This window comes from Primulina eburnea, chromosome 10, assembly GCF_022965805.1.
Source record: "Primulina eburnea isolate SZY01 chromosome 10, ASM2296580v1, whole genome shotgun sequence".
NCBI lineage: Eukaryota > Viridiplantae > Streptophyta > Magnoliopsida > Lamiales > Gesneriaceae > Primulina > Primulina eburnea.
This window is the reverse complement of record NC_133110.1, coordinates 5,646,859-5,762,749: the sequence shown is the minus strand read 5'-3', so window position 1 is coordinate 5,762,749 and position 115,891 is coordinate 5,646,859. Positions and strand designations below refer to the sequence as shown.

At 35.5% G+C, this 115,891-nt stretch overlaps 10 protein-coding genes, 1 long non-coding RNA gene and 1 pseudogene across 15 annotated transcripts; 5 read left to right on the top strand and 7 right to left on the bottom strand.

Moving 5' to 3' along the window:
* Positions 1-3,796: 3,796 nt before the first annotated feature.
* Positions 3,797-7,243, bottom strand: LOC140842777 (bHLH transcription factor RHL1-like). Of its 2 annotated transcripts, none has more exons than XM_073210909.1 (7): positions 6,727-7,243; positions 6,531-6,623; positions 6,269-6,409; positions 6,135-6,200; positions 5,250-5,315; positions 4,984-5,052; positions 3,797-4,343 (listed from the first exon to the last, which is right to left on the bottom strand). In XM_073210909.1, exons 1-7 carry the CDS (start codon positions 7,153-7,155, stop codon positions 3,990-3,992), a joined length of 1,218 nt encoding a protein of 405 aa, XP_073067010.1. In that variant the 5' UTR covers positions 7,156-7,243; the 3' UTR covers positions 3,797-3,989. The 2 variants fall into 2 exon arrangements, with proteins under 2 accessions (XP_073067010.1, XP_073067009.1); XM_073210908.1 differs by having other exon boundaries at positions 6,269-6,430; positions 6,727-7,241.
* Positions 7,244-15,109: 7,866 nt separating this feature from the next.
* On the bottom strand, positions 15,110-24,176 carry LOC140842776 (NADP-dependent glyceraldehyde-3-phosphate dehydrogenase). The gene is made up of 10 exons (XM_073210907.1): positions 23,917-24,176; positions 23,022-23,215; positions 22,705-22,833; positions 22,459-22,578; positions 22,216-22,352; positions 21,950-22,105; positions 21,227-21,605; positions 20,539-20,655; positions 20,127-20,324; positions 15,110-15,223 (listed from the first exon to the last, which is right to left on the bottom strand). Exons 1-9 carry the CDS (start codon positions 24,059-24,061, stop codon positions 20,211-20,213), a joined length of 1,491 nt encoding a protein of 496 aa, XP_073067008.1. The 5' UTR covers positions 24,062-24,176; the 3' UTR covers positions 15,110-15,223; positions 20,127-20,210.
* A 7,643-nt stretch (positions 24,177-31,819) lies between these two features.
* LOC140803731 (serine/threonine-protein phosphatase 7 long form homolog) lies at positions 31,820-33,962 on the top strand. The gene is made up of 4 exons (XM_073159620.1): positions 31,820-32,613; positions 32,689-32,801; positions 32,887-32,974; positions 33,066-33,962. The coding sequence occupies exons 1-4, from the start codon at positions 32,038-32,040 to the stop codon at positions 33,960-33,962; spliced, it is 1,674 nt and encodes a 557-aa protein (XP_073015721.1). The 5' UTR covers positions 31,820-32,037.
* Positions 33,963-36,782: 2,820 nt separating this feature from the next.
* LOC140803730 (uncharacterized) lies at positions 36,783-37,310 on the bottom strand. The gene has a single exon (XM_073159619.1). It carries the CDS (start codon positions 37,308-37,310, stop codon positions 36,783-36,785), a length of 528 nt encoding a protein of 175 aa, XP_073015720.1.
* A 2,528-nt stretch (positions 37,311-39,838) lies between these two features.
* On the top strand, positions 39,839-50,365 carry LOC140842774 (FIP1[V]-like protein). 2 transcript variants are annotated; one of them, XM_073210906.1, is made up of 9 exons: positions 39,839-41,004; positions 42,382-42,629; positions 43,484-43,610; positions 43,705-43,773; positions 43,963-44,103; positions 45,429-45,530; positions 45,622-45,923; positions 46,582-48,250; positions 49,554-50,365. In XM_073210906.1, the coding sequence occupies exons 1-9, from the start codon at positions 39,949-39,951 to the stop codon at positions 50,112-50,114; spliced, it is 4,275 nt and encodes a 1,424-aa protein (XP_073067007.1). In that variant the 5' UTR covers positions 39,839-39,948; the 3' UTR covers positions 50,115-50,365. The 2 variants fall into 2 exon arrangements, with proteins under 2 accessions (XP_073067007.1, XP_073067006.1); XM_073210905.1 differs by having other exon boundaries at positions 46,564-48,250.
* Positions 50,366-52,960: 2,595 nt separating this feature from the next.
* On the top strand, positions 52,961-56,156 carry LOC140842773 (uncharacterized). The gene is made up of 3 exons (XM_073210904.1): positions 52,961-53,215; positions 55,062-55,085; positions 55,643-56,156. The coding sequence occupies exons 1-3, from the start codon at positions 53,026-53,028 to the stop codon at positions 55,942-55,944; spliced, it is 516 nt and encodes a 171-aa protein (XP_073067005.1). The 5' UTR covers positions 52,961-53,025; the 3' UTR covers positions 55,945-56,156.
* Positions 56,157-56,581: 425 nt separating this feature from the next.
* On the bottom strand, positions 56,582-61,109 carry LOC140842772 (two-component response regulator ARR12-like). Of its 2 annotated transcripts, none has more exons than XM_073210903.1 (6): positions 60,615-61,109; positions 59,113-59,265; positions 58,541-58,930; positions 58,356-58,432; positions 57,052-58,251; positions 56,582-56,934 (listed from the first exon to the last, which is right to left on the bottom strand). In XM_073210903.1, exons 1-6 carry the CDS (start codon positions 60,748-60,750, stop codon positions 56,869-56,871), a joined length of 2,022 nt encoding a protein of 673 aa, XP_073067004.1. In that variant the 5' UTR covers positions 60,751-61,109; the 3' UTR covers positions 56,582-56,868. The 2 variants fall into 2 exon arrangements, with proteins under 2 accessions (XP_073067004.1, XP_073067003.1); XM_073210902.1 differs by having other exon boundaries at positions 56,582-56,940; positions 60,615-61,108.
* Positions 61,110-76,950: 15,841 nt separating this feature from the next.
* On the top strand, positions 76,951-77,851 carry LOC140803865 (uncharacterized). Its single transcript, XM_073159720.1, has 2 exons — positions 76,951-77,423; positions 77,531-77,851. Exons 1-2 carry the CDS (start codon positions 76,982-76,984, stop codon positions 77,557-77,559), a joined length of 471 nt encoding a protein of 156 aa, XP_073015821.1. The 5' UTR covers positions 76,951-76,981; the 3' UTR covers positions 77,560-77,851.
* Positions 77,852-85,897: 8,046 nt separating this feature from the next.
* On the bottom strand, positions 85,898-86,879 carry LOC140803852 (methyl-CpG-binding domain-containing protein 2-like; annotated as a pseudogene).
* A 3,775-nt stretch (positions 86,880-90,654) lies between these two features.
* On the bottom strand, positions 90,655-97,241 carry LOC140842771 (DNA replication licensing factor MCM5). Of its 2 annotated transcripts, XM_073210901.1 has the most exons (18): positions 96,881-97,240; positions 96,024-96,167; positions 95,752-95,931; positions 95,571-95,669; positions 95,318-95,454; positions 95,133-95,238; positions 94,863-94,997; positions 94,342-94,419; positions 94,076-94,180; positions 93,826-93,917; positions 93,605-93,737; positions 93,417-93,512; positions 93,074-93,165; positions 92,889-92,979; positions 92,161-92,270; positions 91,324-91,453; positions 91,145-91,246; positions 90,655-91,033 (listed from the first exon to the last, which is right to left on the bottom strand). In XM_073210901.1, exons 1-18 carry the CDS (start codon positions 97,166-97,168, stop codon positions 90,950-90,952), a joined length of 2,202 nt encoding a protein of 733 aa, XP_073067002.1. In that variant the 5' UTR covers positions 97,169-97,240; the 3' UTR covers positions 90,655-90,949. The 2 variants fall into 2 exon arrangements, 1 of the variants encoding a protein (XP_073067002.1); XR_012120482.1 differs by lacking the exons at positions 90,655-91,033; positions 91,145-91,246 and having other exon boundaries at positions 91,334-91,453; positions 92,889-92,984; positions 96,881-97,241.
* A 1,924-nt stretch (positions 97,242-99,165) lies between these two features.
* Positions 99,166-102,919, top strand: LOC140803988 (uncharacterized). The gene is made up of 4 exons (XR_012112001.1): positions 99,166-99,245; positions 99,360-99,410; positions 102,618-102,767; positions 102,841-102,919. It is a non-coding gene; the product is annotated as an uncharacterized lncRNA (long non-coding RNA).
* A 7,011-nt stretch (positions 102,920-109,930) lies between these two features.
* Positions 109,931-113,462, bottom strand: LOC140842770 (uncharacterized). The gene is made up of 2 exons (XM_073210900.1): positions 110,724-113,462; positions 109,931-110,432 (listed from the first exon to the last, which is right to left on the bottom strand). The coding sequence occupies exons 1-2, from the start codon at positions 113,311-113,313 to the stop codon at positions 110,092-110,094; spliced, it is 2,931 nt and encodes a 976-aa protein (XP_073067001.1). The 5' UTR covers positions 113,314-113,462; the 3' UTR covers positions 109,931-110,091.
* Positions 113,463-115,891: the final 2,429 nt, after the last annotated feature.

Genomic DNA, 115,891 nt, shown 5'->3' with positions numbered 1-115,891 from the left:
TTATGCTAAGAGTATTACTTTTTATTGTGAATATGGGTAGGATTGACCCATCTCACAGATTAAGTTCCGTAAGAGTCTCACAGATTAAGATCCGTGATACGATCACACATAAGACTCACCCTATAAAGTATACACCAGGATTTTCTAAAATTTCAATGCATGGATATAGATTAGTAGTTGTAAAATGTTCCTGGCAGCTGTAGATGAACATGTTTCTGACACAGGAATTTCTAAATCTGCTGTGGTACTTGAAAATCAAATTGATACACAAGTTATTTGATTTTAACTTGATGTAACTCTCGTATTGCCTTCTTGTAAATATTTCCTGGCGATGTAATTCATTTTGATTGTTTATGTGAATTCTGAGTACTTGTAATTTTTTTTAATCTCTTACTGACATATTTTTTTCAAATGGATCCGTTCAATCTACTGATTTTCTTCCACTGTACAGTCTGTTTGTATCACTAGTGATATAATATCCTTTCTTCTATTCTCATTCTAAATATAGAATGTTTAATCGTGTATCGAGCCTATTTTTATTTCCTACGCGGTAACCTTTAGAGGTCTATCAATCTCTCTGAGAAACTTATCGTTAAGATATCTCACATCGGTTAGATAGAGTTCCTGAGAATTGTGTATATAGATTTGGACAATCATCCCTTATTCAGCTAGCTTTTGGGATTGAATCAGGTTCAAGTCTCAATCTTAACATTTACTTCATCTATGGAAATTGATCCAGTTCATGTTGATATCTTTTGTACCTAGTTTCTTAGGTGTTTATATTAAAAAAATTTAATACTGATTTTAGTTAATTTAATTACAAAGCCAAATGAGTTTATTTAAACTTTTGAGCAGTCTTCACTTTTGTTGTATTAAGCCTAACCCATTCGGACAAGTACTCATCATTCTATCAAAGTTCATATTTTCTAGGGAAAGGGACCGGTGCAATTCTATTTCTTTATTTTTTTTTCTTTTTAATTCTTGTTCTGTTAATTTCAAGATCCAGTAATTTTGATGTTTCTCTTGATGCAGTCATCCCAAGAGTTCACAATTGCCGCGAGCAAACATATTAATGACGAGGTAGACATTTTTGTTATGTCACTAATAATTGTACTTAGCTCGTCTATTCTGCCCAAGCCTGGCTGAAGAAGAGTTACGGGACGTAAAACAAAAGAATATGATGACGGGCCGGGGGCATACTATGTGTAATGAGTCCGTCATTCATTATAAATAAAAAGAAAAAGCCATTCCAAAGACCCACACCCAAGTTCCATAGCTTTTTGTCCGCTATCCCGATCATGATTTTTGTTGGCATATAATAACGGCTGTTTGGAATTGTATTTTGTCATATAACTTAGACTTTTCCAGAAATATATTTCTGATAGTGTACATGAAAAAATACTACTTCGTTACATCGTCTCCGCATAGTCTTAACTGTAGGTTGTTCAATAACATATAACAAATTGTTCTTACACATTCTAAACTTTTGTTTTTTGTTCAAGTTGTGTTATATGGATTTTCACTACTTATGGTTCAAGGGCCGGCGGCATGAACAAGGCAGATGCTCTATTTTCATTGTCCAAGGAGACGTACATCTAATAGAAACTGTTACAGAGTGGACTCTGTGGCTGAAAGAGAAATAGTTAACTTGTTTTCTTGATCTTTTTTTTCTTTGGTACATTTTCCACCAGTGTTGAATTTTTATTCTTCACCTGGATGTGTTTAAAAAGTAATATTTTTTCATGGGTGACCTAAAGAAGATATCCATCTCACAAATACGACCCGTGAAACCGTCTCACTCAAGTTTTTGCCTAAATATATATATATTAATTTGAAATCGGTTCAATTTTGAATTGGTTATGCCTCTCTATACCGGAAAAAGACTTTGCATTTAATTAGATACGGCTTCGGTAATAAGGAGAAGTAAATAACGATAAGTTTACTTCACACGCAATTTAATATATGAAGCAAATCAAATAAAATTATATTAAGTATATAAAATATTATTCAACTCGAACCAATCTCATCAACCTGATTATATTTTACTATGCAACATTATTTTTATTATTTAACAAATATTTAAATAAAAAATCAAACACATGCTAATAATATTTTAATTTAAACAAACAATAAAAAATTTCACTTAAAGATGATTATTATGTTTCATGGGTTTACATATTTAAATTTAGAAGTCTAATTGTCTAAATTATTAATTCTCCATAAATGAAACTGCACAAAAGATTCATTTAGACTGTCTTATGCGTTAGTTTTGTGAAACAAATTTCTTAATCTACCTAACTCATGAAAAAATTATTTTTATGCTAAAAATATTGTTTTCACTATAAATATAGACTGTGTCGATATGTTTCATTAATATAGATAAGTGTGATCGTCTCACATAAGACCTTCTCAAGAAACTATTGTTTAGAAAATTTAAATATTTAGCAAAATAAATACAACACGACGAAAATGTATAATATCAATATAAAAAAAAATAATCTTCAAATAACAAAGTAATTTAGCCCTAAAATAAAAATGTATGAGATGTTTGCAGATAAGTTTGTCGGGTGAGCTCGGGTTTATAGGCGACCTTATTTTTAATTTGGGTCAACTCGAACTCAACCCAATTTTTTCGGTTTTGATTTAGGGGTCTAACCCGATTTTACTCTAGCCCTAAGACCATCTCCAACCCATTGCACTACATTCTGCACTATATTCTGCACTACAATAGTGTAACACTAAATTCATCTCAAACCTATCTACACTACATTCTACACTAAAAAAGAATATTCTCAAAATATTCTTATAATATTAATTTTAATTCAATAATAACTATTTATAATTTCATTACGCAATTATACATAATAAATGTAATTATATTATTTCATTATTTATTAGAAAATCGATTAAAAAAAATAGGATTATACAATCTATTTAATTTTTAAAAAAATTTTAAAAAAATTTAAATTATTATTTATGTTTCAAGAATAAATTATTTTAAAAATTTAAAAATAAAAATATTAATTATATAATTAATATATAATAGAATATTAAATATTTATAATTATTAAAAAACAAAAAAAAATTAAAAAAAAAATAAAATAGATGTAGTGTTGCGCCACATGTAGAGTTGCTTTTAGAGCAACTCTAGTCCAGCACCATTTTTGGTGCTGGATTGGAGTGAAAATCCTTGCTCCACAATGGAGCAACTCCATTGTGGAGCAAGGATTGGAGTTGCTCTAAAAACCCCTACAATAATCCGATATTTTCGTGTCGGCTCAAGTTACGTTGGATGGTCGGATTCATTTTTGACCATCTATTTATTTTGCATTTGAATTTGAGAAAGTGTTTGAATAAATTATTTAAAATTACTTCACATTTTTTTATGAATTTGAATTAAATGCACAACATTGATGAAAAAACAACTACTTTAGTATTTAAATTTTATTTTTAAATAAATTTACTCAAAACAAAACAATTGATTTGTTATTATAAATTTGAAATTTTTAACTGAGATTCATCATATTTAAATACAACCTTAAGAGTAGAATACTCTGATTGCAACTTTCCCCCCGCGTAGAGGTCTTATGAGACGTTCCCTCGATGCTGTAAATTTAATAATAACAACATATTATAAATAATATTAATTACATAAAAACGTAATTTTATGGTAAAATAATTGAACACTTATTTTTTTTAAAAAAAATACAACATTACTAATTATTATTTTTGGAAACATATCACTGTAATAAGAAATTTTTAATAATGACGATAAATAAAAATAAAAAATAAAAAATAAAAAATATGAATGGATATATGAAAATAAATAATATAAAACATTATACAAAATAAGTAGAAATCGCTTAATTTGTAGGAGTCGATGACTCTTGAAATTTCAAAAGAGTTCAAAAGTAACATCCTCACTCTTTTCTTCAAAGAAAAATCGTTAAAAATAGAGAGAAAAAAAACAGTCAACTCCCACTCATCACTCACGGCTTGGAAACAGAATGGACGTCTTTGAGGGAGGTTTCCCTAGCGGCAATGGTGGCGGATTGTACGGTCAAAGCCGACATGCTAGGGGAGGTGGGGCCAGCAGCCTCGGAGTTGAGTAGTGGGTTGTTGGAGGCGGAGGCCAAGGGGTGGTGGCTCCTGGTGCGACATGTGGTGGTGGAGATGGCGGTTGCGAGCGAGATTGGCATGAGGCAAAGACCTTTCCCTTGAAGATACTGCATGGCGGAACCCATGTCTTCCTCCATCAGCTTCGCCACTTGGTGCTCCGTAACCGTCATGCCGTCGTTGTTTGACGATGACGCCGTTTGTGTTCCGTTACCATTCCTCCCTCCCTGTACAATTTAATTTTAATTAATTACATATATTAAAAAATTTAAAAAATCACTTATGATATATTGCAGGCCAAAAAACAGAAACGATTCCTAATAGCCTTATAAAATAGAGAAAAAAAAACAGATAAATTCTTATGAGACGACAATACAAATCAATTTTGTGATAAATATATTATATTTGAATCATTTATGAAAAAATATTAAGTTTTATGTCAAAAATATTACTTTTTATTGTAATATAAGTAAAATTGAGTCGTATCACGAATAAAGATTCATGACACCGTCTCACCGTACACCTACTAAAAAAACAAATATACATACATACACGTAAGTGGAGTGCTTTATTATCAAGAAAAAGGTGCACGCGTGATGCTTTATGGTTTTGTTTTGTTATGGTGATGGATAATTTTGAGAGGGACAGCCAAGGGTGTACAGTCATGTTCCATACAAAATTGATACGTCCAACTAAGGCTAAGGGAGTTGTTTCCCTAGGATTTGGCAGCCCACAAAAGAAGCAGAATAATATAAAAACAAAAAACAAAAAACAAAAACAAATTGAATTCAATTGTCTAATAGCAAAAAGAAAAATAGGAGAAGGGAATTTGATTTCCATTATTCCCAGAGTGCAAAAGTAATTAACCTCAGAGGAGATATCGGGAACTAGGGGGTTAACAGCTGCAGCACCACCCAATCTGCTCATGCTCAGAACCTGGCCAGGCCATAAAGAATTATATATACAACATTATAAACAAAATTATACTATACTAATAATAACCCCAATCCTACCCAAGTAATTGCATATTTTTATTGCCCATTACAGTTTGTCAACTAAAGAATCAATGCAAGTATTCAAACTAATTAATTAAGCAAGATGCATTTCTTTATAGCAAGAAGAAGAGCAAGTACTTTGACTTGGAGCTGTAGGAATTTGACATAGTCGATGATCTCATCCAGCATTGAGGCTTTGTCTGTCTGTCATTTAATACCCAAAACAATTGTTAATCTCATCTCGTAATAAAATAATCCACTCTTTTCATCCCGAGAAATTTCCCAATTAGTTTGTAAAATAATAACATGGTTAACACTACCTGCTCGGCTCGTGTCGTGCGTGATACATGATAAACTGAAAGATAATGAATGGTAATGTAATCATTTTTTTACTCGGATTATTGTAAAGTTCGAATCAGACGTAAGATGATGTAAATATATTGAATTTTGGCTTTCACATAAAATAGTGAGTCTAAATTATAAACTGGGCATTATTCATGTTGCTTATTTATTTAAGACTCGCTCATGTTTGTCACCAACCCAGAAATTTTAAGGATGGGTTGATGTACGTACTTCTCACTACCAAACAAATTCCCTTTTAACCACCATATGCACACGTGCCGCACGTAGAGGAGTTTTTTTATTGGAACTTTAATAGTGGTTGAAACCAAACAGCTAGCATGTGAATGGAGTTGATTAGCAAATAATGAGATTCTACCAACACTCTTATTGTTAATAAACAAATGTTCAAGTATTTAAACAAGAATTTTTACTAAACAAAACACGTCTTTACCGAAATTCAAAAACTCTTGTGTGACTGTGAGATAAATCTTCTATTTTATTCGTGAAAATATTATTTTTTATGTCAAAATATATGTAACACGTACAATATCAACATCTAATTTAAATCACTTGAGGCCAAAACTCTTGGTAAAAAGAAACCAGAAGTTGGATTGATACCAAACTTATAATCATAAATAATTAATTAATTAATTATTATAATAAAAGTTAAAAAGAATTTACCTTGTTAGCATTAGGTACGAGCTCCTGCAACGACTTCATCCTCTCCGCGATTCTCTCTCTCCGTAACTGCCCACAATTGAATTTCAACTTCCACACCCAGAATGCGCAACAAATTTGTACTGTACATTACTTACTCTTTCGGCGATGCTGTGGGGGTCGGTGGCCTGTCCTCGCCTGGCCCTCACCCTCTGCTTAGGCTGTCCTGCAGTCCCACCACCGCTCGTACCGCTCGCCGCCGGTTGATTCATCTCCGGCGCCGCCGGTTCACCGAATTTCTGGGAATGAAATGCTCCACCCTTTTTAGAAAAAATTAATTTAATGTTTAAATGAGAATCGCGACTAGTTCATGTGAAGGGATCTTATAATAAAATCATTATAATGAGTGGGAAAAACCACCTGGGAATGGAGGAGATGTTGAGGCTGATTTGAAGAATGGCCGATTGATCCGGTGAAGCCATTGAATAGAGCTTTGATTGAGGCTTCATGATCCTGCATTCATTTCGCAACAATTACGCTGATGAAATAAATGAAATTAAGTGCACAATTTTTAAATAATTTGATAAAAAATTATTATTGACAAAAAATGGCTGACAAGGTTAGCAGATTTGTAGCAGGAACCGTCAAAGACGTCGTCTTGATCAGCGTGAGGGACATTGAGAAACTCAATATCTGCACCGGACGGAGAACGGAGGTCATTGACGGCGAGGCCTCGGGAGAGCATCAACTGATGCTGAATCAGCAAAGCCTTGGCAGCGCCGTTGCTTATCTGCTGCTGCCTGAGCTTCGACGCCAACAGAGCCGTCGACTGGTCCTCCAAGTGACATGGTGGCGGCGGCGCGTGGTCGTCAGGCCAGGGGAATGAAGAGGCAGAAGAAGGAACGGAAGAGAACATTTGGTCGAGAAAATCGTCGTGGGACGACGTTGGATCGAAGTGGGAAGACGTTGACATCTGGGAATCGTGAAGAGACACCAGAGGGTTGAGATTGTTCATTTCCGGCAATTCTCCGGTAGTGGGTTGCATCGAGAAATCACAGAGCTAGAAAATGAGGAGAATCATGTTGGGGGTTCGGAAATTTTCGGGAATGTCTACGGAGCCATCGACTCCGAGATGCAATAATATATAAATAACAAAAACACGGCTTTTTCGACAATTCCCCATAAATTTAAAAATAAAAATGTACTTACTAATCTCCCGCATTTATAATATGTCATTTTCGTCTCAATTCTACAAGTTTAAATTCGTAAAATAACTTTGATAAACTATTATTCATATTTTTAAATAAATAGTTGACCGAAATTATTAGATTCATGTCCTAATTGGAAAGTATGTCTATTCTAATGCAGTATTCAAAAAATGTACTTATATTGCTTGTAAGATTTTGTTAACCATACCAGTATCAGTTGCATCGACAGAAAGTAACTTCTTGAAGTTGAAGTTAATCAATAATTATCTTCTATCAATAATGTCGCAAGATAGACTAAATGAGCTAGCTATGTTGTCGATCAAGAAATAAATGATCCGACAATTAGATTACACAGATTTGATAAATATTTTCGCCTCTAAAACAGCTAGACGAGTAGTATTTATGGAGTTATTTAAATATTTGTTGAGTTGTTATTGATTTAATATAATGATTATTTTAAAATGATAGTATAAATCATATTAATATAATTTCGAAACATAGTATATTGATGTAATATATTTGTTATTGATGTAATATATTGGTTATTTTAAAATGATAGTATAAATCTATTGGTTATCAATATACTATACTAATTTCCAAATAGTATATTGATGTAATATATTGGTTATTTCAAAATGATAGTATAAATGATAGTTTATGTAATATATTTGTTATTGAAGTTCATTAACATTGGCTATTTTAAAATGATAGTATGAATCTATTTTAATATTGTTAACTAAGAACGAAACACCAACGCCAAAATAGTTTTCGGTGATTTTATTTAATTTTCAAAAATTACCCTCACACATTTGATAGTGTAGGTTCTTGTGAGACGGTCTCACGAATTTTTATCTGTGAGACGGGTCAACCATACCGATATTCACAATAAAAAGTAATATTTTTTCATGGATAACCCAAATAAGAGATTCGTCTCACAAAATATGACTCGTGAGACCGTCTAAAATAAATTTTTGCTCATTTGATATTATATATAATATTGTTCACACTTTCAAGAAAACAAAATCGATTGTATTTTATTTATTTATTTATTTACTTATACTTTTATTTGGTATGATAAAGTGCTTAAATTTTTGTATTTCATGATTATAAAAAAAAATTATACCAATAAATCTTATATCATATATAATTTTAAAAATATCATAACTAAATCAAAATTTAGAAACAAAATATGTGCAATATATAATCTTCTTGTATTATATTTCACGCACAACATGCACGCCAAATCGGTAGCATGAATAAATTGCTCCAATATATATGGTCGGAACTTGACCAAGATAAGTACCAAATTGTTACTTTTAAAAAGTGATGGATGATTATGAAATTTATGCAATACCAACACAATATTCTAATTTAATAATATATAAAAAAAACAATTATCTAATTTAGCTTCTTTATATATACTCTCAGCACAAAATATGGATCTTTCGTATCCTACATTAATACAGTGGTCCATTGTGAATCTTCATCGTAAATCATAATACATATTGGTGCTTTGTTTAGTTCCACTGTTGGGGTATGATGTTAGATTTTTATATTCTATGTTTGTAGTAGGAATTTTCAAGATTTGAATCGAACTTAAAAATTTGGGTCTCAGAGAACAAATTCGTTAAAATCTCACGAACCGATTCTTGAATACCCGTTACTGTAGAATATTCATGCGGGATGTTCTCCGATTGTACATGTGTGATACATGTTCCTTCTATTTCTCCGAGCAAAGCTCTTCGCATAGCAATGTCTATTGTGTCGGCTTGTCCTTTCATAAGCGGAGAGAGAATAAAGCGTCCATAATATGTTAGTATCGATGAAGTGACACTTATATATTAGATGTTGAATTTTCTATGTTTCATCACATCTGATAGGTGAATGTCATATCATCGATACTCATATAAGTGCGAATAAATTTGTGGGAATGCAATATATCAAAATTATGTGTATGTATATGTATATATAGTGTCTAAACCCGTTCACATTGTAACGACCAACCCTAGACATTATTGGACCTTTATGGTTCGGATTTTAAAATTTGCTTTCCCCATAATAGCATCCTCCCAAAATTACGCTTTTGTTTTTCGGCGTGCCCTTTGGTGGGACAGATGCACAAATTTTGTCCTCGAAAAATATACAATTGAAGATAAAAGCTATTTAAAAACTATCGAGTTTTGGAGACTCAACTGGTCGTGGAGATAACACACAATGGTGCGGGTGGATTTTTCAAATCTCTTAAGGAAATTGGGTGGATTTTTCAAATCTCTTAAGGAAATTGATGACGGGTATGAAAATGTTATCTGCATCTTCGAAATCGTCTCGAGATCTCGATAATAATATCATTATTATTGCTAATAATAATTTTTATTATTAATTAACAAAAACAGAAAACTCAAATTTATAACATTTAAATCTTGTTCACTCTCCAACTCGTCACCTCATTATAATTATAATTATGTTGTTTCAACTTTTTGTTTATTAAAATCATTAATTACAAAAGTTTTTATTGTTTAAATAATATTAATATATAAGTAATTGAATTATTAATGTATCAATATTTTTAAGTGATTTTGAAGATTTTTTTAGTTAATTCAACAGATATTTGAATGGTGATGATGAATATTGTCATTTAATTCATGTTAGGTCACATATGATGATGACAAATTGAGCCTACCTGGTTGCCATTTTCTAGATTATTTAAAGTCAGGATAATGACTAGGAAATATATATATATATATATATATATATATATATATATATATATATATATATATATATATATTTAAATTGCATAATTTTTCCGAGAAAATTACAATTTTATCGCATATGTTTGCGTCTTTACAATTTTGATTCTTTATGTTATCAAAATTGAGTCCAACATCTTTTAAATTTTTTGACAATTTTAACCTGTTTATATTGAGAGTACTGATATATATGAAAGTGCACATGGTAAGACACCCGGGCTTTAGCCCTGGTGGTCCATTTTTTCAAAAAAAGTTATATGTAATTTTTTTTAAATTTTTTATTAATATGATATTAGCTCGGGTAGACCAATTTTAAATATTAAAAGATTTTAAAATTTAAAATTCTAGTTTGGGTGGAATCAAAATTCTAATTTGGGTGGAATCATATTTCTGGCTCCGTCACCTAATTTAACATCTGACTTCTTGGTGAATGCACACCATATACTACCATCCCAACTAGCCTTGGGTCTCAAATTTGTGTATCTTAACATGATGCCTCGCGTTGAACAAACTAAAATGTAACATGCGTCAAATTAACTATCATATATTCATATATAATCGATATTCCTTAATTATGAACCACATAAGTACCTTAACCCATTATTATTTTATTACACGACTAACCCTCCCACGGAAACAAAATACAATAATGGTAGTGTAATCTTGAAATGAAAAACATATCTATGTATATATATAAGAGTAGGTTTCTTGTGAGACGATCTTTATCTGTGAGACGAGTCAACCCTACCGATATTCACAATAAAAAGTAATACTCTTAGCATAAAAAGTAATACTTTTTCATGGATGATCCAAATAAGATATCCGTCTCACAAAATACGACCTTTGAGACCGTCCCACACAAGTTTTTGTCTTTATACAATGTACTGATTAATTTACGAATAAGAACTCTTTGGGATGGAAAAATCACGTTATTATAAAATTCGTCCAAGGAATTAAGAAATTAATATATTAATTTTTACCCTCTTTTTTGTGTTTCTCCAACCATAAAATCTCACTAATTGGGATTAATTTATACATGCATGTGTTGAAACTTCGTGTCAAGGCTATGTTCATTGTACCAAACAGATTTTATATATAATTGATAAAATGGAATCTCACCAACGAAATCATATTAATGATTGAAAAAAAGGGACGAACCATAAAATTTCCAATTTAATATATTGGAAATAATTGTGCTCGTAATTATAGGTACGGAGTAGGTCTCTAATGAGACGGTCTCACGAATCTTTATCTGTGAGACGGGTCAACCCTACCGATATTCACAATAAAAAGTAATACTCTTATCATAAAAAATAATATTTTTTCATGGACGACCAAATAAGAGATCTGTCTCACAAAATACGATCCGTTAGACCGTCTCACACAAATTTTTGTCATAGCTAAGTTCAATTTTTTTAAAAAATTATCATGCTCCACTTCAATTAAACAATTCTTCAACATTTTACAATTTATTTTCAAAATAATTTCTTAATCTATCCCCCAGTCATTTTTAATATACGAGTGTTTTAAGTTGTCTCCCATGTTGAAAATTCTTGGGACTCGAAGCTTATCTTCGTTATTGATTATTATGTATATGCACAAAATGTGCTCGAATAATGATCACACGATTTTATGCGATAATTTTGTAATAATAATGGCCAACCCTGGTGTTCCTATAGAGCGACGTGGGTTGTTTGTACATAAAATTAAAATATTGATACGTAACTAGTTTGTTCTTGGATATGATACCGGCATGCAGGTGCTCGATGCTCCCAAGCACGTCGATGGAAGGCCGCGCTTTCCGGAATCCGTTGCCTTCCCCGTTTAGTAATATTCGTAGTATGGCTCGAGGGGGCATAAGCCTCGATGCTATAAAAGAATACCCAACTCTTCGTATCCACCAAGAGATTAGACTTGAGAAAAGTGAATGGATCATTCTGATTCATCTTCCACTCAGCTCCTTCTCTATATATAGGATTTGAGGAAAAATCTACATATAATTCAAATGCTCATTCATGTAGTGGTTATATTCATCATAATCAAACCCGGGCATGCTGTAGATTATGTTTATCGTGTGAGCATCAAATCCTACCATCTTCTTCCGACCAAAACTTTGAAACCCTCATGTTCCGTCTTCTAATTTGCATAAAATTCCCTTACAAAAGAAATCACTGCATTCGGCTGTGTCTGAGCAAACTCTGTCCGGCCGGCCCCTCTCGGTGATGTTCGCGACTAATCCATAATTGGGGTGCGACATGTCCAACCCCTGCTTCTTCACAATTGGTTTAGATAGCAAAGCCGATGCCTCCTCGTTCCAAAATTTACACTATCATAGTTGCTTGAGGAGGAAGTTTCCTGCTTTTGTTTCTTCTTTTGTGCCATAGGATATTCAAATATTAAACAATAAACTCAACAACATCACCACCAGTCAAATCACAATACTCAACCAAATGGAGGTCCCCAGACCCCAGTCAATCACCAAAAATAAATCCAAAGCATTAATGTCAACAACTAAGCTTCAAGCAACTTTTAAATCCAATACCAAGAATTTTCTAATATCACACCCAATCACTAACAAGATCTCACGTCTAGAAAGAATCGAGTAATCCAAGAGATATGAGTAATTATTACTTGAATTATGGTAGAATACACCAAAAATCGGAGCCGTAGATGAAGATTTAACTAAAAATCTGCAAAATATGGTCCTTAATTCACCGAAGATGAAGAGGAGATAGGGGCGGCAGCGTGATGGAGATAAAGAAATAGCGTGGGAGAGATGTGCACCAGAGCATTCGAATCTGGTCTGAAGTGTGATGAAGAGCAAATGATTGAAGGTGGCTTTTATTTGAGTAGGGTTTTGATCATGAATGATGTAACTTTTTCTGCAGATTTGCCTTCTGAAGAGTCGAGTGCGGCCGCGCTTAAAACCTCACGCGGGTGCACTGAGTGTTCTGTCGGGAAAAAATCTTAAACCTTGTAGCGCGGGGGCATGCTCCTTTCTAGCGCGGGAGCGCTACAAAGACTGTTTCGAAATTTTTTTATGAGCTTTGAGCATGGGTGCATTGCATAGTGAGCGCGTGTGCGCTATGATTTCTAGAATGCAGTATTAATTTTCACGAGCCTCGCGCGCGTCTGGTTATAACACGTGCAGGTGCACTATGACTTTTGTCCATATTCCAAACCTACAAATTGAAATATTCTTAGCTTAGTCCTCGAAAACATGCAAATATACTATATTATGCCAAAAAATGAAAAATTAAGAATTTAAAAACAAAGATGAATGAAAACAATAAAATCATAGGTTGTCTCCTACATAGCGCTTCGTTTGAGATAATTGTCAGCCTGACTTTCTTTCAATCACTGCAGGTTCGGCTCTCCAAGTGGAACATTATCCACGTTCCTCACTTCATTCCCAATATAGTGTTTCACTTGTTGTTAACTTTAAAAGTTCGTCACTAAATGCACTTCAGCTCAACTGCATCATAGGGTCGCACCTTATCCACAGTGAAAGATTCTAACCATCTAGATTTCAACTTCGTAAGCAAGAACTGAATAACAGTACTTGTTGTACGTCCATGCTCAAACTCTCTTTTTAAGATTTTTTTATCATGCCACTTTTTTGTTCGCTCTTTGTAAATCGTGGCATTCTCGTAAGTATAATTGCAGAACTCTTCAACATCATTCAATTGCAATAGTGTTTGCTTTCCAGAAGCTTTCAGATCAAATTTTAATTTATTGACAGCCCAGAAAGCCTGATGTTCTAATTTCAGTGACAGGTGACATGCCTTCCCAAAGACCGATCTATAAGAAGACATCTCAATGAGTGTTTTGAACGCAGTTCTATAAGCCTAGAGTGCATCATCCCATTTGATTGCACAATCCTTCCGGTTATTCCTTGCAGTCTTCTTTAAGATTTGCTTAAACTCTCGGTTTGAGATTTCTACTTGACCATTTGATTGTAAATGATATCCAAGTGTCGCCTTGTTCTTTACACCATATTCAGTCATTAAGAGTTTAAAATATTATTGTTGAAATGTATACCTTCATCATTCAAAATGACTATTTGAGTCCTAAGGCCTGTGAAACTATTTTTGTTCACAAACTTAACTACAAACACCAGCATCGTTAATATTGGTGACAATAAATTTCACTCATTTGGACACATAATCAACGACTAACAAAATATAAGATTGACCAAAAGAAAGTGAGAATGGTCTCATGAAATAAATATCCCAAAATAAAAAAGTTTCACCCCAAAATATTTGTTAGTGTTAACTCATGACTCATAGAGATATTGCCTACTCTTTGACATTTATCACATGATTTCACGAAAATATAGCTATCTTTAAAAAGATTATGACAATAAAAATCAGATTGCAATATCTTGGTCACCGTTCTTGATGCTCCAAAATGTCCTCATATGGCGCAGAATGACGACATTGCTCAAGACACACGTCGTGTAATGATTTGGTCAACACACCTCTTAATAACATAGAGATCGTCTCACATATAGAACTTTGCCTTGTGATGGTGATTCAGATATGGAAACATAACACCACAAGATAGAAAATTAGCAATATAATATCTGCAAGTGTGCTTTTATACTCGGTTAATTGTCATGCATGGTTGTATTGTATCATGACGGGGTCCTTGGACCTTTGACAATTACCTACTAATTTACCACAAACTCAAGCTCGGCGAAGTTCCTACAAGTATACACTTATACTCGGTTAATTTCTGGGTTCAAGAGCACGTCTTGCCCATGAGTTTCATGTCTCAAAGTATTGGCAAACAGCTCGGTGATTTTGTTGGGAGTTTCGTCGAATCCGAAGAGAAAATAACTCCTCATTCTGGAGGAGTTATATGCGTATAAGAGTCTGCTTGGATGTGAGCAAATGGCTAAAGAGATTCAAGAAGATTAAGAAAGCGGGATGGGAGTTCTCAATCGTTAACTTTAGGTGCTACTTCCATTAGGCTTGTAGTCGGGATTTTCTCTCTTTCGTATATGTGTGTGGATGTCTTGTAACAGAACGAACAGATGTTTAAGAAATTTCGTCGGAGAAAGTTACTATTGCAAGTCATCATTACATAAAGATCATACAACTTTGTTAGAACGCGCATAAATACAGGATTATGAAATAAAAAGCTTTATTACTGTTGGTATATGACGTAATTGGCCCATACGTCAATGGCCCATTGGCCCATGAACTTGTATTTGAAAGTCGCATTTCAGTTTTAGTCTTTTCTTTGTTTTGTATCACGATTTCTACTCCTATATATAGGAGATTGTACGAACCTCTTTTACTTAGAGCTGAATAAATATTGGCATCTCATTTTTGTCACGATTGACGGTTATTCGTTTAACATGGTATCAGAGCAACGATCAGGAAATCCTTCTCTTTCCGTCAATTAGCTTGAATTGCAGCTAATTTTGAACTCAATCGATTGAGATCGTTGAGCGCTGCATTTTTCTCCTTTCACGCCTCCTCCTTGCAGCTCCGAATCAGCAGATCCATGGCCAACAACGCTAATTTCAACGATCCTCTGTTCTTGCATCCATCGGATGCTCCAGGCATGACCATTGTTAGTGAACAATTGACAGGAGTAGAAAATTATGGTGTTTGGAGTCGTGCTATATTGATTACACTTCGTGCTAAGAATAAGATAGCATTTATCGATGGAACATGTGTAAGACCACCGGCGGGAAATGCTACATTGAATCAGTGGGAAAGATGTAATGCGTTGGTTTTGTCATGGATTATGAACTCTGTTTCGAAAGATATCTTTAGTGGAATTGTATACTCTAGTGATGCTTCCGCGGTTTGGTCAGATTTGAAAGATCAGTTTGACAAAGTAAATGGTTCAAGAATTTTCTCTATTCACCGAGAGCTTGGGAGATTGACTCAAGGAAACAACACAATTTCAGTGTATTTTTGTAAGATGAAACAGCTGTGGGATGAATATAATTCCTTGGTAATCTTGCCATCGTGTGAATGTGCAGCAGCACGGAGATATATTGAACATGATCAGCAACACCGGTTGTTGCAATTTTTGATGGGCCTTAATGAGAGTTATGTGCATGTTCGCAGCCAGATTTTGATGATGATGCCTCTGCCAATAGTTAATCAGGCTTTTTCGTTACTCTCTCAAGAAGAATCTCATCGATCACTGTCCTCAGTTGATCAACCGACTTCTATTTTCTATGCAAAACAAGGAAGAGGCGATGAGCGAAGGAAAGATGTACTTACATGTGAATATTGTGGATTGAATGGACATGTTAAAGCTTATTGTTTTAAACTGGTAGGCTATCCTCCTGGTCACAGATTGCATAAACCACAGCAGGGCAAAGGGAACTTTCAACGATTCAGTAGAGATTTTGACAAACCCAAGATGAGGACTGTGGCTCACAATGTGGCTGGAGAAATCACCGAACCTTCACCAAAGACCAATACAGTGATTAGCTCGAGCTTCACACCAGCTCAATATGCTGAGATATTACAGTTACTTGGGGGTGCCACTCTGCATTCATCAACAACTACTACTGCTAAAATTCAGCAAGCATCAGATGACAATACTGTTAACAGTAACATGGCTGGACAGTTCCATGAAGGTGCTCCTACAGATTGGATTATTGATACAGGAGCTAATGAGCATATGACTGGTAACTATTCGTTGTTACGTAATGCTAAATCTTTGTGTTCTTCCCCTAGTTCCGTAAGGTTGCCAAATGGTAATCAACTCCTAGTAAATGCAAAAGGGTCTGTGGCCATTTTAGACAACATTCTACTCCATGATGTACTCTATGTTCCCAACTTTCATTTCAACCTCCTATCCGTTTCAAAATTAACCAAATCCCATTATTGCTATGTCACATTCTATCCTCATTATTGTACATTTCAGGACCACAAAAGTGGGAGGATAATTTGGATTGGTAGAGCACGACATGGACTTTTCCACCTCTCAACAGCACCATCCCAGCCTTTCCAGCTACCTCAAGCTCGAGCTAAACACCATACAGCATCTAATATACCACAGTGTAATACTTTCATTTCTTGTACCTTGCTTTCTCATGACTTGTGGCATCAAAGACTGGGGCATATGTCCCTTTCTCGAATGCATTTGTTACCTTTTCTGTCCAAAAACATAGACTTACCTCATTGTGGGATTTGTCTTAAATCAAAACAAACAAGATTAAGTTTTCCTAAAGTTAGTTTGTCTAAAACTTCTCATCTGTTTGAACTGGTACATATGGATATTTGGGGTCCTTTTCGAACATCAACTTACAATGGAGAGAAATATTTCTTAACGATTGTAGATGATTTTTCTAGAGGTACGTGGACGTACCTTATGCAATCCAAATTAGACATTCTTCGACTTCTAAACCAGTTTTTTGTCATGGTTAATACTCAATTCTCCTCGAAAGTTAAAGCCATTCGAACCGATAATGCTTCTGATTTCTTTAAACTTGAGTGTGGGCTGTTGTTTACGTCACTTGGCATTTTGCATCAAAGTTCATGTCCATATACTCCTCAACAAAATGGGGTAGTTGAACGAAAACATCGCCATATTCTTGAATTGGCTCGGGCTTTACACTTTCAATCGTTTATTCCTCTTCATTTTTGGGGAGATTGTGTTCTCACCGCCGTTTACATTATAAATCGTACTCCCAGCCCAATTATTGCCAACAAGACTCCTTTTGATGTCATTTTTGGCAAGGCTCCGTCATATGCTCATTTGAGAGAATTTGGTTGCCTTTGTTATGTCACATCCCTGTATGTCCCTCACAAATTCTATCCTCGAGCCACGGCTTGTGTGTTTTTGGGCTATTCCGTTCTTCAAAAGGGATATAAAGTGATGGATCTTGACACCAAGAGATTCTTTGTGTCAAGGGATGTTGTTTTTCATGAGTCTCATTTTCTTTTTGCTGTTAAAACTCATCCAGACCTTACATTTCCAAAATCCACTCCATTCTTTGATTCTTCCCCACTGGAAGGTCAAAACTTGTCTGATGATTCCACCTCTACTTCTGTCCCAGTAACCAACTCTGATAATGTACCCTCAGATACAGCCCACGTACATCCACTTCCATTGAGGAGATCCACTCGGCTTTCTCAGCCACCCATCTGGACAAGGGATTTTTCTTGTCCCACCATATCTCATGCCTATATTAATTCCAGCTGCTATCCCATTTCCAATCATCTCGACTACTCATCATTTTCTTCCTCTTATCAAAGTTTTTTAACTGCACTTTCTGTGTCACTGAACCACGTTCCTACCATGAGGCTATCTTGGATCCTAGGTGGAAGAATGCAATGGATTTAGAACTGCGGGCTCTCGACTCTAACCATACATGGGATATTGTTGATTTACCACCCTATGCCAAGTCAATTGGATGCCGGTGGGTGTATAAACTGAAATTCTTGCCCAATGGAGATGTTGATAAGTTTAAAGCACGTTTAGTGGCTAACGGTTATACACAACAAGCTGGAATTGATTTCCATGATACATTCTCTCCTACATGCTAAAATTACTACCATTCGTTGTTTCTTTAGCATAGCAGCCATCCGGGGTTGGAGTTTGTTTCAAATGGATGTTGCCAATGCCTTTCTCCAAGGGGACTTGGATGAGGAAATCTTTATGCAATTACCCCCCGGCTATCACGATCAAGAGCGGACTAAAGTTTGCCGTCTTCACAAATCCTTGTATGGTCTTAAACAAGCTTCACGACAATGGAATCAAAAGTTTGCTGCTGTGATGAATGACGCAGGCTTTGTACAATCTCAACATGACCATTCCTTATTTACCAATCATGACACTCATACCACTACTCTTCTAGTGGTTTATGTTGATGATATTGTCATCACTGGAAATAATTTGGATGCAATTGCTGCCTTGAAGAAGTTCTTACCCTCCAAACTTGAGATTCGTGACCTTGGCCTTCTGAAATATTTTTTGGGGATTGAAATAGCACGTTCCACCAGTGGCATTCTCCTAAACCAACACAAATATGTTTTGGATCTTCTTGCGGATGTCGGGATTTTGGGTGCCAAACCTTTTGATACACCCACTGAGCAACACCAGAAGCTTACCTCTCATGTCTTCGATCTCTTACTTCCTCCTTCATCCGCCAGCACTTCAGATGGTTTACTCGCTGATCCAGATTCATACAAACGATTGGTTGGACGGCTGATATATCTCACCATTACTCGACCCGATATATGTTATGCAGTTCAACGGTTGAGTCAATTTATGCACTCACCTAAACACTCACATATGGCTGCTGCCATGCGCGTTGTCAAATATCTCAAAGGTTCTCCTGGTATGGGCATCTTCCTATCTGCTCACAGTGCCTTGAGGTTGTCAGCTTATTGTGACTCGGATTGGGCTTCCTGCCCCATATCTCGTCGATCGTTAACAGGTTACTGTCTTAAATTAGGTGATTCTCTAGTGTCATGGCGCACTAAAAAACAAAGCACCATTTCACGATCTTCGGCCGAAGCCGAGTATAGGGCCATGGCTACCACCTCGTGCGAGATAATTTGGATCCAATGTTTGTTATCTGATATGGGAGTTTTACTTATAGAACCTGCAACGTTGTATTGTGATAATCGTGCTGCCTTACACATTGCTGCGAATCCTATGTTTCATGAACGCACGAAGCACATCGATATCGATTGTCACCTTATTCGTGACAAGATCAAAGCTGGTTGCTTTTGCACTGCCCATGTGGCCTCCTCGCATCAACTTGCTGACATTTTTACCAAAGGCTTAGGCACTAATCAACATCGGTTTTTATTGTCCAAGCTTGGTGTCCAGAATCTATTCCAAGCTTGAAGGGGGCGTGTTGGTATATGACGTAATTGGCCCATACGTCAATGGCCCATTAGCCTATGAACTTGTATTTGAAAGTCGCATTTCAGTTTTAGTCTTTTCTTTGTTTTGTATCACGATTTCTACTCCTATATATAGGAGATTGTACGAACCTCTTTTACTTAGAGATGAATAAATATTGGCATCTCATTTTTGTCACGATTGACGGTTATTCGTTTAACAATTACAGATGAAACAAGAGTACCTTAACTCTCGTACAAACAAAAAAAGAGAAAAAAAAATACACCAAATATATGGCCTAGATATGTTTTCTAGCCCATAGTGTACGAAGGAGACGGCAAGTTTATTACAGTGCTTTTCACTTTGGTCATCATGTTGATACTGTTTGTGATGCCTTGAGATCCTATTCCACTATCCTTGATACCCTGCAGAAAGGGGGAAAAACAATTCAGTGCACTTGAAATACACGTTTTGGGATTCTTGATCTTCATTCAAATGTCCCCTTTGTATGAATGCTAAAATATATATATATATATATATATATATATATATATATATATATCATCAAGTAGTTTCGCCTCGTTGTATTTTAAATTTCATCCCCCCCTCATCGTTTTGTTTGGTTTCTGTTTGAGTTACCTGGAAAGGGAAATGGTCTGGACCCCTAGCCGGAGATGAGTTGATTTGAACGGTCCCAGTCTCCATGGCATCGCTTATCAACATTGCCTTGTTGATATCATTGGTAAAGATACAGCCCTGCAGTTGGTGGTTACACGGATGTAAAAGGTTAGAAGTAATCTCATTTTCTTGAGCTATATGTTTAAGTTCATGGGAAGTATCAAACTCCAAATTCATGATTAAAGCAAGTACAGAACTGTAAGTTTTTCAAAAGCGTGTATGAATTTAGTCAACCGATCCAGTCCTGTATTCGAGTGCGTCTCAGCTAACACCTTATTACCTGAGTTCAAGTCGAGCTTTATTGAGCTGTCCATTGTTATATGAGAACCAACTTACATGATCAAAAGTGATTGGTTTTAAATTATACATGCTGGAGCTTGACTTGACGAAATACTCATGCTCAAATTTAATAGTCAACAAAGTTTGAAATATGTGCTCAAACTTGATTCAGTAACTATTCAAAAGCAACTTAAACTTGAATGGAGCTTAATCGAAACATGAGTTTGAGTTGTACTTTGACCAAGCCGCTTATAAGGGCCGGAGTCCCGGTTTCCATTCCTCTTCAACATGGACCAAGTTTTAAAACAGAGCCAAACTTCCAAAAAGAAATGTTGATCTATCACTACAAGATGAAGCGATGAAATTGTACCTGGAGACCAAAGTTGCTTGCATTGCAGTGATGGATACCTTCCTCAACAGAACCGATCCTAATGACCGGCAAAACAGGTCCAAAAGGCTCCTCCCACGCTATCCTCATGTCCGGTCTCACGTGATCCAATAGCAACGGCCAAATGAGATTTCCCTCCCTCTTGTACTCTTGGCAAAACGTTGCTTCTTTCTTTTTGGCATCCATAACAAGTCCCTCGATAAAGTTTGCAGACGATTCTGAGACGACTGGGGTGATATCACAGTCATCCTCTGGTGCACCGATCGTCAATTTAGCCATTCTGGACTTCACTTTCTCAACGAGTTTGTCAGCCACCGATTCCATCACCAAGACCACTTTCACAGCAGTGCACCTCTGACCACTGTCACATATTCGGAGTCAGAACATTAACACTAACATTAAGCTTAGCGATGGAAGGAGCGGGAGGCCAGCAGGAGCAATCCCCTCTTTCTCTAAAATGTTCTTATTATTTTGGCAGTTTTCATAATCAAGAACATATTTCAGCCCCACCCCAATCCGCCCCTAACTTTTAATTTTAAATATGCACTCCCTATTTCATGAATCCTAGCTCAACCGCAGATATAACTGAACATAAATCAACAAAAAAAAAAAACAGTGAGAAAATTTCTGTGTTTTAAACAAATCTTAGATGAAAACCAAGAATTCATGGTCCCAAAGATAGTAGTAACTTCTATTTCACTATACCTATAAGAGAAGCCTCCTTTTACAATGTTAGCAGCAACCAAATCTAAATCAGCATCCTCAAGCACAATACAAGCATCTTTTCCGCCTAGCTCCATCTGCAAAGGAACCATCCCGGCTTTCTTTGAAATCGCAATGCCAGTGTCACCTCCTGTGAAGCTAATGAAAAAAAGTTTTGTGTCATCAGAACATGAGATAATTACAACTTGTAGCATAAAACTTGAACAAACTTGCACAATGTACACACCAAAATGAGCTGCTCTTTTTACCTTATGCAGTTTACCCCAGGATGCATTGTCAAGAAATCACCAATTTCAGAGCCTTTTCCTGTGATGCAACTAATAAGGCCTTTCGGAAATCCGGCTAAGTGAAAGCAGTGTACCATGTGAAGGCAAGCAACTGCACCCTGCACGTCAACAAATTCAAGAAACATCAAGTTTTGAGTCATAAGATGATCAATAAACCTTAAATGGGGCAGAAAAAGAAAATAATGTTCGCTGATGGAATGATACCTGAGTTGGAGGCTTGAGGACTAAGGAATTTCCGGCAATGAGTGCAGGACCGATTTTGGAGACAGCGAGGTTTACAGGATAGTTAAAAGGGGGGATTGCCAAAACGACACCAAGTGGAATCTGTTAAATATCTTCGTTGAATCAATCACATCCACTTTTTTCCCCAATACATATTGTTTTTTAGAATTCTATATGTTTAAAAGAGACGTTAAACATACAGTTAAGATCAAAAGATTAATCAAGAACCTTAGAAGTGAGGCAATATTTGGTTCTTTCATTCCCTGGGAAACTATCGGATACCAGAAATGTTCCCTCTCCCAAAATTCTGACTCCTTCCTCAGCACAGTAAGAAATAAGATCTCCAGACCTGACAACCTACAAGATCATCACAATATTAAACCAAAAAAATAATCCATCCAAATTACCCCCCTGATCATGCATGAACTCGATGCGGGCAACCAACAATATAAGAGACATCTCTCAGCTAAATTCTCGGGTCTATCTGAATCAAATCAAGAATACAGCACACACATATATATGCATGAATGTATGATTATAGCAACCTCAATAAGAGAATCCTTTGCTGGTTTCGCTATTTCTTTGACTAAAGCCTCCGCAATTGGGGTTTTGTGCTCTTTGAGGATAGCAGCAGCTTTGTGAAGGAGCTCCGCACGTTTCCAGAGAGGGGTCCTGGCCCATGATTTCTGTGCAACTTTTGCAGTTTCAATAACCTTGTTCACCTCTTGTTGCGTACAAGCTGGTCACAAAATCATGCAATTGTAGTTCAATTTTTATGCCATTCTTCTTGTGTATATACAAGTTTCTAGTTCAAATGTGCTTAATTTTCTCTTCAATTAATTTTTTGAAATATAAAATATATAACGTGACATATTAAATTTTTAAAAAAAATTTATTAAGTTTTTTTTCCTTTTAATTTAGCTAATGTGTCGTCCAAGATGGCAAAAAATTGTCACGATGACAAAATCCCCAGATTTGATGTACACGCCATCCAGTTCCTTTGTCTAGTCCCCAAATATTCGGCCAAATCAATTACTTAAGCTTCTAATCTGACTAGTTAGAGAACTAAATAGCAAAATGACACAAGTTAGCCAACCAAAACTGACTATTTTTTGTCGAAAACCCGAAGAACTAGACGCAATTAATCTTTTAAATGAAGACGAAAATAAGATACAAATGTCCCATGGAACAAGATACAGAGAGATCTTGTTTGTGTCGAATAACAGTAGCATGCAAGAACGATATATTGTGAACTGAATTCAGTACACCATCATCTCCCCGCAGCCCATCTGCAGGCCTTGTTACAATTCTCATGATAAATAAGTAAATGTTATATTTCAATATATCGATTTACTATAGACTCATGCAAATTAGAAATAAACGAGGGATACTGGTACGAGGTCTTTCGACAAAGTACAAAAATAAATCTATTTTCTATACCTTGAACCTTGTACTGAGTAGTTCTCGTGGTCGGATTAATGATAGCCACTGACTTTCCAGAAGTAGACATCTTCCACTCCCCGTCAGCGTAGTACTTGTACACATCTCCGTCCAATATCTCCGCAAAAGCTCCGCTACCCGCCATTGGTGCTTGCTCCCAGACCTCGGATATCGAATGGTTATGATCAACACTAGTACTGAGTGAGTGTCTTACTTTTTCTCGGACTGGTGAGGTGTTAGTTTGGAGTAATGCATGATAAATAGCGCCTGTTCCGTTGGAAGAAGGTGAGCCACATTTATGGTTGGGCGATTTTGGGTCACACGTTTTGTATCCGATACAGGACAACCTGCCCTTTGTTTTTACTAGATTGCCACTCGATCTGTTGGCCTGTGTGATCGGTAAACTTGAACCAGTGATCTTGCAATAAAAAGTCATAAGCTGGATTAGGTCTCGGATTCCAGATCCAACCGGTTCTCGAGTAGTATGCTTAGAGGTTAGTTCTACTAACTCGGTTTAATTTATTGAAATAACGAAGATTTATGAGTAACTGAGATATCCAAATGATAATCAGTATCATTATATCATATGAGTCTTTATATTTTCTATTGGAGAACAAAATTTTCATCGAATGCTCGGCATCTCGTGAAATATACACAAAATCGTGCCAAACCCTAGCAATAATCATGTGACAATTAGAGTATGCCAACCCTAGTTATGGACAAAGATATACATAATAAATTAGAACTAGCCACTAGGGTATTTAATCATTAAAAATATTTATTTATAATAGAAGTAAAGTCGTGAGAGTTTTTTTTCGAGGGAAAGTCGTGGGAGTTAATGGAAAATAAGAGTTTTTTTTTTTTTTTTTTTGCTATATAATGTATTTTTTTCCTTTTATCTTGAAGATTAATTTTGTTTTTTGCATGTCATTAATCAGAGAAGCACGAGTTAAGAGGTCTCATTGTAACAAATTATTCCCCGTGTCTAAAAAAATACAGAGGCTCAAGTTGCCCTTGGTTGCATTTTCTTTTTTCTTTTCTTTTTTCTCCTTTTGGGTTCATCAACAATTTAGAGGCAGCAGCAACCTGCATTGGACCGAATTTCATAAAAAGGAAAAGTAAAAAGATGACTGGAGAAACCATACAACAAAATCCATTGGACCGAAATGGAATATTCCTTTTATTGTTTGTAGGACGATGTTATCCACATAATATCCATCGTATCACTTTTACTTTTGTTTGACGTATAACTTTGGTCAAATAATGTTTTTCTAAAACCGATATTTATGATTTTCTATAAAAGAAAAATTTATTCATAATCTTCTAATTTATGAAAAAACATTTAATTGTTGTAACTCTTTAGAATTATACATATTAAATATCTCACATCGGCTGAATTAAGTAATTTAGAGTTGTATATATGAATTTAGACAATCTTTTGCATTTGAACTAGCTTTTGGAGTTGGGTTATGTCAAAATCCTGATTTTAACATGGTATCATACCAGATTTCGATCTTGGTCCAACCCACCGTTATTTGTATGTACTATGAGCCACCCGATAATATATCTTATAAAGTTCACACCGCAGTTATTCATTCATGGTCGTGAGTGAGATTTGTTAGATGTCTCACATCGGTTAGATTAAGTAATTGAGAGTTGTATATATAAATTTAGACAATCATTTCCCTTCGAACTAACTTTTGGAATTGAGTTAATTCAAAATCTCAATCTTAATAATACCACATTTAAAAAACTGAGGATATCATATAACAAAATCATGGTCCAAGAAATGTTACAATTTAAAATAATCTTGATACCTTTCTCATCTACCAAAGGTGTTTGGTCTATAAAAAAAACTTCATATGATGACTGCGATATTAATTTGAAGGGCACTAATATATATATTTTCATGAAAAATATATAATTATGTCGATGCACTCAGGTGACACTCGTAGCTTGCATACAAGTCAAGTATTTTCCAATGCAAATCAGGCCATTGATTTGCACCTTCACCCTAAGCAGGCGCGCGTGCGAGAGAACTTCTTTACCAATGATTCTTACGTATTCTTAAAATGTAGCCAATTTCATTTTGATGTGTGAGAAAAACTTGTATATATATTATCCAACAAAGCAACCAAAACCAAAATATATAGATGATCATTGAAGATAAATGAACGAGGACAACCATACAAGAAAAAATGGTGAGTAAGAGGAATTTGTTCACTTGAAGGTGGTAGTTGGCAAACTTGTTACTTGCATTTTCGGGATGGTCTTTGGTATGGTGTGAATTTTCTTGCTAAACTTGAACCACTTGTTTTGGCGATGGTCAACAGATTCCACTTCATCCAAAATTTTCTACAGCAAACGTGCCACCCAAAGCTCCAACATTTTGAGATCCTACTAATTTATTATTTATTTGTCAATTCTTATTTTTTTAGCTTGGCTATTAATGAATTCATTTGTAAAACTATTGTCCAAACTGTTATGAAAGTAATTCTTTCATTTTCTTAAATTTTTATTTTATTTTTGTCAATTCTTATTTTTTTAGCTTGGCTATTAATGAATTCATTTGTAAACCTATTGTCCAAACTGATAAGTTCTCAATTTCGAAACGATTATTATAAAAGACAAGGGAAGTGGGTTGGAGAAAAGAGCCCATTTAGATAATTTAACTCCTAATTTGGTATATGAGATAAGGGAGGGATTGATAAATAATCCTTCTTATCCTATGTTTGGTACATTTTTTAAAAGCTCGTGATAATATCATGGGCCCTTGATAAATAAATTTTTTGAATGATAAAATATCCCTTCTGTTATGTGTGATAGTTTTAATTTAAGGATAAAATATACTACAAATGACTTAATTACCCTCAATTTATAAATGATTTTTATAAATCTATGCTAGTAGGTAGAAATTAAAATCAAATAAATATTTTTATTTATTTTTATATATTATATAAAATGATAATTATATAAATAGTTATTATAAATCTCAATAAAATTATTAGTATCACCCGATTAACCTTAAAAATTGATATTTGACGTGACTTACAAAATCAAAGGCTCAATTATCATATTATATAATATATAAAATTAGGTAAAAATAAATAAATCATGCAAGCACTATCGACGTATGAACAAATAAAAAATATGAAGTCTCTCAACAACTTTGAAATTATAAAATTTATTGTGATAAGGTTAATTTTGTCATTACAATCTAATATATAAATTTAATCACTCTTATTAAAATCATACCGAACAATAATTAATATGATATCTTACATATTATTTATCCTTAACTTATCATTATATTATATATCACGTGTTTATCCTATCATGTGTACCAAACTATGCCTTGAGTATAAACATCAATCCAATATATATGGAAAATGCCCAACTATTTCATCCATATCTAACATTGAAAAAAAAAATCTTTTAATTATTATCATACCCTCTTCATAAAAATATATAAAAATCAAAATGATAAATTTTCAAAATCAACAATGATTATGAAAAAAATATGTACAGATACATTTTGACTAATTATATAAAATATAATATCAGCAACATCACATCAAATTGATAATAATGATATTCACTTTTTAGTGTTTATTTATTTTATATTATTTAAAACTACAATACTATATAGAATTTAAAAATTATTAAATATGTAATGAAGTTTATAATTGTTAGTTTGTGGAAACACTATCAATTGTGACTTTGATGATAATAAAAAATTTTGTTGTGTTTTTAACATATTTAATAAAGTATGTAGTTGCAAGATATCAATTGAGATATTTAACAAACTGGAACTCCAATTAAGTCAAGCTGAAAATCTGGCGATTTCAAATATTTCAATGATATCGTACAAACCAATAATCCAAATGACTAGCGGCTAAAAAAGTTGGAAATCCAACTCAATTATCTAGAAATCACTTAGTCAGGTAGAGTGAACTCAAATGTGTTATCTACGCGAAATGGTGGTTGCAATTCCAAATTGAGTGATTCTTGATTATGAAAGCTAAGAAAATACTACAACTTTTATGTTTACCACTTATCCCAGAAATCAACAAAGCAAGAACTATATTCACCAGACCAGACCACATTTAACTCCACCATTTTTCTCATCCACTCAACCGTTTTACTCATTCAACCTTTTTGCTCATCCGATCGGTTCATTCATTCAATCGTTTAGCTCCTGGAACAGAACTGTACTAGCAGCCTGCCAGAAAGTCAAATATGACTATTGCAATGTCAAAAATAGTATAGAACCTTTTTCTAACTATCATATTTTTGTGTCTAACGATATATCACTCTTGAAAGCTATATATACAATATCTTAAAGATCAAATACACGATTTTGAAAGGGGTTCAAATCATGAGTGTTCTACATGAAAAAATTAACTAAAATGGGAGCAAAGCCAAAAAAGAAAAGTTCTAAATAGATATATTAGCTTAGTTATATCTTTCCCTTTACTTGTGAGAATATATTTTGAGACTATATATACTGTAATAGATTAATTTCCTCACACATATAATCACTCACATATACAAGTGAGATGAGTTTTAAAGTTTGCCAAGAAATATTGAATGTTGATGTGGGCGGGGGTAGGGCAGAAAGGAACAATGGAAAAAAAGTTGAGTAATAGTTTTCACACAAAGACATTAAAAATTGTGTTCGTAGTATTGGCATAAAAGACTTTATACATTACGCAGATTGTGAAGTTGCAACATAAAATCGAGAGTGTACTATTAGTTTCGATTAGGCAATACATAAGTCTTAAGTCGAATTCGGTTTGTGCAAATAATTGTATAAATCAAAGTCTTCTAGTGAATCTTTTCAAGAGGAAAAATGAGTAATATAAGAGTTGTTAGTATCCGAACATTCATAAACAAATTCGTGCATATTTATTTAGTTCATTTACTTATTTTGTAGGCATAATTGAAGCATTTTATGTGTTTTTCACGTACCAAGATATTGCATATAAAGTGTTTGATAAGATGATTTAACCAAATCATTCTTATTATTTCAACTTGCATACTTTTTAAATATATTTCAAAATATTTAATCAGTTTTTAGAGGAATAATTTTGAGTTTCTTCCTCTTGATATTATAATCAAATTCGATTTAATTTTCAGTGTTCGGTTCATCTTTTAACATTTCAAAAACAAGCTATTGTAACTGTTTTATTTGCAAAATCTTTTAAAATGTTTATTCATCCTTCTAAATACTAAACCGATTCTAGCAATAATATTTAAATCAATCGTGAGACTGTTCTAAAATATATATCAAATATATATTCAATTTGTTGATCTATCATCAAATAACTAAAATAAAATCGACTAACTATTTTAATTGTACAAAATTTAAATTCAAATAATCACAATAAATAAATAAATATTAGTATATTTAATGTGAGATCAGTCGACTCGGTCCATACCTGGAATGAAAATAATATTTTTGACGTATAAAATAATATAGATATTAGTATAAATCATGTGAGACCAGTTGACTCGGTCCATATCTGAAATGAAAATAATATTTTTGACGTATAAAATAATATTATTTTATAAGTCGGTTCGGGTAGCAGACTAGTCTCATAAAATTTACCCTTTAGACAATCTCATATAAGGATGGCAATGGGTCGGGGCGGGGGCGGGTTTGTCATTACCCTTTAGACAATCTCATATAAAGTTTAGTTATAATCATAATGAAATGACTCATTATAAAGTATATAGATTTTTAAAAAACTTCAAAAACTGTGAAGCCCAATCATTGATCTTTTTAAACAAGCTTTATCACAAATCAGAAAACTGAATCTGCTTGCTCCGAAGAGAAAAGGTATGCAATCCCAGATAGAGTTCATGACCTTTAACCACTGTTATAGAGAAAATCCTTTGAATTGCATCGATGGTTCCCGGGGAAGCACTAGGACTAATGGTCAGGGTAGACTTCTCATAATTCACAAGTTGGCCAGAAGCACATTCATATACTTGCGGGCACCTTCTAATACGTTGGCAATCTGTCTCCAATGCAAGGAAAAAAAATCAGGCTATTATCCGCAAAAAAATAAATGTGAGATAGAAGGACAATTGGATGCAATCTTAACTCCCTGGAACCATTTATCATTCTCCGCTTTAGATAGAACCGTAGAGAGACCTTGAGTGCAATTCGCAAATAAATACGGAGATAATGGATCACCCTGTCTTAACCCACACTGAGGGGAAATGAGGCCATCCATATATAGACTGATTTACTCAAATCGAATAGGAGACCGATGACAGACATCTTAGTATAAGCTTCACAAAATCTCTTGCAAACCCAAGTTTAATCATGATCACCTCCAAGAATTTCCAATTCCACTCAATCAAACTTTGCTCATGTCTAGTTTAAGCGCCCCAAACCCGGTCTTGTTTTTCTTATTATTACGGATCCAATGCACGCATTCGAATCCAATAATAACATTCTCTGTGATAAAACCCATTTGAACCCGGGCTTTAGATGGATGCATATCGAACAAAGCTTTCTAAATTTCGTTTTTTGTATCATGAGGAGCTGTAAGGGCTGTATTCATAGACTCATTTACTGTTGGGCAAATATGCTCTATAGCAGTCGCAATCACATATCAGAAGGGTTAAAAAACTCGTTTTAAAGAAAACGAAATAAGTCTCTGATCGAAATCCAAATGATTAATTTCTCTTGTAAGATAAAGCACATGCCAATAAGAATTACAAAGACTGTCCAGTCTCCCAAAAATTATCTCATCGTTCTTTCTACGATTGCACCAAGTAAATTGATCTCCTTTAAATTACAAATCACTCAGCATGCAAGAACTAATCGCATCGCTCAAAGCAGACATTCGGTGAATCAACTCTTCTGAATTCAACGGGTTATCCTCCGATGAAGGAGTAAGATTGTCACGATTAGACCCAGAGGGCGACTTAGTCACACCGTCTTGACCAGATGGCACACTGGAATCAGAATTACGACCCCCCTGAATTCCCTTAATCCTCGATGAGCTTGGGCCGCAGGAGACCTCATCCAACAACCAAACTCCCAATCTTCCACATGCTGACATGCATAACAAAAATTGGGCAGCTTTACACAGAGGAATAGGATGCAAGACTCATCTTACAAATTTACTAGACACACACGTACCTTTACCAAGGTAATCGGTACGTGTGCTGCACTAGATTATAATCATCGCAATTGCAAAATATTTTTATTTTAAAATCTAAATCTAAAATAAATGTACAAAATAATAACATATTAAATTTAGAAAAATTATTGATAATATTGATTTGAGATAAATAAGGATAAGATAAAAATTTGTGTGAGACGGTTTCACAGGTCGTATTTGTAAGACGAGTCTATTATCTGGGTCATCCAAGAAAAAGTATTGCTTTTTATGCTAAGAGTATTATTTTTTATTGTAAATATCGGTAAGGTTGACCTGTCTCACAGATTCAGATCTGTGAGACGGTCTCATGTGAGACTCACTCATAAGATAATATAAGTCTAACGGGTTTTTTTTAAAAATAATAAAAATTTAAAAACTTATTTCAAAGCTAATTTAAAAAAAAATTATGTTGCAAAACTAATCTAATCCGCGCTTGGTAAGCGCGGACGGTGTCTACGTGTACCACCGTCCGCGCTTACCAAGCGCGGACAATACACCACGTAGGAGCGTCCACGCTTACGAGGCGCGGACCCTCCTACGTGGACCACCGTCTGCGCTTACAAAGCGCGGACGGTGGTACACTTGACACGCGGCGCTCTTGCATTCGTTATATCCTTATCTTCCCGATTCCTTATCCGTTCCTTCCCTCTTCCTTTTTCCTCCTCTTATTTCTCTACCATTCTTGCGTTTATCTGTTTTTCCTTTCCTCACCGAAATTTTTTTTAAGAAGTTGAGAAGATCCAGAGCATACTTGAAAATGGCAGATCATCGCAATCCAGAAGATCCTAGTGTCCTCTATTTACAAGCGACACATATGTCATCAATCGTGTCTTCTTTAACAGTTGATGATATTATCAAAGTGAAGAGGTCAGACCATTTGATTTGGAAGTTGTATACTGAAAATTATTTACACAGGCGTGTACTTGCATAGTTAAATCATATGGGTTTGTATGGAGTTTTAGAATGTGGGTCTCAAGTTCTTGATAATCATTTGATTACTGCGCTTGTTGAACGTTGGCGACGCGAGACACACATGTTTCATTTTACGTGTGGTGAAACAACAGTGACATTACAAGATGTTTCAATAATTTGGGGTTTAACAATTGATGGTGAAGCTGTAACTGGAGTAGATGCGTCACATAAAGTTGAGGAATGGCAACACATATGTTTGGATTTGTTGGGATTTTTTCCAGCATCAAAATATTTGAAAGGTGGTCATTTGTCTATGACTGCACTACACGATCATTGCATGGCTAACCTTGTTAATGTTGAAACTTCAGAAGTAGATGTTGTGAAATTTACTCGTTGTGTTGCGTTAATGATTATTGGAGGGATAATGTTCCCTGACTATCAAGTAGGTTCAGCTAGACTAATATTTTTGCAACTGCTACGAGATGTTGATAACGTGAAGTCTTATAGTTGGGGTAGTGCAGTTTTAGCATTTCTGTACCGTGAGTTGTGCAACGCGTCACGTATAGAGAAGACTACAATAGCTGGACCTTTATATGTCCTGCAGGTATCATTAATGTGATTTGAATATTTAACATAATATTTTGTTTGATTTTGTTAATTTTTTTGTTATTTTAAGTAGGTATGGGCATGGAGCAGGATTAAATGTGTTAACCCCGATCGAAATGGGTTAACATTAGTTGTACCTCCCGTTGATCTGGATGCTTTCCTTCCAGTTTCTCCATATGGTGCACGGTAATGTATAATATTTACGGTGGTAATATCATATATATCTTGTTTATTTGGCTGATATGTAATTTTTTTTTTTTTGTAATTGTAGGTGGAATTATGGATTTAGTTACACACATTCGCCAACACATTCTGTAAGAATTATAAGGGATTCTCTAGATCGTATGAATGATAATGAGGTATTACAAAATGTTAATACGTAATATTTATGACACGAAGACTATTTCGTTTTGCTTTTTTAAATGAATATTTAATTTTCATTTTTTTCAGTTTAATTGGATCGTATACCAGAAGAATGACATAGATGTGAAGACGATTATTGATTCATACGACAACAAAATATGGCGATGTGTATGTCCCCTTATATGCTTTGACATCGTGGAGATGCATCGTCCTAATCGTGTAATGCGACAATTTCGAAGACGACAATCAATTCCAGGTTCTGCTATCGACAATGACGATATGCATAATATCACGAGAATAGGACATCGAAACACCGATTGGAGAGAGTATCATAGAATTTCAATTGAGTTGTGGAATAATCGGCTCAGATATGTTTCTAAAGGGGTGCGACACGGGCGATCGATGCAAACTGACGAAAACTACTTTCAATGGTACAATCGAATAACTGTGCGCACCATATCACCTGCAGTTACTGTCGTTGGTTTTCAACCACGTCCGTATAATACTTTTGTTGGAGACATGAATGCTCAACAAAATTTTAGTACGCCTTCTCCGTTTTCGCATCAGTCATCATTTGGACGGGGAAGTGACATGGTTAGGCAACCAAGTTTGTTTGCAGGAGACTCTACAATTATTACGTCAGCTGAATTGAATATCGCAGGAACCTCTAACACTCAACCTGGATTTTTCAGTGATTCGAGGTTTGGTGACTTTCATCCATTTGGTCAATCTGATTTTCAAACTCCTTATTGGTCGAACACACAAAGTTTCACGAATTTGCTTAACGTTGGACCTCAGCATATTGTGCATGACAATCGACCACAGAGGAATGTTATTTCCCCTATCACTTATCCAGGTTACTCAAACAAGGAAATTCCTGCAAATGTAGGATTGCGGAGAGGGACGAGAAGACGCAATCCACCTGATTGTGGAACAGGAAGTCATTTGTATCATTTTAATTATGACGATGATTCTGCTAATTAATTGTATCTATAACATTTCTATTGTGGTGCAGTTTCCATTGTTGCATCGACTAACTTTATGTATTTCTACATTATAGTGTTAATAAAACAAAGTATTAAACAAAGATGAAATCAGAAAAACGGACAAACACGTTCCAAATTTTTATTTTAAATTATACAACATAAGAAAATACACAATCCAAAGTTAAGAAGAAAAAACATAATTGACGTCCATTGCCTCAAATTTCATGTTCTTCTTTTTTATCCCGGTCATCTGCGATAAATAAATTATAATCAAAGAACCACAAACTATAGTACATTCAATGTTAAAAATGTACAGTACTAAAAAATTAAGAACATGAAATGACATACCTCTTTTTGCTACCATCATCAATAGTGGCTCACTACTCATCCTCGTCCTCGTCATAATCTGGTTGTGGCATTCCCTCTGCATTCCCTTGCGACTGATAATCATATTGAAAATTGAACGGAGGAATGAACGGCGGAGGTGGGGGGATGGTCATTGGGTCAACACCCCGCTCGACCATCGTTGTCTGCAGCATGGACTCGATATATGCGAAATGTTCATTGTGGTTCAAGTTAACTTGTTCTTGATGAGCCATGAACGCAAGGGTCTCATCAACTTTGTCGTTCAGGGACCGTCTATGGGGTTGTGGGCGACGCGGGGCGGCGGTACTCGATCCACCTGTTTCTCCCTCATCCATCAGCAAGTATACCTGTTGTTTAGCGTATTTCCGCCGCATGTCCTGTCCAGAAATAGGCTTCATTGGTTGAAGCCACTCTTCATCATCACGGAAAACAACCCCTGCCATCGCACACAACTCTGATATGATACAGGGAAAGAAAAGCCCGATGTGTCTATTGTGAACGCTTGTCAACATTTGAGAATTAATAAGTTTTCCCACATTGATTGGGTAACCCTGAGATAAACCATATAACACCACGGCATGCTCCTTTTGTACTTCACTTTTGTGCGATACCGGCATCATTCTCCTCGCCAAAAACAAATACCACAGAGCATTATCGGCCTCCAAATATTTTTCATCGAAACAACTTGGTGACCCCCTACTGGTTTCCATATCGCCCCCGGATGACATAGGGTGTTGATTATCACAGTATAATCAGGGTTAGCAACCAAAGCCTGGAAGGCGGAATCATCGACCTCTGGCGTTTCTAAAAAAAGCATTGATAACACCAGAATCATATGACACAAGTTTACCTCGAACAAAGGCTTTGTCATCCGTCCTCTCAGGTGCATTTGCATAAAACTCTCGAACCACCGATACCACCGCCGCTCTCGGCTGAGCTCCAAATTTCTCCCATCTGTGCCTCTCCAACCCCAGAAGCGGCCCAACGTCTCGATCTTCTCTTTGCCTTCGAAACCCCCGCTCCGTGATCGGATTTCTAGTAATTTTGGCATGTTCATACCGCGCCTGTGCCGCATCATTAACAAATCTAGTTCTATCAAACGAAGAAGAAGAGCCGGGATTACCTTTCACTTTCTTGGGAGCGATGGTTTGATAATGAGATGAGATGGTTTGAGAATGAGATGAGGATTTGCGAAATTTCTTTGTTAATAAGATAAGGAGAAGGGGAAGAGGAAAGATAAGGGAAAAAGGTTTTGAGTGTGGTGTGTTTGAGATAAGGAGATAAGGAAATGGGTGGTGAAGGAAATAAAAAGAAAAGGGAAAGGGAGAGGGAAAGGAAAAAAAAAGGGGGGGAGGGGACGATCTTATTTTTCCCCGCACACCTCGCGCTCGGGCGGTAACTTGTTACCGCCCGAGCGTGAGGCGTGCGGGGAAAAAATTGCGCACCCCTCGCGCTCGAGCGGTAACTTCGTACCGCTCGAGCGCGAGCTGTGCGCAAATTTTCCAGCGCACGCCCGCGCCCGAGCGATAACAAAATGCGCTCGGGCGGTAACTTCGTACATCCTCGCGCCCGAGCGGTATTTTTTAATTGCACGCGCGTGATCATTTTGCTGGAAAATTATTGTAATAATTTTTCATTTTGCACATAAAAAAATTAAAACAGTAAACACGAGATAAAGAAAAAAATTCTCACATTACATATTAAATGTTCTTACAATTTAACAAAATAATTGATCATTGTTGTCTCTGTCTGCAACCAGTTGTGTCCATCTCATTTCTGAAACGAGTTGTTCTATCTCTACCAACTCTTCTTATTTCACGTCTAACAGGGTTGTGGTGCAATTCGAAAGTTGGAGGATCCCAGTAGCGCTCATCTGCAAGAGGTTGAAATCTGCCTTCGTATGTCGCTAAGTACTCAGATATATTATACCATGGCTGCACAAGTGTCGTGGGGTCCAACGAGTACCACTTTGCGGTACAAATAGCATGAGAACATGGTATGCCAAATATCGTTCATTTACCACACGAACAATCACTCGTTGACAACTTGACGACCTGCATATGTTGACCACGACTTGGTCTTCCTACAGTTGCAACCGAAGCAGTTTGCTCACGAACATCATATTTGGCAACACGATGTTCACTAGATTTTCTCGCCCACTTGTCATACATCCGGAATGCATAATCTGACCACAACTGATTTTCCTGAACCATACGACTACCTCTACTCACACGTTCAATAAAATATTGTACGCACCTCAGAAGTGTCAAGTGTACTATGGCATATATAGGAAGTCTACGGGCCCCCTTCAACACACTATTTAAACACTCCGACATATTGGTTGTCATCACCCCACGACGCCAACCACCGTCATGAGCCAAACTCCATTTTTCTTTCTCAATTCCAGCCAAATATCGGTGCGCCAAAATGTTTTTCTGCTTGATTGCCTCCATTATTGATTCGAACTTACAAATTTGATTTTTGTGCCTGCCGCCCAGCTTAAATATTTCAAATTCACGTCTTTGAATTTGGCGTTAAATTTTGAACACACGTGCCTCAAACAAAAACGATGCACACCGTGTGGAGGTCGAAAATATGGTAGCTCTGCAGTTGCACGCACAATTCCCTTGTGTCTATCAGAAATAAGACACACGCCGTTTTCACCACGAACAACATGTCTTCCTAGGTTCTCCAAGAACCATTTCCAAGAATCTGTTGTTTCTTCATCCACAACAGCGAATGCTAGCGGTAGAACCTGATTGTTCGCATCCAGAGTGACACCGATCAACATTTTGTGCTTGTATTTGGTATACAAGTGTGTACCATCAACACTAATTATTTTCCGACAATGCCGAAACCCATCAACACACGGCCTGAATGCCCAGAAAACATAGTTCAGTGTCTTACTCATTTCATTGTTGGCTCTCAGATGATTCCACTCCACAACTGTTCCCGGATTATATTTCGACAAAGCGCACATATATTTGGGAAGTAATTGCACGGAGCTCTCTCATGTACCATAAGCAATTTCCATAGCACGTTTCAAACTTCGCCATGCCTTCGTGTACGAGATTTGATATCCATATTTATCTTTCACATTTTCGATGATATACTTAATCTCGTACGAAGGATCACAACGAACAACTCCCAATAGTGTATGTGCCACCATATCACTGTTCAGATTCTTGTGGTCTATACCAACAGAGGTAGATATACATGTGTGAGGCCCGCCATATTTTGTTATTTTCCAATAACCAGTATTGGCCTTCAAAGAAGCGCGAAGTCCCTATCGACAAATGACCGTAGAAGAATTATTTTTACAACGTAACTTCCACACACTTCGTGTGCTAAGCATGACACTGTACTCACGCCTGACAACTCTGACTGAATAATCCTTGATAGATGCAATAAGATCATTCTTATCTTTGAATAACGTATTGACGCATAATTCACCTCTATCCGGATTGTAATAGCTTGATTGCACTCCACAAGGAACATCGACAGAATCATGAGGCTCTTCACCAAAATATTTATTGAAAAAAGATGGCATCTCATAAGTGTTTGACACAAATGGTACGGTCTGCTTCTGTAATGTGTCACCTGGTGGTTGTCGAGATGATGTCCCCTCATCAGGATTTGTAAAAGTATTCATTCCATCATCAGTATCCACTTCTTCTTTTTCAAACTCGTTGTACGACATATCGGGTTCGGAATCAGTCCTCCAAATATCATCATTATTGGCCTGATCCGGACAACGATCACTCGTATCTAACGTTGGATTCGGCCAATATGGAGCATTGTTTTGCTCCGACGAGACATTTATATATTGATCCCAAGGCCCACGTACATCATCGAAACTCATATTACCGAGTCCTTCAGTAACCTGTGGAACATAAGATTCTCGCTCCTGGAAACCACCATACGTACACGTACTGGGTTGGTTATAACCTAAATCAGATGCATGTGGAACGTAAGAATCAGGATCATAAAATCCAACGTTATGCTCAATTGAATTTGCTTCCACGTAGAGATGCAAAACATGCATGTTATCACATTGCATTATGAACCGTAAAGCATCGTCATCAACGAGATTGACTTCAATTTCATGCCAAGATGCTCTCTCCATGAATGAATACTTTGTTGACATCTTCAGAGAAAAATTCGTAGGATCGATTGCTAACATTTTATGCACAAATTCCACTAACTCCATCAAATTAATAGATCGTAAAACTCTTATCGGTCTAAGAAATGGAATGCTATATTCAATCGATCCATTATCGCTAATTACATGACCACCAAAATATAAGAGTACGTCGATGTTAGACATTTTGTCAATGAAAATTTAGAGAAAATTTAAGAGAAAACTGATACCTCGTTCCTCGAATTGTTGATCAATTATATAGGAAAGGTTATGTAAAGAGTGTATAGCTTCGATTCACATTTGCATTATTGGTGTTCACGTGAATTTTCAGAATAAAACCTTTCACGTGAAGTTGTACGTCAATTTTCAGAGTCAAAATTTTTCACGTGAAGTTCAGGCATCGAAGTGACTTGACGAACATTACAAATGAAATAATTTTAAAAAAAATTTGAAAAATACACCGTCCGCGCTTACACGTAGGAGCGTCCGCGCTTACGAGGCGCGGACCCTCCTACGTGGTGTATTGTCCGCGCTTGGTAAGCGCGGACGGTGGTACACATAGACACCGTCCGCGCTTTCCAAGCGCGGATTATATTAGTTTTGCAACACAATTTTTTTTTAAATTAGTTTTGAAATAAGTTTTTAAATTTGTATTATTTTTAAAAAAAACCCTAAGTCTAACATATAAATGAATAAAGTTAAGTGATATGACACTAGGGATGACAATTTTTCTCGGGTTCTCAGACCCAAAACGGGGACGGAGATTCCTGATTTTTTTGGATTTGAGGATTTTTAAAATCTCCGAAATATTTCGGACGGATATAGGGATATTGTCCTTATCTCTAAACACATCTCAAAAATAATATTAATGATAATAATAATAATAATAATATTTTATTATTAATAAAAAATAATGATATTATTTTTTAAAATATTAATAAGATCATCACTAATAATACATTAATAATAAAATATAATAATAACTTTAGGTTGAAGGAATTCTCGCACCCGCCCTCGTCTTGTCTCATTAATATTTTCAAAATGAAGATGGAGGCAAGGATGTGATTTGATCCACGCGGCCCGAATAAAAAAAAAATGAGGATTGGGACGAGTGTGAGATAATTATCTAATATGGCTCGATTCATGAAAAATTTATTATTATTTATGTAAAAAATATTACACAAAGTTACGTCTCACGAATATAAATATGAGGAAGACTTATTTAGAGTTAACTACTATCACAAGAACTTATGTAAAGACTGTTTTACATATACTTTTATTAGATATATACTCGTTTTGATTTATAAAAAATATTGTTTTTATTTTAAATAAGATTAGTCTAAATAAAATATACCCACGGACCATCTCCCTGTTCCTTGAGTTATAAGTGGGTGAATGAAATACGTAATGTCACTGGCACCCGTTCCCCCTTGCTCAAAACCCTCGATTTCTCTCGAAATCCACGCGCCACCCACTCATGGAAGACGACGATGAGTTCGGAGATCTTTACACCGACGTGCTCCGGCCGCTCGCGGGGTCGTTTCAGTTTCAGCACCAAGTTTCCGATTCACCCGCAGTAGGAAGTAATTCGGCTCCGCTTCAAAGCCGCGGGATTGATCTGAATAATAACAGCGATGACGAGGATGATGTTGTATACGGGCCTCCCGATTCAAATAATTTGAAATCGAACCTCAGTTCCACTGTTAATTTGAAATTGAATGCCACAATTCAGGATAACACCGCAGCGGAGCTGGGGACCCGGCCTGAGATTAGAGAGCTTGACTTGAATTTGGATTCAAATCAAGAAATTAATCGAATTGAAGGTTTAGCAGGAAATGGAGGCAGTAAAGGCTTAGAGTTTAAAGCTAGGGCTTTGCCCAAGGGCGAGGGTGTGAGTTTACCGGAGAAATCTTCCGGAGGATTTCATTTCACGGAGGAGGATAATGATATTAATATCATCGTGGAAGAGACGGACAATAAAGATGATGACTTGGTTGAAAAAGACAATGGTCTTGCTGACATGAAGCAAACTTTGTATAATTCTGCTGACGGAGAGGAAAATACGGGCAATTATGCAGGTAAAAACATGGTCACGGAAATTGTTCAGGGGCAAATGATTCCGGGACTCTCTGATAGATTGGAGAATCAAGGGACGTCAAATCTCAAGGATGAGTGGGAAAGTGAGGAGAGTGAAGATGATTTGCAGATAGTGTTGAATGATAACCCTCATGGACCCATTGGGATTGAGAGGATGCCTGGAATGCATGATGAGGATGATGAGGATGGGGATCCATTAGTGATAGTTGCAGATAATGGTGATGCTGGTCTCCATCATCACCGCCAGCAGATGATGATGGAGGAACAAGAGTGGGCTGGTGAAGAAGGGGTATCTGGAACAGACGAGGAGAAGAAGGAATTGGGTGATGCCTCCAAAACAAGTGGACCAGGAGGAACTGCAACTGCATCAGCATTGCAGCCAAGGGTTGGATACAGCAATCACTTGTACCATCATCAATACCATTTGCAGTTCAAGGTCAGCATCTTGTTTGATGAAACTTTTAATGAAAATGGATTCAGCTGCAAGCCTGCCCCTGGTATTGTTGTATAGTGAATCAGTACCATTGACTCAAGTTGTTCAGTAAGGATGTAGGTGAATTTCTGTGTCTAGGTTGTGGAGTAATAAATTGTACTATCACTAATCTTTGACTAGTTAATGCAGTTATTTATTAATTTCATGGAATTTGTTACTGTTTTGAGGTGGGTAATGTTTGTTTCAAATGATGAACTCTTTAAAGCTAATGCATCTTAAAAGCGTACAAAACTTCGACAAGAATGTACGTGGCTGTAAACGTTGTACAACTTGGGACAATGGAATTTGCGAGAAGTTGCCCTCTACATCCTTATGATTAATATCTATCAAGGTATTGAATGGTATAAACCCACAAATTTGTGCATGCTCTCTTCTCTCTGCTGCACCTTTCAATAATTTTTAAATTCGAATAGAACAGAAATTTTAATCCAACACGGTAAAATGAGGAATGCATGATTGTGACCCATCTGATTTCTCAATACTGTGAGTGACTCTATGAAGCTATTAGCATGTATTGATGTGGAAAGGTTCTCTCAGATGTGATACAGTTTGGCATGCTATATTGTTTTAGGAATTTCCAATACTTTAGCATTTTGCCACCATGGACACTCGGGTCTATAATTTGTTTAGTGCTTACATACGGGAGTTCATCTGGAGCAAGTTGTACTGCCCTGACTTCTCCTGCCTTAAAAGCATGAGTATTTTGAATAAGACAAGAAATTGGATCATTTACCAGTTTGACTTCTGGCACTTAACTTCAAAATGCTCAGCAATGTCTGCATCTGTGTTAGAGAATTGTTCTTCACATTTCAATTTTTTATCGATGATTCAGACGAAGGGTATCGATGTAGTCCTATGACCGAAGTTTCTTATCAAAAAATAAATAAATAAATAAAAATGTAGTCCTATGACCATTTATAATCCCACCAAATTTTACAACTAAGTGACTAACCATGAGCTCCTTTCTTGTGTGCCAAAATATTATTCTCAAGCCATTATTGTGCGGTGTTTCAAGCCATTGTTGAACAAGAGAAGTTCGGTCTCTTCATTTATATTCAATCCATTACCTTTTTAATTGGCTGTTTGTCTTTTAACTAACTGCAATGTCTGCTTTTCCTACTGAATTGTCAATGATTTGGGAAGTATATTGTGTGCATGTATGATTGTTTGATTTTTAAAATTTGAAATTTCTTTGATGCATTTACCACTATTTTGATGGAAGGCTTTCCATTATGAATCCTTTTGCTACCCTGTTGATTATTAACTAGAAATTTTTGTACCTTTTTGTTTTTCCTTTTTCTGTTACTGGGAACTGCTTAGTATGTGAGACCCGGTGCAGCTCCATTGCCTGGAGTTGCTCCTGGAGGAATTCCAAGTCAAGTTCGTCCACCGGTAACCATAGGCACAGTTGCTGGACGTGGAAGAGGTGATTGGCGACCTACAGGAACAAAAGGTGTTGTTCCCATGCAAAAAGGGTTTCATCCTAATCATGGAACACCTGTTTGGGGAACTACTGTAGCAGGGCGTGGTTATGGAAGTGGATTGGATTTCACTCTTCCATCACACAAGTAAGCTCCTTCTGGAGTTATTTCGAACATCATTCACCATTTATAGCATTCATTTACTAATTCAGTACCGGAAATACTAATTGCCGTGATCAACACCATTTTTTTCCCATTTTGTGTAAAGCTTGTGATAAATTTATTACCCGGTTTCTCTTCGTTTTGAAGCTTTTTCTGTGAACTTTCTTTTGTTTTTTAGTAGGCAGTTTCAGCAGTCAGCATTTGGATTTCATAAAGCAATCTTATGGAACATTTTACTATCAGATTTTTAATTATCATTCGTATCTTTGTTAAACAGTTCATATGTCTCCCTTTTTCTTAGACTTCGTCATGTTATCTCTTAAGACTTTCATATCAGCTTTTTTTTTTCAGGTTCCCAATAAATTAGAAAAAAAATGAAGTTTAGATGGTTCTCACTTCTAATTTGTGTTGCGTCAACTTCATAAAGAAAACGAGTGTTCCACGCAAATTACTTACATCGGAATGACTCCTAAAATATATATATATATATATATATATATATATATATATATTATATTTGTGTGTGAGTGTGTTAAATAAATAAGACATTAGTGATTCCCTTTGCAAGCTTATATTTTAACACTCGAAGTTATAGTTGCTGTTAATGATTAAATGAGGGAGCCATTTCGTGGGCCGAGAGTTTTTTAAGTTTTATTTAGTTAAAACTCCCAAATAGCAAAAGCCCGTCTTTATCCAGCTGGGGGGTAATCTATTAATCTATGCTTAACAATGGTTGCATTGTTTTTTTTATATGAGTAGTATTTTTGCATCAAATGCCAGTGATGCACTTTTTATGAATGTTGTATGGTTCTTATTATGTGTATTCGGCCATTGTGCAGGACCATATTTGAAGTTGATATTGATAGCTTTGAGGAAAAACCTTGGAAATTACCGGGCATCGATGTATCCGACTTCTTCAACTTTGGTTTGAACGAGGAAAGTTGGAAAGATTATTGCAAACAACTGGTAGGTCAGAGTCTTTAACATGTAAATCTTTAGTCCCTTTGAATGTTTCTTAGTTAACGAAACAAGTCTAACTGAGTGTATTTGAAATCTCTAGGAACAACTCCGCCTGGAAACTACTATGCAAAGTAAAATTCGTGTCTATGAAAGCGGAAGGTCTGAACAGGTAATATTGTGGTCTATGCAGTTGAATGAAATTTGTTGTGTCACTTGCGCATATTTTGTTGTTTTTCATATGCTACACTTTAAGAGTTCAATTTTGGATGTATGGAGGTTTTTTGGCCCCTTTCTTTGTGAAAATGTTGAAGATAATATCACTTAAGCTGTCTCTGTTCTTTTTTGTATGAAATTTTAGGATTATGATCCTGATCTTCCACCAGAGCTTGCAGCAGCCGTTGGTATTCAAGATAGTCCATCTGCAAATGCAAACCCTGGAAATGCAGATGCTTGTCCAACTGACTTTGCAAGAGAATGTGCACGTGAACGACCTCCTCTGGTATGTTCTGTCTTTTCTATATGATATGTGTTCTGAATCTTATGATTTAAAACATTTAGGTCGTCATGTTATCATTGCTTGATTGAATTCTGAAGCTCTGTAGAACATTCGACACATTGTCTCTCTCTTAATCCCTTTTGTAATCAAACTTTTCCCCGCAAAAAGGTAATTAATGTTCTTTGATGGCTTGAATGTTGTTTGAGATTTTAGTGCCACACATTCCCCGATGTTTGTCAAGAAACAAGTTACCTCTTTGTTTAGTCAACTGAGTCAATTAAATTCATAATCAACATTTTATTAAGATTAAGAAACCTTAATGTTGTTTCATATTTCAGTATCCCAGATTCCGACATTGGTCAATAGTGCCAACTTATTTAGGCATGTAAACCCAGTCCCCACCTATAATAAGGTGATAAAAACCTCACCATTCCCTTTTCCTATAAAGATTAAAAAACTTTGCCACGATCTTTTCTTCTCAGTCACCTCTCTCAAAGCCAGCTCTCATTTCTCATACATGTTAGATTCAATCCTTGTTCCCAAACTTCACCACTGCCATCAAACCCTTCATTGCAGTGGCGATTTACCCCAGTTTCTTTTCTTCTCTGGATCTCTGACATAAATTGGAATGACAGACAAGATAAATATTTGTGCATTGTAACTATGTGCAACTGTGAGTGCACAGATTTTGTGTTCAACAGTATCATGGGCTATAAATGACACACTCTCGAGCAACATATTTAAATTCTTGAACCACCCATTCCTTGAAACTACGGACTGCAGTGAGTGAGCACCGTGGAGCATTTCTATGCAGTTTTGTGATAAAATAACAGAGGCTATGTTTGTTTGGTTTTGTTTTGTTTCCGGAGTTTTGTTTTGAAGAAATTAGCTTTTTGCAAAAATATTGGGGGGTGAAGTTTATATTTAGTTTTATCTTTCGGAAAAATAAAATTATTATAGTGATCAAATCATGTAAGATTTTGTTTGTTAATTGATTTTATTTACGTGGGTATTTAAAAATATTAAAACTTATTGTGTTATGTTGTAATATATTAGGGTACATTTGGGAAGACATGAAAATTTGAATTAAAAGTAGTAATTATGGCGGGATATTTGAAAATGACTTTTAAGAAATGGAAGTGAGGTAATAGTGTTATTTTGATTTTTAAAGATAGAAAACTGTTTTTGAAAAAGCAAAACAAACATACCAAAATTTATGGAGACTGTGTATACATGGTTATAGTTCAATGAGATTTATTGTGCATGAACCTTCTGTTTGGAGGTTAGATGGCTTGTGAAATTCACCAGCTTTTTTTATTGTATACCAGCCTATTGGCAGACCAATACCTGTAGAAACTGGTTCTGGTGATCGTCTCCCATCCATTGATACCAGGCGTATACGACTGCATGATTCAGACGCCATTATTGAGGTAGCAACATCCATCTGTGTATTTATTTTGTTAATATCATAATCACTCGGTATGTGAATTAAATATATGTTGTTTTTTCTCTGACAAACAGATAGTCTGCCATAGTTCAACGGGTGATGATGACATGGCTGAGCAGCAGGACGATGATCAGGCTGCGGACGATCTAAGAGAGGGTGGTGAAGTTGATGATCTTCGAGGGGAAACTGTAGGGCATATCAATGGCTCTATGCAAGCATATAATCTTCAGAAGAGGGAACTTGTGGCAAGAAGAGCACAGTTTGAGAATAGTAACAGTAGTAATGAAATTGTAAGAGTGGATGTTTTGCAATTTCCTTCAGAAGTACCTGCACATGACCATTCTGATAGGGATATTATGGGCCCTCATGAGGGGAGGTATAGGAATATTTCTAATTCAGTTCCATGTGGCGTCGATCCATTTATTATCTCTTCAAATCTGATGTTGCTTGTATGCTTCTTACATAACCCCCACTGTTGGATAAGATTGAAGGGACTCATGGTTGTCTTTGTACTAGAAATAGGATCGCTGCATACAAGCTGCAATAATATCATCTAAAGCAGGACAGTTAAATTTGTATTGCCCAGCAAAATGACCGCAGCAAGGAGATTTGGACTGAACTTTGACTCACTGTAAAATTAGGGTTGAGAAAGGTGCAATGACATAGATAACATTGCCAGATTCTCAAAAGCATGATGGATGGATTTTCCATGAATTTCAGCTTGTATTTCGAATGTAGGAGTAATATCTTGAAGTTTTTTATTTCATGGCAGGTGGTATACTTATGTGTTCAGACTGAATGCTTGGTCATTGCGAGCTACATATATTTAATCCTCTATTTTTTATTTTCCAAAAATGTATGAATAGCTTTCTTCTTCAGTTATTTATCTTTATATAACATCAATTAAGCTTTCGGCTTTACTGGAATCTTTTTTTACCAATTCTTTTGTTGTGTGCTCTATGAAACAGTAACGCCAGAAGTTTACTATGACTGATGGACTTGTATATCTTTTTAAGTTCATCCAATGATAATAGGTCTGCAGAAGGAAGGGAGCATGCCAGATCCCCTACGATGACAGCTAGTGATTTTGATGAAAGAGAAAAGGAGGTTTCTGTTGATCATGCTGAAGAATCATTTGATAGTCGGGATGGTAAACAAAGTTCTTCCTTTTATTCCCAGGCTGTTGGATCTGATGTAGAGCCGGGTGTGGAAGCAAGGGAAGACATAAACGATGAAGCTGTAATTGACGATAAAATCTTTGATGAGGAAGCAGATGCAATGGCTCTGAATGCATCATTCAGGGATACGCCTGAAGATGGGAACTTGATATGTTCCACACAGAAAAAGAATTTGATTACAGTAGAGGGACAGTTGTCTCAAGAAAATACCAATGGGAAAGACTCAAAGACTATGAGGAGTCGTGAAAACAGCAAAGCAAGGTCAGGAAGTAGTAAAGATCACCACAAATTCCGTGACAGTGTGGAAGATGAAGTTATTCAGGAAAAGCGCCACCCTCGCAGCGAAACTATCAAGAGATCAGTAGGTGATTATAATAATCCTCGTCGACAAGTACCCCATGAGAAAGATGAACCGGGAAGACACCATGCAGTAGTGAGAGGGAAAGAAGATTTTTATTCACGTAGAGCTGGGGATCCTGATTCATCGCTTCATTGGCATGTGAAAAGTGAGAGTTTGCATTGGAGAAAGGAGAGTGATATATCTGAAGTAAGCTGGCACCGAAGAGATGAGGATCTTCCTGGGAAAAGAACTAGAATTGAACAGGCATCAAAGAGGGAACATGGTGGAGAAACTGGCTCCAGAAGTAGAGGTAAAGCTAGAGAGAGTGAGAGGACTGAAAAAGATGATCATCGGCAGTCAAGAAATCATCTTGATAATGGTAGTTGGAGAGGGGCTTATCAGGATCAAGACATAGGTTCTAGACCGAGAGATAGGGATGATAGTCTGAGAAGTCGTATTGATAAAGTGGATGATTCCCATGGCAAAAGAAGGAAAGAGGAAACTTATATTAGTCGGGGACTGGAAGATATATCCTATGATCATAGAGAAAGTAGCGACAGAAGGAAGAGAGAAAGAGATGATATCTCTGATCGGCAGAAAAGAGATGACCCAGCCAGATTGAAGGATAGTGATCTGCATAACGTGAGGCACAAAGAAGAGGAATCAGTTAAAAGGGAGAGAAGCGAGAGGCAGCGAGAGCGTGATGGATGGCACAGGCCAAGACTATCACATGAAGAAATTTTATCAAAGAGGGAAAGAGAAGAAACAAGATCCGTAATGAGGAGTGGGCATGGTGCCGAAGACAAAACATGGATCAGTCATTCAAGAGTAAAAGATGATTACAAGGGTTCCAGTAGAGATTACCAGCTGAAAGATGTGGGCAAACATAGTGATCAACTTAAGAGAAGGGATCGATCTGAAAATGAAAGTTCTTCACAGCATAGGGGCAAGGAAAATGCTTATGCACGTGGGAATCATTTCAGTAATGATGAAAAGAGAGCAAGATCTGAAAGACCTAGCACTCGTGATGAAAGAGTTGCCTTTGCATCTGATTCATCTACTGTGCATGAACATAAACTGAAGGAGAATAGTAGAAAGAATAAAGAATCTGAGAGTGGAGATCACAGGTCCTCCTTCGCTTTTAAGAGGACTCAGGGTGAGCACAGTGGACAGATGAGTAAAACGGTATGTATTTATTCTTTGGTACCGATGCCATGAACTTATGGAGTACAACTTCAGTAGAAGCTAAATGCTTATTATATGAGTGAGTTCAGATGTTTCATATATTTTATGAGTAATTTTGATAATGAAATGGCTGGAAAGTGAACCAAATTTATTTTAGATTTTCGAGGAGTTCAAACTAACTTCATGTACTGGTGCTCGGTAGTTCCTGGTTTATTTTTGTTACCTTTTCCTTGTAATTTGTTGTGCTCGGTAAGGGGGGGCGTGATGGAAACAGTGGAAAACCATTTATGTGTAGGTCTCTGTGAACAAAACAGTGGAAAACCATGTATGTGTAGGTCACCGATGCCATAAACTTTTGGAGTACAACTTCATCAGTAGGTAACTCAAAGTTCAAGTCGGTGATTTATGGATGCTTGCTTTAACTTTGATGATTTTTTGTTTAAGATAATTGAGTGGGATATATTTTAATCTGTTAAGTTAAGTGGGATAATCTTATACACTAACCTGGTCACAGTGATGAGTTGCTTCTCATGACTATTTACTCGGCTCAACGCAATATATTCAGTCTGTTATTGTCTCTATTTCGCGATGCTTATTTGCTAATAGTTTGAGTGCTCTAGTTATGTTGTCTTGCATAGCCTGACTGATCTTTGGCCCTCCGAAGCATTTGTATTTTGTTCTTATGAGTTGATAAACTATATTCAGGCGATTCAGTTTGTTTCATTGTGTAAATAGAAATGAGACACGTTTGGTTAGAACTGTCTACATCAAAGTCGTGCTTACATTTTACAATATCTGACTCACTTATTTTTTGTTGGCAGTACTCAATTTAGATGGAAATTATCGTAGTTTTCTTGCTTTATATAGCCTTCTAATTTTTCCTTGCTACTTAAAACTATGAGTCAACTAAAATCTTAATTAATATGCCCTTGCTTCATTCTGCCGTTCCACCATTTTTTCCAATCTGTTTTGAAATTCAAAGTTTTTCTTGTATGTGTACTGCAACTGTATCCGAAAAAATTCATGAACCTGGGGACAAGGCAGTAGTGCTAGTATTCAGTTACCTGTTAAGTGTTTACTCACAGTACTTTCATGCTGACAATTGCATGCCTTTTTTAAAATTTTCCATTTTGTTTTGATTTCTTTAATACATCATTTATCTTTTTGTGTGGAGCGACTAAGGCATTGTGGGTTATAGTTGAGGGGGAAGGAAGGTGGAAAAAAATTTTCCCGCTGGAGAAACTCATCAGATTTTTACTTCAAAAACTTAATTATTGTTTTGTCCTCCGGTACCTGCTATCAGGTTAACATGAGAGCCAGAGCGGAGCAAGGAACTGATAACAATGAAATTCATCTACATCGTCAGCCTTCCAGAAAGCAAGGGGAAGAGGCTTCGTCCGACGAGGAGCAGCCTGACTCCAGGAAGGGGCGCTCTAAATTTGAACGATGGACAAGTCACAAGGAGCGGGACATCAATGTTTCGTCCATGTCATCTTCTTTGAATAGTAAAGATTTAGATACTAATGACAGTGGCAAGGCTGCCTTGGCTGGCAAACTTCCTGAAGAACCTTCCAAAAAGATAGATGACAAGCTACACCCTCCTATTGACGATAAAGCGACTGAAGCAGAAGTGAATGATTCCAAAAAAGGAAACGCAACAGAGGATAAACACTTGGATACTGTTGAAAAGTTGAAGAAGCGAAGTGAACGATTTAAGCTTCCCATGCCAATTGAAAAAGATGCGACAACAATTAAAAAAAATGAGAATGAGCCTTTACCACATTCATCCCAAACTGAAAACCCCCTATATTCGGAAATCAAATCAGAGCGTCCAGCACGAAAAAGGAGGTGGACTGGTAATTAACGCAAAGAGGATGAACACTCTCTGATTTGATGTTTCAAATTCGTTTCTTGAGTTGTAGCTTCTGCTCAGTTTAAAATTTTGTCGTATCATACAAATTTTACTAATGAATCAAATTGTATCTCTTTTATGTATCATGCTGCTACAGCGATAAGAAGCCTTTTTTTTTTGGTATTGGACAGTACATCGATGTATACACCTTGAAAAAGGTGGCGTTATACGAGCTCCTGTACGAGGCTTAGTTTCGGTTTTTAGTTTTTCTCTGTCATGTATGTAGCTTGTCACCATATTTTGATACGGTATTACAGATGTCATCTCATGTAACATCTCTGGAGCATAAGAGCAGGAGGCTGTTGATTCGCCATAAGAGAATCATTTGGTTAGAGCAGCAATGGTTTTCTGGGGCAATGATATTGAAACATGTGATGGTATATTACGGATTCACAGTTTGGTGTATCTGAATTGGTTCTCTTTTTTTCTTTCTTTTTAACTCATTTTGAAATAGTAATGACTACAGATGACTTGTTATAGCTCAAATCCATGTTCAGAGGCATGCCCTTTTACCACTCTTTAGGGAGTAAACATCATGTGATTTTGTAGGATGAGTTGAGGAACTTTAGACCTGTGTTACTTCTTGTAATTTGGAATTTAGAACTCGATTTTATATGATTATGTGATTTTTTTCTTATCTGACAAGGGAAATTGGCTTACCCGGTGGCGACGGCCCTTCCACTCGGCACCGTCGGATGTAATACATTTTGCTAGTTTATCATAAAGGGTTCTCTATTGTTCAAGATTATTTTTTCAATATTATAGATTGATTAAAAATATTTAATATAAATATACGATATTTTTTTCCATCGAAATTCTTCATGCACATTGGAAAACATCAAACAACAATCTCTTCCTCAAAAAATTTGACTTGATCTGCATTAATTTGATACGTTTTAAAAAATTCTTACCACCATCGGGATAAATTTATGGTGATTATTGACATTTTTTTCATGTGAATTTGTCGTTAACCATTGAAATTCGGTAACCAGCTGTCAATGTTGCAGCATTGCATGTTCGGACAATATCTTCTGAAAAAAAATCCAAAACTAAAGCTGTCACAAATCAAAAATAGTACGAAGACATGGTCTGAATTTGAGACAACACAAAGGGGACTGTAAAAACTAAATAATAAAACTGACATTTCAAGATAAATATAAATAAAATATGTCCAACGTTGTGAAAATGGCCTCTGTTTTAGAACTGAAATGGTGATTTTTCCTTTCTCTTTTTGGCCTGGAATGATTCGTAGAGAAGATGTCTGGCCTTAATTTGTTCTATAACTCGATATAAAATATATTAATATTGTGATTGTTGGTACCATTTTCACATACTAAAACTTGTAAAAATTTAAACATATTACCGTGAGAGAATTGATGGAAAATCCCTGAAACAAGTTGGTGTCCAGTTCCTATGTTAGAGATTTTTTATTCGGACTCTCTTACCCAGCACAAAATTCATTTTCCACTCTCTAATTGAAGATTTTACATCTGTCTGTATATATATGTATATTCCATTACATTTCGCTATTTTGATTTTTTGACGGCATCTTAGAAAGTTATGAAAATAGAACAAATTGATCTTCAATTTGGTTAAATTAGTTATCTCATAATCTGCCGTCATATCGGTCTTCTTCTAACTCATTGAGATCTTTGTTCATTTTAAGTCTCATTGACTGAAATATATTGCATTGATTGTTGATCGTTGCTCATTCTCTGCAGATTGTGCATTCTCCAAAAGATGTTGAATTTCTTCTCGATTTTCTCCATCAAAAATCAACTTGAATTTGTTGTGTAACTGTATTTTCATCATAGAAAAACTACTGAACATCGTGAATATTTTTGACATTGGGATAGCCGACTCTGCGGATTCTCATGTTTGTATCTATTTGGTTCAACTTTGAACACGAGTATTTTTTAGCGCATATTTTTTACCTTGCTGAATTGTAAAGTGGTGTGTTTTTTTAGTTCAAACCAATCAAGCCGAAAATTTTACTAGGTGTTCATTAACGCCCATTAACTTCTAGCCGATCTTAACAACATATGAGATTGAATACATGTTGATTGTCATAGACTGAAAAACGAAAGTTAGAGAATTCCAACATTCATTGTTACGATTGCAATCATTATGTAACAAAATGGCACTCGATTATTGCATGTCGTTGAATTAATTCAATAGAACTTGACATAGTATATTGATATAATAATGAATTTTTCCAAAAACATTTCTTAAACACTGAAATTCAATAATTACAAAAGATTAAAATGTACATGCATTAACTGAGATTCTAACAGTTATTTATTTATTATTTTAATTTAAATTATTTATATTGTGTTTATTTATTTTTTATTTTAATTTCAATTTAATTTATTAATTTATTTAACTTTTTGTTAAAGTTAACTAAAAAATTGTTTCTTAAGACATATTTGTAATATATCATATCCGTATTTCTTAATAGAACTTAACATGTATCCTTGCAATAATATTTTGTTTAAAGATATTCAATCGTTATAAATTATTGTGCTGAAAAAGCTCGATCAGCTAAATTAAACAGAAAATTGTTATTTTCAATATAATGTATTAAAAGTTTAATAAAAGCATAAAATATATCATCAATATTTCATTAATGAACAAAAAAATACAATACTAATATATATATATATATATGTGTGTATATATATATATAAGATGAATTTATAAAAAAAATATAATTTTTATTTATTATATAATATAATTTTATTTCAAAAAAAAAAACACTGTCGCAGATATACTTTTCTAGTTAATATATATATGTGAATGAAAGCTACGACATTTAATGAAGGCAGTGTGGATCTAACATCGTTTCTAGTTTCCACACAGAAAGATGAACAGAAGATCTGGGGCTTGCCTGCGCTGTTGCTTGGTGATTTTTGCAGTAGTTTCTGCACTCTGTGTGTCTGGCCCGGCTTTGTATTTCAAATTCAACAAGGGATTGAAATTGAAAGCTTCTTCAGCTTGTCCTCCATGCATCTGCAATTGCGCCCCACCTCAATCCCTTCTTCAGATTGCACCTGGTATCATCTCCTCAACTCACTTGTGGTTTTTCTTATCCCGATTCTCGATCCTATGTGCTTATTTGTGGTTTCAGTTTCTGGGTTCATGGGACATGTTGTGATATCTTGATTATTTGGTGTTCCTCTTTTTCAGTCGACTTTTATTATTTCTAAGATGATTTCCTCCATACTAAAATGGAAATTTGATCTGGGTATAGCTGGATTTGTTACTTCCATCTCTTTTTCCGTCCTTCCTTATCTTTGTGATATTTGTGCCTTCAGAGATCACAATCCAAGCTCCAGTCAGTATGGGTTCTTGTTTTCTTGCAGGTACACAAGGGATGCAATTTTCATGTGTTAATTTAATCCTACTAGTTTTTCTTGCGATCACCAAAAAACAGGAATTGTGTTGTGAGGTGCAGTGCCTGTGACATCACGTGGGTTACTCGTATTTGTTATTAGTTTATGTGATCAATATTGATAAATCAAACACATTATGATGCAACACTGACCACTAGTAAACGCCCTTGATTTGTAACTCACCACTGGTGGGCTTTGGAAGTTGTGAAAGGTTGGTCAAGTTAATTTAACTGAAAAGATGGCGTCGAGATATTATGAAAGATGATGCAATTAGAGATATCCCATATTTTGGAATTATTAAAATTAATCTCTTGGATAAGTTGGTGTATAGCTTGTAAATGGTCCTGATCGTTTTAGCTTATCACTTTATTGACAATGAAATCAAAGGATACATTGGATTTGGTTTTGTCTCAACTTTATAATTAAGGAAAAGTTAGTACATCTCCCCTTGTATCCTGTGGCGTAAATGGCAGGTAGTTTCATGTTAACATTTCAACAGCGCAAGAAGATTCTAAGCAGTGTTGTAATCATTTCAATTTATTAAGGTATGGACAGAATTCTTTCAAAAAATGGAATTAAACAGGGATCTGCAATCTTACAAGTTACATCCATGATGTCTCGACACTTGCTGTTTTTTAAATATCTTTGTGATTTTTTTCCATTCAAAATAGAATTAGTCCTGACAAAACAAGTGAACAGGTTTCCCCAGAAACTGAATATCTTTGTCGATTCTATAAGCTCTTCTTGTGTGCCACTCAGTACAAATTATGGTTTATAATTATTCTTGGGTGTTATTATATGAATACCTCTCCAAGATTGGCTAATGTATGGATTACAAGATTCCATTGATAAGAGCCAATTCAGTCTTCACGGAGGTCCTGAAATTTTACCGTGTTTCTTTTATATGTTTTTTGAAGGAGCTGTATATGAGAATATCAGTAGCCATTTTTGGCTCATGGAGACATAAATCTGAAGTCAGATAAATTAATATTTTACAAAGTCTTGCAATGCTGGAGGAGTTGTTAGACTATGTATCTCCTTTCACACCTGTGCTTCTTTTGTATTGTAGCTTTGACAACTATTTGAATGCTGTTTATGGATAATATAAGAAGATTGGTGAGGATATGCAATGTAAATTTGAATCGTGCAGGTTCTTATGATAAATGGAGAATGCCTCAATCTTTAATGTTCACAGGTTGCATTAGGAGGCTTGAGGGGTGATTGAGATTTTATTTTTAAATCAATCAACAATTGTTTATCATGTCATTTTCTCATTCTGTTTTTTGTCACCAGACAACCTCTTTCTTAATCTACTTCCTTGTCATTTTCTTATCAGTAATATGCTGGGTTGTCACAGAAGATTTTACCATCTCTTTCATGCACTTCTTATGCTTTTGCATTTATCGTCTTGTCTGCTTACATTTTAAAATTCAAAATATTCAGCTTGTTCTGAATAAGAAAACCCTATTTCATTGACACACTCAACTTTGTTTTCCTTTCTCTGCAGGATTGGCTAATCTTTCTGTTACAGGTAAGGAGTGTGTTTGATTTCATTCATTTCTTCTACTTTTGATAGTCTAATCAACTTCATAACCCGAAATTACAGCTCATTATGATTGTTTTATTTTTGTGTTTTCTGGAAAATAAATATATATTTATTGGAAATGTATTGGAGCATGTATGCTTGTTTTGTTTTATTTTCTGAAGTAGATAATCTTTTTTATTGCAGAAATCATACCGTGTTGAATTATTGATGTCTCATCGTAGATGCATTATTTTTTAATAGTATTTAGACTATGTTAAAATTTTAAAAAATAGTCAAATAAATGAAATAATGTAGTATTTTGAGGAGTAGTGAAACCTTAAATCATAAGGTTGGGAAATTTGAAAATTGGTGGAAAGGCATTGGCGGTGGAGAATGAAAATAAGAGTGTAATTTTTTGTTTTATTTTAGGGATCAGTGGGGGTATAATAGATGAAACCAAATATGCTCAGTGTTATGATATTAGAATTTCATTTTGCTAAAGACCATGGCATAGCATCTCATCTGAATCATAAATAATCTGTTCAACTTTTTCATTGAAATAGATTGTGGGAAAGATGACCCTGATCTCAAGGAGGAGATGGAGAAGCAATTTGTTGACTTATTATCAGAAGAGCTGAAATTGCAAGAAACTGTCGATGAAGAGAGTTCCCGACACATGAACATCACCTTTGGTGAGGCGAGAAGATTGGCTTCTCAATATCAAAGGGAAGCCGAAAAATGCAATATCGCCACGGAAACTTGTGAGGGGGCCCGGGAGCGAGCGGTGGTGCTGCTCACTAAAGAAAAGAAGATAACTTTGCTTTGGGAACGAAGAGCTCGTCAACTTGGTTGGGAAGGCGAGTAAATATAACCATAAGCCATGTACGTAGTGGTCTGAAGTACTGACAGGAAGATTATTCATTGGTAAATTATTCGTTTGCTGCCTTCTGCTACTTGTATTCTTATATTTTGGTCAGAATATTAGAATGTGCCTAAACTGGTGCGATAGCATTACTCTATTTCTTAAAGATGTGGAACTAATCTTGCAATCTATATACGAGGAATTTTCTATGCTAACTTCTGCTGATATACAACATATTGATACTGATTACTTAGGTACCGTTTACACCTCAGGGGTAAGCAACAAAATTAGAGGATATGGCTTTTTTTCCCGCTATGATTAATTTTTTCGTGGTCACTTTCATTCATATTATATTGTGCACAAGTTTATTCATATGTATAAATATCTCTAATTGACAAAGAAGGTATAACATGTTTCAAAGGATCCCCACTTTGGCTGAGATTTTTCTGTGTGAATGTGAAGATTCATCGATCCATGTTACATCAAGGCTTTAAAGAAAAAAGTTTCATTGGTTGACTGATTTTCCTTTTTAAGAGATAGTTTGCTCAAAACAAGTTCGAATGAAATTTTGTTGGGATTTGTGATGAATGAGAACCTCTTGACAAACAATCTCATTAAATGAGACATGTAAGCGTATAAATAAACATAGTAAATGAGTAGGTACCATTTATAAATGTGCACAAGATTGGGAGAAAATGTCTTATTCATAAGTCTGGTTACCAAGAAAGAAAGAGTCTACAGCTCCTCGTGATAGCAACAACACTAACTTTTTCTCAACTGCAACTAGATAAGAAAAAAAAAACAAAGATAAATTCAAGCATGCTACAATGATTCAGAATGAAAATGAAGATTACATATACACACAGACTCCATGGGACAAGTTCCGTCATTTTGCATCCCACGAGAAAGAGTCGTCCCCGAAGAGCCTTATATACCTTGACCAAAAGCAGCGTAATCATCAAATCCAAAGTCACAAATTGATGTGGTTACATCCTGTTCCTAAGCATCAAGAACACAAGGGATATTGGTATGACTCAAGAACTAGAGATATGTGCTGATATGATTGTCATGAATAAAACAAAGAAAGGTTGTGATCTACGGCTACAGTACCCGTTTGATCATTGCGTTCATTAAATCATCCAATGAATCATAACTTTGATGAACGAAGCCACCTAGCAGCTTTGGTTGCTCCGGAAGGAAGTTCTCTTTGGAACTGGCTCTAGATTCCATTGGTGATTTGTCACTCTCGTTCCGCTGCACGAGACTTGAAACACCTCCACTTGATCTGCCATTTACAAACTCGCCAATCTTCTGTTCAAATATCCCAGTATTGTGGTCCAGACTCCGGTTCAAGGGAGAGATGATACCATTTTCGGGATTTTGAGAATTTAAGGAACCTAAAGCATTGTTTGGAATGTGCCTGCAATTCTGCCTTTGTTCTCCCCATCTCTGGTTCGTGGTTTGATTTGTATTTTGAGTATCACTGAACAAATCTTGGCAAGATCTCTCCCTCAAATCTTGAGGCGGCGCTGAAAAAGCAATGATGGGGTTGTTCTGAGAACAAGAACCATTTGAAGAGTTACTGTTTCTCATACTATTGAGAGGTAACTGATGATGATAAGTATTCGTGGAAAGCAAAGAATTTGGCTGATTTCTGGGTGATTCAATGCTGTTTTGCCAGGTCTCGTTACATTTACTGGGATCCAGTAGATTAGAGGCACAAGTGATACCAGTAGTAAAGGATTCTGAGCTGAAGGAAGCCATGTTATTGGAAGACGGATTTCCAAATCCCCCAACAAGCATCATGGGATTATTTCCATTACTACTAAACAAGTTGCTAGAGCCGCCAATAACTGCTCCTGAATCTGTAAATGTATTGGCAGTGGCAAAGATTTTTGAATCATCCATGCCATTGAAATGAGTGCCTTTCTGTTGTATTTGATCCAGCTCCAATGATGGTATCCCTTGAAATAAACTCGGATTTTGACTCGAGGATGAGAGGACTGGGTGTGTTTTCCCAATCAAGTTGCTCAATGTTGGAGAATGAGTCGGTTGGACTAGAGGAGATTGTGTGAGATTACGAAGGTTCACATTAGCAGGACTATTTAATCTCCCAAGTATGCCACTGGTTCCGTAAGATGATAAAGCAACATTTCCGAGTCTTCCTGGTCCAGACAAAGTACGAAAATCTCCGAACCCATCCAATGAACCCATTCGCATGAAAGGGGAATCCTTAATTCCGAAAGCAGCTGCCATATTTGCTTGCTGGGTTGTGGCATGGCTGATTCTTTTCAGGAAAAGCCTATACTTCTGCAAGAAAATCGGAATTTCTTCTGTTGTTTTGCTTATATTATTCGTAGTTTTAGGTGGAAAAACTTAATGGATCATAAGACATTCAGAATACGAAACTGTACCTGGAGGTGGCTCGCCACATTTTCCCGAGTAAGCCCTTCAACATTCATCATGTCAAGGATCCTTTTAGGAACAGCTTCTAAATTGAGAAACGGTGTCAAATAAGGAATAGGGGCATGCATCAGTATGCAAAACATTTATGAAAAAAATATGCACACAAACAAAGTGACAAGGTGGATTAATTTACTCTCGATTCCTAAATGATTCACAGCTGCAACAAATTTCCGATGAAGCTCAATAGACCAGACTACACGAGGTTTCTTTTGTGTTGAGGGATCTTCACTTTCATTTCCATCATCTTCGCCATCGTCTTCCTCGTCCTTTCTTTTTCGAATAAATTTCCCGTGCGGATCTGAATTCCCTCTTGTTGGAGATACATGACTTTCTCCACAACCTGGCTGAGCATTGAATTGATCAGTGGATGGATTCTGGTTCTTCGAATCGACCTTCTTTCTCCTAATTACGTGTTGCCATATATTCCTCAACTCCTCAATCCGGACTGGTTTCACCAGATAATCACAAGCACCATGAGTTATCCCTTGCATTACAAGTTTGGGATCGCTATTTGCTGACAACACTGCCAGAACAAATGATAAAAAAACTCAAAGATCAAATTAGCTGTAATATTGGTAATTTCACTTCGTAATAATCACATGTTGACATCTTCAAGCAAGAATCAAAACCCAAAAGGAAGATTTGAAACATGGTCTCAAGACTCTTGCATACTAAGAGAAACTAGGAAAAACGAAGTGAACTTACTGATGACAGGTAAATCCAATTCAAGACCAACAAGTTCAAGAAGCTTAAAACCATCCATGTCTGGCATATGCACATCACTGATAACCAGGTCAAATCTGTCTTTGTTTTCCCTCAACATTTTCAATGCCATACGAGCCTGACTCGTTGTAGTAACTGTGAGAACCACAAATCAATTTCATGAAAGAAGAATTCGGCCATTACATAACACTTGAAATAAAATAATATTAGAGATGAGATTAGACTCGATTTTGAGTAAAAAAAAGGTATTAAAAGTATGAACAGAGCACCATAAATTGACAGACAAATAAATCAAAATCTGTTAGAACAAGATTCCCAAGCAATGGCCTGAACAATAACTATTAGAAGCCCAATGCGCAGTAAGACACACGGATACTGTAGAGTCTAGGTGCGATGGATGCGGCAAGCATCCTAAGAGATAAAATGTTAGAATCCAAAAATTTGAACAAAATTACATCATGTATAACCAAATTGTACCTCATAAACTTTTTATCAGCAATAGACAAAATGACAAATATTCATTACTCCATTTGCAACAATAAATAAATAATGTCTTGCATTTCATCACGTATGTGCTATACCCATATTTAAGATGTGCTTGAAAGATGCCTTGAGCATCTAAAGTGTATCAAGGTTGGGGCTTTACAGTGAAGACACTATAGAGACGCCAAGGCTGAGCCTCACTGAGCCCCTAGGAACAATAGTACTGGTAAACCGAGGTGCCAGTTTCAGGACTCAAATAATAGAGCAATTCCAAGAAAAATCACACTTTGAAACAGCAGCACATTTCGCATACAAGTTAAAAGAGGCGGGCTGCTTCGGCAAGTACAATAATCTCATTATAGATCCCAAAATTGTTTTTGTTAACTAGTACTTCAAGCATCATATAGACAATTCTTCCAGTTCACATTATTTGGTAAAAAACGTAAAACTAGACAGAAATCAAAACACCGGATTTTGAACCTATTTCAAAGCTTCCCCAAGTTCATAATACATTGCAGTCTACTAAATATCATCTTACGAACGAACAGCAAGATTTGAATAAGGAGAGTGAGAAGCTTATAGACATCAGTTGGCAGAATTAAATGAAATCGGAAGCCAGAACTCTTTAGATTAAAAAAAAAAGAAGCTGAACAAGCGGATCAGCAAATGTTAGAACAAAATAAAAACATCGGATTATCAAATAGTGCAACACAGCATAATTAATCATAACGTCTGAGGGTTAAACCTGATGACATACTCGAGAGTTGGAAGATTTAGACATATAAATATTGAAATACTGAAATATCCATAACCATAAACCAAGTCAATCCAAATATTGACGAATCAAAACAGATACGTCAAGAATCGATCAACATGATTTCAACGAAAATTTCTAAGTAATAATGATAATAAATCAAGAAATTTCAAAAACAAATCCACGATGCCACTCCAGAAATCCACAAAACAAGTATCATCAACACAGACAAAAATGAATAACATACCATGATACTGGCACTTCCTAAGCAAAGTTTCCAATAACTTCAAGCAAATCGGGTCATCATCAACAGTAAGAACACGTAGGCCCGCTGGAAACTTATCAGAATGTTCATTGTCAAGAACGATTTTCTCCACAATCATTTTGTACACCCCACAAAATTCGAAGAACCCAGATGAGAAAAACGCAGATCAAACCCTAAAGATAGGATCTTGGACACAACAGTCACTTTCTTGAATACCCAACACAAGACCCAGATGCCAAAAAGGCTTCCTCTAAAACAAAAAATTCAAAATAATCGGGAAAAATCAAAACATAAACACAAAGTACACCATGAGTTCGTGTAAAGAGAGAGGGAGACGAGGGAAAAGACTTGGTTCAAGAAAGTAAAAGCCGTACGTGTTGACAACGATGGTAAAAGGTTCCAAGTTTCCAACACAGCAAGGAACCAGATAGTATAACAATTTTCATTACTTTCTTCGCCACTTCCTATAGTACAACTGGGCGCTTTTTTTTTTTTGGACTCCTTTTTTTTTTTTTTTTTTTAGCATAATGTACGTGTGTTGCACGTAATATCAATTATATTATCAAAATTTTAATTTTGATTTTCTAAAAAATAATTTGAATCATTTTGTTATTTATATAAGGTTAATTTCTTATCATATTAAATGATATATAAGAACTATATATAACATATTTTCAAAATTATTTCTTCAATTAAAATTTTAAGCAATTGATTTTATGTTATATAATAAATTGTAATTAACATAATATATGGAAAAAGTGAACTGAACAAATGTTTAAAAAAATTATATATTCAAACACCACGTATAAGCTGTCATTACCAAGTATAAGTTGTCATTTCAAATATCACCAAATTTGTATATTGAATTTATACATTTTCATATGTATAATATTTTTTGAAATTGATACTAAAATCTTTAATTTTCTTATTATAGCAACTCTCCAAAAAAATTTAAGAGATTCATATTTTATGAGATTATTAACATATTGACATTCATAACTGTTGATATAAATTCTTATAATAAATTTATTAAACTCTTTGATTTCAATTCGTTGTATCAAATAAAATAGTTATATACTATATGATACAAAGAAACTAATTGTTTATCAATTATGCAGCAAAATTTTATATTATTATAGTTGATTTTGGAATTGAAACTAAGAAAATATTTAATCTGATTTTGATTATACTGTTTTTTAAAATCATGGTCGAGTTTAGCTTTAGACATTTAATGTATAAATCTTAATCAATCTTAGTAGATGTTTCAAATATCACAAAATTTTGTGTATTGAATTTATAATTGTTTCGTATGTATATATATTATGATAGCTGATTTTGGAATTGAAACGAAGAAATTTTTTACTCTGATTTTGGTTCAACTATTCTTGAAAATCATTGTCTAATTTAGCTTTAGACATTTAATGTCTAAAATTTAATCAAGTTTAGTAGATGTTTCAAATATCACCAAATTTGTATATTGAATTTATAAAGATTTTGATTATATTATTCTTGAAAATCATGGTCTGGTTTAGCTTTAGACATTTAATGTCTAAATCTTAATCAATTTTAGTAGATGTTTCAAATATCACCAAATTTGTATATTGAATTTATAAATTTTTCGTATGTATAATATTTTATAAAAGTGCTATTAAATTTTTTAATTTTCTTAAAAGTGCTACTAAATTTTTAAATTTTCTTATTATAGCCAAACTCTCGAAATTTTTCTAAGAGATTCATGTTTTAATGAGATTTTTAACATATTGACATTCATAATTGTTTATATACATTCTTATTATAAATTTATTAAACTCTTTATTTTCAATTATTTGTTAAAAAACCAATTAAAATAGGTTAGTATTAAACATCATATTATCATATTATTTTATATCTATCATGTTATTATACTATTAAACATATAATTAATTTTGTTCTACAACAATCAATGAATAGGGTAATGATAATTTATTAGCATTTATTAGAATTTTATATATATAAGTGATAATTGTTAGAATTGTGCATATATATCTTTAAGGAGGACATTTTTGTCTTTTCACAATCGGAAACACATCAATTATCCACACTTTTATAGGTATATAGATATATAGATATAGATTATTAAAAATGACAAAGGGTTAATGTGTTACATATATTAATATTTTACCTGTGCGAAATATTATTTTATGTCATTAAAAATGAAAACTAGTAAGTAATAATATTTGAATAAGTATTTAAAATTATTGAAATAATATAAAAATATATATTTAAATTTTGAAAATAATTATGTCATTTGAGATCAAGTGAGGACAATAATTTTATCTCGTTAAATTAACATATTTTTTTAATTTAATAGAACTGTTACTAATAAAATGAATAGAAAAATATTTAAAAATCATATATTATTTTTCATCGAAATTTAAATGATAAATAAATATTTTTCAAAAATTCAAAAAAAATTGTCATTTAAAAGATGAATAAATTTTGATTAATATTTTTAATTATTAAAGTTATGAATAATCAATATATCAAAAATTAACGACTACACTTTTTAAGAAGTTAAAAATGTGATATTATATAAAAAATTATTTAAAGTGATAATAAATAAATATATAAAAATAACACAGAATATAACTAAAATTAAAAAAAAAATTGATATAATCAATGCAAATGTATTTTCAAGTGACTTTAAAAAAAGAAATTAAAAATTTCATATTTAATTATGTATTTACATCTTATTGTTTTTAAATATTAATGTGGTAGGTAAATTCATTAATACTGATAAACATTTCATTTTATAGCATTTTATTTTTGGCTGAAAATTTTCAAATATGGCAAAAAAAAACTCTATTCTTATACATATATAAATAGAGAGTATATAACTAAATATATTTATGTTTATTGATAACTAAATATATAAACGTAACACAAAATTCAAAATTGTAACTTAAATTAAATAATATAACCAATATAAACATTAAAATCTAGTTTATATTTTTAAAGGACATTAAATTCAAATATGAATTTAAAGAAAAAAATTGACACATTTAATTGTGTTTTTATTCTTATTTGTTTTCAAATATTTAATATGGTAGATTAATATATTAATACTAATACATATTTCTTTTTATAGCAATTTTTTGGCTTAAACATTTCAAAGATGACAAAAACTTTGTTTATATATATAAAATCACAAAACTCTATTAAGAAACCGTCTAACAGATCCGATCCAACCCATTCATGATATGAATTGATACAACTCGTCTCACAAATATAAATTCATGAAAGCATCCAACATTAAACTTACTAATATATTGTATATAAACATGGATATAGATACATACAAGCAGAGCCAGACCTCTTATGAGGCCAACCAAGCGGTTGTCATATATATAAATATAAATATATATGTATATATATGGTATATTTTATTTGTTTTCTAACTCACTCCAAAACTCAACCATGATTTTTGTTTCTATTCAACAAATAAAGTTTATAGTCCCCTATTTCTCTTAAGCCTGAAGATAAGTAATTTTATCATGAATTATGCTTTATTTCCATTTCAAATCTTCTTTATAAATACACATTTATACTTATATTTATATATTAATCTATGATCCTCGCTGAAAATAAAATTTACTTGCGATATGGGCACAATAATATGCTTAGAGATCAAGTTAATTAAATATGTAACTAAAACATGCATCGTATGATTTAAATTCTTTAATGAGTTATACTTATAATTGAATTATGAGTTTATATAAATATTATGCGCGACTTGTGTAATTAATAAGTTGATAGTTTAAGGAAATAAAATAAATTGTGAATAAAGCTTGAATGTGTGGACCGTTGAAAGATGAAATTCATTGTTTTTGGGATTTCTTTGTCCTCTGATTTTGTAGTTTGTTATTTCGACTCAAATTTTTTTTGATTTTGTAGTTTCTACAATTATAGAGACTAAAAATGTAGTTTCTACAATAATTATCTTCGATCAACAATGTCGCAATATAGACTAAATTGACTAACTCTGTTGTCGATTGAGAAAGAAATGGTCTAAAAATTGGAGTACACAGATTTTGTTATAAGAAAAGCTCTTATGCGTTGATACAAATTCACCAAATAATAACAATGAAAATGATTTCACAGTGAGAGGTTGAAGAAGATTGAAGAAATCAAAGAGCTTTCATTATTTCGAAGAAGATGGAATTATACAGTAGGTCCTCTATTTATTGCATGTGTTTTCTTGCCTATCCACAAGTCAACAAAAAAAAAAAATAGTTTTTGGCCTAACTAACTCTCCTAACACTAGTTAGTTACATTTAGGTGGTTGGCTTCCTTTATTGACTCTTAATCACTTCACTTGTGCCTTTAAAATCTCGTCCACCACCTCAACATTCTCCACCTTGGCTAGATTTTTCCATCTTCCAGATGCAATAGCTTCACAAAGTGCCTGAACTTTGTTCCTGACAAAGTTTTGGTCATCATATCCGCAGGGTTTTCATTTGTTGATACCTTCTCCAACTTCATTCTTTCTTTTGCAATTATCTCTCTCACGAAATAGAGTTTAATATCAATGTGTTTGGTTCTTTCATGGTAGACTTGATTCTTTGCTAGATGGATTCCACTTTAACTATCGCAGAATACTTTTGGGATTACACTTCTGTCTTCCAAATCAGTGACCATCCCATTCATCCATATGGCTTCTTTGATAGCCTCTATGACTGCAATGAATTCAGCTTCTGTAGTGGATAGTGACACCGCATGCTGCAGGTTTCATTTCCAGCTAACCATATTGCCATGGTATTTAAACACATATCCAGTTAGAGATCTCCTTGTATCGAGACACCCCGCGTAATCTGCATCCACAAAGCCCTTTATCGTTTCTGAGTTTCCTTCATTCCTTTCATACAACGATCCCATTTTTTATGTTCCACTGAGATACCTGAAGATCCATTTCACAGCCTCCCAGTGTTTCTTCCCTGGTTTGCTCATGTAACGACTTACCAAGCTTACTGCATAAGCTAGATCTGGACATGTGCAAACCATGGCGTACATGAGGCTCCCTACAACATTGGAGTAAGGAATCCTCTCCATATACTGCACTTCCTCTTCAGTCTCAGGTGAGTCTTTATGTGACAGTTTGAAGTGTGGTGCAGATGGAGTTAATACTGACTTCGATTTGTCCATATTGAATCTCTTCAAGACTTTCTCAATATAACCACTTTGAGAAATGGAGATTCTTCCAACATATCGATTTCTGTTAATTTCCATCCCTAGTATCTTACTAGCATGCCCCATATCCTTCATTTTAAACTCACTTTTCAGCAACTCTTTCACCATCTTAGTATCAGATTTGCTCTTTGATGCAACTTGTATATCGTCGACATAAAATAATAAATAAATTTCAGTGTGCTTATCACTTCTTTTATGATAAACGCAGCTATCATGTTCACTTCTTTTGAAACCTGTTTTTAGCATAAAAGTAACAAATTTTCGATACCATTGGCGAGGTGATTGTTTGAGTCCATATAGTGATTTCTTCAAGTGACACACTTTATTTTCTTCTCCTGCTTTTGTAAAGCCTTCAGGCTGTGTCATAAAGATTCTCTCATCCAGATCACTGTGTAAGAAGGCTTGTTTTAACATCGAGTTGTTCCAACTCCAAGTCTTCTTGCACCACTAGGGACACCAGCAGCCTTATGGAACTATGTTTCAACACAGGTGAAAAAACTTCGTTATAGTCCACTCCCTCGCGCTGTGAGTACCCCTTATCAACAAGCCTAGCCTTGAATCTAGCCTTCTCAACTTTTGGTATAGCCTCTTTGACTTTATACACCCATTTGCAGCCTATCACCTTTTGCTCCACTGGTTTCTCAACAAAATCCCAAGTTTGGTTCTTTTCTAGAGACTTGAGTTCATATTTCATAGCCTCTAACCACCTTTGAGAGTTAATGCTGCTCATTGCTTCTTTGAAGGTTAATGGTTCTTCACCTTCAACTTCAGTGGCTGTTGTGAGGGCAAATGCCATCATTTCTGCATATCCGAATCTAGAAGGTGGTGTTATGTTCCTTCTGATTCTGTCCCTTGTCAGCCAATAATCATCTATTGCCTCAGAACTGGCTTGGATCTGAGAGTCATCCTTCTGTTCAACCAGTTCCTTTGAATCTTCAGATGATGTTTCAGATGGCTCCACCTCAATATGAGATTTCTCATCTTCGACAAATTGTTGATCATCACTTGAACTCTGATTTTGTGGATGATACATCTCATTTTCTCTAAACACCACATCGCTACTAATGATTATCTTGGATTTCCCCTCACTCTTGCACCACAATCTGAAACCTTTGACACCCTCCGGATAGCCAAGGAACATACACTTCAAGGCTCTAGGTTCCAGCTTTCCTTGGTTAATGTGTGCATAAGCCACACATCCAAAGATTCTTAGATTGCTCAGATTTGGGGGTTGTTTTGACCATCTTTCCATAGGGGTTTTAAACTCGATTGCGGAGGATGGGTTTCTGTTTATGATGTATACAGCTGTAGAAGCAGCTTCTGCCCAGAAGTCATTTTGCAATTTAACATCTGACAACATACACCTTACTCTCTCCATAATAGTTCTATTCATCCGTTCCGCCAAACCATTTTGCTGTGGAGTTCCCTTCATTGTAAGATGTCTCTCTATGCCATTAGCGTTACAATATTGTTTGAATTCTTCTGAGCAGAACTCTAAACCATTGTCCGTTTGTAGCTTCTTTAGCTTCCTTTCAGTTTGTGTTTCAACAAGTGTTTTCCATTCTCTAAATTTTCCAAATGTATCACTCTTGTTTTTCAAGATGTAGATCCATAATCTCCGTGAGAAGTCATCGATCAGTGATAGGAAATACCTTCCACCACTCTTTGAAGGGACTTTAGAGGGGCCGCAAAGATCACTATGAACATAGTCTAGAGTTTCTTTGGTCTTGTGAATTCCACTGGAAAACTTCAATAGTTTTGTCTTGCCAAATATGCAATGTTCACAGAATTGGACTCCTATCATTCGATCTTTTCCAAGGAGGCCCTGTTTACTGAGTTCCTTGAGCCCTGCATCACTGATGTGAGCTAATCTCTTATGCCAAATATGTGATCTTGAGTGTTGTGTATCTGTTGCTGTTGTGATTGAGGCATCGGCAGTAATGGCTTTTGCTTGCAATAGGTATAAACCATTCTCAGGCCTTCCTTTCATTATTACTAATGATCCTTTCAAGACTTTGAGAACTCCACCTTCAACGTTGCAACGAAATCTGTGGGAATCCAGCATCCCTACTGACACTAAATTTCTTTTTAACTCAGATACATGCCTCACATCAGTCAAGATTTTCTCAGTCCCATCTGCAAGCTTAAGTCTTATGGATCCAATGCCAACTATCTTGCATGCTTTGTTGTTCCCAAGCAATACATTTCCTCCTTCGCTTGGTTTGTATGAGAGAAACCAGTTCTTTTGAGGGCACATATGGAAGGAACAACCCGAGTCAAGAACTCATTCTTGACTTGTTCCCTCACTTGTTACACAAAGAACTTCAACACTCTCATATCCTTCTGAGGCTACATCGGCATCTCCATAATCCTTTTTCTTGTCCAGATTTTGCTTCTTGAGATCGGGACAATCCCTTTTGAAATGTCCCTCTCTTTTGCACAGAAAGCATTTCCTTCTATCCATAGATTTTGATCTATTAACTCTTCTCGGTTTAAATTCTTTCTTCTTACTTCTTCCTCTGATATTCAAGCCTTATGCCCACACATCAACGGTCCCTTCCGCTCGTTTCTTGAGTTCTTTAGAGAACAATGATGCTTGCACTTCTTCAAGAGTTAATGTTTCCCTCCCATAGATTAATGTATCTAAAATGTTATCGAAATCACTAGACAATGATCTTAGGAGAAGAATAGCTTGATCTTCATCTTCAATCTTGATGTCAATATTCTCAAGATCCAGAAGGATCTTGTTGAAGTCATCGAGACGATCTTCCAAAGATCTCCCTGCCAACATCTTGAAGGTGTATAATTTTGTTTCAAATACAACATGTTTGCCAAATATTTGGTCATGTACAAGTTTTCCAATTTTTGCCAAATTGCCGCAACCGACTTTTCTTTTGAAACTTCCCTCAAAACTTTGTCACCAAGAGATAGAATCAAGGCACTATGAGCCTTGTCGAGGAGCCCCTTCTTCTCTTTATCGGACATTGATTCTGATAATTTCTTATCACCTTCCAGAGCATCCTCAAGACCTTGATGTACAAGAAGAGCTCGCATCTTGAGACGCCATATCCCGAAGTCGTTCTTTCCCGTGAATTTATCAATATCAAATCTCGCAGACGCCATTCTTGATGGAATCAGATGATCGAACCTGGCTCTTGATGCCAATTGTTATAAGAAAATCTCTTATGCGCTGATACAAATTCACCAAATAATAACAATGAAAATGATTTCACAGTGAGAGGTTGAAGAAGATTGAAGAAATCAGAGAGCTTTCATTATTTCGAAGAAGATGGAATTATACAGTAGGTCTTCTATTTATTGCATGTGTTTTCTTGCCTATCCACAAGTCAACAAAAAAATAGTTTTTGACCGAACTAACTCTCCTAACACTAGTTAGTTACAATTATGTGGTTGGCTTCCTTTATTGACTCTTAATCACTTCACTTGTGCCTTTAAACTCTCGGCCACCACCTCAACAGATTTGATAAATACTTTCGCTTCTAAAAAGCTAGACGAATAATATTTATGTAGTTATTTTAATATTTATTGAATTGTTATTAATGTAGTTTATTGGTTTTGATATATTTATGTATTCATTAGTATATTCGTTATTTAAAAATTGAATTTTATATTTATTACTGTAACAAGAGGACTCATTTTTTAATTTTCGTTTCAGACATCATTCAACACAGATCATACAAGTGTGTATATGCGCGTGCCTAAGTGAGTGTGAATAATGGAGCTTTATAATGGAGCTTTCTTTATATTCTGCTTCCAGCAACTTTTTTCTCTTTCTCATATAAAGCCAGAAGCATGCAATTTTGGACACCTTACACACCGCACTTGCTTTAAGAAATCCTGACCCTTGATTCTGGAATCCAATTATTTCTGTATAAAATATAAATTGGGATAAATTCTATATTTAAATCTTATATAAATTATAACATAATCATTAAATTATTTGGTTGTTTCCTTTTTTTTTATTTGGGGAGTAATTTGTTACATATGAGTCGAACCTAAGACTACACCCTAAACTCGTGACTTTGATGTCAATGAGCTATAAGGGCATGCTCAATTCGGTCGGTGATCGAATGAGTCGATTAATTTAAAAAAATTGTGATTTAATTTTAATTATATAAGTAATTTTTTTAACACTTCGTTTTACACAAATGCATAAAAACTTAAAATCACACACATCACAAATGCATGAGTTTTATTTGAACACAATTATTACATATTATATCGATTTTAAATTAAAAATTAAAATATTTATAAAAATTGATAAATAAAAAAAATTATTAAATAATAATATTTATTATATCGGTTAATTCGGTTAACCGATTTCAAATTTTTGAAAACCGTAACCGAACCGAATTAACCGATATAACCGAATTTTTTTAATTTGAAAACCGAATTTCTGAAATAATTGAACCGAATTTTCGAATTGACTCGGTTCGGTCGGTTAATTCGGTTTAACCGAAATCTTGCTCACTCCTAGGCCAGAGCATGTATTCATATACATCCAACCATGAATAGTGTGGATACAATATTTATCATATAAAACATTTATGCAACAAAAAATTTCACTTTGAGTTCGATCTGTGTTGTGGTCGAGCATAGCTATGGTAGTAATCTACTCGGTTCAGACCAAATCAACAAAGAGTATTTGACTCACCAGACCAAACTCAATCTAAAATTTTGTATTACATGAAACATAGATAAATCTCAACCGTATCTATCATATATTATTCGTACAAAATAATTTTATTCGTTTCATGAATCTTTAATTTTGGGACTACAATCCATGCAATGGATCTAAGAGAAGAACAATTTTCAAGAAAAATGTGCGCAATATATTGAAATAACCCTTACTGTGTAATAAGATAAAGTTTAATAAAATATACTTCTTGGTTCAATAGAGAAATATATGTGAGAATTTTCTATTTTTTATTAATTTTTTTTATGGCTTATGTCACATTCCATGATAAGCCAAATCGCAACTCACAAATCTTTGACTCACGCACTAAACATTTTTTAGTGTATAAATTCTCGAATCAAATCATAAAGGAAAATTTCCCACCTCATTGTGATATTATATGAACCTATCTGTATTCTGCATATACCACCACCATGTTGAAAATAATATAAATTATATTGAAGATGTAAATTCTTTGTATGATATACATTCATCTAATTAAAACGGGATATTGAGTTTGAGTCTTGTGAAAGAAAACGAGAATTGTGTGAGCTTTCTCTAGGATGATTGACCAACTTTATATTTTGATTAGTTTGAGCGATGGAGACTATATTTACAAGAGGAGTCGTTCAAGAGATCTTTTCATTCACGAGTGAAAGACAAAGAAAAAACGAGGGATAAGTCCAAAAATTGAATTGATGAGTGGTCAGGAAAATCCACATACATTAAAGTAAGGCACAGAGGCAAATGCATCGACGGTCGCGGACATTGCCGGAAATGAAGAGGCGGTCAGGCGGAGGTTTCTTTTTTCCTCGGTCATTTGTTGTGGTTGTGTGTGTTCTTTTATACAATTTCATTTAAAGCTATCTCGTTTTTTTTTTTCAAATTTCTTAAGGCCTATGAGTACGTATTTTGGGCTTCAAAATAAATTAAAAAGTGTTTTTATGGGCCTAGTGTGTAGTGTGGGCTGGCCCATTGAAGCTCCACATCTAATGGAGGGATTTATGGAAAATCAAGTGACTTGGTTATTGGAAACTGAATAATATATACAAGTTGTTATACAAAATGTATATGCACAAACAGAAAGGAACACGAAAACAGTGAACTATTATTGCGAACAAAAAAGGTAGCACAATGCTAAAAGTAACGTGCAAAACAAGCGAAGCAGTATGATAAACAAAACAGCATAACAGTGCAAAAATGAAATCAAACCGAGGCCTGTATGAAAATACAGTGTCCTTAAAACAGATTCGTCCCCTCCGGTGTGTACTGCGAGGATGAACGCGGACGTCTGTTTCCCAGGATACAACGGAAAACCAGTAGTACCGTAGCACAAGGCACCACCACGGCGAACCGAAAAAGTATCTGAGCTTTATCACGAGACAGTGTAACGACAGAAGAGCAGCAGCCGGTGGAAGCAGCAGTTGTCGAGACAGGGTAGCAGAAGAAAGCTTCGAAAATCTGAGAGTGTAGGTGAGTGTGTTGGACAACGTTTGAAAGACTTGATGATGCCTCTGTTTTATAGGCACTCCGGCTGTAACTGTTGGTCATCCGAAAGGCCAAAGGTCAGCCCAGCTGGAGCACCAACAGTCACGCAAGCCATATGAAGAGTCAGGCAGCTGGAAGGTCATTCATAACTGAAATTTCGAAAAAGAAGAAAATTAGCAAAAGCCAGGTGAACCTTGGTGAGAAATTTTGTCTTGATCGGTCCGACAGTCGACGCACCCAGGTCGCGCTCGTACGCTTGCACACAAGTCAAGCCTTTTTCCCGATTTGCACCCCCCCTGCGCCGGCGGGCGCGAGAGAGAGCCTCTTGACCAATCTTACTTACACCTCTACAAAGTGTAAATCAATATAAGCTCACCAATGCCTTGTTCTTTTTCTTATGTGGGACACTTCCCACTTACCATCCACAAGCTAGTCCAATTTCTCATTCAAATGGACCAAGCCCAATACTACAAAATTCCAAGTCCAACAATAGTCCAACACAAGTTACAAATATTATAGAGATCTCTAAATATTACTTATGGATAATTATTATCTTATAATTTTTTTATAATATTCTTGTCTATTCTATTGGGCAAAGTTTGGTACACATGGTAGGATAAACATGTGATATATAATATAAGGATAAGTTAAGGATAAATAAGATGTAGGATATTATATTTAATGTATGGTATGATTTTAATAAGAGTGATTAAATTTATATATTAGATTGTAATGACAAAATTAACATTATCATAATAAATTTTATAATTTCAAAGTTGTTGTTTGAGTTCATATTTTTTATTTGTTCATATGCCGATAGTACTTGCATGATTTATTTATTTTTACCTAATTTTATATATTATATAATATGATAATTAAGCCCTTGATTTTGTGAGTCAAGTCAAATATTAATTTTTAAGGTTAATCGAGTGATATTAATAATTTTATTGAGATTTATAAAAATTATTTGTATAATTATCTCGAATTCATTTATATAATTATCATATTATATAATATATAAAAATAAATAAAATATTTATTTGATTTTAATTTCTACCTACTAGCACAGATTTATAAAATAATCATTTATAAATTGAGGGTAATTAAGTCATTTGTAGTGTATTTTATCATTAAATTAAAATTATCACACCTTCTATTAGGGATATTTTATCCTTCTAAAAAATTATTTATCAAGGGCCCATGATATTATCATGAGCTTTTTAAAAAGGTACCAAACATGAGATAAGAAGGATAATTTAGCAATCTCTCTTATCCCATGTACCAAACTATGCCTTGGTGTATATATAATAAATCAATAAAAAGTCTCAAGTAATCACTTTGTTTCTCATTAATATAATAGAAATAATAAAATTAAAATCAAAAGTTTGTAAAAGTGTGACTAAATAGTCAAATCATATATTAAACGACAATAATATTTGTAAATTAATTTAATTATATAATTAAATTTATGAAAATTTAAGTCATGATTATTGTGATAGTGTATTTATTGATAACCATGGTGTTGGGTGCAATAATTGTTCCTGCTTGGTAGAGCAATCGAACCGTGGTGCTTGTGCTGCTGTGCGGTTTAAAAGATTTGAGTTGCACCATTACCACTAGCTATAGCTTTTGGTAAAGCGGTAAGCACTCGGTCCTACAATTGGTATCAGAGCCAAGGTCACGGGTTCGATTCCCATTGATTGCAAGGAGTGAAATTATTGGGAGGGAGATTGTTGGGTGCAATAATTGTCCCTGCTTGGTAGAGCAATCGAACCGTGGTGCTTGTGCTGCTGTGCGGTTTAAAAGATTTGAGTTGCACCATTACCACTAGCTATAGCTTTTGGTAAAGCGGTAAACACTCGGTCCTACACATGGCTAACATGTGTTGGCTGCAGAGAGAGACGGGAGATCTATCAATAATGGTTGAATTTTAATTACGACCATAGCAGGAGACAGTAAATTAAACCATTGTCTCCGGCGCACCACGTTCCGAAACGGGATCTTCATATGGCTGCACGATGGCTGTCATGTGCATGGTTGGTTGCGATCAGGGGCGGAGCCAGGATTTAAAATTACCTGGGACTGGCTCCGTCCCATGCTGTATTTAATAAAATAAATAATTAACTAAGAAAATTAAAATAAAAAATATGTAAACATTGATTTCATGAAAACATAGAACAAGAGTATTTAATATTTAATACCTTCAAAAACATGGAGCTAAAACACTACTGAATATAAATTCGAAAATTTCATTTAAATAATTCTGAATTTTTCCAAAATTTCTACAAAATTCCATAAATTCGCATTTATATTTTCTATAGCATTTAAACATCCAAATAATAAATAATCAACACTAAAAATCGACAATACTCAATATAAAATCTGGAAATCGAAATAATGCTCAAATAAATTCTAAAAAATTATCAATATCATCAATCGGCTCAAAATAGTAACTACAATAAAAAATTTAATATATATTAATTATCGGAATTAAAAAAAACCAAAATACCCAAATTTTGAAATACTAAAATCTGAAATTACCTTTAAAATTCGAAATCTAACGAATAACAACAAGAACGAGCGGTAGAAAGTCTAACATTAAGATTTTCTCATATTTTCGGTGAAAACGGCGACCAATGGGCGACGGCTGATTTCAAGACGACAAAGAAACTTCGAAAATTTGGTATTAAAAAAAAGTTTATTCCGTGGGATTTCCGAATCTACAATCGATTTTTAAAACTGGCAACCGATTATGAAGTTACGACAATTTGAAGTAATCAAAATTGTGATGAAGTAATCAAAATTGTGATGATTTGATAGAGAAGAATAAAAAAGTTAAAGAAGAAAAAAATATAGATTGAGGCTAATCAACAAATTTTTTAAAATAAAACATATTATTTTTTTTAAAAATAAAAATTATATCCTCTTGACATCAGATGGAAATATATCGTCGATGAACAAAGGTTCATATGGACCATCGTTATTATCAACAACCTACAAAGGACAGTTTCTAATGAAACAACTGTTAGATCAATTTTATTTATATGGGCTTATATGTGAATAATTATGTATTGTGGGTTGTCTATTAAGTTAAGTCCAAAATAAAGTGATCAATTAATGTTTCGGGTTATTGGGCTTTAATGTATCTAATGGGTTGTGGACATTTAATGTGTAGAGACATAAGTGTAATTTCTGTTTTCATGATGGGCTAAAACGGAAATACCAGAAGATATTATCTATAAATAAGGGTCATGGTCCCCAGATCTCGCGTTGTTACTTTCACTATTCTCTCACCCATTAAGAAAATAATTCTTAAGAGAAACTAAAGGATTCTCTCAAGGAAAGAGCGCGTAGATCTGGAAGATCAAGACACGTTCTAAACAATTCAGAATTATGGCTTCAAGTACGCTTCCGCTTAAGTTTTCAGTCAAATTCTTAATGATTTAACGTGATGGATTCTGCGGTTTATGGGTTTTCCCTAACAAGTGGTATCAGAGCCATTCATGTTTGAATCATTGAGATTTGTTTAATGTTTTTGGATACTATTTGGATCCAGATCTGAAAAAATAAAATTTTGTTTAAAATTTTTTTTGATATTGCTTCAGATCTGGCAAATAAATTTTGATACGGTTTTAGATCTGAAAATTATTTTGGTTTAGATCTGAATTTTTTTTTTTTTGAAAGGATTTCAGATCTGGAAAATATTTTGGTTGAAAACCAAATCTTTTAAAGTTTCAGTTTTGGTAAAAAGATTTGGTTGTAAAATTTAAAGATTTGGTATAATATTTCGATTTTCCTTCCAGTTTTTGTTCAACAAAATATTCAAGAAGAAAATCGAAAATTCGGTTTTTTTTATAAAAAAAAAAAAGGATACGGTTTCGGGTCGGGTCGTACGGAACAGGCCGACCCGACCCATACGGGTTAGGGCCGGATCTTACGGACCGGGTCGACCCGACCCATACGGATTCGGGTCGGGTCTTATGGACCGGGTTGGCCCGAACCGTACGGATTCGGGTCGGTCGGCCCGACCCGTACGGAATTTCCGAAAAAATTAAAAAAATAATAATAATTTTTTTTTCGGTTCAGATTTATTCGGTTAAGATTAAATTTTCATTAATTCAAATAATGATAAGGTTATATGTATTTTTAGAATTGATTAATTGAGATAAAATGTCGCCAAAGTGACCTCTTTTATGAAAATTAATTTTATTTTGAAATATAAAAAGATTTTGGGTATATGTGATTTATATGAATATTGATCGACCCAAAGGAAGGTTAATATTTAATATAATCACATATGCAATTGTGGTGGTAAACATGTGATAGTTTTTCAGTTTTTCATGTGAATAATAAATCGGCTCAAAGGAATGTTGTTATTTGACATGATAGTTACTATCAGTGTTTGACTGCTGCGCCAGGATATCACTTATAAGTTAATCTTTTGTCCAAAGATGAAACATTAATGGAATGCTCGATATTCTGTTTATGGGAGTTTACATTATTTGAATTTATTGATATTTTATTTGGATATTTGGTTGAGCATGTATGTTTTGTTTTTGTTCTCTGTTCAGATTTGACTCCTGCAAATATTCATTCCAACATAAATTCTATTCCTATGTTAAATGGCTCGAATTTTAAATCGTGGCAAGAGAATTTGTTGATAGTTCTCGGTGTCATGGATTTAGACCTTACGATAAGGATTGACTCTCCTCCTGCCATTACGGATAAGAGTACCTCTGAAGAAAAGTGGGAGTTTGAAAGGTGGGAGAGATCGAATCGCATGTGTATGATGATCATGAAGAAGGCCATTCCAGAAACATTCAGGAGCACAATGTCTAGCGACATTGCTACAGCTAAGGCTTTCCTTCAAGACCTCGAAAAGAGGTTTGCTAAAAGTGAAAAGTCTGAAATTGGTACATTTTTGGCAAGCATAGTTTCAATGAAGTACAAGGGTAAGGGCAACATCAAGGAGTACATTATGGAAATGTCTCATCTTGCTTCAAAATTGAAAGCACTGAAGCTTGACCTCTCTGAGGACTTGCTGGTGCATCTGGTTTTGATATCTCTTCCTCATCAGTTTAACCAGTTCAAGGTGAGCTATAACTGTCAGAAAGAGACTTGGTCTCTGAATGAGCTCATCTCACACTGTGTACAGGAAGAGGAAAGGTTGAAGCAAGACAAGACTGAAAGTGCTCATTATGCCTCTACCTCGAAGGAAAAAGGAAAGAAAAGGAAGGATAAGGAAGCTGGGGATACACAGCCTCCGAAGAAACAACAGAAAAATCCTAGTGATTCTCAAAGTTCTGGTTGTTTTTTCAGTGGCAGTGATGGGCATATGAAGAAGCAGTGCAGTAATTATCACGCTTGGCGTGCTAAGAAAGGTATGCTTCTGAATATGGTTTGTTCTGAGGTTAATTTAACTTCAGTGCCTAGACACACGTGGTGGATAGATTCTGGAGCAACAACTCACATCAGTGTGTCTATGCAGGGTTGCCTGGATTGCCGAAAACCAAGTGATGCTGAAAGATTCATCTATGTTGGTGACGGCAACAAAGTTGAAGTTGAGGCAATAGGAAAATTTAGATTATTGTTAAAGACTGGAATATATTTGGATCTTTATGAAACATTTGTTGTGTCGTCTTTTAGACGGAATTTGATTTCCATTTCTGCATTGGACAAATTTGGTTATTCTTGTTCTTTTGGAAATGAAATATTCAGTTTGTTTCTCGATTCAAAATTGGTTGGTTCTGGTTCTTTATCAGGATACGATAATCTTTATTCTTTGGATGTTATTGCTTCATTTAACGAATCCCTGCAAACAAATAGAGGCACTAAAAGAAAATTAACCTGTGAGAATTCAGCTGCGTTATGGCACAAAAGGTTGGGTCATATTTCTGAAAAGAGAATAAGGAGACTCGTGTCAGACGAAATTCTCGAACCTTTAGATTTCACAGATTTTAATAATTGTGTTAATTGTATAAAGGGAAAACAAACCAACAAAAGGAGATTTGAAGCCAATAGGTGTTCAGACGTCTTAGAACTTATACATACTGATATTTGTGGACCATTCCCTTCGGCTTCTTGGAATGGTCAACAATATTTTATAACGTTCACAGACGATTTTTCAAGATATGGCTTCATTTATCTCATTCATGAAAAGGCACAGTCATTGGATGTGTTCAAAAACTATAAAGCTGAAGTTGAAAATCCACTTGGCTTAAAGATTAAAAGCGTTAGATCTGACCATGGTGGTGAATACTATGGTAGATATGACGGTTCAGGTAAACAACGTCTAGGACCTTTTGCTAGATTCCTAGAAGAATGCGGTATCGTCCCACAGTACACTATGCCGGGTTCGCCCACTATGAATGGTGTTGCTGAAAGACGAAACAAAACGCTTAAGGACATGGTGAGGAGTATGATCAGTCATTCTTGAAAGCGGACCGGTTACGGTGGCCGGAAGCGCAACGGAAGCACAAAAATCGAATTTTTTGAGGGAAATATTTTCGGCCACCACATATATATCTTGTGTAATATTTACAAAAATAAAAACATACATAGGATGTTTAGAAGTGTTACCTATCAACTTTAAAAGTTGATTGTGGCTCCAACTTTGTTGTCAAACAACAAAGCTCCTCAAGGCATGAAGATCTACAAGCTCCTCCTCCAAATCCTTGAATCTTTCCTTCAAATTAGGCCCACCACCAACTAGGTAGATCCCCTCAAATATTGCACTAGAAATATTTGAGGATTTTTCAAAGAGAAGTGTTGTGTTCTCTCCAACAAATTGAAGAACACACAAGGAATAAAAATTAGAGAGAAAATAGAGATCATGTTTCGGCCATATGCTTGGAATGAAAGGGAAGGGAGACTTGTCTTGGATGATGGAAAAGTAGTATCACTTTTTGCATGCCATGCCTTGATATCCCAAAAGTAGTCTCCAACCCTTCACCTCCCATGCATGCATATAATATAGTTTTTAATCAAATTAAAAACTTTGGACTAAATTTAATTATCTCAAACATATTTGAGACAAATTAAATATTACTTGAATTTACTCAAGTCCCACTAGTTTAAATAATTATTTTAATTGAGCTCTACAAGACTCAATATTATTTAATTAATCCAACACTTGAATTAATTTAATTATTTGGGCTCTACTAGGCCCACTAGTGTTTAATTAATTCAACACTTGAATTAATTTAATTTAGTCCATAATAATGTTTATGAAAATCACAATTTTCAAAAACATTAGTCACTTGGCCAAATTTTAATCTAGGAACACTTCCATAAATTAAAATTTATATTTCTCTCATAGAAGTCATACTTCTATTTTTCTTTACACTTATAAACACATTTATAAGCCGTTCAACACTTTGAACTATTTTTCTCCTTTATAGAAGTCATACTTCTAATTTTCCTTACGCTTATAAACTCCTTTATAAGCCGTTCAACACATTGAACTATTTTACTTCTCATCGGGATTTACAAAGCTAGTACTTGTGTGGCCCTCAATGGTTCATTGATACAACTAGCCGTGGGTTCACATCTCCATGTGATTCGGACTAAACATGTCCTTATTCGAGCATACCCCAATTGCTCCATTCTTACTTATCAACTCCTTGATAGTAAGAACGTCAGAACTCAAGTCTGATAGTACCCAACCAATCACGTTAAACGCCTAGCAGCATCGCTTACGTGATTCCCTAGGTATCATATGATAGTGCCTGCAAGAACCATTCAATTATGGTTAGCGTACAGTACGGTCCCTTCAACTCATATATCCCGACCGATTCGACAACTATTGGTTTATCGAGAGTTGTCAATGAATCGATACTATGTGTCATGTTGTAGTTGCATCAATGGTGTAATCTATGAAACCCCTTTCATAATTACAACCATACTCTGGCCAGAGATTTCAACCTACATACACATGATTACACATAGGATATCCATACCCGAAGGTAAGCGGTGAATCCCCGACTACAATGCATCGACTCCTATGTGTTTCGACAGAACACCCAACCTTGCCACCTGATGACCCCATGAGAGTCGGTAAACAAGTCAAAGTGTAATTCTAGCACATAGAGTCTCAATGTTGTCTCGGGTCATAAGGACTAATTCTGTACAACCATAAACCAGGACTTTTCCACTCGATAAGTGAGAACCACTTGGAAAGTCCTTTTATGGAGGGTTGTTCAGTGCACTCTACAAGGAGTACCTATCTGCATGTTCGGACATCACAATGTCCCCTACCAATGAAACATGGTACTCACATCGCAGATACTAGTCTCTAACTCGAGCGGCCTATATCCTTCTTAGTGGCGGCTGAATCGACTAGGAACCGTTTAGAATATACAGTATTACAAATATGAGTTTCATGATACTCATCATATGAGCATCTCATATTCTTTCTACTATTTGTATATTCAAGGGCTTTATCTATGCAGCTAGCATGGGTATACAGATAAAGATTTGCCAAAATAATAATTTCAAATATTATTAAAATAAAGACTGCTTATACATAGAGTTTCATTGTGAACACTCGGCCAACATTTGGCTCGACGGGCACCTACTCTAACAATTCTACCTTACCAGAATCACTCTGGGGAGAAGCACTAAAGACCGCAGCATATATCCTTAACAGGGTTCCAACTAAGACAGCGACCAAAACCCCTTATGAACTTTGGATGGGTAAAAAGCCCAGTCTTAAGCATCTGCACGTTTGGGGATGTCCAGCTGAGGCAAGGCCTTACAAGCCTAATGAAAAGAAACTGGACTCAAGGACGGTTAGTTGTTATTTTATTGGATACTCTGAAAGATCCAGGGGGTACAAGTTTTATGATCCCACAAGTAAGTCGATTTTTGAGTCGGGAAATGCCCGGTTCTTTGAGGATGTTGAGTTTGCGGGGGGAGATAAAGTCAGGGATATTGTCTTTGAAGAGGAATATGTAAATATTCCCACAGGTGTCTTGGACATTGATCAGGATCATATTCCTCACTTTGACCAAGACACAATACAGGAAGACAATATTAGAGATCCTCCCATTCCAGATGAACAAACTCAAGCACCTCCAGAACCTATGCCATTAAGGAGATCCACTAGAGAGCGGAGAAATACAGTGCCAGATGATTACATTGTATTTCTTCAAGAACATGAGGCAGACATTGGATTGATGGAGGATGATCCTATTAACTTCCGTCAAGCCATGGAAAGTTCTAACTCTCAAAAGTGGAATGATGCCATGAATGAGGAGATAAAGTCCATGAAGGACAATGACGTATGGGATCTTGTCCCATTACCTAAAGGTACGAAGCCTATTGGTTGCAAATGGATATTTAAAACCAAGAGGGATTCGAAAGGCAATGTGGAAAGATATAAGGCTCGTCTTGTCGCTAAAGGCTTTACACAGAAAGAAGGTATTGATTATAAAGAGACTTTCTCTCCGGTTTCTTCGAAAGACTCTTTAAGGATTATAATGGCTTTGGTGGCGCATTTCGATCTTGAGCTTCATCAGATGGATGTAAAGACTGCGTTTCTAAATGGTGACATTGATGAAACGATTTATATGGTGCAACCAGAAAATTTTGTGTCCAAAGACACAAATAATATGGTTTGCAAATTAAAGAAATTCATCTATGGGCTCAAGCAAGCATCTCGACAATGGTATTTCAAATTTCATCAAGTGATCATCTCGTTTGGTTTTGAGATAAATTTGGTCGATGATTGTGTGTACCATAAGTTCAGTGGGAGTAAACATATTTTTCTGGTTTTATATGTTGATGACATTCTACTCGCTAGCAACGATATAGAGTTGTTGCATGAAACCAAGAGATTTCTAGCTAAGAATTTTGAGATGAAAGATCTTGGTGATGCATCTTTTGTACTGGGTATTCAGATACATCGGGATCGTTCTCGGGGTATTCTTGGATTATCTCAGAAAGGCTATATCGAGAAAGTTCTCAAGCGATACGGGATGCAAAATTGTAAACCAACAGATACCCCTGTGGCTAAGGGAGACAAATTTAGTCTCAAACAATGCCCAAAGAATGATCTTGAGGAAAAGGAAATGCAGAAGATTCCCTATGCATCTGCAGTGGGGAGTCTGATGTATGCTCAGGTTTGTACACGTCCAGATATTGCGTACGTGACAGGAATGTTGGGACGATATTTAAGTAATCCAGGAGTGGAACATTGGAAAGCAGTCAAAAGGGTTTTACGGTACCTACAGAGAACAAAAGATTACATGCTCATATATCGGAGGTTGGATCAGCTTGAGATCATTGGGTATACTGACTCCGATTTTGCTGGATGCCAAGATAGTATGAAATCTACGTCGGGCTACATCTATCTCCTTGCTGGAGGTGCCATTTCTTGGAAGAGTGCTAAACAGTCACTTATAGCCTCTTCCACCATGGCAGCTGAATTTGTAGCGTGTTATGAGGCATCCAATCATGGAATATGGCTGCAAAATTTTGTCACAGGACTGCGCATTGTTGATAGCATTGAAAGACCATTAAGATTACATTGTGACAATAAATCAGCAGTTATGTATTCCAATAACAACAGGAGCTCGACGAAGTCAAAACACATTGACATCAAGTTCCTGGTTGTTAAGAAAGAATTCAGAATGGAAAGTTGTCTATGGAGCATATCGGTACAAACTCCATGGTTGCGGATCCGCTTACTAAGGGACTACCACCCAAACTGTTTCATGAGCACACTGCTAGTATGAGTGATATGTCAATTGAGGAAATTCAGTTTTAGTGGGAGTTTGTTATTTTAAATGTTTTTCAGTTGTAGACATTTTCAGTTACAGTTATGTAAATTTATTTTCTGCAGAAATAAATTTCAAGTTAAGTCACACTCTGATTATGATTTAAAGTTTGATCTCAATAAGGTTAAAGGGAGGACCAGTTGGAAATAGGCATGTTACGGTCACATTGCATGAAATTTCCATGCTACACATCCACTTCATGATCCATGTCATTCAGTTGTGTTGGCATATGTGACCATTGATGGGTCTAGTTACCTTGAGTGTAGCGAAGACTGCTTTGATCCTATGTTGATGTGATTGATGGACCAGATTGGTTATAGATACATTTCGGAATGGCAACAATTTTGAGCTCATAAGGTTATTTTCACAAACATAATTATAAAGTTGCACATATAGCCCAAGTGGGAGATTGTTAGATCAATTTTATTTATATGGGCTTATATGTGAATAATTATGTGTTGTGGGTTGTCTATTAAGTTAAACCCAAAATAAAGTGATCAATTAATGTTTCGGGTTATTGGGCTTTAATGTATCTAATGGGTTGTGGACCTTTAATGTGTAGAGACATAAGTGTAATTTCTGTTTTTATGATGGGCTAAAACGGAAATATCAGAAGATATTATCTATAAATAAGGGTCATGGTCCCCAGATCTCGCGTTGTTACTTTCACTATTCTCTCACCCATTAAGAAAATAGTTCTTAAGAGAAACTAAAGGATTCTCTCAAGGAAAGAGCGCGTAGATCTGGAAGATCAAGACACGTTCTAAACAATTCAGAATTATGGCTTCAGATACGCTTCCGCTTAAGTTTTCAGTCAAATTCTTAATGATTTAACGTGATGGATTCTGCGGTTTATGGGTTTTCCCCAACAACAACAGCAAGCACAAGCAAATAAACAAACCTGGACTACGCTCAAGAATATTGAAAATGTTGCTATGGTAGTGTATGGTAAAACGAAGAACAGTTTGAATACCAAACCCTTGCCCAAATAAAGAAAAGACTTCACGAAATGAATCTACAACATGCCAAGACAAGGATAAGCAAACTTAATAACAAAAAACAAAGACAATACAAGTATACAACTACAGCCTTGTGGCCACTTAAAAGCATGTTGCCATGCATCATTCAAATGAAGTAAATTTTGAAATAAGACAGAAGTATGATTATTTTCTAAACTTGCAATAAATATTACATAATATCAAAGATCAAAGTTAATTAAAAAACTTTTGGTCAAGACATCAAATAGTGCGAAGAATTCAAACATAAAGGCAAACTAGATCATGAAACTTCAGAAGTGCTCACATAAAAAAACTGGAAAACACTAAATTGTCACTCATATATTAGTTCAATTACCACTCTGAATAACTTAAAAAGGAGCAAAACTGATTGCTGAACACTGAAGAAAGCAAAAGGCTAACATAAAAATAGAACGTAAAAAGTGCTCGATCGTATATTCAATAGGAGTGGTCTGTAGTAGTCGATGGTAAAACTTGCTATAACTGCCCGTACGTGTTCATCAACTGAAGTGGTTTTCAACCGGCCGTGTAAAGACTCGAGTAACGGGAGCGGTTTTAAACCACGTGGACCGGATACCAAAGCTTTAGGTTAGCGTGCATGTAAGGATATACAACCGTGCGCCGATGCATGTGCGTGCTCAATACATTGCTCTACATTAACCATGCTCTTTGATTACAACTGATGGGGAATCTTTAATCCATAATTTACATGCCAAAGGCAGACACTTTTCCCATGAAACTAGACAACTCCATTCATGTTTAATTCAAGTGACTAGGCCTGCAGCCATATATCTTGCAAATCATATCCTATTGCATATGATAAAAAGTAGTAAATATCAAATTGTCAAAAAGCATACATGAAAATCGACAAATTTAAAATGCTGTATATGCATGCTGGACCAAAACTCGAACCATACGCTGAACACACAAATCAACAGGGAAAAACAAAGAAACAACAACCCATGTTTTTAATCATCTAGACAACAGAAAATTTGATTCACACACTCTATATATTTTTGCTCCTGTCAATTTTGTATTTCAGTGATTATTCAAAAGTGTACATTCTTGAAACAAAAGATACAACCCAAAGATAAAAGAAAGATGTTGGATTGGCACCGATAAAAATGGAATGCATCAGAGCCATTTACAACAACTGCTACTTTGATTCCATCTCCATACATTCTTTGATTTATCAGCGTTATAATTCAAGCTGATTCGCACACGCACAAAGTTTCATCAAATCGCTTAAGGATCATGCACATGCATTTGTGTTCTTAAAAATTTAATTAAAAAATTAAATAATTTTTCAATGATTAAAAAAAATAGAAGAATTCAAACCTGATCAAAAACTTGTGTGAGACGGTCTCACATGTCATATTTTGTGAGATGGTCTCACGAGTCGTATTTCAAGTTCTAATAATGGAATTAATAGGTGTTTTAGACCTAACATTGATATGTTGTATTTGTCTGATCCTACGTCTTTAATTTTTTTATATAACATTTAAGTTTGAATAATTGATTGTGATACCCTCATATTTCATCATCATTTACATATTATTTTAGTATTCTTTTCTTTTAAACAAGAAAATGTTTATTTATTTTCCACTCTAAAATAAACATATATGGCTCTCGAAGCATCAAAGTGAGAATAAAACTATTGATTCCTTTCATGCTTGAAAACAACATTGAAAATTAATTGAAACTAAAACAAAGGCTTATCCTTCATTGCTGTAGAACTTGAAAATCTCTCTTTGGTCATGGCAAATAGGGTTTTAGCAACGGAAATATCTATTTTTAAATACCCTAAGTTCGTCTTTTTAAAAAATAAATAAAAATACAAATAAAAAGTCATCGAAAAATCCATTTTTGGGAAGGCCCGTGGCAGCATCGACAGAAAACCAGTGATAATTGAGCATAATTTTCCTTCTTGAATGGAAAAAAGGAACAAAAAATTACGAAAATTACCATTAGTGGAAATCAACAAAAGTATTAATAAATATGCTTCTAAAAATACAGTTCAACATAATTTTTCAAAACAGTTTAATTATAAGATAAATGAACATCTTTACAAGTATAAATTGTTGATTAACATAATGACCGAAGAAGTTAAACCCCACCATCTCCTCGAGCAGCTTCTTAGTCTTTATTTGCATATGGAACAATAGATAACACGGGGTTTGCTGCAAGAAAAAAAAATATCGATTTTTTAAGAAGATCAATCGATAAAAAAAAAATTCACAGAAAAACAAAGCAAGAGAACATCATAAAACCTGTCGATTCTGAACCATTTATAGCACGTGAAGAACGAGCACGCCTCCTCGGAACATGATTATCATCAAATGATACAGGGGGCTGAAATGAAAATTGAGATATGGCAACACCCTCTTGCACAAACTGTGGGTGCTCACCAAGGTACCTAGGTGCATGTATGGCGACTTTAATTAATCAAAATAAATGTTTTGGACTTCATGACATATATTGTACGTAGTACATCAGTTATTTATTTGGTGCTTAAAGATCGGAGGATACCTATTAAGTTCCACCATTGAACGCAATCTCTTGTTAGATGGTGTCACATAATACCTGTTAAGATACAACACAACAAAATGCCGATTGTTGATCAGAACAATATAGATGATAAATTGCTGAAAAAATCTTATCTCCATGCATAATCAACAATTTCTTGTCGAGACAAAATCATTAAGTATACATACACATCAGCAAATTTCGCGCCTCCTTCTGCTCGAGTTCTTATAATCCGTTGCCAGCCCTTAGGTGTCCGAGGAATGTTGGGCTTGTCCATTGCCCATACCTAGTTTTGATCCTCCTGCTTGACATCAGATTCCTTCTCACATGATATATCAGGCTTCCACTGTCTGGCTATATCACACGTGAAAGGTTGTTCAATGATTGTTTCTCTTATTTCCTCATATTTCTCCTTCGACGGGATGAGCCTCCACTTTGAACACGAGGCGCACTGGACTGTATATGCCCTGACAGATTCCCAAACCTTATTTGCCGAGCTGCTTGGACTTTGTTCCATTTCGAGAACTGCAAATAAAAAAAGGAAGAATATTCTGTAGTGTCGGTGTCACGATCCGCATTAATCAAGTTACTAACTAGAAAAAAATAAGAATTAGACCTGGATAGTGTAACAAAAACCTAACTCAATTGTACATAAGCACATACCTAGTTTGAACATAGAACAAATGAGCACGGCTATTTTTGGGAAACCGCTGAATAAATTAAATTAAACAAAAACAATGAATTTGGAGATAATTATTGCCTTAGAAGTATATGCTGTTGAATGGGGTCCCCAAGAAACTGATCAACACAAATTCTTTCTCTGGAAAATCTGCAAATGTAGCATTTTTCTAATTCTTTTTTCCTGTAAAATTTCATATGTTTACTAAGGAAAGGCCTCTTACAAGCACCATCTCAGCTAGGTTAACTAACTTGTAAGAGTTTATTATCACGATGCTGCTCAATACATCCAAAATGGACAAATAAAGTATAACTTTTTGCATTGGTACTAGCATACCACCATGGCAAAAAATCATCGATGAATAAATATTATAGTATGGACTGTTAGTGTCATAATTTAAATCAGTCAACATATTGTTTTATCATATTATGATCATCAAGAAAAGTTTCTCGTAAATCCACCGCATATAATAAGCCTGGACTACCAAGAAACCAAAGATGAAAGATAAGCAAGACAATATTATGATCCTCTATCTGAAAACATTAATGCTGCTTGTAGTAATCTCTACTCGGTCTGTCGGTCATCAAACAAACTATAGGTCTTCAACAAGTCAAACATACATGCTGCCTATTTCTCTAAATCCAGCCTCAATTGGGCATGTTTAGCTTCAGTATCATTACATTATTTAGATTTTTTTTCTAAGGGTAGTACAGATGCATGCGGTGGGACTAAGCATGCAATATAAGTTCATGTATTTGATTGCAAGAACTAAACCACGCAAAATGCTCATTGAATTAAAAATACAATATGAGAATATAAATGCTAATATGTTCTTGAAAACTTTACAACCAAAGAAAATACATATAACTCGGTGCACGCCAACAATTTTTATACAGTTTTTTTAAAACAACAATTCATGTTCTTCACAGTATATCGTAGATGCCTAGTTCAAGATTGACAAGTTTGCCATAGCAGTGTATGGTTAAACAACGAAAATTCGAGTTGCCTAAGCCTTGCGCCAAAAAGAAAAGACTTCACAAAGTTGCATAGACTTGACATATGGCATTGCATCTATACTTCAAATATTTAGCAAAGGGAATCAAGATCTAAAGAATGCCCCCAACCAACATATGAATACAACACATAGTTCACGTGTGAAAATGCCATCTACATGACGCCAAGCCAAGGATAAGCAAACTTTGTCATCAGTAACCAAGGGAATGAAATTACAACCTCATTAGCTAGCCATTTAAATGTGTTGCCATATATGAACAGAATGAAGTAAACTTTGAAATAAGACATAAATGTTGCTATTTGGTAAACTAGCAACAAAGCTGTCAACATCAAAATTGACAAAAAAAACTCTGTCGAGACTCGAGACACAAAAAAGATGAAAGAATCCAAGCATAAAGACAAACTAGATCGCGAAACGTCACAAGTACTCACATTAAAAAATGGAATATTACTAAATTTTCGCTCATTAATAGGATATCCTCTCCAGTAACTTAAGAAAGAGGAAAACTGATAGCCGAGCACTGAAGAAAACAAAAAAATAATTTTAAAATAGAACAAAAATTGAATCGTAGACAACAAAAAACAAAGGACTTTAGAACCTATGACTTATAGGAACGGTCATAAACCTTTTAGAATTTTTTTTAGTAGTTAAGTAACTGACCAACTGTTTCTATAGATAATGATTATATGTTCAATAGCATTGGTTTTAGTAATCGATGCTAAGACTTGCTGGAACCACTTGTAATAAGGATAACCCGCTCTTGTAAGTTAGTCGGTTGTCTTCAACCGGTGCATAAACAAACTCAAGAAACTGCAAACCACGTGGAGTGGATACAAAACCTTAAAGGTGTGTAACAATATATACAGCCGCACGTGTATGCCGGTGTGTGCTTAATACATCGGTCTACCTTTACCTTCCTCTTTGCTGACAATGAAACTGAATAACTGATCAAAAATCTTTGATGCTAAATTCCCCATAATTTCCATGCCAAAGATGCATATTTTTCCCGTAAAATTTATAGTTCACATTCTATTTAATATGGATAAAAGGAATATCACATTGTCATCTCTCCCGAAAGCACACATGCAAATTGAAAATTTTAAAATGTTGTGTATGCTACATCAAAAATCAAATTCTACATATACATGCAAAAAAACGAGCACTCTAAATATAAATCAACATGAAAAAAATAAACAAGAAGCAAACCCATGTTTATATATAATCATATTTATAACGAAATTGTTTGATTCAAAGACACAATTTCCGTTCCCGTCTGTTTTCGTATGTCACTAGTTATTCAAAAATCAGAAGAATACATTCTTCAAACAACGATATACACAACCAAAGTTAAAATAAAAATGAAAAGATACACACTTTCAACAAATTCATAAACTGGACATAACATCCACAACACAATGAATTAATTAATAAAAACCCAGTAGTAATAAAATGATTGAACGCAGAAAAGGGAGCTGGAATGATACCGGTAATTAGATCAGATGAGAAATCACGTGGGTTCTGATCCGGGTCTTCGGGACAGAGCTCAAAAAGGTAGAGGAAGACGAAGAGGTCGGGGATACTGTTAGGGTTTAGTAGTAGGGTTAGGGCAGCGGAGGAAAACAAGGAAAAGGAAACGAGCTAGACATTTGTGATTTTGATGATGCATGCGTTTCTTAAATAAATATTTAAATAAAATAGGTGTAAGGAAATATTATTTTAAATATTAAATTTTGATTTTTGATTTTGTTACCGAAACAAAAAAGTTAGCAACTTGGATATTTCCAACTTCCACACATATATATAAGCAAGTTTTTGTTAAAATAAGAAAGTTTTCCACAAATTTCTTACAAAAAATAAATATAATATTTAATTAGTTTATTTAATTTTTTTTAGAAAATTTTGATGAGTATTAAAAGTAATAACTTAAAGAATTTTTTCCAATAAACATTAAATTCTTAAAATTCAAATAAGATAGCTCAAGAAAATTAAAATAGATATATTCAAAAGGGTTCAAATATATATTAAATTATCCTCAATAAACATGTTTATTACCCTCTATAATCAGAAAATTTTGACACTAAATATATGAAATTCGAGATATCCATAATTTGAAATACTTAATACATTATATAATTCTATCAAAAGCACTCGTATAATTTTTTTTTTCTTGAGCTGCCTTATTTTAATTTTAAACTATATATAAATAATGCAATGTTGGACAACCAATTTTATTCTATATATCTTACTAAATATACGTACTCCAAATCTGAATAGTGAAAATGACTACTCTTTTCAGCAATATTTATGAGTTGAATCCTTCCAAGTTGCAACATTTAAACCTTTTTCGTTATTATGAACTACCTACATATAGAAACAACGAAAACAATGAGACATTAAGCTTGAAATTTGTCTTTTATGCACGAGAAGTAAAAATTATTATTATCTTATTTGTACAAAATTTTAATTATTATGCATTTGCTAATGTTATAATTTTCTTCTATATAACAAAATTTAGAAATACAACGTAGTATAAAATGTCTCGTAATAGAAAAAATTAAATTAATTCTAATTTTTGCGAAGAAAACTGAAAATATGCATATTTTCCATTTCCAGATGTCCAAAAATAATGGCAGAAAGAAAACACCAGCAGATGTGTTTTCGGTTTTCCATCTTAAATGGCATTTTCCATGCATGTTCTGGTCACATCCTGGTGCTGAAATTAGGCGCAAGTGTTCAATATACAACGGGCACCAATTAGCATGAATCCATAAGATGAGACAGTGAACCACTTCAATGGGCGATTAAATGGCTCGTGTTGAACAACAATTTAAGTTTAAGATCACATTACACCACACATGAAATGATGAAAAATATATTCCAGAAGCCAAGTATATCAGGCCTTGCGAACAATTTGTCGTCGTTCTCGAGAGTATTCAACTTCCTCTCTTTGATGCATGATTAACAGAGCTCTTCTCACCTGACATAAACACCAATCATGCAAAGTCTCGTCAAAATAATGTCGCCTTCCGAACCGTAAATTAAGAGCAGCATAATAAGTTTCTACTCGTATTAAAGTATTTCTCCTTACTATGGATTCATTCATGCCCATCCTGGCAAGTTCGTCAATCAAACGTCTTTCTGATATACGCATTCCTATTCCCATTCTTCTCTTTATCTGAGTTTCAGCTTGCTGTTCATTATAAAGAGTTAGCATGGATGGTCTACTTCGAGACTGTAGACAAGACTAATCAAACGGAATGATCTCACCTTTATCTCATTTGCTAGCTCGGGAGTTAAATTAATATGTTGATTGACACCGGATCGTGCTGCATCTATCGTAGAGTTGTTGAAGAGTCTGATAGCTTCATGAACGTGCTCATCAGTGGCAACATCTGACCTGATTATCAGAAAAATAATTCTGTAAAACAACAGCTAACTCAGAATCAAAGACCAAACGACAAGAATAATATCACAAACCGCCCATGAAGAAAAAAAAGAAATAAAACGTAACTTCAATGCCACAGACCTGTTCCATTTCAAAATTGTGTACACATAATCGATGGAACTATTTTGTATACGATCAAATATGGAAGGACTCCTCCTGTTTGCAATTGTTCTCTTTACTTCCCAATTATTTGTTTAATTCCCATGTTAGAAACCTTTCAGAATTGCCTTTTCTAGCCATAATAAGCAGCAAACTCTGCATATTGATGTGTCATTTTTCGAGGGCAATTAGCAAGACGTTGGTTCTAAAATATTCTTGAAATTTTCGTTAAGGTCGTTGTTCAATCAACAATAAATTTCCAAACACAAATCCGCCACTTCAATGTAAGAACAATAAGAAAATGCAGTCACTTTTGTCAAGGCAAGATACCCCGACAATTTTAAATCATGGTTCATTTGAACGTAACAAATGTTTACTCTATTACTCAACAACATAAAAGTTGGATTGTCTGCATATATCATAAAAGAAATCTGATAAACCCAACCCTTGAGCTCTTACTATCCTGTTAATGTAGAATAGATAATAACAAAAACAACTTTTATAAGCAAAGGGAATCATTACAATATTATACTGTGGATATGCTACGGGTAATAACTTACAGTGTCATTCTAGCACTTGCTTCACTCAACCTCACAATAGCCTCCAACTGTCTGACTGTAATTGGTATTACAGCTGCTTCCCCAGTTTCATTTGCTTGCCGTCTCATATCCTAGAATAAAAATATCAAATGGAGCAGAAGAAACTTATCTGATCAAAAGAACATTTGCATCATTAACGGACATGAAATTTCTAGCTTGGATCCAAAAACAGGATTTCTCAACACTGATACTGTACCCATTAAAATACTGTGGTTCCTCAATGAAACAAATTGATTGCCAGGAGGAATATCTAAAATTTTAACACTTTGCATTACCCTATGGATCTTTCACCTATTAGCTCACATGGACTACAGAAATCAGTTACAGTTTAAGTTACTGAGTCATGTTTATTCTTGATTTTGCATAGAGTCCACTGCTCTTCTTGGAATCTAAAATCAAGTGTAAAGGTGAAATGCACATGCACAGATACTTCACGAGATAATAAATTTTTCAACCTTGCATCTGAGACTTTTATAACTGGCTCAATCTATTGCTGACACAATAATCCACCAGTATTTTTGCAGTAGGAAACGCAGGAGATGAAACCAACTCAATACAAGAGATATTGATAAAAATACGCGACAAATAACTAGAGAGTTTCAAGTGGTAAGAACTCAAAAGATTCAGACAATATTTCGCCATTTAATGCATCATCTTAGGCTATCTCTGATTTATTGGTTGATAAGTACCTGTCTAATGTTTACATATCTTTCTTGCAACAAAGAGGCAGCAGATTCTGAGAGGCGAGGATGGCACTCGGTTCGAGCATAGTGAATGTACCTGCACTAAACAACTAAATACTTCAGCAAAGGAATCAACAACTGTTGTTCAACCATTATGAACATTGAAAGATGTTTTAATCAAAAGTAAAGACCTCTTCAGCCAGTTATCCTCCTTCGAAGTCCTTGAGTCAGTTGAGGCCGCATCAGCAGATGCATGGACTTTTATGACGTGACTGGCAATATTCTGCAAATGCATCAAATTAGATTCAGCATCGTCATCGTCACCTTGCACATCCGCTATTTCAGAGTATATTCTCTTAGAGCAGCAAATACATAATTATAAAGAAAAAACATTTCCATCAATTTGGAGTATGCCTTCATGTTAGTCGAAGAAATACGACCTGACTCGTTAAGAAAAGATAACAAATGTATACATTCCTGTAGAGAAGACACCAAACTTTGAAGTTGTTCCAACTGTAATTAATACTTTTGTACCTTGTCTTGAGAGTACATTCGGATATCTTTCACGATAAAAATCATATCAAATCTTGAAAGGATTGTGGTCTGCAAATCAATGTTGTCTTGTGCAGTCTGAAAAGAAAATGGTTGCTAGTTAATCTCTTTAGCGAAAGAATCTTTAAATTGATATAAAGTAAGCACTCATAGAACTGAAAGTAACGTGCCTTGAGATCATCATATCTCCCAGATGGAGGATTGGCCGCAGCAAGTACAGAGGTTCTCGAATTGAGAACAGTCGTTATTCCTGCTTTAGCAATGGAAATAGTCTGCTGCTCCATTGCTTCATGAATGGCAACCCTGCATAAAAAATATAGTTTTCCTAAGAACTCCAGTTGTAAGCAGTAAAATGGCAATTCTTATGTCAATAAAATTATACTGGCATCACCTGTCTTCTGCCCTCATTTTGTCGAATTCATCGATGCAAACTACACCCCCATCAGCCAAGACCATTGCACCTCCTTCCAAATAAAATTCCCTCTGCATATTTTGGTAAAAATCATTGCAAACATTGTATGAAGTACAAATAAAATGCATACTAAATTACCTTCAAAAAAAAAAAAAAAATGCATACTAAATCAAACTTAATCCATAGATGCTTAGCACCTTGTAAACAATAGACCGGAGTGAAAACTTACTGTGCTATTGTCACGAATAACTGAAGCAGTAAGACCAGCAGCAGATGATCCCTTTCCAGAAGTATATACAGCCACTGGAGCTGTCTTCTCAACAAACTTGAGAAACTACACAGTAAAAGTGTGTATCTTTTAAACCGTATTTTCAGAAATTTAATGTAGCATAAAGAAAATCCCCTAATTTACATGCCGTACTCTTATTTAAGATGTACCAGCCACGATGGGAAAGGTTTCGCATATATGGTAAATACATGATAAATTGTCGTAACCTGTGATTTGGCTGTGGATGGATCCCCCAAAAGTAACACATTGATGTCACCTCTCAGTTTTACACCGTCAGGCAAAATCTGCATCAGCAAAGGCGTGATTTTCAAGAAATTGAACAAACAAAATACTATAAATACTCTAGTTAGTCACAAGGCGCTTTGAGACACATGGGTGGGTGCACTGAAGACTAATCCCTAGTAATATTCTAGGATTTTGACGTGTGAAATCAGTTCATTTGCACAGTATCCAATATAAACCACACAAAATATTGATCGAAAATAAAACAAACATATATTTAACATAGAAACAAATATAGAGTTACATTGTATTTCATCTTAAAATAACAATCCTACATTAAAGGCACGTACAAATACACCTCATACATTAAACCGTGCCAAGGAGCGGATTTCACCAAAGAGTCACACCCACACATAAGGGCAGAGCCCTGTCATGCCCAAGATGCAATGCAGCAGGTGAATTTTTAGCAACTATAATTTACACAAATGGCCAGTTTATCGCATACCTTCCTTGAACCTCCAAACAAAAGGCAGGCAACAGCCTTCTTCACATCACTATGACCAAATATGGATGGAGCAATCTTAGAGCAAATTTTATCGTATGCATTTTTATCCGACGAAAATTTTTTGAATTCGTCAATCTGAAAGAGTGAGATGTGAAGACGAGTTTATTACCAGCAGAGATTAAACATTATTCTGAATTATGTAACCCTAGCTATAAAAAATATATACATTCGATAACTTAAATGAAGAAAAACTATGACAATGATTGTTACCTCCTCTCGAGTGAATTTAGTCGGACCTCGGGAATTAGCCTCACCCGTTTCCTCTAGGCCAACCACCCGGATATATGGCTGCCTAATTGCAACTGCACCTTTGTGGCTGCAAAAAAATTCTGAACACATCACATAATGAAGATAGATATTTTCATTTCTTTTTCATCTAAGTACAGATTTCTTACGAAGCAGACGAGTTGGCAGCTTGAAAGATACTGTAAATTCCAATAATGGTCAACCTTGTCCCAGGAACAATTGTTTGCACTAGATGCCGATCAACAGATAAAAGAATGTTCCTTGGCAACTCTCCAGTTGGCACATCCTTGGATTTAAAAAAAAACCAACACAACCAATAGAGTTCATAAGATAATATCAACTCTTAAGAACACCAATGACAGAGGCCATATTAGTTTATCTCTAATAGAATAAAGCACATACCTCAGGATTTTCCTGCAATTTTAGTGTCTGTTGATCCACGTACTTGCTTTTATCTGAAAGAACGATCCATGGATCAAGTGGGCATGGTTCTTCCCCAGCCTGAGAAATGACAGCACATGTCATTCTAACAAAATCAGTCAGAATTTGAAAGGGTGTTCAGAAAAATGTTCATGTCAACAACCTGAGGGATGTGATCACAAGATCTAGGCACAATAGCTCCACCAAGACCGGGACGGCATGGAACAAGCTTGACATTCTTACAATTCTTGCACAACAACGTCACGTATGTTGCTTTTGCCTTGGTTCTTGATGCTGCAATAACAATCCCAGACACCTTAACCAGTTTTGAAATATATTGTGCCTGCATGTCATCATACCAAAAGACACCGCTAATTTCATTAAAACGCACACTCTCAGCAGATTGAAGGCAACAAAATGCGCAAATCAACTAACCCCCATTGATCTCATTGATAGAGGATCCTGATCTGATCTCAACAATACTTGTACTTCCCCAGTCCTCGGTTCTTCCATTTCACCAGTTTCTCCAGCAACCCTTGATTTAAGACCTGCCAGTACTTCTGCTGCTGCACTTTCGAACTGTTTCATATTCAGAAACAAACAAGCAGGCATGCTTAGTATATCAATGAAGTGAGTTTTAAGTTTTAACCACATACATTATAGGCATCAATCATCATTAATGATTAGAGAAATATATTACGACTTAAGCTTACAGTGACAAATCAAGAAAATTTGTCCGTGGGATATAATCATGCTTTGATAAAAGATATATATTAAATCAACATTATTGTAATAAAACAGCAAACATTTTTTTCGATTTATTTCAAAGTAAGAGTCAGTCTAATGAAGCAATATGAAACATACATTGACATCGTGGTGTCATGTTCTAGAGTGATCCCGTGATGTTTTACATTTTAAATAGCTTCAAGTGCATCCCTTTTAATTTAAAAAAGGTTTCCACGTACAAGTGTTACTTGGAATCGTGGCAGTATTTTGAGGAGCCAGAGTACTATAATTCAACATTTCAGATATAGCTTAGCCAGGAAACATACCATCAATATATAATGCTAGAAACCTACAGTCGTGTGTGAACAAATCTTACTATTCAAGACGCAACAACAAATTCAGAATGTCAATGGGCCTAACCCCCCAATGGACATAATTTAGTTTTGCCTCCGCACAACAATTTGCACTAATTCTTTAACTAGAAGAGATTAAATTATACCCAATTTCACTCCACAACCAAGCTCTACAGAAGAAGAAATCATAGAATGCGGATCTTTCGCACTTACTAGGGGAAGGTACTCAGCAGGGTTCTGACGAAGGAATTGGGGAAGGGTTTGATCGGGATCGTAAGAGATGAGGTCAGCGAGATTGACGAGCAGATATTCAGGGTTGGACAATAGGACTTCTCTGTAAGGGAAAACATTAGGCTGGCTCTTGCGCTGGAAATTCCTGATGAATTCCTTGAATCGCTGAAGCACCGCGTGCCGATTGACCGTGTCCGTATCACCTCCGCCACCACGGGGGAACTGGGCCTGGTCGCTGTAGTATATTCCTCCCTCGTCCCAACCAGACATCTCTTCTCTGTTTGTGTGTGTTTTCTCTATGAATATGAAAATGGAGACGGCGAGTTAAGGATGGAAAGGGAATGGGAAAGCAACTCCTAAGTAGCTACTTCTGGCGGGAGATATTTAGCGGGAAATTTAACCACGTGACGAGCACGTGTGAGATACATCGAGAGTATTTATATATATTTTTGTAGGGAGTGATATTTAAGTTTCATTTTGTATTATCTACGCTTCCTTTTATATGTAAAATATGTATCAAATTTATTTATAATTAGGGTGCAAAAAACAAATCAATACTTGAAGTTTTTTTGTCATTATAATAATATTGAGTGGATCTCATGTGAGATCGTCTCACGCATATTAATTTGTGAGTCGGGTCAACCTTACCCATATTCACAATGAAAAATTTATACTTTTTCATGGATGACCCAAATAAGAGATCCGTCTCACAAATTCGACCTGTGAGACCGGCTCACACAAATTTTTGCCAATAATATTTTATTTTTGTCGTTTTTTAATTGATTGGATTTAATATAATATTTTATTTCATGTAAGCTTCTTTGTCGAAAAAAATCAATACTCGAAGCTTTTTATCATTATTTTAGGAAAAATAATACAATGTAAAAAAGTATTTTAAGTAATTATATTTGGTCCCCACGTTAGACAGTCAAAGGCGTTCATGCTTAATTAATGGTATAAATTGATAAATGATAATATAGACATTGGGTTGATTCCATTCTATATATAGGGACCCTATGATAGAATCAATGGTCTAAATTTAGCTATACATACATGAGGTCCACTAATTTTTTAAAATCACATATGTGTGTGAATCTTGTTCATCCAAACCCTGTGGAGACAGTGCTCCCACATGTAACATCGACCTTACCTAATCTTCGTTTAGGATGTTGTTTGCCAATTTTTTTGGGCATCTTTATAAATGCTTGCCTTGGCAGAATACGGTAGATGAGATTCTATTTATGTGAGCACTACTCTCACTTCATTTCAACGAGTAAGATCGTGTCACACATACAATTTTAAAAAAAAAAAAGTGGGTCTTATATATGCATGGGCAAATCTTGGCCATCCATCTTATCATTGGGGCAATGTCCATATGAGTAGGATGAAATAAACCCGAAGATTAATTGGAAATCTTTTCATATGTTTTTAAAAAATAACAGAAGATCCGTGGAATCCTTTTTAAAATAAAAAATGCATAGTAAGGTTATTTTTGAAATTAAGAATGATATTGCCATTCTCATTTATTTTTTCAGTTAAAAAATGAATATAATATTTTAAATTTTATTATTTTTTTGCTACATAAAATTTATTTTACATACTTAAAAATTAATTACCGTACTTTTGAATCTCGTTTATCAATCTAACGTACTTTTGTAAAATTTATAAAAATATTGTAAAAAATAAAAAAAAATAAAAAAAAAAAAAGAAAACTTGTACTCCCCCGCCCTTCCAAATGGGGGGGGAGTAATGGTTTTTTAATTAATTCTATTCTCCCCCGCCTGTGGGGGTGGCGGGGGAGAGTTTTAATTAATTCTATTCTCCCCCGCCTGTGGGGCTGGCGGGGGAGAGTTTTAATTAATTTTATTTTTAAAATATTGCCCGCCTACGTAAGAGGCGGGGTAGAATTTAAATTATTTTATTATGTTTGCCCCGCCTATTACAGTTGCGGGCGAATTTAAATAATAAAATAAATTTGTTTTTTGTGTAATTATTGGTTGCTAATAGAAACCGACGAAACTGTATCGATTTGATCTATTGTCGTTATATATGAATTGATATGTGGTCTTATCTTATCATGTCTTTCAATGTCGACATAAATATCGACATGAATATCGTCAATTATTAATGTTTTTGTATTTATTTGAATCACGAGTTTTCTTTAATTTTTTTTTTAAATATAGGCAATAAAGAATTCATGTATTATTTCTCTATATATATCTGAAGTTATTTTTCTTGTTTTGCATCTTTCTTGTTTTGCATCTGATAATAAATATTCTTTCCGGAGTTGTGGTTCCGTCGGTGAATTTAAGGAGTGAAGAAATATTTGGCATCCAGACTGATTGAGGTATATCGCTAATTTTTCAAATATGATATATCAATTTTTGTTTTGAAAATTACATCGATCAAAAAAATAATTTTCATACAAATAATTTATATTCATAATTATTTTTTGTTGTAGATTGAACGACGAACGAAAGATTTGTTCACGATAAAGGACATCTTTTTCTAGGTATATATCATAATTTCATAAATTAAATCTTATTAGATAAATACTTCTATTATTTTTTATTGAACGAACCTAATTATATATTTGAAATATATTTATGATCATTGATAAACATAATTTTTTTTTATATCTTGTTTATAAAATATATGTGTGCTTAATATTTATGTATATTAAATCATGATGTATAAACAATTTATTATATATATTATATATATATATACACACACACACACACACACACACACACACACATATATATATATATATATATATATATTATATTGTTAATATTTATAATTCATCGTATTTTCCTGGTTTATATCTCATAAAATTTATGAATTTCAATGTTACGAACTTTTTAATATTTTTCGTACAAATCGTTCATAATTATTTTTGTGGTAGATTGGAAAGTTATGATATAGACCACGATAAGTAGAAAGTTGTTGTGGATTATGTGCTTCAATATTTATCCTACAAATATAAAAATATTAAAGTGATATTTTTATATACATCTTTATTGTATTTTTTATTTACAATTATATGTGTACGTGATATTTATGTAAAACAATATTATGACATTGTTTGATGTCTTTAGTTTGTGTATAATATAATTTTTTAGACACATGAATTTTATTTGAAATGTTAATACTAGAAATGTTTTTCTTTAAATTGAAATTTTTTTTTACATAAATTTAAATGCAGGCATGGATACAATTTCAGCCATTTTATATATTGGCGGTGATGTTATCGTAAGACATTGAACAGTCAATTATAGTAATAAAGGGGTGAAGTTAATTCGTATATCTAGATCTATGTCATTATGCGATTTGATTGAAATAGTTCATCGGAAGTTAGATATTGATCCCAGAAAATATAGGTTGAATCTTTCAACCAAATATTCGTATATGGACAAGTCGCGTTCAGTAGAAGTTCATGTTGTCCTTGACGATGATACTTTACAATTTATGTTTGGTCCTGGTTCCGATGTGCAGTGCATAGAGTTGTATATTGAATGTGAGGCCATTGAAGATAATGTAGTAACAAATGTTGTTGAGTCGTACATTCCATGTATTACCCAAGGTCTAAGTATGATAGGATTTGATCAGTCAGGTGGCACTTCGTCTGCTACTTACAATGAAAATGTTGATCCACCTTATTCTTCCATGGACAATAATATTGGGGACTGGGATCAATATATTATTGGATGCACAAATAAAGATAATAATTGTTGGCCGAACGTGAATTCTAATGCATCAAGTTTGGCTCGTGGAGTCGTTGCAGTGGCAACAGATGATGAAACATCACGTCAAATGTTTGCTGATTCTGCATTACTGGAAAGTCTAGAGAGTGACAGCGAGCCTGACACACCAGTGGGTGATGATTCAGACGAGGAGGGTAACGAGGACACGTTCGAAAATGTTAGTGAGCAATTACATGGCGCAACTTCAGACATAGTTCCACTTGATGTTTCTAATATTTATGAGATGCCACAATTTTTTAGTGCTGTGTATGAAGAACAATGTCCTGATTCTGTAGGTGTGTCATCTGGGTCACAGACGGTCTTTTATAATCCGGAGAAAGGAGAATTACATAAAAACATGGTCTTTAGAAGCAAAAAAGAATTGATTGCAGCTGTTAAAGACTTTTCTGTTAGATGTGTAAGGCGTGAATATCGTGTTGTTGCGAGCACACCGACTTTATGGAAAGTTCGGTGCAAGAATCGATCATCGAGCATGGATTGTGGATGGGGCCTCCGAGCTTGTTTGAAAGCAAATTTGGGTTATTTTAAGATCACTAAATATGGTGATCGACACGCATGTGTTTCTAGCCATGTTGGGATTGACCACAAAAACCTAGACAAAAACATGATCGCCTCGAATCTTATTGGTATTTTGCATTGTGATCCATCTTGTGAGATTAAATTTGTTCAGCAACTTATCAAAGACAAATATGGTTATGAAATTTCGTATGCCAAGGCATGGTACAGTTTGAAGCGTGCTGTTGAAAACGTGTATGGCACATGGGAGAGTTCGGTTCGCATTTTGCCAACATACATGGGTGCTCTTATGAAGTTCAATCCCGGAACAATCGTTGAGTGGAGACATTTTCCAACAAACAACCCATCAATAAAAGTTTTAAACTATGTTTTTTGGGCCTTTCGACCATGTGTAGATGGGTTCCGATATTGCCGTAAAATTATCAGCATTGATGGCACTCATTTATATACGAAGTATAAGCACAAGATGCTTATTGCTGCAGGTTTGGATGCCAACAATCAGATATTACCCCTGGCTTTTGCACTCATGGATGAAGAGAGTTATGATTCGTGGAAATGGTTTATAGACCTTTTGTGTGTGCATGTTATTAATGGCCTACCAGGAGTTTGCATTATCTCTGATAGACATCGGGCCATCATTGGAGCTGTCGAGGGAATACCTCAGTTCAATCCTCCGTACGGTGTACATCGGTTTTGCCTGAGACATGTTTGCTCTAATTTCAACACGCACTTCAAAAACGTTCATCTGAAAGACCTTTGTTGGCAAGCAGGATCACAACACCAGGTTCGAAAATTTGACGATATAATGAACGAAATTAAGAACAAGCAACCAAATGCATACAAATATTTGTCTGAAATTGATAAACATAAGTGGACTCTTGCACATGATGGTGGTTGGCGCTTTGGCATGATGACAACAAATATTTCTGAGTGTCTTAATGGTGTACTCAAGAGTGCTCGTCGTCTTCCGATTACAGCAATAGTTAAGATGACTTTCCAAAGATGTGCGGAGTATTTTATAAACCGCATCACAAAATGTCAACGTATGATGCAGAACAACCAACCTTGGCCTGACTATGTGTTGCATAAATATGAGAAATGGTCTGTCAGATCCAACGAACATAGCGTGAGTCGGATCGAGATAAGAGCAAAGCAGGCTACTGTGACAACCGGGGTACGTCCAGGGCGAGGCAAACATGTCCAAGTTGTCACACTAACAACATGTGAATGCTCTTGTGGAAAGCGGACAATCTTCGGAATTCCCTGTTCTCATGCAATTTGTACGGCAAAACACTTTGGGTTAGATCCTACGACATTTGTGCAGCCATGGTTCCGGATTAGCGAATACATAAACACATATGAAGGAAGATTTCATGCTGTTCAAGATGATCACTATTGGGATACACCAGTATTCGAGCTACGCCACAATCCAGTTCGACGTGAAAGAAGAAGATCAGGGAGAAGTAGGACGACCAGAATTCGAAATGAAATGGACCAGCCAACGGTTCGAGAGAGACAACGTCGTCAAAGAGAAAATTCAGCAAGACAATAACATCTTTTCTGTGTTTCATGGCAATCGTATGGTAATGTGCATTATTTCATATATTTATTTTAATATCTTTTTGTTTACTAATTCATATCTAATAATTTTTGCAGGATTATAACTCATATTGGCAATGCTCAATGATGATGTTACTTTTAATATTCGAGGCTATATGTACATTGTATGTGAACACAAAATTATGTTTGAAACTAATATGTTCCTACTTTTGTTTAATGGAATGTTGTGTCCGATTTATGCAACACTTATGTTCTTTTATTGCTTTTGTATTTTATATATGACATATGTTGTTTATTAATGCATGTATATAATTTCACCAAAAAAGAGAAAAACCAACATTACTGTTTCGAATATTACAATTAATATGTAGTCTGAAACCATACAAGTAATACAAACTAAATGTTGAACGATTTACTTAATTTAAAAGTAGAATACAATACTAATACAAAGTATACAACAATATTAGATCTACAAACATCCTCCAGTACCACAATGAGGTCGACGTTTTACTCGTTTTCCTTTACGTCTCAATAAACCAACATGACCCGGAGCGACATCATTTACATTTTCTTCAATTACTTCTTCTTCGTTTATATTTTCTTCTTCTTCGTCTGAATCATCATCATTCACAGTGCCTCTGAATTCGTTGTTTGGTGTTCTCATACACCAAATATCTGAATATCTTGGAAATGGAATTGGTGATACGTTATAATTTGGATTCATCTGATCTGCGTTCCATCCATATCCACCTGTAAGCATATCCGTGAAAGAAGGAATATATGCGTCATTCGGAGTTTGGAAACCATGATCCTCGTATGTGTGAACCTGTGTTGAAGAAGCATGGTAATCTGTAGCCTGAGAAGTTCCTGCATCATTATTGAACTCCCAATGTGGATGAGACGACTCTTCAAAATGATGTGAATGGGATGATTCTTGATTATGATGAGGATGAGGCAACTCTTGAAATTGACGTGGCTCCGACGTACTATCTAGCATATCACATAATCTCTCACCAATTTTTATAGTTTCTGTGATAGCAGACTCCAGTGCCTCACGAGGCTGCTCTTGTAATGATAGTCCACGAAACCAATTCCTCAAAATTTCTGCATCGTTCCTCTGAAAACATAAGCAAAAATCATTAAATGCGAAAATAATTAAAATATTGTAATTTCAATTGGAATAAAAAGTAGGTTACAACAACTTACCATAGCACATCTCACATTTGCATCACCGGGTCTATAACCATATTCTGCTTGCGGATCGATAGGGGTTATGAAACGACGAGTTATGTTATCATACCACATCGAATACTGACGTGTCATACCCACGTTTCCGTTTGTCGGTTCACCCTCAACAATCAAATTGAGCCTATCATTCCATGCACATATGCTGTTTTTATGATGTTCGGCCCAATTATAGTTTCGCCTACCTTGTCGGGTGCATTCGTGAAATTCATCCCCATCAAACGCTGGCCTTGGAATGTGCTGCAACTGACCAAATTGACGCTGGCCCAGGAATGTGCTGCAACTGACCAAAAAAATAATAAACATATAAAAGTTTATCTTGATGATTAAATTCATGTCTAATAAATTTTTTAGATTTTATTTTATTATTTATGTCTAATATTTTAATTAAATGATACTACTAAATCATAATATTTTCTGCTACATTTTACAAATTATTAATATTACAAAATATTAGATCTAATCTTAAAAAAAACGCTACTACATACAAAGTAATAACTTTAGTACGAAATATTACAAAATATTAGATCTAAATTTTAAATTCTCAAAGAATAGTTTGAATATAATTGTGAAAATGATTATTTATATTAACAACGTCCGTATTCATAAAAACAATGTAAAAAACTAATTAACATATTTAACAATTAACATAATTAATATGTTAGTTTGATTAGTTATTTAATCTAATACTAAATTTAATTATGATGATAATAGGAAATAATCTCTTTTATTTGACTTAATTTAACAAATTAAGATTAAAAATTTCTAAACATAAATTAAAATTAATATAATACAACTATCAAATAAATTAATTGAATACAAATAATTTTAACAACAATTAGAAATATTATTTACCTGAGCACGATAATTTCAATATCTACACTTCCTGAAATAAATCAAGATACATGAGATATAAAATTATTAGAATTCAAAATTTTATCATACCTTTGAAAAATGAAGTGAATTTGCGTGAAATGAAGTGAATTTGCGTGAACAACTTCGGATAGAAAACACAAACTAACTTATCGTGGAATTTGCGTGAAATGAAGTGAATTTGCGTGAACAACTTCGGATAGAAAATACAAACTAACTTATCGTGTAATCGTGTATATATAGGACTTTAAAAATATTTAAATTTGCCCGCCTATTGCAGTGGCAGGCAAGCAAAAGAAACTCTCTCCCGCCTGTCGTATAGGCGGGAGAGAATTTAAAATCATTTCCCTCCCCCGCCTCCCCTACAGGCGGGCGAGGTGAATTGAATTTACACTACAACTTTTCTTTTTTTTTTTATTTTTTTATTTTTTATAATATTTTTATAAATCTTACAAAAGTACGTTAGATTGATAAACGAGATTCAAAATTACGGTAATTTGATGAAAGACCCTAAAAATCATACTAATTTTTTTCGAAAATAAGATTAAATTAATTTTAGTAAAGTAGTTTTGTAATATTTAATTATTTATCTAATTATTTAAAAAAAATTATTAATAAATATACGGTGGGGGCATTTGGTCAATACAATCCGCAAATAACATAATCAGTTCAAAATTATACAAGCCATTTCTCTCTGCGCCAAATTGGCGTAGAGGAGTTTTCTTTTAAAAATTAAATTAAATTATAAATGTTTAAAATAAAAAAAAAAAATGAAAACACAAGAGCTCGACCCACTAGCTTAAAAAAATGAAGAGTGGGTGACAGCTTAAAATTTAAAAAAAAAATAATTGAAGAGTGGGTCGAGCTCTTGTGCTTTAAAAAAACTGAAGCTCGACCCACTCAGCATAAAATTTAAAAAAAAATGAAGAGCGGGTCGAACCCAGCTTAAAAAAAAATGAAGAGTGGGTCGAGTTCTAGACCCACTCAACTTAAAATAAAAAAAATCGCAATTATTAATAATATAATATTAATTATATCAAACATAAAATATAATTATAATTATATCACTAAATTTAAAAAAAAAAAAACTAAGAAAAAAAAACAAATAAAAAAATATTCCGGGAATATTTTTTAGAGTAAGATTTGAAGTAGATGAGTTGGAGATGAATATTGTATTTGATGCAGAAACTGAACTATTTTAATATAGAGTTGCTTTAAAATAAAGTTTTAAGTTAGAGATGACCTTATCACCGTTGATGCGATCCGGGTGAAATGGATGAGCAGGGTCGGGTGCTCCACCGGATCAAATCAAGAATTTATAGTGTTGTTTAGGAAAATGAACAAGGTAGATGGCTTCGATCGTGACCTGCAAACAATGAAAGGAACTCATGAATGGGCGCCGGAGGGGTGTCCGGTGTGACCACTCCGATGCTTAAGTCACCAGGGTACTCAAGCAATAAAACCAATGTAGCCAAGTGATGGCTGTGATATTGGTGTGAATGAATCCAATGTAAATGTAAAGAGAGAGCCTGGTATTTATAGTATGAGAAGTAATGATGACCTGGTTCTCCGTGCTACCTACTAATTATAGTAGGACGGCTGAGCACACCCTATATTCTGACATGTCAACTCATCGGCACGGTGTCAGAGATAGGACAGTCGCCCACATCCTATTCTGCTAGTATACTCGAGTGCGGTGCTCATATCGAGGTGGCCGGGTAGAATGCCTCCCTGGAGATTTATACAAGAGCCCGGGCCTATGACTGCCCGAAGAGTAGAGCATGGGCTTGCACCTGCCCGGCTCCAGAAGAATCCACCTGCAGACTTACTCGGATTTGGGAATCCATTTGATATTCCGGGTCATCCATGACTCGAGCTCTTACGGGGGTATCATCACACATCCCTTAAATAGTCGGGCTAGAGTCATACTCGCTGTCCCGATCAGTCATGCTTGGATTCCCAAAGAGATAATCAATCTTGTTCTATAAAAACATCGGGGGCTTCATGTCTCCTATAAATGAGATGAAATGCCGGAGTCCCGTGTCTCATGGACTTGAGATAAGATGCCAGAGTCTCGTGTCTCATGGACTTTAAAATAGATTGTCGGAGCCTCATAACTTCCGTACTTAGGAATGGTCGAGGTGCGGAGCCCCGAGAAAGGTTTGAGAACCCTGGGCTTATAAATAACCAAGGTGCGGAGCCTTGGGCCGGGGAGCATGTCCCGGGACTTGGGAATGGTCGAGGTGCGGAGCCCCGAGCCAGGTTTGAGAACCATGGGCTTATAAATAACCAAGGTGCGGAACCTTGGGCCGGGGAGCATGTCCCGAGACTTGAGAATGGTCGAGGTGCGGAGCCCCGAGCCAGGTTTGAGAACCCTGGGCTTATAAATAACCAAGGGGCGGAGCCTTGGGCCGGGGAGCATGTCCCGGGACTTGGGAATGGTCGAGGTGCGGAGCCCCGAGCAAGGTTTGAGAACCCTGGGCTATTAAATAACCAAGGCGCGGAGCCTTGGGCCGGGGAACATGTCCCGGGACTTGGGAATGGTCGAGGTGCGGAGCCCCGAGCCAGGTTTGAGAACCCTGGGCTTATAAATAACCAAGGCGCGGAGCCTTGGGCTGGGGAGCGTGTCCCGAGACTTGGGAATGGTCGAGGTGCGGAGCCCCGAGCCAGGTTTGAGAACCCTAGGCTTATAAATAACCAAGGCGCGGAGCCTTGGGCCGGAAAGCGTGTCCCGGGACTTGGGAATGGTCGAGGTGCGGAGCCCCGAGCCAGGTTTGAGAACCCTGGGCTTATAAATAACCAAGGTGTGGAGCCTTGGGCCGGGGAGCCTGTCCCGGGACTTGGGAATGGTCGAGGTGCGGAGCCCCGAGCCAGGTTTGAGAACCCTGGGCTTATAAATAACCAAGGCGTGGAGCCTTGGGCCGGGGAGCGTGTCCCGGGACTTGGGAATGGTCGAGGTGTGGAGCCCCGAGCCAGGTTTGAGAACCCTGGGCTTATAAATAACCAAGGCGCGGAGCCTTGGGCCGGGGAGCGTGTCCCGGGACTTGGGAATGGTCGAGGTGCGGAGCCCCGAGCCAGGTTTGAGAACCCTGGGCTTATAAATAACCAAGGCACGGAGCCTTGGGCCGGGGAGCGTGTCCCGGGACTTGGGAATGGTCGAGATGCGGAGCCCCGAGCCAGGTTTGAGAACCCTGGGCTTATAAATAACCAAGGCGCGGAGCCTTGGGCCGGGGAGCGTGTCGCGGGACTTGGGAATGGTCGAGGTGCGGAGCCCCGAGCCAGGTTTGAGAACCCTGGGCTTATAAATAACCAAGGCGCGGAGCCTTGGGCCGGGGAGCGTGTCCCGGGACTTTGGAATGGTCGAGGTGCGGAGCTCCGGGCCAGGTTTGAGAACCCTGGGCTTATAAATAACCAAGGTGCGGAGCCTTGGGCCGGGGAGCATGTCCCGGGACTTGGGAATGGTCGAGGTACGGAGCCCCGAGCCAGGTTTGAGAACCCTGGGCTTATAAATAACCAAGGCGCGGAGCCTTGGGCCGGGGAGCGTGTCCTGGGATTTGAGAATGGTCGAGGTGCGGAGCCCCGAGCCAGGTTTGAGAACCCTGGGATTATAAATAACCAAGGTGCGGAGCCTTGGGCCGGGGAGCATGTCCCGGGACTTGGGAATGGTCGAGGTACGGAGCCCCGAGCCAGGTTTGAGAACCCTGGGCTTATAAATAACCAAGGTGCGGAGCCTTGGCCTTAATGAATGGTCGAGGTACGAAGCCCCGAGGCAGGGTACGGAGCCCTGGACTTTCAAGAATGTGCCGGGGCCTCATACCTCCCGGGCTTAACAGAATGTGCCGGGGCCTCATGTCTCCCGGACTTAATAGAACGTGCCGGGGCCTCGTACCTCCCGGACTTAATAAGTATGTGCCGGAGCCTCGTGTCTCCCGGACTTAATAGATTTTGTTTCTCCTGTTGTATTAGTTTTATTAAAAACCAAATCACTAACCTGGAAATACTGAATCCGAATTCATTTTCGGTAGAGTGAAACTTCTCTGGTGGAGCTATATTAGTTGACTAATATAGCTGTATGCTGCTGAGTGCACAACAAATAGTCTTCCACCTCAATCCGAGATAGCTGCTGAACTTTGAGCCCATATAAAATCCACATATAAGATCTGAGTGCCGAGATGGTCGGACTTGTATGTTTGCCAAGCAGAGTTGGGCTTATTTTTGAATGGAAACCATATCTACGTCTTGAGCTCAATTTCCCACAGACGGCGCCAATGATGCGATCCGGGTGAAATGGATGAGCAGGGTCGGGTGCTCCACCGGATCAAATCAAGAATTTATAGTGTTGTTTAGGAAAATGAACAAGGTAGATGGCTTCGATCGTGACCTGCAAACAATGAAAGGAACTCATGAATGGGCGCCGGAGGGGTGTCCGGCGTGACCACTCTGATGCTTAAGTCAGCAGGGTACTCAAGCAATAAAACCAATGTAGCCAAGTGATGGCTGTGATATTGGTGTGAATGAATCCAATGTAAATGTAAAGAGAGAGCCTGTTATTTATAGTATGAGAAGTAATGATGACCTCGTTCTCCGTGCTACCTACTAATTATAGTAGGACGGCTGAGCACACCCTATATTCTGACATGTCAACTCATCGGCACAGTGTCAGAGATGGGACAGTCGCCCACATCCTATTCTGCTAGTATACTCGAGTGCGGTGCTCATATCGAGGTGGCCGGGTAGAATGCCTCCCTGGAGATTTATACAAGAGCCTGGGCCTATGACTGCCCGGAGAGTAGAGCATGGGCTTGCACCTGCTCGGCTCCAGAAGAATCCACCTGCAGACTTACTCGGATTTGGGAATCCATTTGATATTCCGGGTCATCCATAACTCGAGCTCTTACGGGGGTATGAACCGTCAACTTATCTCATTCAATTAACCGGTGTATTTTTATAAATGATGTTCATATGATAAAATGATATGAACATTATGCATAAAAAAAACATTTTCGGTGTAATATAAAACGAGCCGGATGTTAATATCGTGGCTAGTGCATGGTGGCAAACAAAATTAGACTAGTATATCTGAAAATAATAAAATAAAAATTTATACAGTTCTTCTGTTATACAGAAATTAAGTTGATTTTCGCACAAAGCATCAAACTACCAACAGTTCAAACATCAAAATCATGACTCACACAGTTGACAATATGAATAATACACACATTCATTCATTTACAATGCTCCATGGCCTTCTCTTCCTAAAGACTTGCCATTTGCTTGCAGATTCAACACAGACAACATCTTTACTACTTCTTGCATCGATGTTCTGCTTCTTGTGCATAGTAAAGCAACTTCAAGAATCGACACCATCTCTTCTTGGGACGAGGTGGAAGGGGCGATTCCACTATTTTTAGTCATTTCCCTTATGAGAACCTCTCTAGGAGTGCTCTGCATACTTAAACTGTCGGTATTTGCCAATAGACCGTCGCTCAGCACATGAAGAACTAGCTCCCCGAAGTTGATTATGTCCTTTTGTAGCTCATCTGTCATGGATGTGTTTAATTCACCGACACCTGCACGATTAATGGTTTTGATTTAACCGATACAGATTGCAGACCAAACTAGAGAAATCTATGCATTCGTCGTAAAAAAAGCAGAGTTTTTACATTTCTAGTAAATGAATAAATAGGCCTTCAGATTGGACTGTATAAGCTACTTAAATGATCACATTATGCCACAATATTTCAACTCCTGCTAAATATACATATAGATAGCAGATCTTTTTGGTAGAAGGGAGGTATATCCAATATTTGTTTGCTGTATGTTTACGAATATTGAACATGGAAGTATGAGCATGCATGTACCTGTTTCTTTTCTAGTCTTTTCTGGCAGTAGACTACCACTCCATTGAATGAATGAGGTGAGCCCATATTCAGCCAAATGGGGTTCCATATTTTCATCAAAATGCACACTGCTCGCCTTCAAATTGCCATGAGGAATTGCTGGATAACACTCACAATGGAGGAAATGTAGTGCCCTTGCAACTCCAACTATTATTTTACACTTAGTTTCCCAATCTCTCCTCACCCGAATCTTTTCTGCTAAATCATTATTAGGCAGGTAATCATACAAAAGATAAGCGAACTCGTTATTGTAGCAAATCCCAAGCAATCTTGTCAAGTTCTCGTGCCTTGAATTACCAATCCTAATCAAGTGCTCTACAGCATTTTTCTTCTCTTTTGGCTCCCATGCAATCTTCTTTACTGAAACCGTGATTCCTGTGGGTAAAACGACTTTTCTGATTGAATCGGGCAATGTGTGCACTGCCTCCTCCCCAGCTTCATTTCCACTGAAGCTTTTCAAAACATCTTTTGCCGTAAACCGAGGAAGCCCATCAAAAGCGGCCATTTTCCACGGACCTTTACTTCTTTTTTTGAAGTATAGTATCCCGAACACTGCAGCCATGATTAATAAAACCGCGACAGCGCAAATGATAAGAATCCAGGCTACCTTTTGCGCTCTCCTGCTTTCTACTTGTAGTCCATTTGAAATCCCCTTTTCACGATTGCAACTTCTCAGAGGTTCCCCACAGAGCTTTGGATTACCAAGAAACGCACTAATATCCATGGACTTGAACTTCGATTGGGTAGGGATTGAGCCCGATATATTATTATATGATACATTCAGCAGTTCCAAGCTTGAAGAGGTCCCAAACTCGACCGGGATTGGACCAGTGAAATTATTGTGTGACAGGTCTAATACACTGATAACGGGAAGTCTAGCTAACTCCACAGGTATTGAGCCGGCCAAGTTATTATCAGCCAAATCTATCCTCAAAAGTTCCTTACAATAGGATACACTTTCTGGGATTTTTCCTGATAAATTGTTCATTCTAAATTCAAGAACAGACAAGGATTTGCAATCTTCAAACGAAGGAAGATTGCCTGATATCCCGCAGGAACTCGCAGAGAAGTTTTGAAGAAGAGGCAAAGACCATGCTCTAACCGGTATAGTGCCTCCAAGAAAGGGATTATCAGTTAAATTGAGAAACTCTAGCTTTAGAGCTTGATCAATATCAGTTGGAATCCCCCCTGTGAACCTGTTCCTAGACAAATCCACATATGACATGTTCTGAAATTTTCCGAATTGCAGTGATATTTTACCTGAGAATAAATTATCTTCGAGCCTAAGGCGAACCAGAGAAGAACAATTGGAGAGCGACGGAGACAGCCCACCAGTAAAATTGTTTGAAAACAGGATTAACTTGATCAACTCTGCTCCATAACATATATAAGGTGGTATGCTACCAACAAAATAATTTGTTGAAGCATCCACGTGTTTAAGCTTCGAGTATCTTCCCAAGTCAAACGGGAGTGACCCTGTAAAGTAATTGTTCCATATAAGCAATGTATCCAAATTTGGAAGCTGAGCAATACCTTCAGGAACTTTGCCACTTAAGTCATTGTACATCAAACTCAACAACCTAAGATTCTTCAGCTCTGAAAAACTGTCTGGAATTGGACCAGAAAGAAGGTTGTCAGATAGATCCAAGCTTTTGAGTGCCAAGATTTTGCTGAATTCTGAGGGGATTTTCCCAGTAAGTTGATTTTTGAACAGAAAGAGTGATTCAAGATTGGTGAGATTGTTGAGTTGGTTTGGTATAATGCCTGAAAGATTGGCATCTGCGATGTCAAGATACCGAAGTTCACTCATGTTACCAAATTGCCATGGAATCCCACCTTCATATGAGTTGTACCCAATCTCCATATGCGACAATCTTTGCAGTTTCCCCAACTCAGGCGGCACCCCGCCACTTAGAAAATTTCCTGCTAAATGGATGAATTCAAGACTCTGAAATGAGCCATATTCAAATGGGATTTTCCCACTGAAGTAACTCCCTGCAAAATTCACCACTTTGAGAAATTCCAGCTGAGAAACTTCCGCAGGCAAAGGCCCTGAGAAGCTGTTGCTGAAGGCATCAAGAACAACAAGATTTTGCAGATTCGAAATCCCACCCGGAAACCGGCCAGAAAAATTGTTCCTGCTGATGTCCAACAACCTCAGGCTTGTGAGATTGAAAATCCCAGTCGGAAGTTGATTCGAGAAGGAATTGTGCCCGAGGTTGAGCTCAACGAGATCAAGAAAAAGAGCAAACTGTTTCCCCGACAATGAACCTCCAAGATTCTTCATTGACAGGTCTAAACCAATGATTTTCGAAGAATTCTCATTGCATTTCACTCCAGACCAAGAACATGCATAAATTTGAGTCGAGGGCTGAATCCCATCAGGCAAAAACCAATCCTTCAAACTGCCGGAGCCATCCAAAAGCTCGGATTTTAAGCTCAATAGAGCGTCCGTGAGAGGATCAAAAGCAAGTATTGGCACCATAAACAGCAAAGAAACTATTACAAGATTGAAGCTTATAGGATGAAGAATCTCCATTGGAACTTGCATAGAAGAAAGATATAGTGGCTCACTCCAAGAGACCCCAGGGACTCGAGAAAGAACGTTGTATAAAAAAAATTAAATCTTTATGCATATTTTTCCAAAACAAGAATGTGTCCGTTAATTATTTAGAAGTTCACGGTGTGGGAATTGATACATAGTCGTCCGTAACCGGAACGGCGAGTTTACATTTATGAACTTTTTTTCAAATTCTTCTTAACTTTTTCAAAGATAAAAATTTGTGCGAGACAGTCTTACGGGTCGTATTTTGTGAGACGGATATCTTATTTGGGTCATCTATAAAAAACTATTACTTTTTATGCTAAGAGTATTACTTTTTATTGTGAATATCGATAGAGTTAATCCGTCTCATAGATAAAGATTCGTGTGACCGTCTCACAAAAGACCTACTCTTTTCTGAATCATATGATTATTTCTATTTTTATTATAAAAATTATTTCGCGATGATAACCACTACCATTATCAATAAAACGGGAACAATAGCTTCCACGAAGTTCTCCGAACCATGAAGCATAGGGACTAGATAAAGATTTGAAGAAAAAATGGATTGATATTCAGTGATTTAGTTGAAATGAGAATATGATTGGATTTGCTTTAGGGAGCAACATGGGTCATCTCATTATTTTATTAATTTAATTTTAATACTATTTACCATTATGGAGAATTTAAGGCCCTTTATTGTCTTTGGAGCATCTCCCCTTTTTTTTTCTTGCTTTGAACAAGAACAAGCTAGTTAATTCAAAGTGGGATTTAACTATTTAAGCCATCTTTTTATCATTTTCTCATCAACCCATTCCTTTATCCATACCTACTGATACAAAAACGGTGGAAAACAGTCACATTGTGTTGGGAAAGTGATTCAATAAACAAAGATGATATATTAGAGAAAATTACGATATTTTTCGTGTATGTTTGTCTCTTTATAATTTAAAGTCTCTATGTTATTAAAATTTGATGATTTAAGTCATGTTTCATTAGGATGCTAATGTTCATCAAGCATATGAGCACCACGTTTTGAAACCATGTTTGCACCATGTCGGCGCCACGTATTAATGTAGTCAGAAATAGGACCAAAGTTATACAAAAGAAGAGAAAGGAACTGAAATTTGAACTTGACAATATAAATTATTAAAATAAAAATGAGATAAACGTAGAGAAATAAAATTGTAATTGTTTCTATATTTTATTTGAATAATGTGTTTTTTTAATATAATAACAATAATATTTAACAAAATGACTTTTGTTTGACAATGAATTTGAACTCCAATCTTTCAATTTTTAACTTTTGTTTGAACTTTATTTTTCTATATATTAGTATTAAACTTGTGCGATGCACGAGATGGTATTATTAAAAATTAGTGAAAAATGAATAGACATATAAATTGAAAAAATAATATAATTATAAAAACTATTTTTTCACTAATTTTAAAAAAATTTCTTAAATACAACGCATGTCGATTAATTTTTTTGGCTAATAATCATATCATATATTAAAATTTTAGATTATATTAGCTTATGACAATGACATGATGCTTAATGTAGTTTATGTTTCCAACATAGATTACTTTTCAATTTAAATAAAAAAAGAAAAGAACATATAATAATTATATTTGAATTAATATAAAAAGAATTTAAATTCAAATTTGAACTAAATGAATTGATATAATTATTGAAAACAATAATTGAAGTTATCATTTATTGCCGTATACATATTTCAATATTTATGATATATATTTCTATTTTTAGAAATAACATTTTGACGGAATATATATATTTGAAATCCAAACATGTTATTCCTTATATATATTTGAAATCCAAACATGTTATTCCTAAGTTAATATTATAACCGTGAATTTTATATGTTTTTCGACTGCAAAAAAATTATAAATTCACATGTTGGGAAATATTCAACTTTGGATGCAACGTTACGGTAATATTTTAAGGGCTAATTTTTTTTTTCTTTTTTTTAATGATAAACATTCTATTTGCTTGTTATTTACATTATTATTTTTTAGAGTAGATCTTTTGTAAGACGGTCACACGAATCTTTATCTGTGAGACGAGTTAACTCTACCGATATTCACAATAAAAATTAATACTCTTAGCATAAAAAGTAATATTTTTTCATTAATAACCTAAATAAGAGACATGTCTCTCAAAATACGACCCGTGAGATGAGATCGACTCACACAAATTTTTGCTTAATTTTTTTTATGGGTAAGTATGTATGTATATATTTGACCGTTGACATTTGACTGCATAAATAGTTTATTATTATTTAATTCTTCGATCCGTTGTGGGTAATAAGTGACAGCTAACATAATTTTGAAAATATTTTACTGATTATAATTTAATCTAATGTTGCAATATTGGACATTTATTTAATCTTATAAATGATCCAATTATGATGGAATGTCATGGGTTTAATTACAATTTAAGCGGGAATAGATCGAGAGACTGGTGTGGATCTCAATTTACTAATAGGCATCCATCAACTATGTTTTAGAAATTCTTGAATGAATTAAATAAAAATATAATAAATTTTTGTCATTCAAATTTGTTTTTC

Bases quoted from the DNA above. Each gene is read 5' to 3' on its own strand.
- LOC140842777 (XM_073210908.1), bottom strand. From the start codon at position 7,155: ATGCAACCCACTACCGGAGAATTGCCGGAAATGAACAATCTCAACCCT. The intron at 6,624-6,726 runs GTCAGCCATTTT...AAATGAATGCAG, and splicing joins GCTACAAATCTGCTAACCTT to GATCATGAAGCCTCAATCAA. The intron at 6,431-6,530 runs GTGGTTTTTCCC...TTTTCTAAAAAG, and splicing joins AACATCTCCTCCATTCCCAG to GGTGGAGCATTTCATTCCCA.
- LOC140842776 (XM_073210907.1), bottom strand. From the start codon at position 24,061: ATGGCGGGTAGCGGAGCTTTTGCGGAGATATTGGACGGAGATGTGTAC. The intron at 22,834-23,021 runs GTTGCTATAATC...ATGATCTTGTAG, and splicing joins CAAAGGATTCTCTTATTGAG to GTTGTCAGGTCTGGAGATCT. The intron at 20,656-21,226 runs GTACAATTTCAT...CACCAACTGCAG, and splicing joins CAAGCAACTTTGGTCTCCAG to GGCTGTATCTTTACCAATGA.
- LOC140803731 (XM_073159620.1), top strand. From the start codon at position 32,038: ATGGGTTTGTATGGAGTTTTAGAATGTGGGTCTCAAGTTCTTGATAAT. The intron at 32,614-32,688 runs GTATCATTAATG...TATTTTAAGTAG, and splicing joins GACCTTTATATGTCCTGCAG to GTATGGGCATGGAGCAGGAT. The intron at 32,802-32,886 runs GTAATGTATAAT...TTGTAATTGTAG, and splicing joins GTTTCTCCATATGGTGCACG to GTGGAATTATGGATTTAGTT.
- LOC140803730 (XM_073159619.1), bottom strand. From the start codon at position 37,310: ATGTGCGCTTTGTCGAAATATAATCCGGGAACAGTTGTGGAGTGGAAT.
- LOC140842774 (XM_073210905.1), top strand. From the start codon at position 39,949: ATGGAAGACGACGATGAGTTCGGAGATCTTTACACCGACGTGCTCCGG. The intron at 41,005-42,381 runs GTCAGCATCTTG...GGAACTGCTTAG, and splicing joins AATACCATTTGCAGTTCAAG to TATGTGAGACCCGGTGCAGC. The intron at 43,611-43,704 runs GTAGGTCAGAGT...TGAAATCTCTAG, and splicing joins AAGATTATTGCAAACAACTG to GAACAACTCCGCCTGGAAAC.
- LOC140842773 (XM_073210904.1), top strand. From the start codon at position 53,026: ATGAACAGAAGATCTGGGGCTTGCCTGCGCTGTTGCTTGGTGATTTTT. The intron at 53,216-55,061 runs GTATCATCTCCT...CTTTCTCTGCAG, and splicing joins CCTTCTTCAGATTGCACCTG to GATTGGCTAATCTTTCTGTT. The intron at 55,086-55,642 runs GTAAGGAGTGTG...TCATTGAAATAG, and splicing joins GGCTAATCTTTCTGTTACAG to ATTGTGGGAAAGATGACCCT.
- LOC140842772 (XM_073210902.1), bottom strand. From the start codon at position 60,750: ATGATTGTGGAGAAAATCGTTCTTGACAATGAACATTCTGATAAGTTT. The intron at 58,433-58,540 runs GTAAATTAATCC...TTCTCAATTTAG, and splicing joins GAATCATTTAGGAATCGAGA to AAGCTGTTCCTAAAAGGATC. The intron at 56,941-57,051 runs GTACTGTAGCCG...CTTGATGCTTAG, and splicing joins TGAACGCAATGATCAAACGG to GAACAGGATGTAACCACATC.
- LOC140803865 (XM_073159720.1), top strand. From the start codon at position 76,982: ATGAAGTACAAGGGTAAGGGCAACATCAAGGAGTACATTATGGAAATG. The intron at 77,424-77,530 runs GTATGCTTCTGA...GTGTCTATGCAG, and splicing joins CGCTTGGCGTGCTAAGAAAG to GGTTGCCTGGATTGCCGAAA.
- LOC140842771 (XM_073210901.1), bottom strand. From the start codon at position 97,168: ATGTCTGGTTGGGACGAGGGAGGAATATACTACAGCGACCAGGCCCAG. The intron at 95,455-95,570 runs GTATGTGCTTTA...TTTAAATCCAAG, and splicing joins AATTGCAGGAAAATCCTGAG to GATGTGCCAACTGGAGAGTT. The intron at 93,918-94,075 runs GTAAGTTTTCAC...CAAAATATGCAG, and splicing joins TTATTCGTGACAATAGCACA to AGGGAATTTTATTTGGAAGG.
- LOC140842770 (XM_073210900.1), bottom strand. From the start codon at position 113,313: ATGCAAGTTCCAATGGAGATTCTTCATCCTATAAGCTTCAATCTTGTA. The intron at 110,433-110,723 runs GTACATGCATGC...TTAATCGTGCAG, and splicing joins AAAGACTAGAAAAGAAACAG to GTGTCGGTGAATTAAACACA.